At 33.2% G+C, this 144,179-nt stretch overlaps 3 protein-coding genes across 4 annotated transcripts; 2 read left to right on the top strand and 1 right to left on the bottom strand.

Moving 5' to 3' along the window:
• The first annotated feature begins 16,129 nt into the window (after positions 1 to 16,129).
• On the top strand, positions 16,130 to 19,253 carry LOC126885225 (uncharacterized). Its single transcript, XM_050651687.1, has 2 exons — positions 16,130 to 17,952; positions 18,012 to 19,253. Exons 1-2 carry the CDS (start codon positions 16,302 to 16,304, stop codon positions 18,125 to 18,127), a joined length of 1,767 nt encoding a protein of 588 aa, XP_050507644.1. The 5' UTR covers positions 16,130 to 16,301; the 3' UTR covers positions 18,128 to 19,253.
• A 6,876-nt stretch (positions 19,254 to 26,129) lies between these two features.
• LOC126885534 (zinc finger BED domain-containing protein 5-like) lies at positions 26,130 to 26,942 on the bottom strand. The gene has a single exon (XM_050652116.1). It carries the CDS (start codon positions 26,940 to 26,942, stop codon positions 26,130 to 26,132), a length of 813 nt encoding a protein of 270 aa, XP_050508073.1.
• A 23,523-nt stretch (positions 26,943 to 50,465) lies between these two features.
• Positions 50,466 to 116,315, top strand: LOC114334629 (glucose dehydrogenase [FAD, quinone]-like). 2 transcript variants are annotated; one of them, XM_028284713.1, is made up of 7 exons: positions 50,466 to 50,641; positions 67,833 to 68,103; positions 71,241 to 71,262; positions 71,312 to 71,519; positions 103,765 to 104,208; positions 104,264 to 104,622; positions 115,917 to 116,315. In XM_028284713.1, the coding sequence occupies exons 1-7, from the start codon at positions 50,518 to 50,520 to the stop codon at positions 116,262 to 116,264; spliced, it is 1,776 nt and encodes a 591-aa protein (XP_028140514.1). In that variant the 5' UTR covers positions 50,466 to 50,517; the 3' UTR covers positions 116,265 to 116,315. The 2 variants fall into 2 exon arrangements, with proteins under 2 accessions (XP_028140514.1, XP_028140513.1); XM_028284712.1 differs by lacking the exon at positions 71,241 to 71,262 and having other exon boundaries at positions 71,275 to 71,519.
• The last annotated feature ends 27,864 nt before the right edge of the window (positions 116,316 to 144,179 follow it).

Raw genomic sequence — 144,179 nt, 5'->3', positions numbered from 1 at the left:
CCCATTGTTAAGACCCACCCGGAGCGATAAGCAACCGAGGTAGACAGAGTTGGTCTTTTGACAATTAACACTGTCTAGACGGTAATCCCATAATAAAGCAAAGAAATTGTACCAGAAAACATATTTAAATTTTACCTCAAACCAGACCTTTTATACTATTATCGGTTATTCCAGGATGTTTATAGTGGTAACTAATTGAACTCGACCATTTACTGTTAAACATACCATACCTTTATAGTTCACAATATCTCATTTAGAAGAATGTAATTGAACAGTGAAACATATTTTGTAATTCCAAACAACTTTTTTTAATAACAATTTTCGATATTGTGAAATCTAAAGGTACTTTACTCTTGAGTGAAATTCATATTTTTTTACATACCTCGTATGTCAAAATGTAAAATCGTATGGAAAACCTCGTATGTAAAATTAATAAAATTTAATATTTGATGGTCGCATCTGAGATCATATACGATGCAGAGTATTTTATAAAGAATAACTTTTTTCGTAAAACTGGTAATAAAAAAGTTATTAATAGGTTCGAAGTTACGCAGACATAATGTTTAAGAGCTAAAAATATTTTTTTGTTGAAAATGTATTATTGTTCAAGCTTATTATTAAATTTATTTTAGGTAAGTTTTAGAGAAAACATTTTTGATCACTTTTTATAAACAATTCTTTAGTTGGTAATTTTCGGTTTTTGTATTACATTTTTGTTATCTTTCTTAATTTCTGTCAAAAAGGAATAGTTTATTTCATTTCTAGAATAAAATTATTGAGTAAATTTTAAAAAATACATCAAATGCTTTAAAAAATCACCTATAAAATTGTAGAAAATCTTTTCAATCTTGAGTAATACCGTTTTAAAGTGCTGGTAATTCTGTAAACTACGTTTTTACTTAAAATTTACTTAAAACTTTTCAAAAATTGCATTTTCTGCGTCATATCATTTGAATTAAATTTTTGGCATTTTTTTGAATGAAACATTGTTTAGTAAGATGTTTGAAAGGCAAGTTGTGCAAATTTGAGAGCTTTATAAGAAAAATTTTATAAGTTACACATTTTTAAATAATGTTTAAACAAAATTCAGCCCACACCGTACTTATGCCCATACATTTTATTTCTTTTTATTATAACCATAAGATAGCTTAACCTTTAGCACCCCTTAACAATTTTCTGTGATCCACTTGTTTAAAAAACAAAATAATGTGTTGAGTAACACAAGAATATAAATAAACATGTTTTATTAACTTATTAGCCACTAATATTTTATAAAAGTTGAAAAATAAAATGAAAAATATGTTATAAGCAAATTAGCAAGTACCAAACCATAATAAATTAAGTCAAGTAAAATATCTAAAAAAATTAAGATATAGTGAGTATAGAGTCTATATTAATAATTTAAATCAGTTATTTCAATACAAAATGTAAATTTGACCTGTTTATATCAAAAATACAAAAAAAAATTAAAACATAAAGTGCCAGATGATGACACCCCAATTCGACTTTAGAGCTATAAGTTCAGAATGACACTAAATAACCACTTTAAACATTAACACATATATACTATATAATATTATAGAAAGCTACTATGACGCACAGCTCGCTTACCAAACTTGAAATACCAAATATTTGATAAAAATATGTTATGGGGTGCTGGTAGATCCCCACGTGGCAGGTGCCGGGTTAATTGTTCTTCTTTCCAATTAAGCTATCCTTTCTTGTTCCTTCTCTTAATTTCCTTTTTTTTTTGTCCAATTTGTAAAATTTTATTTGATCCATTAATTAGAGAAATACACTGAAATAACTCAGCCGTGCACTTCGCTAGTTTACAGTGCTCCAATGTTTGTGAGAAGGGTGACTTTAGCGTTATAAATAAAAAATTATAGAAGCTACAGATTTAATTTTATAAAAATTTTAATCTTATATTTAATCTTATATTTATTTATAAGGTTTTTTTCAATAGTCTGAATTTTTCAATAGTCAAGTCAGTTTTTTTCTAAAATTTATATTTTCGGGGTTATTTAAAGAAACATCTAATTTCGCAGTTCATTTGTTTAATAAAAAATTAAGTGCCCACTTCTAGAGTAGACCTTTTTAATATGTTGTTTATTAAACATTTCTTAGGGCCATCGGTACATAATTCGCAAATATTTTAAGGCTATCCCTACTTTTTCTGTCTTTACACGACAAATTACGTGTAGTAAAATTGTCACTGGTATGGATATGTAAACTTTACTTGACAATTTCATCATTAACTGTAAAGATGGCTTTTGAATGTTCTTGGATAACTTTTACTAGTATAATTAATTGCCTTAATTGTTAATTCAGTTAATTAATATGAATATTTCATATTTCCGACCAATAGAAAGCTACAGAAATACAAATTAAATTGATCATTTTTGATAATATCCCATCATCAAGTATATTACATCAGATGCCCTTCGTTGCTGTGAAAAAATACATTCAGTGACATTAATGACAATCACTGTTTTAAAACTTATAAAAGTGATGACTTTCAATCGTCAAATATTTATAACAACTGTGTGTTTAATTGTACTAATTTGTACTTACATAAATAAATTACAATAAAATTTTGGTTTTAAACAGTTTTATTCATGAAATAATCGCAGCAAATTGCAGGTCGATCTCTGAAATTATTATCGAATTGTTTCCCTCGTGCGACTTGACATAATTTCACTCCCCTTCGGGTCGTGAAATTAATACTGTCAAAGTGTCACTCGGGAAAAATTCGATAATTTCAGAGCTCTTGTGCAATTACTACTGATAATTTTTTCACTACTTATGTATTCAGTAATAATTTATCTACTGTACAACAAAAGCTAATAATCAATCGAGAAAAGAGGAAAAGTGATAAAGTGATTTTTTAATAATATATTGTTACTATGAAACGCTTACAATTTTGAACATCTGTAACAACACAATACTTGGATCACTGAATATATCCTGGTGTATTCTCTGCTTTGGATCTTCCATAAATAATAAACAAAAAAATAACTTTTTATTAAGTTCACGTCTTAAATCAATTATTTATCAAACACATTATCAATATTATTTAATCAACAACTGAAAATATTCCCGATGCTAGGTCAAATATTTAAAATTGTCACTGTCTGACTGACAATATGCTGGCAATATTCTATTTACTACTGACAAAGATTTGGAAAATATTACCACGGACATTGTGTTCATTTTTTCACATCCTGAAAAAAAGAACAATAAATATTTTTGAAAAATTTAAACGCAAAATGAAAGACTAAATTATTACCGAAGGCCGAAAGTCTCTTACAATAAATAAAAAGTTTATTTTGAATGAGATATTTTGAAATTAAAAGTCACACTAAATTTTCTTTTAGTTTTTTAGCCCTGTAACTTATTAAAATAAACATTATAGAATTTCTCAGGGACTTTCAGCCCTCGCTAATAACGTAATCTCTTATTCTGAGTTTAAAATTTTTAAAAATACTTATTAGTTTTCTCAGAATTCGAAAAAAAAATGAATTCCATTTGAGTAGCATTTCAGCAGAAACTACGTACCCATCCCCTTAATGAAATTAAAAAACATCTATATTGTTTGATTTTTTCCGAAGGGAAAATCTATATGCATTATTGTATTAAATATTTTGTATTTGTATTAAATGAGGCGCTCAGAGCAACAGTGGCCCAGTCCACAAATTGAGCATGTGTAGATTACTACATCAATAAAAGCAGAAAAATTGGATATATGGTTCAACAGTGGTCTACACAATCTAGCTCTATATTTGGCAAGATGGCACTACATAATGTATTGTTGCCTTGACAAATACTAAAAATACGAATGAAACAGTGGCTTAACCCTCAATTGTGTGGCTCAGACCCAACAAACAAGTGTTCATCGTATCAGAATCAGAATAATACGCATAATTCATAAGAATGGCTATTTTTAATTTTATAAAGTAATATTTAATAATAATAACTTTAACCCCGTCCTTGACTGAGTGGTAAGAGCGCCTACCTTTGGATCGAAAAATCCGAATGGTTGTGAGTTCGAATCTCACTAGGGTCAGAAATGTTTCATTTATTATAAATTAATAAATGAAAATAGTTTCTGTCCTTGTGGGATCGGTACTCACCGGAGTGACCGCAGACGTTCGGATACAGTTAGCGTCTCTTTGCAAAGACAATGACGTCAACTTTGCAAAGTAACAAGACACTTACTCAACACACACACACACACACTACTCATTACACTAGGTAAATAACTGTTAAAAATTACCGTACCTACCATGCCAATGGCTATTAGTTGTCGAGGCATTAACCTTTTTTAAATAAAAAAAAACAATAATTTAATTTGTCATATTAATTTCCTATTTGGTAGCAAATTTTGTGGCTTATTACAAACTAAAATAGTAAATTAGTAATACAAAGTATTAATTTGTATTTTAGTTTTATTCATGAAATAATCGCAGCAAATTGCAGCTCGATCTCTGAAATTATTATCGAATTGTTTCCCTCTTGCCACTTGACGTAATACTGTCAAAGTGTCACTCGGGAAAAATTCGATAATTTCAGAGCTCTTGTGCAATTACTACTGATAATTTTTTCACTACCTATGTATTCAGTAATAATTTATCTACTGTACAACAAAAGCTAATAATCAATCGAGAAAAGAGGAAAAGTGATAAAGTGATTTTTTAATAATATATTGTTACTATGAAACGCTTACAATTTTGAACATCTGTAACAACACAATACTTGGATCACTGAATATATCCTGGTGTATTCTCTGCTTTGGATCTTCCATAAATAATAAACAAATAAATTTTTATTAAGTTCACGTCTTAAATCAATTATTTATTAAACACATTATCAATATTATTTAATCAACAATTGAAAATATTCCCAATGCCAGGTCAAATCTTTAAAATTGTCACTGTCTGACTGACAATATGCTGGCAATATTCTATTTACTACTGACAAAGATTTGGAAAATATTACCACGGACATTGTGTTCATTTTTTTTTTCAAATCCTGAAAAAAAAAACAATAAATATTTTTGAAAAATTTAAACGCAAAATGAAAGACTAAATTATTACCGAGGGCCGAAAGTCTCTTACAATAAATAAAAAGTTTATTTTGAATGAGATATTTTGAAATTAAAAGTCACACTAAATTTTCTTTTAGTTTTTAGCCCTGTAACTTATTAAAATAAACATTATAGAAGTTCTCAGGGACTTTCGGCCCTCGCTAATAACGTAATCTCTTATTCTGAGTTTAAAATTTTCAAAAATAATTATTAGTTTTCTCAGAATTCGAAAAAAAAAATGAATTCCATTTGAGTAGCATTTCAGCAGAAACTACGTGCCCATTCCCTTAATGAAATTAAAAAACATCTATATTGTTTGATTTTTTCCGAAGGGAAAATCTATATGCATTATTGTATTAAATATTTTGTATTTGTATTAAATGAGGCGCTCAGAGCAACAGTGGCACAGTCCACAAATTGAGCATTTTTAGATTAATACATCAATAAAAGCAGAAAAATTGGATATATGGTTCAACAGTGGTCTACACAATCTAGCTCTATATTTGGCAATATGGCACTACATAATGTATTGTTGCCTTGACAAATACTAAAAATACGAATGAAACAGTGGCCTAACCCTCAATTGTGTGGCTCAGACCCATCAAACAAGTGTTCATCGTATCAGAATCAGAATAATACGCATAATTCATAAGAATGACTATTTTTAATTTTATAAAGTAATATTTAATAATAATAACTTTAACTCCGTCCTTGACTGAGTGGTAAGAGCGCCTACCTTTGGATCGAAAAATCCGAATGGTTGTGAGTTCGAATCTCACCAGGGTCAGAAATGTTTCATTTATTATAAATTAATAAATGAAAATAGTTTCTGTCCTTGTGGGATCGGTACTCACCGGAGGAACCGCAGACGTTCGGATACAGTTAGCGTCTCTTTGCAAAGACAATGACGTCAACTTTGCAAAGTAACAAGACACTTACTCAACACACACACACACTACACATTACACTAGGTACCTAACTGTTAAAAATTACCGTACCTACCATGCCAATGGCCATTAGTTGTCGAGGCATTAACCTTTTTTAAATAAAAAAAAACAATAATTTAATTTGTCATATTAATTTCCTATTTGGTAGCAAATTTTGTGGCTTATTACAAACTAAAATAGTAAATTAGTAATACAAAGTATTAATTTGTATTAATTGTATCAATTAAAATAAATAATTCTTTTGCGATTCAATTTTTAAATCTTTTTTCTGTCGGTATCTTACTGTGTACAGGTAATGCTAAGAATTACCATAATCTGTTCTCGGGAGTCTTAGTACACAAGATTAATGACGAGGAACGACCCAAAAATACAAAAAATGTGCATTGCCAGGTAATAATAAAAATGTTTACAAGCTAATAGTACTTTGAGGAATATGCAAAAACGTTGCCAAACTTCAGGGCTTCTTATAATCGGTAGCTCAATGTGGGCTTCCTAACGCTGCTGAACTTCTACAGAGTATATACTTCTTTTCGCAGCGCAAACTGGTGGTAGATACCATGAACTACGAGTGTATGTTTTGATAATAATTCCAGGCATAAGCAGCCCGGGCTTCGTATTGTTAATCATGATTTCAGAGCTACCTATGGTACATTTCTAAAATTTGTCCGAATATATATGAAGCCCAAGCGTATTCACATGTTCTGAGCTTGGTTAAAATATCGAGAGAAGGTGTAAAGTACGTTTTTTGGGGAAATAACATTAAAGAATTACGAAGCCCGAATCCGGGCTTCGTAAGGAGGTGTCGGGCTTCGTATGACCGGTGCGATATAGCGTTTTTGGCTTCCTAAAGTCGGAATCCATATATATATATATATATATATATATATATATATATATATATATATATATATATATATATATATATTATATAAACAAATGAAATAGAGAATGCGGAAAAATCCCCTTACGAACAATTCACACATCCACTACTTCGGGCTGGGAAAAATTTTTTGAATAGAATCGAAGATCTAAACACCAGCTCTTAGAAATGTGTTTCGCCCTCTTCAACCTCTATGGACTCATCGGTGAAGATGAGAGGTTGTATATCTTTTTATATATATGTATATATATATATATATATATATATATATATATATATATATATATATATATATATATATATATATATATATATATATATATATATATATATATATATATATATATTTATGCACAGATATCAAAGTGAGGTCCTGACATTACGCGCACTTAGTGAGGACCGGTAGAAAACGTAGACATAACCGTTTCAACTCTTCATAGTGACCTTGACAAGTAAATAGCAATTAAAAAATGACCAGTATACACAAAAAAAATACGTATATGTGTCCCGTATTGTTCAAGTATATTGCCACCCAAGTGAAATGTAATATCATTAGGACAATCTATATAGAATAATATGTTTTAAGTTAATTTTAAATAACCTTATAAGATATGTATTAGTGAAGTGACATTGAACTCAGGTGAACCCATAAGACGTGTTGTTTTGAGTTAAGAATAAAATATAAAATAGACGACAAAACACGAGAGAAGGAATTATATTATTGTACGTAGAATTGCGAAATGGTTTGGCTGATATAATGTTATTGTTTATAATACACTTCAAAGACTTGTAAATAAAGTATGTTGTAGCAGATGAAGCAGTAATTATTTAAATAAGGACTATAAGGGTTAATTGTATACCAACCCTTCAACATTCCTTACATGGCGCTCCTGTAAATTAATTGGGAGAATCTTCTGAAAATGGGCGACAAAAATTGGAAACACCGACGGCGGAAAATGGACCAGACCAGGACCCAGGAACCGAACCCAGTGAAAAAAAGACAAAAGTGTTAAAATGTAAGTAGTCTATCTTTATTGAAAATGCTTCCCTCGTTTTTTATATATACATATTATTATTGAACATTGAATATTTATCTTTGCTGATTTTTGAATAATTTATGAGGTATCGATTTTTTTTAAGAATATCTATGAATTCTGAAACATGAAATGATTTTTGAGAATATTTTTATCAAAGTTTATTATATATGCTATTACTGAATTTTTATTGAATTTTGAATTGTTATTAAATTTATTTGAAAAATCTCTATCCGATTTCGATTTTTAGTACGGTTATTTTTAAATATTGTATGGAATATCGAATTTTTTCCAAAAAAAATTCTATCGAATTTTGAGATATGAACTGATTTTGAATATTTTTATCTAACTTTTGCATATGCTATTGTGAATTTTTATTCAATTTTTGTCGAATATGTATACTATTATTGAATTTTTATTAGCCAGTTGTTTTTATTATTGATATTTATTGATTCTATAGATACATTTTAATCGATTTTGTGTTAAATTTTGTATGATATGAACCTGAATTAATATTTTTTTGAGTGATAAATGATATTTTTTTAATGAATAATGATTAGTGATGACATACGTTGATATAAGAGCTTAAGATAAACATTGCTATAAGCAAGAGATATGTTTTTAACGAACCGACCTGATGAGTCGAGATAAGGAATTTGAAGAAGAACTATATAGATAAGAAGAAGAACTAACAATATTATAAGCTAAATATTATGAGGCAACTAGAGACAATAAGAAACCCACTGCTCTTGTCAAATTAGGAAGGTATTAAGTGATTTATAGAAGCTTGAAAGCTTATTAGAGACCCACTCTGTGTTTTGAAGGGTACCTATTTTATTCATGATTATTCGTGAATAAACAACGGCCTCAAAGCAAGGGATTGAGGTTGTGATTTTTTAGAAGAATTTGAACCGCATAAAATACCTATTTCGTGTTTTGAGTTAACTATACCACCTTAATGGTGCGTACAGATCAGGGCGAAAATTCGGGTTAATATTGGCGGAGAACTAAGACATCCGAGTGAAACCTCTTTTGTTAAGGTAAAACGAAGGTATCGGAGCTAGTATAAGAAGTGATTATTATGATGTTATATGAAATGATATATGAGATAAATGATATATGATTGTTATATGAAATATGTATATGAAGATGAATTATGTACACTGTAGAAGTGTTATTATGTGGATAAAATGAAGAAATATAGTTGTAGTACCAGACAAGAAGAAGAAGAGAAAAAAAGATAATTTTTTTATTAAAATATGTGGGAAAAATGAAAGAAGACACATAAAAATTGCAAGAAAAGAAGCAAAATTAAGAATAATATCAAATAAGTAGCTAATCATTGAATTATGTCTAAGACTTAAAGCTGTAAATTTTTTTTTTGCTCTAAAGTAATGTAAATTATAAATAACTTATTTTTAAATGTAGATAATGAATTCAGGTTAAATTTTCGCAGAAAATGGAAGTGTTTGAATTAAGGATAGACAGTATCTTACAATAAGTGCTAGTAGATAGTAAGCAAATGGACACAGAAAGTGAAATTTTTAGACATTCAGAAACATAGATTAAATCTTTATTATAGGTACAAGAGAGTTATTGAACGTTTTATAGAGACATATTAGAAGTTTTTAGAGAGATTACATTTTTATTATAGGTACATTATTCTAAAGTTAGTAAGGTGTATATAAATAAATCAAAATAAGACTGAAATAATAAGATGAAATAGCAAAGTAACGTTAAATTATTTTTTTATACCATAATATATACACTATTTAATAGAGTTTTAGGTAATATTAGCTTAGGTTAGGAATATTAGTTAGATACGAGATTTTTATAATTATTTAGGTAGATTAGATTATTCCCCTGCTCATATGAAATGCTTATAGACACTAAAAGACTATGTTAACAATCCGGATAGGGTTAGTCACTGTTTTTATGTGGACACTGTTTTTTTTGTGAATGGAGAAAAGACTAAAAAGCAAGACGGAACAGAAAGTGAATTAGTGATAATAATAAACAATTTTTTAGTATTAGGAAAAACCGGTTTAAAATAGGAAAAATAATATACATGTTTAGGGTATTAGGATAGTTAGGAAATTTAATTTTTGAAAATAGGTATTGAATAATAGGGTTGAAGTATTAGGTAACCATAAACATTTTGTAAAAGGGAAAGAGGAATATATCTCATTTTAAAACAGGGAGATGTAATATCATTAGGACAATCTATATAGAATAATATGTTTTAAGTTAATTTTAAATAACCTTATAAGATATGTATTAGTGAAGTGACATTGAACTCAGGTGAACCCATAAGACGTGTTGTTTTGAGTTAAGAATAAAATATAAAATAGACGACAAAACACGAGAGAAGGAATTATATTATTGTACGTAGAATTGCGAAATGGTTTGGCTGATATAATGTTATTGTTTATAATACACTTCAAAGACTTGTAAATAAAGTATGTTGTAGCAGATGAAGCAGTAATTATTTAAATAAGGACTATAAGGGTTAATTGTATACCAACCCTTCAACATTCCTTACAAGGCCATTATACGTAGCTATTAAAGTGAGACTGTATATGCTTTTTCGTTATGCGCACAAAGTGAGGACAACTTTACGTGTATATTTTCTTACAGCTCATCAAGTGAGGACCATACAGTGTTATCGATAAATATGAGATTAGTCGTTTCTACCGCCTTTTTCTGTATAACACAGTAAGAATTATTATTGTTTCGATGTTTCAGTCACTTGTAGTTATAAGAAGGATGTGGACTCTTTGTTCTTGCTCGTACTGTTCGTTAATTTTATAACATTTTAGTACCTAAGCATTAAATCACGGTAGCCTTATCGGAGACTAGCGTTAATAAAGAAATAGTTTTATATTTTTCAATAATTTAAATTAAAGATGGATAGAAAAGCAAGAATTTTGAAAATGGCGTTAGTTGAGAACAATAATAATTAAAATGGAGGATACAGTGATAGTTCAGTTACGTGAAATTTATATTGAACTTAACATATAAATATAAAAGCCCGACTTTTGATCTAAGAGGAACACATTTTTACGGTACATACATATCTGTCATTTGTCAACCCCTCCCTTCCATTTCCCGCACCCCTTATTTTTAAATAGGGAATAGGGGCGTGTGCTAGCTCCTTTGAAAGGATATTCAATTATCTATCCAGTATTATTAACATTGACATAATTATCTATACAGAGTGTATTTGAGTATAGGTACTGTTGCCCCTGTCGATTTTCATTTTGAAACGACAATTTTCCAAACTTAATTTTAGTATACAAGATGATTTACTTAATTTAATTAAACTTAATTTACCTTTTTTACTGACTTAATTTTATAGTTATTCCAATAGATGGCAAATACAGTGAATATGTGCATATGTTTTATTTCGAATAATCATTTTAAAATAGTTTTAGTTTTCTATTTTCTCTGAAAATTGTTGCAAGCTTCTTGTTCTTATACTTAAAATCATATCACTACAAATTTATACGAGACTACATAATATATTAAGAGTATAGAAAGTATTATAATATAATATGACTTACATGCTTTTTTCCATTTATTGAAGATATTTTCACCTTATCCTGAAACAATGCAATGTGACCAACTGTCCTCAACTAAAAAAATATATCTCACTATTTTGATATTAAATGTATAGTTTGTACTATAAACCGTATTGAAATAGATTGCAACATGTGTGTGTGTGTGTGTGTGTGTGTGTGTGTGTGTGTGTGTGTGTGTGTGTGTGTGTGTGTGTGTGTGTGTGTGTGTGTGTGTGTGTGTGTGTGTGTGTGTGTGTGTGTGTGTGTGTGTGTGTGTGTGTGTGTGTGTGTGTGTGTGTGTGTGTGTGTGTGTGTGTGTGTGTGTGTGTGTGTGTGTGTGTGTGTGTGTGTGTGTGTGTGTGTGTGTGTGTGTGTGTGTGTGTGTGTGTGTGTGTGTGTGTGTGTGTGTGTGTGTGTGTGTGTGTGTGTGTGTGTGTGTGTGTGTGTGTGTGTGTGTGTGTGTGTGTGTGTGTGTGTGTGTGTGTGTGTGTGTGTGTGTGTGTGTGTGTGTGTGTGTGTGTGTGTGTGTGTGTGTGTGTGTGTGTGTGTGTGTGTGTGTGTGTGTGTGTGTGTGTGTGTGTGTGTGTGTGTGTGTGTGTGTGTGTGTGTGTGTGTGTGTGTGTGTGTGTGTGTGTGTGTGTGTGTGTGTGTGTGTGTGTGTGTGTGTGTGTGTGTGTGTGTGTGTGTGTGTGTGTGTGTGTGTGTGTGTGTGTGTGTGTGTGTGTGTGTGTGTGTGTGTGTGTGTGTGTGTGTGTGTGTCAGGATATTTATGGCAACTTGTGTGTGAATAAGCCTGCACTCTGGTAACTTCTAAAATTGTGGCAACTTACACACGTTGCCAGAATTTTTTTGGTATTTATTTCACTAACATCACATCATTTCGTCATGATTTTGAAGCAATAAACTGAAAATCTGGTTTACATTTCAGTAGATACTCGTTTTTTGAAGAAATGTCCATAAATTTGTTTTTAATTTAATTTCTCTAGAATGTGTGTTAGTTTCCATTATTTAGTTTGAGGCATGTTACTAACACAAGCCAAATTATGGCAACGGGGGCGTGGTAAGATAGTGGCTCCCTCTACCCAACAATGCGATGTTGCTGGACCGTTATTTTAGTTCTAGTTAGACTTTAGAGTTGAGTTGCCGCAATTTGGATTGTGTGTAGGTGAAATATTAACATGTACAAAACGAGATTACAAAAGCTGAAAAATGCTGTTAACAAAATAAATGCTGCTAATGAAATTACATCTAAGACAAAACAACAATTACTCGAAACCAAATCATGTGATAAGTTGCAAAATAACCTTATATTTCTTCCAAAATATGAATCTACAAAATGTCTAAATAGAGAGGAACGTGAAGAGTGTTGGATTCCAAACACGTGCTATTGAATGATAGGACTTTAAATGGTAAGTATATGTAATATTTTTGTACTTTAGTTTGACTATTCAATTCAAAATATCTATCCACCTATTTCACCAGTCAGATTTAAAAATTACTAAATGCAATTTACGTTTCACCACGCCATATATACAGTGCGTCTATAAAGGCATTCATTCATTATTAGTTAAATAAACGATAAAATTAGAAATACCCGAAACAGGTTGATTTTAATTTACTATTTGTTTAAATTATAATCTAGTGTACAGGGTGAACCACATTCGTGTGATTACATCATCACCATTTTGAAGCTTGCTTCTTATTGCACGACATAAGAAATTTTTCATTTTCTTAGATCAAACTACAAGTAGTACAAGCTAATTTTTTTAATTATACGTGGACGTTTTATTAAATCGTTTAGTTGTTTATTATTTTTAGTAAGATGGTACAAGATAGTAAGATAGTACAATAAATTTAAACTACAAGTTGCCATTTAATGAAAGCGGCAAATAGCTTTCCAATCGAATTACACACAGTATTTTTTCTACGACTACACGATATTAAAGAAATATGCATTTTCCATTTTCTTAGAACAAACTGCAAGTTGCCATTTATTGAAAGCGACATATAGCTTTCCAATCGAATTATACTGCATATTTTTTCTACGACCAAAAGATATTAAAGAAATATGCATTTTCTAGTTTCTTAGAACAAACTGCAAGTTGCCATTTATTGAAAGCGACATATAGCTTTCCAATCGAATTATACAGAACATTTTTTGTACGACCATACGATACTGAAGGAATATAAATTTTTCATTTTCTTAGAACAAACTACAAGTTGCCATTTATGGAAAGCGGCAAATAGCTTTCCAATCGAATAATACACACTATTTTTTCTACGACTACACGATATTAAAGAAATAGGCATTTTCTAGTTTCTTCGACAAGACTACAAGTTGTAATTTATTGAAAGCGGCAAATAACTTTCCAATCGAATTACCCACAATATTTTTTCTACGACCACACGATACCAAAGAAATATGACTTTTCATTTCAGCAGAACAAACTGCAAGTTGCCATTTATTAAAAGCGATAAATAGCTTTTCAATCAAATTACACACAATATTCTTTCTACGACTACACGATATTAAAGTTGCAATTTATTGAAAGCGGCAAATAATTTTCCAATCGAATTACACAAATGATTTTTTCTACGACCACACGATATCTATTCTATTATGCAGAAGAAGCAAGCTTCTGTCGGCGGTCCTACGACCGCTCACCTTTTGTTTTAAATGGAAGCCCTTTTTTTCAATTTCCGGATTTGCCTTGCTGAGCTGATTTCAAAAATGTATAACACGTTGCTTAAAATTGGTACAGGGTGGGCAGAAATACAAAAAAGTTTATGAAAATTGTTTATGGAAAGTAATACGTTACTGAATGTAATAAACAAATTAAATGGAATTATGTACTTTTGCAATTACTGTGATCCACTACCAAAATCAAACAAACGAATATTTACAATAAATGTTCAAATTGTTCTTCATTGATCGTTAGACAATGACTGAACCGGGCATTACTTTCGTATCTAACATTATGTAGTATTGCGGGTATTATATGTCTTTCTTGTCTAATTCGTCTTGTAGTTGTCGGATATTTCCAGATTTCTTTGTGAAAAGATATCAGATATTAAATAACCCCCATAAAAAGAAGTCTAATGGGCATATATCAGGTGATCTATCGGGACATTCCACTAGTCCCATTATTTCTATCCACCTTTGTGAAGAAGTTCTGTTTAAAATTCGCGCATAGTTACTGCGAAATGTGGCGGTTCGCCATCCTTTTGAAACCAGATTCAGCGGTTTAAAACAGTGGGTATTTGAATATAATAGGAAAAAGCTGGATCAGATCAGGAATTAATAAATTTTATAGGGAATCCAGATATAATGGTCCTGTTGAATTTTCGTCAAAAAATATGGAACAATAATTGTATTTCTCACAATACCAGCCCATGCGTTGGTTTTTTGTGGTCTTTGCGTATGGTACTCTTGCATTCAGTGTGGATTTTCATCAGACTAATAACGAGTGTTTTGCTGGTTAACACTACCTTTCAAATAAAACGTTGCCTCGTCCTAAAATAAAACGTTATCAATGAAATTGTTATTTTGGTTCATCATATTATAGTCGCAGAATTCAGTTCTTTGGTCAAAGTTGTCTTCAGCAAATTCATGGATAACACGTACTTTATAAGGGTGGTATCTTATTCTTTTTGATACTGAAGACTTTCCAATACCAAAATCCCTTGATAATCTCCGCATTGTATATTCATCAACTGTTGGTCTATCTTGCAATTTGCATCCCTCACATGTCCTAATTCTCTGTATTTACTGCTCACCGTAGATTGTGAAATAGATTCACGATCTAGGTGCACAAAGAGCAATCCGGAAATGAAAAAAGAGTTTCCATTTAAAAAAATGGTGATGACGTCATCACACGAAGATGGTTCACCCTGTATGTTAGATTATAATTTGAAAAAAAAAAGTAAATTGAATTCAAAAATTAACCTGTTTCGGGAACATCTAATATTATTGTTTATTTAGGTAATAATGAATTTATGCGTTACTTTATGGACGCGCTGTGTAAATAATATCTAAGAGTGACATTATTAGGTATTTCCTATCACGTAAATTGTATATAGGAATTCCTGTACCTATGTATTACCTAAATTTATGCAATGGTTGGTGGAATCGAACATGAGTGAAACTGTCGCGTATTGTATGAGTAGCGTGTTAATTTGTATCCACATTTTATCCCAATTTTTTCAGATTCCTCTGAAAGTGAACCTAAAACTAGCGGCAGCGAGTATATTCCATCGTCTCATTGTTCAGACAGTCCGCCATCTAAGAAGATACACGTTATTCAAAATATCGTAATTAGCGAAGGAAATTTGAATATATTAACTGAAAATAATCAAAGCGATAAAAGTTTTGTTATAAACAAGTATCTTACAAGCCTCAACTACAGTGAAAGCCAAAAACCTATTGATATAATATCTAATTGTAATGATGAAGATTTAGCTGTTAGTGAAGGGTTAATTTTAAACCACAATGGAAATAAAATCGTTAACGTAACTGAATTATCTGAAAATATTTCTAATTGCAATAATAAAGATCTACCAGCAAGTGATGGGTTAAAAAGACACTATGAGACATCTGAGAAATTCAGTAACAATATCAAAAATCGTGACAGTGGAGGTACAACAAACAGTTCTCAGCTTACTGATAAGTCCATAACGTACAGGAAAAAAAATTGTCGGAATGAAATTGAAATAAATGCAGCAATTAGAAAAAGTGGTAAAAGAGTAAGAAATAAAATTCATGCTTGTTACTACTGTAGTAAGCAAGTTATACTTATGGCAAGACACTTTGAAACCGTTCATTCCGAAGAATCAGAAGTAAAAAAATGTTTACTTCATCCCAAGGGTTCTCAAAAGAGAAAGCAAGCTTTCTTAGAATTGATTAGGGTGGGAGACTTCTATCACAATTGCAACGTTCTTTCTACAAAAAAAGGTCAGCTGATAGTAATTAGACGGCCAACAGCAGATGAAGCACAATTTGTTAGTGATATCAATTATGGTCCTTGTCCCAACTGTCTAGGATTTTTATTGAAAAAACATATCTGGCATCATGTGAAATATACATGCAAGGAAAAAGTTAATATTGATGACCAGAAAGAATCCCGTCATGTTATTGCCGAAAGCAATGCTCTCGTAGCTGATATATTCGGAATTGGTTTTACTAAAGATTTCACAAATTCAATAATAGCAAAGTTTAAAAACGATGAAATTGGTAACACCTGCAACAATGATATTTTGATATTGAAATATGGAGCCATGCAGTACGAGAAGTATGGTGATACTCAAAACGAGTTAATAAGACAAACCATGAGGCAGCTAGCTCGTTTAGTTATATCCCTTAAGAGATTAACTAACAGTAGGTCGCAAACGCTTGGCGATTTTCTGGTTCCTGAGAAATTCGATGTGGTTGTTCAAGCAACTAAAGACATTAGTATGACCACGGTAGCTAGTAGTAACTGTAGACCAGAATTTCATACTCCGAGTTTAGCTTTAAAATTGGGTTATGCTCTTAAGAAATGTGTGGCTATTCAGAGAGGCAGTGCTTTAAGAGCAGGAAATATGACAAAAAACAAGTCATTGTTATCATTCCTTCAGCTGATGAAAATGGAATGGAGCATACGAATATCTTCCAATGCTATATCCACACTTTACCGAAGAAAATTGAATTCCACTCAACTTTTGCCAATTACGACCGATTTAGTGAAACTTAGTAATTATATCGATACAAACATGTTAAAGGCTAAACAAGAATTAATGCAAGACTACACTAATAATTATAAGTGGACACGGCTTGCAACATTAACTTTATCTAGAATAATATTGTTTAATAAACGCAGATCGGGTGAAGCAGCAAAAATGAAGCTAACTGATTATATTTCCCGACCAACTTGGGCAGAGCAAAATACGGACGAAATAAAAAATTCTCTCACAATAATCGAAAAAAAACTGGCAGAGTCATTGACAGTAGTGGAAATTGAAGGGAAACGTGGCAAAAAGGTCCCAGTAATCCTAACTCCAAATACGAAACAATGTATTGATATTTTGATTCAACATAGAGTTACATGTGGTATTTCAAGTCAAAATGTATACATTTTCGCCAGATCTAATCCATCTAGTTCAAATCTTAGGGGGCATGATTGCTTGAAAAAAATATGTGAAGAAATTGATTTGCAGAATCCTTCAGCAATAACGGGAACAAAGTTGCGTAAATATGTAGCAACTGTATGTCAACTATTTGACATGTCAGAAAATCAATATGACTGGTTAGCTCGTCACTTAGGTCATGACATCAAAGTACATCGTGATTTTTACAGAATGCACGAAAGTGCGATTGAACTCACCAAAGTAAGTCGATTGCTTATAGCTGTTGATAAAGGTGAAGTGAACAAGTTTGCTGGAAAATCTATTGACGAAATAGAAATTAAAGGTAATGTTTTGAATATTTAACTAGTATTAATTTGTTTGCTTCTATGATTCATTTTCTAGATCTGCCTACTTTAGAAGAAGATGAGGAAGAAGAACCAGAAGCTGAACCGGAAGGTGAAGCAGGAATTGATGATGATGAAAATGTTCAGACCATTCACAAAACAAAATGTAAGTGATTATTTGAACAATCTTAAGTCAAAACTAAAAAAAAACAGTCAACAATATATGTAATATTTCAGTTGTAATCTGAGGTAACTGGGGCGTTGTAAAAACATGCCAAATTAAAATGAGAATACTATTTTTTGCTAGCAATATAATTTATTAATTTATTGTTTATTGATTTTTTTAGTAACCAAAGCAAAAAAGTCCAAAAAGATTTCCAGAGGTCCAGTTCCATGGACGAATCAAGAAAAGGAAGCCGTCTGCAATTATTTTAAACTTAATATTAAGAAGGGAATTGTACCAAACAAAAAAGAATGTGAGAAATGCATTGAGCTACATCCCATATTAGTTGAAAGATGTTGGTCAAAGATTAAATTTTGTGTTAAAAATGAAATTACTAAACTTATGCGCATTAAAAATAGCAAAAAGTAACTAATAATGCTGGATTTTTAGATGTCCTAGCAGTTTTATTTCAAGGTTTTACATTAATTTCTTGGTCCTAATAAGACTAGATTTATTTGAATTATTCACCAAGCATTTTTTATGTTTCAAGTGTTATTGAATGCATAATCGTTATTTTAATTTACATTTAATTTTACAATTTTTTAATTTAGATATTTCAGTTTATTTAAAGTATTGTTCAGAATTAACAACAATAATATTTTAATCCTAGTTTTGTAACTCATCAAATAAACAAAAAAATTAATGTAGATCCTACCTAACTGTGACACTTTGTAAAACACTTAATTCCTAGAATAACTGTATCTTACTCATTTCTAGTATAAACTACATTGATACCGATACGTGCTTAATATAAAATTTTTCTAAATATATCTAGATTTTTTCTTAAACATGGCAACACTGCTTTCCAAACACATTTAATTTTTTAATACTTATGGCAACCTATGTTACACACGATCACATATCTAGATACTTCTGGCAACTTTTTTACACACTATCGGTTGAAGCATATTTGTGGTTCCGTTGCCACAAGTGATATATATGCATAGCTTCGACAAAACGGAGTGTAAATCAATGGTTTCTATACACAAAGATTTCTCTTCGTCACGGTACTATGTTTCTGACATCTTCTCAATTTAACCACAATTGGGGCTTATGCACACGTTGCCATAAATATTGCACGGCGTGTATGTGTGTGTGTGTGTGTGTGTGTGTGTGTGTGTGTGTGTGTGTGTGTGTGTGTGTGTGTGTGTGTGTGTGTGTGTGTGTGTGTGTGTGTGTGTGTGTGTGTGTGTGTGTGTGTGTGTGTGTGTGTGTGTGTGTGTGTGTGTGTGTGTGTGTGTGTGTGTGTGTGTGTGTGTGTGTGTGTGTGTGTGTGTGTGTGTGTGTGTGTGTGTGTGTGTGTGTGTGTGTGTGTGTGTGTGTGTGTGTGTGTGTGTGTGTGTGTGTGTGTGTGTGTGTGTGTGTGTGTGTGTGTGTGTGTGTGTGTGTGTGTGTGTGTGTGTGTGTGTGTGTGTGTGTGTGTGTGTGTGTGTGTGTGTGTGTGTGTGTGTGTGTGTGTGTGTGTGTGTGTGTGTGTGTGTGTGTGTGTGTGTGTGTGTGTGTGTGTGTGTGTGTGTGTGTGTGTGTGTGTGTGTGTGTGTGTGTGTGTGTGTGTGTGTGTGTGTGTGTGTGTGTGTGTGTGTGTGTGTGTGTGTGTGTGTGTGTGTGTGTGTGTGTGTGTGTGTGTGTGTGTGTGTGTGTGTGTGTGTGTGTGTGTGTGTGTGTGTGTGTGTGTGTGTGTGTGTGTGTGTGTGTGTGTGTGTGTGTGTGTGTGTGTGTGTGTGTGTGTGTGTGTGTGTGTGTGTGTGTGTGTGTGTGTGTGTGTGTGTGTGTGTGTGTGTGTGTGTGTGTGTGTGTGTGTGTGTGTGTGTGTGTGTGTGTGTGTGTGTGTGTGTGTGTGTGTGTGTGTGTGTGTGTGTGTGTGTGTGTGTGTGTGTGTGTGTGTGTGTGTGTGTGTGTGTGTGTGTGTGTGTGTGTGTGTGTGTGTGTGTGTGTGTGTGTGTGTGTGTGTGTGTGTGTGTGTGTGTGTGTGTGTGTGTGTGTGTGTGTGTGTGTGTGTGTGTGTGTGTGTGTGTGTGTGTGTGTGTGTGTGTGTGTGTGTGTGTGTGTGTGTGTGTGTGTGTGTGTGTGTGTGTGTGTGTGTGTGTGTGTGTGTGTGTGTGTGTGTGTGTGTGTGTGTGTGTGTGTGTGTGTGTGTGTGTGTGTGTGTGTGTGTGTGTGTGTGTGTGTGTGTGTGTGTGTGTGTGTGTGTGTGTGTGTGTGTGTGTGTGTGTGTGTGTGTGTGTGTGTGTGTGTGTGTGTGTGTGTGTGTGTGTGTGTGTGTGTGTGTGTGTGTGTGTGTGTGTGTGTGTGTGTGTGTGTGTGTGTGTGTGTGTGTGTGTGTGTGTGTGTGTGTGTGTGTGTGTGTGTGTGTGTGTGTGTGTGTGTGTGTGTGTGTGTGTGTGTGTGTGTGTGTGTGTGTGTGTGTGTGTGTGTGTGTGTGTGTGTGTGTGTGTGTGTGTGTGTGTGTGTGTGTGTGTGTGTGTGTGTGTGTGTGTGTGTGTGTGTGTGTGTGTGTGTGTGTGTGTGTGTGTGTGTGTGTGTGTGTGTGTGTGTGTGTGTGTGTGTGTGTGTGTGTGTGTGTGTGTGTGTGTGTGTGTGTGTGTGTGTGTGTGTGTGTGTGTGTGTGTGTGTGTGTGTGTGTGTGTGTGTGTGTGTGTGTGTGTGTGTGTGTGTGTGTGTGTGTGTGTGTGTGTGTGTGTGTGTGTGTGTGTGTGTGTGTGTGTGTGTGTGTGTGTGTGTGTGTGTGTGTGTGTGTGTGTGTGTGTGTGTGTGTGTGTGTGTGTGTGTGTGTGTGTGTGTGTGTGTGTGTGTGTGTGTGTGTGTGTGTGTGTGTGTGTGTGTGTGTGTGTGTGTGTGTGTGTGTGTGTGTGTGTGTGTGTGTGTGTGTGTGTGTGTGTGTGTGTGTGTGTGTGTGTGTGTGTGTGTGTGTGTGTGTGTGTGTGTGTGTGTGTGTGTGTGTGTGTGTGTGTGTGTGTGATTGGGATATTGACTGCGAAACCTAAGGCTTCATTCGCCTAATCATATTTATCTTTGATTCTTATAACAATAAATAAAATTTATTAACATTTTATATAAATATTATTAATGTTTTTAAACAATATCAGTATGATAAAAAAATTTCTACATTCTACAATTGGCACACTTGCAAATCACATAATATTATTAATGTTCGTGCACAGTTTTCTAATACTATCCAGTTCCATATCCAGTTCCGAATCCAGTGGTTATATTTCTCCCGTATTTTTTAGTTTCGCTTCCAGTGATTGTATTTTTTTTTCTTGTTTTTTTTTAATATTTATTTATTATTTTATTACTATATTTTTTTATTGTGCTAATAATAGATTGCAACATTGTCTATAGACATGAATGCAGTAACAATCAATAAAAAAAATCGGAGATCCACACCCCGGATTTGAAATCGAAACCAGGGCTTTACGAATCCGAGGTCTACCCACTAGGTCACTAGGCTATCGCTCTTAGACAATATTTTTTCCTGAAACAATATTTTTTTCATATAGCATGAGTATCCAGACTATATAACAAAAAACAAAACAACAACATGCGCATAAATTTTGCAGCATTTTAGATGTATAGCTGGTAGGTTAGGTAGTATATAAAATTGCGTCATATAAGTATGGAGGATCTCTTCATAGCAGCAGCAGCTTGTGTAATATTGTGGAGGCGACACCGGCGCGTTAAATTAATATTTTGGGTGTGTCCTTTATTAGCAGCTCGAGCAAAATATAGGTAGTGGTACAGCTCTTTTAGCTGATCTGGAAAGAGATAACATAGACCCATCGACAGGAGACATTAAATGTGATGGCAGTTTTAAACTTCTTAAGAATAGAAAGTTCTGATTTTGAATTTCTTATAAATGAAATCGGCCATAAAATAGGCAGGAAAGACATTTCGAGATGCAATTCCAGTAAGAGAAAGATTAGCAGTTATATTATTAGCAAAGTATATTTTTTAAACTTTTTACTCATTGTTTCAGAGAGGAAGACATTTCTGTAAAATTTTATTCCTCAATATTATCTTCTGCACCTGTTCATTATTGAGTGTCACTGTCTGTTTGAATTGGTGTAGCTGGAGAAGTAGCGGATGTAGGTGTAGTGGACGGAATAGAAAGGCTCAGATGTATTGTATGATTAAGTGCCTGTTTGAGTAGCTGATGAAGCAGTCTGCATCTGTGTAGCGAATGAAGTGAATGTTACAGGTTTTATGTCTGAACACTCTGCTCTGTAGAGATTATTATTTATGTCAAATTTGGAGTTGATTTGCACCGATTTGCTGTTAAGGTTCCGCGTACTGCTTTTCTTTTGTTGGCTTGAGTTATAGGCGTATGTGCATTAGTTTTAGCTACAGTTTCTGTATCTATTTTCACTTCTACGGCTATTTCAGTCAATTCATCGTGTTTTTGATTTGTTTTTTAAATCAATAAATGTAGCTCATCCCATAGCAATCCCATAATACTCGTTACTTTCGTAATAGCTCAATTAAATGAGTAGTCAGTTCTTTCGACAATTTCATCGCGTAAATAATCCTACGTGAACAGAGCAAAGAAAAATCTAGCAAAATCACTCAAGAATGAACAAGACGATATGACTCCAACGGTTGCTGTTCGCACACTATGCCAGAGAAATTTTTCAATAACATGTTTTTAGGTGTAGATCAGTCGCGTTGCGGTTTTACAACAATGTTTTATAACTTTCTTTGATGTTTACCGACATTTGTTGGATAACATAAAACATGCTATATAACCAGAAAAATGTTATTTAACACTGTGGTTTAAAACTTTTTTATTTAAAATTTTGTAACAAGTTACAAAACTTTGTTATTTAACATGTTTTGTTACATAGTCTGGACCCGGTTTAACGGTAACTTCTTATAGGTAATACACTAGTTACTGAATATTTTTAATTTGCTTTACTTTACACCAATCTAGTATTCAAAACACAAACTACAATAATATCATATTTAAAATATATTTTAGACAATACAATGTAGTTTACTGTAAACTTATGCAATATTAATTTTGGCAATGTCAAGAAGTAATTTACATTGAAGTCCACGAATCTTTACCCGTGCGTCATCATTTCAAGCATACGAAATAAGTCAATGATTAGTCGGAAATTGAAATTTACTAAACGCAACAGTAAGTGACTTGCTGTTGCGTTTAGTAAATTTCAATTTCCGACTTATCATCGACTTATTTCGTATGCTTTAAATGATGACGCACGGGTAAAGATTCCCGGACTCAACTGTAGGTAAGTAGGTACCTAATAAATGTCAAAATCATAGCTACGGTTGTAGAAAATCATAGCTACGGTATGCACGATTGTAGAAAATAGTATATTATACAACAAGTGAGAGAAAAGACATATTTCTCACGAGCGCAAAGTTTATTGTCACGAGCTGACGCACGAGGCGAGGGCCGCAAACCAAGCGAGGGAGAAATATGTCATTTTCTCATGTGTTGTACACTGTACTATTTCTATGGATGCGGTTTTGTCAAGAGTTCAAAATTAAATAATTTAGGTGCTTTTACGCATATTATATACATAAATGGAAATAAAATACATAAATACAATACAATAATACCCCCCCTCACTGAGAGGGGTGGGTGGTAAATTTAAAATTTTAAATACAAATCCCGTGATATTTCGCAAAATAAGCATCAGATCGATAAACTGCAAAATACACTTATTCAATATTTTTGAAAAATCTATCGAATGGTACCAAATACGACCCCCCACGGAGGTGGGATGGGGGGTTACTTTAAAATCTTAAATAGGAACACCTATTTTTTATTGCAGATTTGGATTCTTTGCGTAAAAATAAGCAACTTTTATTCGAAAAATTTTTTCTAATTATGGATAGGTGGCGCTATAATCGGAGAAAACCGGTGTTGGAAATGGAAAATTAAATTAAGAAATGGAAAGTTCCCACTAAATGGAAAATTTTACTTAACTTTTTTGGTTTTAGAACCTAATAATCACAACCCAATAGGTCCCCAAAGCGCTCGAGTGACTGCACATTTAGCATACTTTGCTCCCCTACTATATGTATTATGTATAAATAATATGGGAAGTAATTTTTAACCCAAACAACCATAATTCAACTTTTATTTACTAATAAAGAACTGGACGAAAGTGTCACATCAGCTTTTATGAAACAATAAAATTTATAAAACAAATATTATTAGTTTGGGATGATATAAGATTTACATAAAAAGGTAAGTGATCTGCTTGAAATCGATATTCCCAAAATCATCTAAAAATTGTTTATACTTGAGTACAGTGGAACCTCGATAACTCGGATTAATCGGGACCGCGGCCGATCCGGGTTATCGAAAATCCGAGATAGCCGGAGAATATGGTAAAAATTAATAAAATACGGTATACTTACAGATAAACTCCGTTAGAATTGAAATAACATGAAATATATTTATAAATATGCACAGTACCTACTCATTAAAATTACTAAAAAAAAAACACCAAACACAAACGTAAGCAAACGGAAGCGAACAATACAAGACACACAATACAGTCACAACGATGTAATGTTATTAAAGAACAGTGAAAACTAAAGACCATTGTTTATAAAAGAATTTTTTAAATAGTCTTTCCTAAACAATGCTAAGACAGTTTGAAATAAAAAGGAATAGGTATTTTTACTACAGACAGGTGGCTGTTGTTTCTGCGGCGTGTGCTATGAGTCATTTTTGATATCGTATAGTTCAAATTACACACATACACATTATCTCTCAAATATTATATTACATACATTTTTATTGTTGAAAGGTTTGTCTGATAATTAACTATTTTGATGGGAAATAAACCACAGTTAAATTGAAAAATACAAAATATTGAAAATCAAAATGTTTATCTGATGAAAATCGGTCCGGGTTAGCCGGACTTCCGGGTTATTGGGGGCCGACTTATCGGGGTTCCACTGTACTTTGAGACTCTTGTTATGAAATGTGTATACCGAAATACGATTAGGAATCTCCATTATGTAATTTTTAAATAATACATAATTCTTAGGAAATGAAAGGTATTATACAAACGTGTTAAAAAATACTACCTACTGAAAGTTTTTGATGGCAATAAATGATGAATTGGTTTATCGAATTTATTTTTAAGTAAAATATGTCATTTGGATATTTTAAGATCATCACTTTTGGGCAGTGGTGCTCAGACTTATACTACGTGGGATCTACCGCATAAACTACAAGCGTCCAGCGATCGACTGCTAGTAAAAAAAAATTATGGAAATAAAACTTTATTGCACATTTCTATGTGATAAAAAGTTGTAACTATAGAGAGTTGGAATTAAAGTCATATTTTTCATCTTAATTTTATTTGGATGTTGATGCATGGCACTGCATATCATCCACAAATTTTTCATATGATGGTACGTAATTACCGAGGGCCATACGCAAGCATGATGAGAGATGTTCGTCAGTTAGACGATTACGATACTTTGATTTCACTACCCTGATTTTGAAAAATGCAGACTCACACAAGTACGTTGATCCAAAGAATGCTGTGAGCTGCAGAGCTACGTGCCTCAAAGATGAATATTTCTCAGACGATATGAAAGACCAAAATTTCGTATCAGTCGCTCTGGATTTAAGGTGTATATCCGAAATTATTTTTAGTACCTCATTTTGGACGGAAACGATTTCCATATTGAAAGTAACGGATATTTCAGTTGCAATTTTTTCCACATCTTCGCAAGAAAATGGATTAGACATAAATGTTCCAATATCTGTCAGTTTTTTAAAATCAGCGAAGCGTCTTTCAAACTCACTATGAAGTGAGTACTCACTTGCAGCTCCGTCTCGTAATAGACATAATTAAAATGAGCGGTTACCCTTTTTCAGCAATGGAAAGTTGTTTAAATCCTTTCTGTTAATTTGTTTAATCAATAATTTCAATTTGTTGACAAAAAAATGCACTGCGCTCATCATATCGATACTTTTGTTTTATTTTTACCTTGTAGTTCCAAATTAAGGACGTTCAAATGATTTGTTAAATCTGATAAGAAAGCTACGTCACTGAGCCATTTTTCGTTCTGAAGTAGATGAGTGTCGTCCCCTAGTTCCTCTAGAAAAGAAATTATTTCGGGAAGTAACTCCTGGAACCTATCTAAAAATTTTCCACGGCTCAACCACCTCACATCTGTATGCAGAAGTAAATCAGTGTGTTCCGCAGAGTCGCTAGCTTCCAATTGCGCTTTAAAAAGACGTCGTTGCAAGCTTCGCGCTCTTATTGAATTCACAATTTTTGTTGTAATCTTCATAATGTCGTCCATATTTAAAATTTTGGAACACAAAACTTGCTGGTGAATAATGCAATGAAGTGAAAAAAACGATGGAAAGTCCTCGTTAGCTCGACATAATGCAACAAATCCATTGTTAACGCCTGTCATGGATGGTGCACCATCTGTTATAATAATACACACTAGTTTGTAAATCGGTAACTCGTATTGCTCCACAAAATTTATAAAAACGTTGTATATATCTTCTCCGCGAGTTTTCTCTTTCAGAGGCAGCATTGTTAACAAATCTTCTTTACATGACATATCAGAAAATACCACTCGAATGAAAATACACAACTGGGCGGTATCAGTCATATCGGTTGACTCGTCAAATTGCAAAGAAAAGTATACACACTTCAAAATATCACTTTTCACTTGGATTTCCAAATTTTTGCACATGATTTCGATACGTCTGGTGACCGTTGGGCGTGACAACTGGACTTCTTTGATAGCAGACATAATATCTGTTTTATTTTTGAAGTCTTCAAATTTCTTTGAATTGGTTCAAATCTTACTTAGATAACAGGAAACAACTGGTTAGAGCAAATTATACTGACTCTAGTCTCAAAAACATTGTATGTGGAGTACCACAAGGTTCAGTATTGGGTCCTCTACTTTTCCTTATCTTTAGAAATGACATCACTAATTTAAAAATCGATGGAAAAATTTTTATTTTTGCTGATGATACCAGTATCACTTGGAGCAACTCAACTATTGCAACTCTGCATGCAACTATAACTTCTGATCTTCTTACGATAAAAACCTGGTCTGACTCTAATTTACTCTCCTTTAACGTGGATAAAACGGTAGCATTATCATATAAAGGTGCTCTTCAACCCCTGCTTGTGAATAGCAGCCAGATCTCTACCGTTGATTCTGTAAAATTTCTTGGTATTCTTTTAGACAGCAACCTCAAATGGTCCCTTCATATCGATTTGTTAAGTAAGAAACTCTCCTCAGCCTGCTATGCCATAAGATCTCTTTCGAAGGAAATCAATTTAGCATCTTCTAAAATAACATATTTTTTTTTATTCGAGTCTCATCTTCGATATGGTCTTCCTTTTTGGGGGTCTAGTACAGCTGCCCAATTTGATGTTATTTTCAAATTACAAGAAAGAGCAATAAGATATCTGTTTGGCCTCAGAAGAACAACCCATTGCAGAAGTTACTTTAAAGATCACGAAATTTTAACCCTTCCATCTTTGTATATTTTAGAAACTGTTTGCTTAATTCGTAAACACATGCATGTCTTTCCAGCAAGGCCTCATCATGACTACTCCACCAGAAATTCAACTTTTGATGTCTATTTACCGATCCCGTCTTCTGAGTTAGTAAAGAAATCTATACTATATTCCGCAAAAAAACTATACAACCATCTCCCTTTACAACTCAAATCTGCAACATCCTTTCTCAAGTTCCGTAAAATGACAAAAGCTCATTTATCTAAAAGACCATATTATTCAGTAGAAGAGTTTCTTAATGACTAACTAAGAAATCACAGTAATGTACAAGTAACTAAAGTGTATTTATCTATATTTGGGTGTCACATACAGCAGCTTAAACTTATTAGTTCCTTGGTTTGTGTTTTATTATATTATGTTGTATGTTCAATTTTGCAATATATTGGTTTTTGTTTTTTTACTTCACTTTTTTAACTTGTTTATATTTTTTTTATTAACGATTTATCAAATTTTATAAAATTGTATTTGTTATTGTTATGTATATCTTTTTTGTGACTCTATGTTAAGCTTTGTCCATAAAATTGTATAATTTTCAGTGACAATAAAGCATATTTCTATTCTATTCTATTCTATTCAAATAAACACTCGCTGCTTCAATGAATGCTTCTTTCACTACCTCTCCATCTTCAAACGGTTTTTTATGTTGTGCCAGTCGCCAGTATATAAGAAATTTTGAATGATGGAATCGTTGCAGCTACTGATTGTTTAACAGGCCTAGTGAACATTGATTGTTCCGTCTTCAAACTACTTTTCAAGTCTTGCACTTTCCGTTTTCTAAACAAACTGTTTTGCGGAAAATCATTTTCATAGTTTTTGTGCAAAGTTTTATAATGCCGTTCTAAATTTCCGCATTTGAGAAGAGCAACGGAAGACCGACAAACAGGACAAACACCTTTCACCATGGTAAACAGGAATTCTTCTTCCCAGGCATTATTAAAATGGGTCAAAACAGCAATAACGGCATAAAGTCATAACGGCATAACTTTCACTTTAGAAACAGAGTCTAACAATTCTATTAATTTTCTAGACTTAACATTGACTAGAATAGAGAACAAATTAAGTTTTTCAGTCTTTAGAAAACCAACTCAGACTGACCATACTATCCCTAGATCTTCGAATCATCCTTTTCAACAGAAGATGTCTTCTTTTTATTGCTATATCCATCGTTTACTTAGCTTACCATTATCAGATACAAATTTTACTTCTGAATTGGATATTATTAAACAACTTGCACATATGCACATAGTAACGGTTACTCCCCTACTTTGGTTGATAACATTCTCAACAAATTAAGGAATAAAAGAAACAGATCTCTAGCTTATATTGCAACCCCGGACAACTCCAACTCAGCAGTTATGCTGAGCTTATGCTTATCAATATAGCAAAAATCTGAAATAACATTCCTAACTTAAAACTTTCATTTAAATGCAAAGATAACATCAAGTCAATTTTTTCTCATACTAAAGACAGAATTAAAAAAACTTCAAAAAGTGGCATTTATAAATTGTCATGTGGTGAATGCCCTGTGACCTACGTGGGTAGAACGATGCGACCTTTGGATACTCGTATCAAAGAGCATCTGTCAAAGATCGATAAATCTAGCTTTGGTCATCATTTACATGCATCGAAACATAGCTTTAGTCCACAAAGAGATAGTAGGATCTTACACAGCATACCTAATAATAACTATACCAAAATGAATCTACTAGAAGATCTAGAAATAAGTAGAGAAATGAAAAGAAACCCTCAAAACTGTGTTAACACCCAGATTCAATTAAATTGTAAATTTGATTCTATTTTTAAGAAATTTCTTTAGTAATTTTAGTTTAGTATACAGTATACCCAACAATTTATGAAAGTTTTTGAACATTACTTTTAGGTATTCTTGTGTTTTCGTTCATTGTTTACATATTTGTAAACAAGTAAATATTTGTTATTTGTCTGAATTAATCAATAAGATTTTTAATTTTTAAATAACAGCTTTCTGGTTCAGCTAACTGGATTTCTCCTAGGTATGATTTCATCTAACTTCTTCTACACTTGGTCAAACTATAACAGTTTTGTTTTTGGAAGAATTTTGATAACTTTTAATATACATGTTAAAATTTCACTTCAATAGTAATAATAGTAATTTTTTGAAAATTTAACTTTAAAATTTAGTATCTTAACTTTAAATTCATTTAACCTATACATGGCTTTTTAGTCATTTTCAATTTTTAATTAATATTTATGAACATAGAGGTCGCATAAAGTTGTAGTTCCTTCTTTATCATTTTAATAAATGACAGTCTTCCTCAGTTGATCTGCTGTTCACGTGGGCTCAAAATGGTTTGACTCAGCCATGCCTTATTAATTAATAAAAGAATTTAGATGTGATTTTATTCACTTTAAAGGGTTATTATACCCTATATATGTGGCTTTTGCCCAGTATCCATGATTTTTATTGTGTCGTTTAGCAATTGCTCTTCTATGGAGGTTTTATAAGAGGACGTAAGTTTTTCACTCATTTTTTATATAAAAAAATCTTATCTTAAATATGTCCTTTTAGGAAGCTCTGATGATGGCACGTTATGTGTTGAAAGTACTTAGCTGATAATAAAATATTTTTTAAACACTATCAAAAGTTTTTTGAAAACATACACCTGTTTGCCGTTTTGACCTATTCAGAAGTGTGTTACAAGTCCAGTCTTTTCCAATTTCCAATTATTAAAATGATATGTCTTACTCTTTTTCGCCGCACTCATATCGAGTTTTAAATATTAACGTATAATAAAATCTTTGACTGGTTTTTAAAAATACTTTGGTAATGAATGACTAATGATTGACTAACAGCCATACACATAAGTACAATGTCGATACAGCACACTACCAGTTTAAGTTATCTGTGAATGCTGATATGACGAATAGACGAATCGGCATTATCGCAACTTTTGGGTGAGTAGATCGCATATTTTATTTCGATCTTACACGTGTGGTGAGTCAGCGCATTCCCCGTCTTTTCCATTTGTATTAAATAGAAAAATACATACAATAAATATAAATTTAATTTTTTTCGTGAATCGCGATCGACTTCAAAAACGTTGGCGATCGACCAGTCGATCGCGATCGACTCTTTGAGCACCGCTGCTTTTGGGAATATCCCAATCGACAACGCAATATACACCGACGCCATCTACAACGAGCGACGAATCAGAGATGCCAGATTGGGGTACTTTCGCCCATTTTTAGGGTAATTTGAAAGCGCCTGGGAAAAATTTTATAGGTTGAATTAGTTGGGGCTATTTTCGGGAGGAAAATTGAGCAAACTAAATTGAAATATAAATATATGTAACATTATAATCTATTGAGTATTTGCTTTTGATTAAAAAAACCGAAAACAGGTTAAACCGTAAGTAAAGAAACCGGTATAACCGAAAACCGGTTTTTTGTTCAACAACCGCCATCCCTACCTTGGTTGTTGCAAATAGAGTGCGTTGGAATAAGTGTTACCCCCTTAATAACTTATTTATTTTTAGCACATAAGAAAAACGCTCGAACAGGTCGATTTTTAAAATAATCATAGTATATTATAGCGTCAATGTTTCAAACTTTACGCGATCCCTCTTCAGGTGACAGGCATAACTTTGATTTTTTTAAATAGGAAAATAGGTACATCATGTAACTCTTCGTTTAAAAGCTTTTGAAGTACTGATTACAAAAATGTATATTATTTTAAGCCTTTCTGAGAGCATAGGCGCAAAATTTCGCTCGAATTATTTTTAAATGCGTTCATTTTTTTCGAATCCTGAGAAAACATTAATTATTTTTGAAAAATTTAAGCGCAGAAAGAAATATTACTGTATTATCCATGGTCGAAAGTCCCCGAGAACTTTTATAATATTTATTTTAATAAGTCACAGGGGTGAAAAAAAAGTTAGTCTGATTTTTAATTTTAAATATATCATTCAAAAGAAACTTTTTGTTTATTATAAGGGACTTTCTGCCCTCGGTAATAATGTATTCTTTTATTCTGCGTTTAAATGTTTTAAAAATACCTATTAGTTATCTCAGCATTCGAAAAAAATAGATTCGTTTAAAAATATCTCGATCGAAATTTTGCGCCTACGCTCTCAAAAAGAATTAAAGTATTATACATTTTTGTACTGTTTGAATTTATGCGACGATCCACTGATTTAAAGATTGGTTGAACAGATGTTGCCAGTTGTATGGTCCTCACTATGTGTATCGTAAGTTATTCAACAGGGCATAGAATATACATGGTTAGAAAATATACGCCAAAGTCAGCGCCTCTATGCGGAAAAACTCTGAACTAAAAATTGATGTGGACCATACAAAATGAGGTCCCACTTTTTTTTGTAAAAAAACAGTGTTTGCTATCAGTACATGTCTACGAAAAAGTCTTACATTGATTGACTAAGTGAGGTCCGTATACTGGACCTCACTTTGTATAGGGCCTCACTTCAACCGCAGTTTCTTTTGATATGTGGCTCACTTCATACGCTGGGAGTAAATATATATATATATTTATATATATATATATATATATATATATATATATATATATATATATATATAGTGGCTAAAACACCCCCGTGGGGGTAGCGCCGCCTTCATAGGCTCTCTAGATCCATGTTTTCGAGGTGGATCAGTCCTCCATTCTTCTTTTCTTAGACTGCATTACATATCCGGTTCCAGCTCCTTCTGTCTCTTGCTCTTTCTTCTGCATTTCTAATTCCCATGTCCTCTAGATCTCGCTTCACCTCTTCCAGCCATTTGGACCTCGGTCTTCCTCTTCGTCTCCTACCGGCCGGAGACCACTTTGTTACTATGTTTATTATCGCCTCTTCTCCTGCTCTCCATACATGCCCAAGCCATCTCAATCTTTGTCTCTTTATTCTCCTGACTATATCTTGCCCCTTCAATTCCTCATTTATTTCATTATTTCTTCGACTCCTGTATTCACCTTCTGCCGTTTTTATTGGTCCTAATATTGCCCGAATTATTTTTCTCTCAGTTCTTCTCAAATTTTCTTCGTCTGTCTTGGTCATTGTCATCACTTCTGCTCCATACATTAATGTCGGTCTAATCAATGTTTCATAGAGCCTTAATTTAGTTGTTTTTGTTAATATCTTGCTTTTTATCATTTTTTTGTTGGCTTGGAATGCTCTATTTATTGCCAATGATTTCTCTTTTATTTCGTTTTCTCTTGTTCCATCATTTGACATCATGACTCCTAGATACTTATATTTACTTATTTCTTCAAATTTGTATCTTCCCACTTTGACCTCACTATTGGTAGGTTTTTTTCCTAATCTTAACATTTTTGTTTTGTTTTCGTTAATACTCAAACCCACTGTTTTTCCTTCTTGAATGAGTTCCTCTACCATTTGCGTTAATATATCTCTTCTCTTTGCCATTATCACGACGTCATCGGTATATGCTACAATTTGACCTCCTCTATTTCTGAGTGTTCCTTTGTTCATTTTTCTGGTAATATATTCTATTGCCATGTTGAATAATGTTATGGACAAACTATAACCCTGCCTCACTCCTTTGTTTGTTTCGAACTCTTCTGTTTCCCCTATTTGCGTTTTCACACACACTCTGGTATGACTCATCGGCATTTTTATATAAGTTTTTTTAATTTAAGAGGTACCTGTAGCGTTTTTAGTATTTCCAATAGTTGCTTTCTTTTGATGGAATCAAAAGCTTGTCTAAAATCTACGAAAAGTATTTCTAAGTTTATGTTAGATTCGTTCGCCTTCTCCATTATTTGTTTTAATATGTATATCGCATATATTGTGGATTTTCCTTTCCTGAATCCACATTGATATTGCCCTATCTTATTGTCTGTTGCTTCCTGTAATCTTCTTTGTATTATGGTTGACAACATCTTATATACTGTACTCAGTATATGTTATTCCCCTGTAATTTTGACATTCTTGTTGGTTTCCCTTTTTATGTATCGTTATTATTTGCCCTGTTTGCCATTCTTTTGGCATTTTCTCTTCTTTCCAGATGTTTACTATCAGTTTGTGTATTTCCCTATGCAACGGTTCTCCTCCTAATTTTATGAGTTCGCTGTTTATGTTATCTTTCCCGGGTGCTCTTCCGTTTTTGTTATTTTTAATTATTTCTATTACTTCTTCGAGTGTTGGCTCATTCGTTCCATTATTTTCCCACTCTTCCTCCATTTCTGTAATCTCTTCTGTTTGTTATATAAGAATTATTTATAAAATTTATAAAATATATTCAGAAATGTAAAAGTCAACAAGGCCTGTTGAGCATAATAAATAAATGTCATAACTCAGAAGTATATATCTATTTTTATTAGTTTGTTGTGTTTTGGTCATTCATTACATACATAATTATTTGCAATTCATTTAGATAGTCCCGCATTACTGAAACTAATATATTCGTACCTGCTAGGTTCTGAAAGAAAAATTCAAATAATATGAATAATTATCCAAACCTTCAATATATTAACCTTTAAGTTATCTTGTCCACTATATGAATATTCGAAATAGGTAACTGTTTTACGAAGCTTAAAATATATTCTTCGAACCAAAGTTAATTAAACTTTTTATTGCTCATTATATACATTGAATTTAGTAGAAGAAGTAGACACGTTCACATATTTGGGATCAATCGTGGAAAGGAGCGGGAGTGTAAAAAGGATATAAAAACGAGAATAATAAAGTTTAATAATAAAGGCTCAACATGCATTCAACGATTTAAATATGATTTGAAAACTACAAAAAATGGAATATTGAAAACAACAAAAATTAAAATCTTTGATAGTTGCACCGTTGATTGACAGATATCTCTCTCTCCTGTCGTTTCCCCATTACTGAGGATCGTGATTTCTTCCAATATTCCTAACAATGTTTTTCCATTGGTCTCTATCTTCAGCTGCTCTAAGAGCTTCGCAGAATGAGTTTCCAGCTGAATGCTTTATTTGGTCAGACCATCTAGTTGGTGATCGTCCTTTGATCTTCTCCCCGGAACGTTTCCAGAAACAATTAATCTCTCCAAACTGTCGTCACCTCTGCGAACCACGTGACCAAAGAATTGCAGAATTCTTTGCAGACATATTGTGGACAGCCTTTTTTTAATATTGAGTTGGTTTAGAATGAAAACGTTTGTCCTATGAGCTGTCCAAGGTATGCGCAGTATTCTTCTCCAGCACCACATCTCAAAGGCATCAATTTTTTGGCGCTCGCATGCGCGAAGAATATAGAAATCTGCTCCGTATTGAAATATTGAGAATACAAGAGCATTCACCAGTCTCATGTTAATATTTTGAGAGATAGATCTGTCTTTCCAAACTTTAGTTAGGCGACTCATCGCATTTTTGCCATACCAATACGTCTCCGAAATTCTGTTTCACAGTTACCATCGTTAGTTTTACTAGACCCGAGATAGACAAAGGTGTTTACTATCTGGTATTCCTGTAATATGTTAGTCAGTTGAATAGTGTCAAATCTGTCGACCACCATTATTTTTGTCTTAGCTTTATTGATTTTCAGCCCAACTTTATTGCTTTCGTACTCAACTCCTCGCAGAAGATCAAACATTCCTTGCTCATCTGCTGCTATAAGTGTAGTGTCATCGGCAAATCTTAAATTGGAGATTTTCCTACCAGCTACTGTTACTCCACCGGCCCAACCTTCTAAAACCATCCTCATGACATGTTCACCATAAATGTTAAATAAGTCAGGTGACAACACGCATCCTTGTCTAATTGACAAATATAGAGCTGTATTATCTCTGTATATTTATTAATCAACGGTTGCATCAAAAGTATACTCCCCTATGGAGCAGAAATATGGAAACAGAGCGAACCTACAACTAAAAAAACTGCAAGCTGTTTAGTCCTGTCGCCAGTGGGGGTACAACGGCCTCCTTAATTCAGATGGACTTTTCCAAGTTTTTTTATGTATTTTGACCCGTAGAACACGAATTTTTTGGATAACAGTCCATCCGGATGTTGATAAGAAGTGTTTTCACAAGTTTTTTTGTAGGATGCATAGTTTTCGACATAAACGTGGTTGAACTTTCAAAAAATCGAAAAATTGCAATTTTTGAACCCGAATAACTTTTGATTGAAAAATAAAATAGCAATTCTGCTTACAGCATTTGAAAGTTTAAGTCAAATTCTATCGGTTTTGATTACTTCCATTGCTAAAAATTAATTTTTTTATTGTTAAACAAAGCTATAAACACATACTGATTGAATGATGTTTTCAATGCATTTCCCATTTGAAATCGAACAAGTAGGCGCGCATACTACAATTTCTACGTAGATTACGTACATTAAAATGCATGCATTGGGCACGGGAAACACTATGTGTTTATGGCTTTGTTTAACAAATAAAAACTTAAATTTTAGCAATGCAAATAATCAAAACCGATAGAATTTGACTTGAACTTTCAAATGCAGTAAGCAGAATTGCTATTTTATTTTTTAATCTAAATTTATTCGGGTTCAAAAATTGCACTTTTTCGATTTTTTGAAAGTTTAACAGCGTTTATCTCTAAAACTATGCATCCTACGAAAAAACTTGTAGGATCATTTTTTGCTGAGAATCGCCCAAAAAATTTAAAAAAATGTTTTGTTTCGCGAGAAATCGCTGTTATGTAATTCCTCAAGTTCTTTGTTTATAACATACTTATCGACATCCGGATCAACTGTTACCCAAAAAATTCGTGTTCTATGGGTCAAAATGCATAAAAAAAACTTGGGTAAGTCCATCTGAATTAAGGAGGCCGTTGTACCCCCCTGGCGACAGGACTAGTTGTAAAAACAAATCACATAAAAAATCTTGAAAATACACTGGCTCAACAGAATAACTAATAAAAAACTATGGGAAGAACAACATAGCAACAGAGCAAGACAAGCTCTTGTATACTAACCAGACGGGAAAAGAAAGGAAGGAAAATCATATCACAGCTATAAAAGTACAACGAGATAAAACCAATAAAAAAATTGGACTAAGACGGGGTGAAGTCAAAAACACAGCAAAAAATAGAAGAGAATGGAAGGAACTAGTAATAATAATACTAACAATAAAATAATACTAAAATACTAATTCTAAATAATACTAAAATACTAATAATACACAGTTTGTCCACAGAATAAACACAAAAGAAGATGCGCTTGCCCGGCCAGTCACCAATACTTTTGGCCAAAAAACACACAAGCGCCAAGCGCCCAATACTCTGCCGTCGGCGTCGCAAGCAAAAACGCAGTATCTACACTGGAAATTAACACTTTAAATTTACAGTGTAAATACTGCGTTTTTGCTTACGACGGCAGTATACCTAATACATTATAAATACAATATACTGCCGTCGTAAGCAAAAACGCAGTATCTACACTGTAAATTTACAGTGTTATTTTCCAGTGTAGATATACTCCACAAGAAGGCATGGAACTAGAGACAGATACATGGAATTTATACCTTAAAGTATTCTGTCTTTTCAGTATAATGAATCCATGTTGTATGTATATTTAATTCATAATATATTTCATTAATATCAATATCCTAGATTAACTCCAAATTGTCTGAGATAGTTTCCCAATACCAGGGCAAATTAAAATTAATGCCATTATCTAAAGAAAAATACATAAATATATGTCTCATAACCAATCGTAGTAACTAACATCTGGTAATGCGAAATCTGGTTACATTTATATGATACTGATATTAATAAAATAATAATAACAAAAAAAAAGAAGTAAAAAAGTGTTTACCACAAATTAAAATATATATTTAAAAAAACACACAGTAAAATAATTAAAAAACAAAATAAAAAAACCAACCCAATGTACCAATGTATCTATAACAATAATATTGTAGTATGTACTTATGTTATGAAAACAGAAATTTATGACTACGAATCTGCAATCAATCACAAACAAGTCTGGCTAATTGGCTCTGTCGAAGCTATTTTTCAGAAAAAAAAAAGATACTGATCAGTGGCGGTTGGTCAGGGTCGGCAGTGCCGACCCACACATTTATGGACACATTATAGATTTTTTTAAATATATAAGTTAATCAGAGTTGATGATATTCGTTTCTGTGAAATAAAAAAAAATATCTGTGAGATAATACAGACTAAATTTTATTCATTGTTTTTAAAAGAATTCGAACGATCTGATAGGTACGTTAAGTGATCTTTGTGCGCTGTGCGTAAGAGACTTTTCAAATTAAGGATCCTAGCCAGCCATACACCCGACTGCGATTGTGTGAATTCATGGCCCACTTCGGCTAGCCGTACCCAGTTGACCATTTGCTTGTAATAAGACGCTATGGAATATTAGCCGATAGGCAACCAATTATACATTCCCCGTATTTATTTGAATGACAAGTACGGCAGAAAAACAATCTGCCGGGCACACCGGTGATCTGCAAACGGCAACAAAACACGTACTTGGACGTTGAGATTTAATTTGGACGTTGAGAGGTGACTCATATTTGTTTGCAGAAATTGCTTGAAAATAACTCATATAATAATATTTGAGTTATCCTCCCACTCAAAAAGGTCCGGAACATTGTTTAACCCATTAACCGCCAAGCAAAGAAATACTGCAATAATATGTAATATATTTGATTAACTAGAGTAAAATAAACTTAAACATTCGTAAAAATTTTTTTTTACACTTTGATAATGGCAGGTGTCACAACAACAAAATGGTTCGTTTTCGAACCTTTGGCGGAAATGAGATATAAAAATTGAAATACACAATTTTATTTGTTGTGAAAAGTCTCAAAACATTTAGAGTGTAAATGGACCTGGAAGTTTTCATAAACAAAAATAATATGGTTAGAGCATTGCCTACACCTTCTTCAGCTTCTTTGTCAAAAATGAAGTCGAACGGCCCTCTATCCTTTTTAGAAATTATTTTAGATATTTGAAGTTTACACTTTCCAATCCTGTATCTTGCACTGTGCCAGTTGCATAAATTCGACGAATCGACATATTGTCTACTGTCTACAACACTACACATCCACCCTTATGGAGCCCCCCCCTCCCCCACCCTAGATTATAACAAAACTGAATACCAGAATACCCGTCTTTCTAAAGGTACGTTTCCACTATGTTCGTAATATTGGACCACCGAGGCACTGCCGCACGGTCTTTGGCGCACTGTTGCACGGTCCGGGAGCGCCAACCATCCACTATGTTCACGAACCTCTTGCACTCCGCGCTCCCTGCAACTGCTCCAATCGATACGGTAGCATTCCTCTACATATAAACCGACACCAATTGGAACGCCGAGACGGAGCGCGCACTGTTGCACAGTCCGGGAGTGCCTACCATTCACTATGTTTACAAACCTCTTGCGCTCCGCGCTCCCTGCAACTGCTCCCATCTACATGCATGCGCTCCTCTACATATAAACCGCCACCTATTGGACCGTTGAGGCGGAGCGCACACTGTTGCATCGTCCGAGAGCGCCAACCATCCACTATGTTCACGAACTTCTTGCGCTCCGCGCTCCCTGCAACTGCTCCAATCGATACGGTATGCGCTCCCTTACATATAAACCGCCCCAGATTGGAGCGCCGAGGCAGAGTGCGCAAAATTGCACAGCCCGGGAGCGCCAAACGTGTCCACTATGTGGAGCAGTTGCAGGAGCTCGGAGTGAAAGCATAGTGGATACGTGTTTTTACACATAATAAAGAAATATCCCAACAAATTACTGCCTGTGCATCACCTTGAACTTATTCCTGATCAGACAGGATTATATGTCGACTTCCGCCAATGGTTCGTTATCGAACCATTATTTTCAAACACGAGATTTGATGACTCAGAAATTATTTTTTTTGTATTTTTATAACAACTGGTGTACAAATAGGTTAAAAAAATAATGTTTTAATTTATTTGACCACAAAAGTGTTATGCCGATAAAATTACTACAGTAAAAATAAAGTTGCGTCGAAGGATTGAAAATGTCAGACATTTAGAAAATATTTTTGTGATGAAAGCATGAGTTTGGAAATTAAACAAAATTAAATTTAGTTACACTTATATCTTCTGGTTGCTTAAAAAATACAAAGATTTAAAAAAAATTAACGAATTGCCAAAAAAAAATTCTACAAAAAAATGGTGCGTTTTCGCACCTTTGGCGCTAAATGGGTTAAATAATCAAAATGTCAAAAAATAAAGGAAAAATTCGATTTTTTTCTTAATTTTTTGATTATAATTTTAAAAGTATTCATTTTCGAGAAAAGTTGCACTGACATAAAAGTTGCGTAATTATATTTTCTACAATAAAGGATTAGCTAAAAATTTTAAAAATTGTCACCCTTGTTGCAAAATAGCAATAAATGCGAAAAAATCATAAAAAACAAGTATTCGCATTTTACGTTTTTCAACCGTTTATGCTACACTTAAGACCTTCATAATTTTACCTAGAAAAACTATATCATATAATAAAAAAATACTGTGAATTTCATTAAGATCGGTTCAATAGATTTTGCAAGATAAATTTTGCAATCCAGCTTTCGCAAAAAAATTAATTTTTTGAAAATGTTGCAGAACTGAAAATAAAGCAGACAGCAAGTTGAATTTATTTTTACGTATAGAAGAATACTGTATCTTTCTTCTATATGTAAAAAAATTCAACTTGTTATCTGCTTTATTGTCAGTACCTACTGCAACATTTTGAAAAAATTAATTTTTTTTGCAAAAGCTAGATTGCAAAATTTATTTTGCAAAATGTTTTGAATCGATCTTAATGAAATTTACAGTGTTGTTTTATTATATCATAAAGGTTTTCTGGTTAAAATATGAAGGTCGTAAGTGTTAACATAAATGGTTGAAAAACGCGAATACTTATTTTTTATGTCTTTTTCGCAATTATTGCTGTATTGCAACAAGGATGACACTTGTTAAAATTTTTAACCAATCCTATATTGTAGGAAATTTAGTTATCCAACTTTTATGTCAGTGTAACTTTTCTCAGAAGTAAATACTTTGAAAGTTAAAATCAAAAAACGAAGAAAAAAATCGAAGTTTTTCTTAATTTTTTGACATTTTGAATATTTAAACAATGTTCCGGACCTTTTTGAGCGGAAGGATAACTCAATTATTATTTACAAGGAATTTTCAAAATATCTATTAGACAAGTTCATTAAAAATTATCCATCATTCTTTATTCAAATAAAATAAGAAAATGGATTAACAGTTTTATATGCTGATCTAAATATTTTCGGAAGGTGGGATAAGTTACAAAATATGTTTAATTTTATATACTGCAATTCATTAGGTGCAACAAACTGTTCCCGAATTTAATAAATTATTGTGCTCAAATGTGGGCAAATTCTGCCTCAAATGAACGGGATTTCTCTTGTCTCAAAAAAGTCGAAACACCATGAAACAAGAGAGAATGTTAAACTTGTCTCAAATGTCAATAGAAAAAAACTTTTAAAACCTCTCCAAAACAATAATAAATTTTACAATGACGTTATAACCCATTTTGCTACTTCGAAACAACATAGACTAGAGTTAATTTATAAACAGGTTTACAAAAAAAAAACAAAAAAATAAAAAAAAATAAAAAAAAAAAACCAAAAATCTTCTATGAAATTGAAGCCTTTTAATTAGATGGCATACCTATCTGAGGAGACAAAACCTTGCCGACCCTGTCCCTAAATCCACGAGCCGTCACTGATACTGATACTGTTTCTACTTTAAAAGAATGAAATGTCCAAAGTGTGACTTATAAAATCTATTATGTCACCTATTCCCTGCCTTCTCTGATAGATTCCCAGTAATTACATCAGCTCACTTAGTCCAATTTCTTCAGTAAGTTTAACATATCTAGAATATTCTAAGATCCTTCGAAAGTTTAGATGCAGAACTATATGTTACATTCTCCAAGATATTACAGACTGCTTCTTATTAAGCTCAAAAATGTAACGGAATCAAAAAACGGCCCTTATTGAGCAAGATAGTAACCTGAAACGTATGTAATTTATTTGCAGCTGTAAAGCTTGCTAATGCTATAAAGGATATGGAGATAATAAAGGACATTATGGGAATAAGTAAGAACATTGTACTATTCCGATAGAACTGACAACGACCCACCATATAGAACTAGGAATCCTGGGAAAGATCATATCAAAACTAGGTTAAGGGTACAAACAGAACAAGTGGGTCGCGGTGGAGTTGGAGGTCGCGATGGATGCTATTAGTTTAGTCGCGGTCGATGTCGACAGCACATAGCAAGGAGTTTATCTGCGCTGCTCAGTCGAACTAAGACTACTGTCAAGTGAAGTAGTTTTATGAAATTTAAATGTCAAAAACATTAAACTTTTGCGATATTTTCATTTGTATTAATTACCTGTCGTTCGAAGTTAAGCTGCTATTTTTTTCCACTACTTTTCAAGAATATGCCGGTTACTATTTTGTCTGTGGGTCTTGTCCTACAATATGAAAGTGAGCTTCACAATTGCTATCAGATCCTCCTTCATATTTAGCACTTAAAGTTCAAATATTAACTGAATACGCAAGAGATTATCGGGAGCAACTCGAGTAAGGTTGCGCACGAAATTACAGGGGACCAGGGAATGACAACTTGGCCTCAAACTCACCAATAACAGGGAAGCATCGCAGTGTGCATCCATGTAAAAACAAACTCAGTTGATTTTTCAAAGCATCGAGGTGAACCTCCTGCATGGCATCGTGAGAAACCTCCACCACGACTCACCAGGCACGTAGCCAAGGGAGGGGTCCATGGGGTCCGGACCCCTCTCAAAACTGCCTCGGCTTTGGTACCTACCAAGGCAGCAAGTTTATCCCCAAGTTATTATTAAGTACTATTTTTGAAAAAGTGAACGAAATTATTATTATCTTTTTATTAGGATTACTTCTGTTTCTGTTCAATGTACGGATAAACTTATACCCAATTTAAAAATCAGATTTGCCAAAAACGAAAGAATTCTATTAGCATTTCAAATTCTTTTACCTGGATTTCCTACAGAAAAAGCAAAATTGCTAGAAAATTTGTCTGCCCATTACTCCCACGACACTTCTCTAAATGCAATAAAAGCAAAATATATATGTTTTGGTGTAACTGTAATAAAATATCAGCTTTGGAACCAAATAATGAAGTTCTCCGTAATTGTAATAAAGATTTTTCCCAAACAATTACAAATTCCTTACAATTTTGGCAACTATCCCTGTCACAACGGCCAGTGTAAAACGTTCGTTCTCAAAAATGAAGCGAGTAAAAACTTTAAGCAGAAACAAGATGGGAAACGAAAGACTCAGTTTGTTGGCTCTTTGGTCCGTTTATTGGAACGTTGGGTACACAGCTGAATATAAGACCAGGTATAGGTACTCTTTTCTACTGAATTCTATATTTCGTTAGTAGTCACTAACATCATCAGGGACGCTAAAATGATATTAAAGACACAATGGTTAAATTAGGCAGTAAAAACAACTTACTAGGGTGATATTATTGTCGTCATATAGATGGTACATCTCAGCAAAGTAGTAAAAACTAATTTGAAAAAATTTCAAAATGTAGTTTTACATGGTTAAAATATTTTATTGAATTTAAAAATATTTTTTAATTAAATCGGTAAATAACAACAAATTGCAATTTTTAAAATATTAAAATAGTATTCTCAAATTTTGCATATGGAACTAAAATTTATTCTGAATAATTTTTTTAATATCTTACCGTCCAATCTAACAAAAAATTTTATCCACAAGGAAATAATTTTCCTGTAACTGGCTATATTTATATAATCAATCACAACAAAAATTGTAAAAAAATCCTTTATATAAGGTATAAAATTTATTAAAACCCCTTAAAAGACTAGGTACATTAACCATAGAACGTTTTAGATATATAAAACATCATCATCAGTGTTAGAACTGGCTGATCACATGCTGAGCCACCAAAAGAAAATACCAGGGTATAGACCCTTTTGAATGGTACCTATACAATTTGTTACATGAACATTGTTACTTGAAATTCTAAACGGGATAAAATTTATAAAAAGGCCCTTAGGCACTGTATTACTCGCCCATCACGTGGGTTGCTGAACAGATGTTGGGGGAGTCATAAAGTGCCTAAGGGCCTTATCATATGATCAACCAGTTTTAACATTGATGATGATATTTTATATATAGAAAACGTTCTGTGATTGATGTTGCCCTTTAGGGGATTTTAATAAATTGTATGCCTAGTATAAAGGATTTTTCAATATTTTTTTATTTGAGTTGTGTTTGGACCCCCCTCAAGCACATTTTCTGGCTACGTGCCTCCGACTCACCTGATCTGTTCTCTTCCATTCACTACAATGTGTTTCTTTTACATGAATGTCGACATCGACCACGACCGCGACCTCCACCTCCACTGTGACCCCCTTATTCTGTTCTTACCCTAAGAATATAATTGCTCCCGAAAAGCTGAAACATGCACTCTCAAAAAAATTGGAAGAAGTATTAAGATAATTGGTAAGCTTTCCAAATGTAAGTCTTTGGATGAATTCTACGCGTGTGCTACACAGAACACTCAACCAACCTGTCAATCCTGGAAAAGCTTCTTATAAATTACAGGATATTAAAAAAAGTAAATTCAACACACCTAAATTCGACCACATAGCCAGAAGAACAGGGACCATGGAACTATTAGTAGTAGAAAGATAGAAGGCCAAACACCATGAGGAAGATCTCCAACAGGATGGGTAGTCGAAATGAAGATTCTGGTGGAAAAATCCCTACATGAAGCCGTCCATATTGCACAGAATCGCAGCCAATAGAGACAGCTGAAGCTGACTAGTGAAGCTTCTTCTTCTTGTGCCACTCCTATCGGAGATTGGAAATCATCAAGGCTACCCTGACTTTGTTTACAGCTGACCTAAAAAGTTCATTAGTGGTGCAGCCAAACCACTCTCTCAAATTCCGCATCCACGACATTCTTCTACGGCCTGGATTCCGTTTTCCTTCTATTTTTCCTTGCATTATATTTTGAAGTAATGCGTATTTATGACCTCTCATCAGGTGACCCAAATACTCGAGTTTTCTTCGTTTTGTCGTTAATAAAATTTCTGGGTCTCTTCCTATCCTTCGTATTACTTCAAGATTTGTGATTCTTTCAACCCAACTTATCTTCAGCATTCGACGGTAGCACCACATCTCGAAACTTTCAATATTTTTTATGTTGTTCTGTTTGAGAGTCCAGGCCTCTACACCGTATAATAGCGTGTTAAATACGTAGCCACTTAGCATTCTTAATCGTAGAGGGATGCTTATATCTCTGTTGCAGAAGAATTTTCTCATCTTTATGAAGGTGGCCCTGGCAATTTCGATACGTATTTTTATTTCATTGTTTTGGTCTCCAGTTTCGTTTATTAAAGTTCCCAAGTATTTATAACTTGATACTTTTTCAATTTGAATGCCGTTTATACTAATATGTGCTGGTTGTGTCATGATTTTACTGAAGATCATATACTTGGTTTTTTTGATATTAATGTTTATGCCATAATTGTTGCAAGCAATATTTATGTTTGTAAGTAATCGTTGTAATTCTTCTACTGTTCTTGCAACTAGTACAGTGTCGTCTGCGTATCGAATATTATTTACAACCTCTCCATTGATTACGATTCCTTCATTTGCTTGCAAAAGGGCTTCCTGAGAGATGCTTTCACTATATACCTTAAATAGCAGTGGTGACAAAATGCATCCCTGTCTTACTCCTCTACGTATTTCTATTGCTTTTGATATCTCGTTTTCTATTTTGATGTTAGCATTCTGATTCCAATATAAGTTGAGAATTATTCGCAGATCTTTATTATCTATGTCTTTTCTTTCAAGAATATCTCTTAGCCTATCGTGGCGTACTCTGTCAAACGCTTTTTCAAAATCGATAAAACATGCATATACTTCTTGATTAACGTCTAAGCATCTTTGTGTAAGAACATTTAAACCGAAGAGAGCTTCTCGAGTACCTAGTCCTTTTCTGAACCCCATCTGTGTATTACTAATATCTGACTCCAACTTTTGATAAACTCGGTTGTGGATGATTTTTAGAAATATCTTTAGTAGATGGCTCATTAAAGATATTGTTCGATGTTCTGAACATTCTTTTGCATTGGATTTATTTGGCAGTGTAACGAATGTAGACAGCAGCCACTCTTGAGGTATAATACCAGTATTGTATACTGTAGTAAATAAGTGCAATATTATACCTATTGATTCATCATTCAAGAGCTTTAGTAATTCAGTAGGAACCTCATCGGGTCCATTTGCCTTTCCAGTTTTGGAATTTCTAAGTGCCATTTCTACTTCACATTTTAGGATTTCAGGTCCCGTTTCACCATTTACCTTGTCAATGTTATTTCTGTTATCCTCAAACAATTCTCTTACGTATTCACTCCATCTATTAATTTTTTCTGTTAAGTCTACAATAATATTTCCGTCTTTGTCCTTAAGCAAACTTGTTTGGGTCTACTTTGGGTTCCTGTAAGTTCTTTTACTTTTTATGTATATTGAATGTGTCATACTTTCTTTCATAGTCTTCCATTTCTACACATTGTTCTTTAATCCATGATTCTTTGGCCTTCTTTATTATTTGCTTTATGTTCTTATCAACCTCTCTGTATTTTTCTGAATTATTTTTCAATTTTTGTCTTTCATCCATTAGTTCTAGTATGTCTGGTGTCATCCACACCTTATGTTTCTTTGGAGATTTGGTTAGGTGTTTCTTTCCCGTAGTTCTTATTATAGTGTTTATATACTTCAGTTTTTCATCTATGTTGTCTGTTCTGCGGATTTGGATTTCTGCTACACTGAGGTCGGTGTTGATTTCTTCGCGCACTGTTTGTCGTCGGTGTTCACTTTTAAGCTGACTTAAGTCTAACGTTGGGATGATGGTTTTTCTCATTTTCTTTGGTCTAGCTTCTAACACAGATACTACTGGATTATGATCCGAACCGATATCAGTTGGGTAAGTTTTAGTAGATTTCACGGCATTACGGTATCTTTTTGTCACCATTATGTAATCTATTTGGTTTCTGATTACTTTTTCTTGTGTGTGTTGAGGTGACGTCCACGTATACAGTCTCCTTGGGGGCAATTTAAAGAATGTATTAGTTATTATTAAATCTTCGCTTTGACAAAACTGAACTAAACGATCACCCCTTTCATTTCTATTACCTAAGCCGTATTCACCGACATTTTCTCCAACTTTACCCTGACCTACCTTGGCGTTCAGATCGCCCATTACTATGTTAATGTGTTGTCTCTTTGTTGTTCTCATCACCTCTTCTAAGTTATTATAGAATTGTTCTATTTCCTCTTCGTCTTTGTCTGCTGTAGGAGCGTACACTTGTATGATGTTTATTATTTTCTTCTTATCTAGTGAAGCTAACAATATTTAATCTGAATTAAAATATAAAACCAAGAAAGAAACCAAGAAACCAAGTTCGCCGCAAAAATAAACCAAGAGACGTATTATATTTCAGTTCGTTTAGAGAGCGCCATAAACACCCTTACTAGTTTCACTCTCATTGGAGATCATCAGAGAGTGTATATGTTACCGGCCAAATCCGATTTCAAGACAAACTAGTTTGGCCTAGGCAAAACTAGTTTATCCTGATATAAATACACACACTTCAGGCCAAACTAGTTTATCCTGATATAAAGACGCACACTTCAGGCCAAACTAGTTTATCCTGAAGGGTATGTTTTTATATCACTATAAACTCTTTTAGCCTAGTCTAAACCAATTTAATCTAGTCGAAAGTAATTGATTACAGATTAGTTAAACGTAAGTTTAGAAGACACTATTAAGAGTTGTAAGACTTTTAAGTATTTAGGGTAAATGATAAACCGAGATGGCACTTGTATGAAAGATATAGAAATGAAAATAGTAGGGGGAAAACAAGCCATGAAAGAACTCCATGGAGTAATATGGAGGGACACTCTAACTAACGAAATTTTTCAGGGCATAGTGCTGAATATTACCCTACAAGAGCGGAAGAATAGCCCGTGACAAAAATAATACGAAATAAAATCAGAAGAGTTGAATTGGAGTTTATGAGAAGGTGTCTACAAATTGCAAGGTAAGATAGAATAAGAACAGAGGAAATATGAAACAGAATAGAAGTAGAATGCTCAATTACAAAAAAGTTGTGGTAGTAAAAGTTTGGGCCCTGAAATGGTACGGGCATGTATAAAGAATGCCGGAGCACTGGTGGCCGAAAATATTACTGGACTGGGACCCGCGGGGACGAAGCCGGAGAGGAAGACCTGCTGTGAGATAGAAAACTCACATAGGAAATGCTGTGATAGATAGAGACCTCAGAGACCAGAGATGGCGACTGGAGAATAGAGCGCTATGGAAGACGAAAACGTCAAACTCATAATGGGGAAAAACCAAGACGAAGAAAGTAATTCAGTAATTCAGCATTGGAAAAATAATTTTTTTTATTAAAATTATAACTATTCGTAACAAACAAACAATATGAGTTATATTCGCGGTCGGACGGACAGACAGCCTAGGTAAAATTTCTCACCTAAGTACCATCCTTGGATTATAAGCTTTCATTTGACACCTCATTTGTCATTCTTCCTGGTATAATGACGGAGGAGTTGAGTTTACGGACAGACACACAGACGGGCGGACGAACGGACAGACGGACGTGGATAATTCAATGTTTTCACATTTTTTCAAAATTAGTCCTGTCGCCAGTGGGGGTACAACGGCCTCCTTAATTCAGATGGACTAACCCAAGTTTTTTATGTATTTTGACCCGTAGAACACGAATTTTTTGGGTAACAGTCGATCCGGATGTCGATAAGATTGTTATAAACAAAGAACTTGAAAAATCACATAACCGCGATTTTTCGCAAAACAAAACATTGTTTTGTACTTTTTGGGTCATTCTAAGCAAAAAATGTTTTACAAGTTTTTTCGTATAATGCATAGTTTTCGACATAAACGCGATTTAACTTTCAAAAAATCGAAAAATTGCAATTTTTGAACCTGAATAACTTTTGATTGAAAAATAAAATAGCAATTCTGCTTACCGCATTTGAAAGTTCAAGTCAAATTCTATCCGTTTTGATTAGATTCATTGCTAAAAATTAATTTTTTTATTGTCAAACAAAACTATAAACACATAGTGATTGAGTGATATTTTCAATGCATTTCCCATTTGAAATCGAAGGAGTAGCGCGCATACAGACAATTTCTACGTATATTACATACCTTAAAAATCATGCATTGTGCACGGGAAACACTGTGTGTTTATGGCTTTGTTTAACAAATAAAAACTTAATTTTTAGGAATGCAAACAATCAAAACCGATAGAATTTGACTTGAACTTTCAAATGCAGTAAGCAGAATTGCTATTTTATTCTTTAATTAAAAGTTATTCGGGTTCAAAAATTGCACTTTTTCGATTTTTTGAAAGTTCAACCGCGTTTATCTCAAAAACTATGCATCCTACGAAAAAACTTGTAAGACCATTTTTTGCTGAGAATCGCCCAAAAAATACAAAAATGTTTTGTTTTGCGATAAATCGCTGTTATGTAATTCCTCAAGTTCTTTGTTTATAACAAACTTATCTACATCCGGATCAACTGTTACCCAAAAAATTCGTAATCTACGGGTCAAAATACATAAAAAAACTTGGGTAAGTCCATCTGAATTAAGGAGGCCTTTGTACCCCCCCCCCCCCTCCCTGGCGACAGGACTAAATTGGTGAAAACAATATTAATTCGTAATCGATTTTATTCGTAAGTGTATCCTTTCTTTTAATTTTTGGAGAAAACCTCATCCTTTTATGAATTTATTATTTTTTTATATTATTTAATTATACAAGAATATATTGATTTATGAGGAACCTGAGAGAGTGGTTTGGATGCAGCTCAAAACAACTATTTAGAGCTACTGTCTTAAAAATTAAAATAGCTATAATGATTGCCAACCTCCGTAGCGGAGATGGCACCTGAAGAAGAAGAAGATATTGATTTATAGCATGTATCAATATCTTCATTCGATATATCATATGATACAATATATCGATGTAAAATTTTTTTTGCCATCCCTTTTGGGAGGTGATTTGGAAATTCCCCGCATGTAAAAGTCCCTACATGTTCGCTAAATTACTTTAGACTCTGCTAAATTGGTTTAGACTAGGCCATAGTAGTTTATCCAGAAGTGTGAGTCTTTATTATATCAGGATAAACTAGTTTGGCCTAGGCCAAAATACTTTGGTCTGAAGTGTGTGTATTTATATCAGGATAAATCAGTTTGGCCTCTGACAAACTAGTTTGGCATACGCGAGATAAGACAAACTAGTTTGGCCTAGGCTATACTAGTTTATCCTAACGCACTAAGGACGTGTTACCGGCCAAACCCGATTTCAGGACAAACTAGTTTGGCCTATACCAAACTAGTTTGTCCTGAAATCGGGTTTGGCCGGTAACACATGGATATTTCTAAACGACATGAAACAAATCAAGCCTCCTAGTATTTCATTCCGACAAAATAACTCGATATGGATGCCGTAGTGACATCTGCCTAAAACATAAATATTCAGAGCTGTATATCACTTTACAATTTTTCTACTGAGAGAAACATTTTTAAAACAAACGTACTATATTAAAATATATTTAAATATATATCATTAAAATATCATAAATTAAAATTTATTTAAAATTTTATCTTATTGAATAACCAACTGAACACCTTGCTATAAAATAAAGTGTTTGATGATAAACCTCAAGAAGTTATTAAAAAATATGTGTATTGTACCAAAATGACGAAGCTTATATTATTCGTGAGTGTTATTTTAGCAGCTGCAGTTTCGAGCGACGGAGGCATTATTCAAGATATTCTGGGCTCTGTTAACTCAAAGTATGACTTCATTGTTATAGGAGCAGGTGTGTAATAAACGTATAGAGTGTAACACAATTGATGCTTTTCTTCTTGCGTCCTCTTCTTTGGCCATCATAAAGATTTTTAGATTTTTGACTTTACATAACTCTGGTCTTTGTCTACAGATATGTATATCATTATTATCCGATATTTCATCTATATAACGTCCGATGTCAGACTCCATTAAGTATGTTCATTTGTTTTTTATGTGTATTCAGTCGGGACCAGTTATTCTTTTGATGTCATTAGTCCATCTGGTTTGAGGCCTTTTTCTGGTTCTCTTATGTTCTGTTGGATGCCATTCGATAATTTGCTTCGTCTATCTCGGTGGTTTAGTTTTTAGCCGTCTATTGCAAGTTCTTGGTTTTTCCATTTTTTAGTTCGAAAAGTATCGTCTATGGTCAAAGCAAATAGCTTCAGTAAAATATAATCTCCTTGATTAATTACTCTCTGTATTCTTATCTTTTCGATTTTTTCTACTATTAATTGTTACTTGCGATGTTGCGTTATCGTTTTTTATCGTATATACAGTGTGGGCCAAAGAAAACAGTCCACCTCGATATTTGACAGTTGTAATTAGATTTTAAGGAAAATCCGAAACAGGTCGATTTTTTATCTAAAGCGGACACATTTTTACGTTACATAGATCTGTCATTTGTCAACCCCCTCCCTTCCACTTCTCCCACCCCTTATTTTTATATAGGGAATAGGGGTCGTGTGCTAGCTCATTTGAAAGGTTATTCAATTCTTTATTCAGTAATATAAATATTAACGTAATTGTTTATACAGGGTGTCCAAGAATAAAAATTTTTAATTAAATTAATTGGCACAAAAAGAAGAATGTATGTAATTTATTCAATTCAAAATACATTCTACTTCTGTGACAAAACAGAAAAAAAGTTTTTTTGATAAATAAACATTGCTTTTCGCTTGATTTCAGTGTTCAAGCTGCCACCTATCTGTCTCTTGGTAGGTTGAATATTGAATTTAAGCAACAAACAATGTTTATTTATGAAATAAACATATATTGAGGGTGAAATTTTATTATTCTGCGCGCATGCGCACACCGATAGTATGGTATTAGTCGTTATACGGGCTCTGATTGGGTGTTGAAATGATCTGTCAATAATTGTTCAATATGGAGGTTATCGGTAAACAAAAATATTGTATATATTAGTTTTTATTGTTGTGAGGACAGAAATAAAATCAAATTTATAATTATAGTGACTTTTTAAATAGTTTTGAAAAGCCGCAGGTACGTAATTCTAAATGTTTCAGTTGTATTCCAATAAAAAATTATCTTCATACCTATCTATTTGGAAAATCTAAAAAAAATAATGTAGTTACCTATTAGTAGGCAATGCTTTATAATCTGATTACGAACAAACTTTCTACAAATCTTCATCTGATATATCGTTTTCTTACTCTATATGTTGTTGTATTTTAATTCGACAAAAATTAAACTAATAATTTGATTAAATTCATATAAATAAACAAAATGTCAAAAAGTTTATGGTGTAAACGTTTAGTTTGTGTATATTCCCACATGACGTATACGCGAATGTGGTGCAGTGGGAAACCGCTTCGACTTTCGTACGGCGCGATAGACGTGAAATGGGTTCAAGCCCCAAGCAAGTTGTTATTTTTTTTATTTTTTTTTTTTTATAGATTTTATGATTGTAAATATATTATTATATAATTTTTTTCAGAAAATACGTATTTAATTAAAATTGTTGGCAACAATTATTGTTCAGAAATCATTTGTGGCATTTTTCAATGTGTTTGTGTGTGTTTTATTCTTTTATATTTGAAGATATTCTTTTTTAGGCGCGATTCGATTGAGGGTAAAATTGTACATAAATCTGCGTGCCTGCGCACACAGACAGTATGTAGTTCCTTGCTAATCTTTCAAGATAGGTGTTTATGTATCTGTATCCGTGCAAATAAGTCATTAATGCCCGGTTGCACCAACAGATCTTAAGCTTAAGTTGAGAATATCATAAGAATTAATATAATATAATTATAATATATTACAATGAGAATACCATAATATAATAATAGATATAATGGATAATAAGGTAAGAATCCAAAAGTATGGTGCAACGTAAGTGATATTAAAGGAGGCCCTATCTATAAGTAGAGCTTAGCTAAGCTGGAGCTTAAGATCTGTTGGTGCAACCAGGCATAAAAGAATATATTAGTGTTTTTAGTAAATGTATTATTTATTATAATTCTTGTGTTCTGGATTTGTGTTTCTCTGTAGTAAAGTAATGAAATATTTACACTGTTTGTCGCCGTGTTGTGTAATTATATTCGAAACTTACATGTCAATTAGAAGGACCTCGCTGGTGTAGTTGCTAGGGCGTTAGCTCCGAGATTAGAATGACGCGGGTTCGAATCCTGGGCGATTCATATTTTTTTTATTTTTGGTTGTTTTAATAAAAATTTTTTGAAAGTGGTAGATAAGAAAGTTAGTTTAATTTTTAAATAAAATACAAATAACCTGTTAAGTATATTTACTTCGTTGAAATTACCTATATAATAGAAAAATATCTTCTTACGTGCATACAAAGTACACACATTCTTTTTTTCTGTTTTTTGTTAGCAGTAGAATTTATTTTGAGTTAAATAAATTACATAGGTTCTTCTTTGTGTGTCAATTAATTTAATTCAAAATAATTTTTCTTGGACACCCTGTATAAATAATTATGTCGATGTAAATATTACTGAATAGAGAATTAAATAACCTTTCAAATAAGCTAGCACACGACCCATATTCCCTATTATAAAAATAAAGGGTGGGGGAAGTGGAAGGGATCGGGTTGACAAATAACAGATGTTAAAAATGTGTCCCCCTTAGATCAAAAATCGACCTGTTTCGGCATTTCCTTAAAATCCAATAACTACTGCCAAATATCGAGATGGACTGTTTTATGCCTACTTTCCATATTTCCATGGAGTCCATATTTCTATGGAGTCAAATGCTTTCTGATAGTCTACCATTGCTATCCTTCTTCTTCTTCTTCTTCATGTGCCATATCAGAATTATTATCCGACGATAGCGATCACTATTATTGCGAAGTCTTCTCGATCTTCTGCAATATGAATTAAGTGTCCTGCATTTGATATCTGAGTTCATTCAGAATATTTTTTAACCAAGAATCTTGTTTTCGTCCTACATATCTAAGGCCCTCTATTTTGTCTTTAAGGATCAGTTGCAATATTTTACATCAATTTCCACGCACTATATGTCCCAGATAAGACATTTTCCGGTTTTTAACAGTCTATAGGAGTTCTCTATCTTTGTTGACCCTCCTTAGTACTTCTTCATTAGTTTTTCTTGCTGTCTAAGGTATCTGCAGCATCCGTCTATGAATCCACATTTTTAATGCTTCAATCCTGTTCATGCATTCGATGTTCAGCAAGCGACCAAGTAACACGTATTTTTGGTACTCAATTATCGTGCTAGTTAAATAGTAATTACAGAAACAAATTTAAAAGTAATTAAAGTAAAAACTACTAGTGAAAAGTGATTTGTATACGGAATGTTTTGATTGTGAGTAGACAAAATTTATTATTTGGGTCTATTTGGGTTTGAATGTTTCAATAAATCACGACAATTATCTTTATATTATCCAATTCCATGAACGGATATCGCAGCGAAAATTATAAAACATCACCGTTAAGATGTTAGATTTTAAATAAATTTAAAAGATGTCATCCTCAAGTCAACCGCAACAAATTGCATCATATTCAAAAGCAGTTAGCCAACCACGCAATATATTAACCCCAGACAGAGAACAAGCTATTTTATTTAACACTCTAGAGAATTGTACAATTAATGACTATCTTGAAGGATTGAGTCAGCATATACAATCAAGAAATATAATTTTCGCATCCCATATATCAAACGGTAGAATATGCATATATCTATCATCTAAAAACTTAGTAGATAAATTCATAGCAGAAACAAAGAAGATAAAGTAAATGGAAATATACTAGAAGCAAGAAGATTAATAACTTCATCAGTCCGCTTAATTCTGTCCGGTGTATGTCCAAGTATACCTTCTAACATAATTAAAGACGAATTAATAAAACTAGGTCTAAATCTTCTCTCAGATATATCATACCTACGAATAGGAGCAACCAATCCTGCTTTCAGTCATATTCTAAGCTTCCGACGACAAATTTTCATTTCACCTTTGCCAGACAACCATGTATTACCTGAATCTTTTATCATCGAGTTAGAACAAACATCATACCGCATATTTATAACCCAAAACGAAACATGTTTCAAATGCAAATTAACTGGACACCAGGCAGCTAATTGTCCAAATATTTCCCCTCATAACCATCCTTACAATGATAATGCAGTGTAAATACTCCGACAATTTCAAATACCACTCCCTCCACACTTATTAAGCCTTCTCAAACCACATCACAAACGGTAGTCATCCCACATTTATCAATAAACCCATTCCTACACATATGTGACCACTTCTTCAGTTAACACTACAATCGCAACACCTACATCGTCTGAGTCATCCTCTAATACCCAAACACAAAAATCAACCTCACCTGAAACAAGCCAACACTTACCTGCAAATAAAAATACACACACGAATACTCACGAACCTCAGATAACTTCGAACAAAGCAACAGGAAAAAAATCTTAGAAGATACAATCTCACCACCCACCGAAGACAACTTCGAAAAACCTAAGCTTCAATTAAAGAAAAAAACCAAAACTGATGACAAGAACTTAACAGATGAGACATCAAATCTTCAAACATTACTAGAACCAGTTAGAGAATATGTAGAAAGCAAAATGCAATTACTAAGCTTCAATCAAGTAGTGGATCTATTCGAAAATATAAAAGGAGCAAAAGACATAATCAGCGTAACAAAATTATATTCAGAAGACTCTCATGCACTTATGAAGTTTCTATCGGACTTACATCCATATTATACCGACAAAAGAATGAAAACCAAAGGCACCAAATTAATAGGAAAACTTGGCAAACACATAGGCTTACGCGATGTAATAAAAACTCTGACAACATTGTCGGGAGAAGATTCCGACTCATCTGTAAATTCCTCTAAAGACTAGCCCATTTAGCATCCTTCAGCCAAGACTCCATTCTTATTAACGAGGTTTCTTCCGATGACCTGAAGTCAGAAAATAAAAGATAAAGTGTTAAGTGCGTAGAAAATTAGTGAAGTGCATCGCAAACATACACACCTATTTACGCGAACTGTGCCGCCTATGTGTGAAAACTGTGAAACATCACTCTTCGTGAAGCATATATTAAACTAGTGCAAAACATATGAAACAACAAGAAAATGAACGCTATCCCAAAGAATATAAAGGAAGCCTTAGGAATCAACACGAACGTAAAAAACACAATAAGTTTTATCAAAGACTCTGGACTGTATCAATTATTGTAATCTTTACTAACTTTACCTTTGTTATATTTTTTAGATCGCTAATAACCCTGGTGGTTACAGCGTAAATAAATAAAAAAAATCCTGTTCATGATCGATATTTTAAGCTTCCACACTTCTTCACCATACGAGAGTGCAAACTTAACCATAGCACATAATCATTCTTTGTCGTAGTTCTAAACTGAGATGATTATTGCAAAAAAATGATTTCAGTTTCATAAAAGTAATTTTAGTCGTTGCTGTTCTACGTTTATATAAAAATATATTCCTATATTTTTTAGTATTTGCGTTAATTATTTTACATGATTTACTTTATCGAATATCTTTTCGAAGTCCACGAAACATGCAAATACGGCATTTTTGTAATAGGATGTTTAGCGCAAAAAGTGCCTCCCTAGTTCCCACAGCATTTCTAAAACCAAATTGGGTATGTTTTAGATCTTCTTCGCATTTGCATTTGCTAGTACTATCCTTAGTGTTATATTATATTCATTTAATTTTTCTATTAATTTTCTTATTACTAACTTATGATCTATGATGCTATAATCCTTTCTAAAACCCACCTGCTCTCGAGATTGATAACTAGGTATCCAATTTTTTTGTTATTCCCAATATAATTATCTTTATAAACAATAATACTCATAACAAGCTTATTGATGATTTTATGTATATTTATTTCCATCTCTAAACATAAATACTATGAGAGCATTTAGCCAAGCTATGGGCCTTTCACTCTTCATCTAGAGGTCTCAAATTTCGCATAATGCTCATCACAGTTCTTTTTTCATCCTCTGTTAAGTCTGGTATATCTTCAGATTCGGATTTGGTGTTTTTCTTCTTTACTTGGTGGTACTTTCACTTTTGATTCATATATTTGGTGTTAATTATCTATCATTAGGGCTAGTTTTTGGATTTCTGCAATTTCTTAATTGTCATCATTAATTAGATGTTTTATTCGATTTGATTTTATTTGATTCTTATAAACTTTCATTTGATTCTTCTGCAGCTGATAGTAAAGTGTTAAATTTGTTGTTTCACGCTCTTACTCGGTGCAGAGTACAAAATAATAGCAATTTAGATGGGTAAACTATTGTAGTTATTAAGGTACCAACGGTATTATAAGGATAATAACGCTTGCGGTCAATGGTGTATATACCCAGGGCCGTGGCCCAGTGCCGATAACAAAGGGTGTGCAAAATACAATATTTGAAAAATATCCGATGGCGTGTGTCACTCTAGTTTAAAGAGTAAACATGCCACTTTGCAAACTTAGTTTTAAAAGTGAAAGCGTCTTCTACAGAAACAACAACCTTTTTTGTATTATACAAGATCTTTACACTTTTTTTCTGGTTCCACAAAGTGTTGTTAAGTTCTGAAAAACCATGTTTTTCAACTAACTCTAAAACCGTTAAGCGATATTAGATGGTCAAGTCGAATAGATGCATTGAAACCTTTAAGATTTCAATTTTGTGAAATATATGATGCCGTATTCGAAATAACAGAAGTCAACAAAGATACAGAAACTAAAGTCAAAACACGAGGATTAGCAAAAAATATTAAAATTTACAAATTTATATGGTAAAGTTCTTGGGAATGATATTTTATTTCATATAAATTCAGTCTCGAAGATGTTGCAAGATGTAACTATAAATTTGTAAAATTGTGTAAAAAGGTTGTCAGAAACAATAAAAAAAATAAAAGTTACAGGCAATCTGGCTATGACCAAACGAAAATTACTGCTAATGAAATTGAAGAAAATCTTGATCCGAATTTCCAGCTGATAATTTAATTCGAGCAAGGAGAAAAAAGCGTCAATTTGATTACGAAAAATCTATGGATGAGCTTTTAACAGAAGGAGATAAATTTAAAATAAATTTTTTCATCTATATTTTAGACATTGCCACTAATTATTTGATTGGTCGATTTTTGCTTCTAGAAATTCATAAATAAATACATTTTTAATGATATTTTTAAATTGACGGAAATAAAAATGATAAAACACTAAAAAAATGTAGTATGAATCTTTATTCAATACTTTCAATAGAAAAAGAAAAAGAATGGAATATACAGGGAAATGATCTTCTAAAAGAATAGGGCTTTTCATTCACAGTCATTTGTTTCGAGCTTCTGTCATGTGGCACATAATATTAATATATCTACGTCATACGTTATTGGTATATCAATGATACAAACCATTGATGCAAACCAAAGACGTATGACGTAGATATATTAATATTATGTGACACATAACAGAAGCTCGAAACAAATGACAATCCATGAAAAGCCCTATTGCGTGATATATTCCAAATGATAATATTATACTCCATGAATCCTTTAGAAGTTTTGATGTAGTTGTGTCGCTAAGAATTTTATTAACACTCCCTGTCTCGGTAGCTAGTGGGGAAAGAAGTTTTTTAAAATAAAAAATTATTAAAAACTATTACGAAGCTCCATACGACAAACAAACCTAAAAAAATTAGCACTCATTTCAATAGAGTCCTCACTAGCTGCTACTTTAGACTACAATCTGATTGACGAATTTGCCAAAATTAAAGTCAGAAGGGTAAAACTGTAATTTTTTTTTAAATGTGATTTAATGTTAATACGTATTTCATTTAATTTAAATGATGTTTTGTTTTTAAAATAAAAGTGTGTTCATTTTGTGCAGTTGCATTTATTAAAAATAAAAGTTAAGTTTTAATTATATTTAAGGGGCGGCATTTTGAAGACTTGCATCATATTAAAAAGATGTACCGCACGGCTCTGTATATACCGAGGGCTTTTGACCCGAGGCGTTATTATCTATAACACCCGTGGTGCCTTCAACACCTAATGTCCGACTAAATTATTCTTTATATGCAAAAAATTTGAATGAATTTTGATTAAATTTGTTTTCAAATAAGTACATTTACCAGCAATAGTCGTAACGTAATTATGGTAACCATAGTTTAACTTGGGTTGTTATTTGTCAACTTGACAGTATTTAACTAGTTATTTAAATTTAATGCCCTAATAACTGACTTCGAAACCATGTCATTATTTGTCAAATAATGTACCAGTTGGACATTAATGCATTAATGAAATAGATTCCGAGCATCGCCCGCTTGATTAAGCCTGGGTTTTACAGTTTACTTTAATCGTTATCGACACTCACTTCATCTTTTCTCGTTAGAGGTAGCTAAAGACATGTGTTGGTATATATGTTACCGGCCAAACCCGATTTCAGGACAAACTAGTTTGTCCTAAACGTGTTAGGAAAAACTAGTTTTGGCCTAGGCTAAAATAGTTTGTCTTAAACGCGATAGGATAAACTAGTTTGGCCTAGGACCACTAAATAAGAAAATAAAACAAGAGAAAAAAGAAAAGTGGCAGACCCTTATAAAAGCACTAGATGAAGATATATGGAGCGATGCGTATAAGATCACAATGAAGGCGCTGAAGATACTCGCCCCATATAGACTGGATGAAGATCAGCGGATGAAATCAGCTGTCCCAACCAAAGAAATTCAAAACTTCACCAAGGTATTTCCAACGATGGTCGAGGAGTTCACAGAAGAAGAAATAAAAACCGCTGGTCAGGAAATGAAGACAGGGAAAGCTCCCGGCCCTGACGGGCCGCCACCAGAGGCGATAAAGATTATAGCGACAGAGAAACCATGTTTGATCAGAAGAATAGGTAATGATCTACGGCACAGGCAAGAGTTTCCCAGGGACTTAAAGGAAGCGAACTTGGTTCTACTCCTGAAGCCTGGGAAACACCAGATTCACCAAGTTCTTATCGGCCAATATGCCTCCTGGACTGCCTTGGTAAGTTCTATGAAAGACTTATCAAGAAGACATGTTGGAAGAGGAGAGAGTTCTGTCTAATCAACAATACGGGTTTAGAAAAGGTAGATCGACTGTCGATGCCGCAACCTGGATAAGGGACGCGGCTAAGGCAAGTAAGAAAATATGGATGGTTCTTGTTTTGTTGGACATAAAAAATGCTTTAAACTCGGCAAATTGGGGCATCATAATAGACCGAATCGTCGAATTTGGGGCTCTAAAATACATGTCCAACATAATAAAGGACTACTTATCCGAAAGATCCGTATGCATATCGAAGAAGAAAAAGAAAGAAATGACCGCGGGAGTACCTCAGGGGTCAGTCCTGGGACGCTTACTTTGGAATAAATTATACAACGGGGTACTAGAAATTCACAAGAACAGAGGAGTTAGAGCGATTGCATACGCGGACGATCTAGCCTTACTAGTCGAAGATGATATGAACTGGGGTATAAAAGATAAAGTAAATAGAGCAATCAGGACGACTGCGGCGTGCATTGAGAAAAATGATTTAAAATTAGCAGGAGAGAAGACAGAAATAATTATCTTGAGGGGAGCAAGAAAAAAAAGCCATAGTATTCGAATATCAAGGCTCCCAAAAAAGACCCCAAAGGACAGTCAGGTACCTAGGACTTACCTTTGACAATAGACTTATCTTCGGGCAAAACATAAAAGAAGCATGTCGGAAGGCGGAGGGGAGGACCTCACAGAAAAACACCTCCTTTATAAATTTTGAAAATCTCAGGAGGTGCAACCAAAGAAAGTATTCCACCTGTTGTCAATATGATGGTATGGAAACGAATTTATTGTCGTTTTCTGTGCTACTTCGATTGATAACTTACTTTGTTTTTTGGTAGATGGCCCTAGTTCATCCGTGACATTTCTTTCTTTGCAATTAGGGAAGGCCCAAAGTATGATACCTGGGGAAATCGGAGAGAAGAGGATATGGGACTACTGATGAGGGGGAAAAGACCTCCAAAACCGGTATAGACTCTTCCTGCACTCTCCGATTTAACCAGAGTATTATGCAGCTGCTGCATTTTCGTGTTGCAAAGAAATTGAAAATGTTTATAAATTATTATTATTATTTATTTTTCCATATAGTGTTTTGGTGACACTTAGAATTGCGGATTATCATTGCCTTCTCGCTCTTGGATCTGCTAGTGGAATAGTTTTTGTTGCTGCTACATTTGACAAACCTTGTCCAGATCCAGCTCAACCTCTCGTCACTGCAACCCTTAACGGTATTTCAGTGCCTTAGCTTATATCTACTACCTCTAAAAAAGTTTGATGGCAAATGTCGAATTCTGATCTGAAAACAATTAAAAACATTTTAGAGGCATGAATACCCCAAAAAGTTAGATACATTATCTCTAAAATACCGCTAATATAAGGTTTGCAGCTACGAGAGATTAGGTTGGATCGGACAAGATTTTGTCAATTGCAGCTGGAACAAAAACTGTTGCACAAAAATATAGTATGGTATAGTTAGACCCAAACCCAGACATCCAAAGTGAAAGTTATCCTCCAACACCAAATTGTTCTATATGGTCCACATAATGTTCATAAAAGTCACACCATTTTGAGCGTCGAGTTTGGGGGGGAGAGGGGGGAGAAATCTGCAAATTCCTAGTTTTTTTAATTTTTCGTCAATATTTCTAAAACTAAGCGGTTTAGCATTAACAACCCTCTACACAAAATTGTTCTACATTCAATTTGAAATAAAAAAGGCCCGATGCATAACCCTTCTAAAATGAACGGTTCCAAAGTTACGGAGGTAGTATAGTATAATTGGTCCAAAAAAGGCCTAACCCAGACATCCAAAGTAAAAGTTTTCCTTTAACTCCAAATTGTTCTATATGGTCCACATATTGTTCAGTAAAAAGTTACACCATTTTGAGCGTCCGGTTTGGGGGGGAGATGGGGGAGAAGTCGGTAAATTAGTAGTTTTTTTAAGTTTATTAAAACTATGCTCCAGCGTAAGGAATGTTCTATAGAAAACTGTTCTATATGACATTTAAAACAAAAAAGGTTGATACATAATTGTTATAAAATCAACGGTTCCAGAGTTACGGAGGGTGAAAACTGGAGGTTTTTGATACTTTTTATATTTACCGTTTTCTTCCCCCTCTCTGCCCCAAACCCGACGCTCAAAATAGTGTGACTTTTTTCTGAACATTATGTGGATCATATAGAACAATTTGGTGTTGGAGGATAACTTTCACTTTGGATGTCTGGGTTTTTGGTATAGTTATATCATAAATATTGCCCAAAAAATATAAAAAGTATCGAAAAGCTCGACTTTTCACCATCCATAACTCTGGAACCGTTGATTTTATAAGAATTATGTATAGAACATTTTTTGTTTTAAATTTCATGTAGAACATTCTGGTATATAAGATTGTTTACACTAAAGCACAGTTTTAGAAATATTAACGAAAAACTTAAAAAAACAAACTACTAATTTACCGGCTTCTCTCCCATCTCCCTCCAAAACCGGACGCTCAAAATGGTGTAACTTTTTACTGAACAATATGTGGACCATAATATAGAACATTTTGGTGTTGGAGGAAAACTTTTACTTTGGATGTTTGGGTTAGGCCTTTTTTTGGACCAGTTATACTATACTACCTCCGTAACTTTGGAACCATTCATTATAGAAAGATTATGCATAGGGCCTTTTTTATTTCAAATTAATGTAGAACAATTTTGTATAGAGGGTTGTTCATGCTAAACCGCACAGTTTTAGAAATATTGGCGAAAAACTTAAAAAACTACGAATTTACCGATTTCTCCCCCCTCTCCCCCCCAAACCCGACGCTCAAAATGGTGTGACTTTTTTCTGGACATTGTGTGGACCATATAGAACAATTTGGTGTTGAAGGATAACTTTCACTTTGGATGTCTGGGTTATGCGATCTTTTGGATCAACAATACTATACTAATAGACGCAAATGCAAAAAAGCAATTATTATACTCCGTAAGTCTAAGTGTCACCAAAACACTCCATGGAACCAAGTAGGTGGAGGCCAATAAACTAAATAAGAAGAAGAAGAACACTTTATGGAAAAATAAGTAAAAAATTTTATAATTGAGCTATAAATTATTGCTTTTTACCCCAGTCAATGGGAGTAAGAATAGAATATTACCTCCGAATTCTATCCTACTGCATGGATTTTAATGAAATTTTGAGTCTAGCCTCTACTTATCTCCTAATTCAAAGTCTACCCTATGACGATGTGTGTTTTTATCTTGGTGGTAGTTCTCACCCCTTTTTAGGGGTTGAAAATTTTTGGTTGAAATTACCACGGAATTCGCTAAAAAACCTAATTCTAAGCAAAAACTGTTCTATAATTTTTTTTTGAAAACAATACTTTTTGAGATATTCGTGGTTAAAAATTGGCCATTTTCATTGAAACATAATACCTTTTCGAACGGTTTTTTGCGAATATCTTAAAAACTATGCATCTAACTACAAAATATATATTTTTGTAGGTTACAAAAAAAACAAAGAGATACTTGCCTTCATAAATCTTCTAGTTATAATACAAAAAGAGATATGGTAGGTGAAAATAGTTTGTTTTCTGGTACATTCTCAAATTGGTGTATTCAACTTGAAATAACAGAGAAACGGTCGATTTTAGGTGTATAAGGCTACTAATACCTTTTGTAGTACTTGAAAAGACCTTTAAAATGAGCTATGCTAAAGGTTCATTACATTAAACCTAAGCGAGATATGCTGCAAACAAAATTGATAACTAATGTATTTTAAGAAAAAATGAGAAGTAATTTTAACCCTCATCCACCAAAATGTAAATGCATCGTTTTCCTTCTACAATACCTTTTATTATAGTGTTATTTCTATGTTCAAAAAGTTGGACGGGTTTAAAATGAATGGTTTTTGAAAAAATAGATCTTCTTTTTCTCCATGTAGCATGAAAATGATAGGAGATACAGTAATAAAAAATAGAAAGGAAATTTTTATTTGAAAAAGCTCTACATTTTTCTGTGGATTTTTTTCGTATCTCTTATCTTTTTCGAGTTACATGGAGGAAAAGGAAGATTTTTAAGAAAATTTAAAAATGCGCTGTAAATTTGATCTTATTTTTTTTAAACCATTCATCTGAATCCAGTCCAACTTTTTAAACATAGAAATAACACTATAATAAAAAGTATTCTAGAAGGAAAACGATGTATTTCAATTCTGGTGGATGAGGGGTTAAATAAACTTCGTATTTTTTCTTAAAATGCATTACTCATCAATTTTTTTTGCAGCATATCTCGCTTATTTTGAATGTAATCGACATTTAGTATTGCTATTTTTAAAGGTCTTTTCAAGCACTACAAAAGTTATTAGTATCATTCTGTGCTCTGTGCGTAAAGAGAGTTAAGTCCTAAAACACCGTTTTTAGATAAACGCGTTTAAAGTTTGCAACGTCGCGTGGCGCACAGAGTGTTAATTTAATAACTCATTAGTGTACATTGTGTTAAGTTTCAAAATTATGAGACTTAATACACTGAGTCTTCCTGTTTCTTAAATAATCATGCGTCTAAGTTCAGGACTTAACACGCTTTGCACAGATTGTTTTTCATTTGTGAAAAATGAATATCTCAGTTTAGAAATGGAATTGGACTTGACAAATTATACACACATGTAGATATCAAATTCTAATATACAGATAGTGCATTGGCTAATTTCGACCATTTTTGGACTTAACTCGCTTTACGCACAGAGCACAGCATTATACACCTAAAATCGACAGTTTCTCTGTTATTTCAAGTTGAATACACCGATTTGAGCATGCAGCAAAAAAACAAACTCTTCTTACCTACCATACCCCTCTTTGTATTTTAACTAGAAGATTTATGAAGAAACGAATCTCTTTGTTTTGTTATAACCTACAGAAATATTTTATATAGTTTTTTTTTGTTAGATGCATAGTTTTTATGATATTCGCAAAAATCCTTCCGAAAAGGTGTCATTTTTCAATGAAAATGGCCAATTTTCAACCACGAATAACTCAAAATATTGAAAAATATTTTGGATTTTTAAAAAATTTTATAATTTTTATTAAATATACCAACTACACTAGGGAGTTTTACTTCATGTTAATTTTATTCAAAATATTGAGTTTTCAAAAAATAATTATAGAACAGTTTTTGCTTAAAATTAGGTTCTCTAGCCACTTCCGTGGCTATTTTAACCAAAACATTTTCACCTCCGAGAAGGGGTGGGAACCAGCCCCAAGATAAAAGAGCACATCGGCATAGGTAGACTTTGTTTCTCGAGCTATTCCCTACTTACTGTGAAAATATCAAGTAAATCGATGTAGTAGGATGGAATTCGGAGCCAAATACCCTCATTGACTGCCCTATTTATAAAAAGCACATATATTTTTTATGATATGAGTGTTTGTATTACTAATTCTCCATTAATTTTAACGACGATTCGTTATCATTTTAATAAAAATGGTTATTTTACAACAACAGAATATTTTATTCAGTCTATTTATTTATTTTGGCTTTGTAGGTATACTATAATGTTTATACTAGGCCGTACTATTAGTGGGTCCTGCAGTCTCCGTATTATTATCAGGATAAACTAGTTTGGCCTAAGCCAAACTAATTTATCCTAACACGTTCAGAAAAAACCAGTTTGGCCTAGGCCAAACTAGTTTGTCCTGAAATCAGGTTTGGTCGGTAACATATATATCATATTTCAATACATTTACCAACCAGTCGCAGTAGGTGCGTTTTGATTCAGTTTAGTCTTCTTGCCAGCCTCTCTGATGATGGGTAGACCTATAAACACGTGTCAGAGGAAAGTAACAGACTCGAATTTAATCGAAACGTAACCGTCCATGTTTGTTGTTCAATTTTTGTTTAGTTCTAAGTTTAACTTTTAATCAATTTTTTAGAAATAAAAGGCGCATATCCAGCACAGTTATTTACTAAATCTCGCCTAGGTCAAACTAGTTTATCCTAACGCGTTCAGGACAAACCAGTTTGGCCTAGGCCAAACTAGTTTGTCCTGAAACCCGGTTTGGTCGGTAACATGTATATCATATTTCAATATATTTACCAACCAGTCGCAGTAGGTGCGTATTGATTCAGTTTAGTCTTCTTGCGAGCCTCTCTGATGATGAGTAGACCTATAAACACGGGTCAGAGGAGAGTAAGAGACTCGAATTTAATCGAAACGTAACCGTCTATGTTTATGTTTTTCAATTTTTGTTTAGTTCTAAGTTTAACTCTTAATCAATTTTTTAGAAATAAAAGGCGCATATCCAGCACAGTTATTTACTAAATCTCGCCCAAGTACTTTCGCTCTTACAGAATCTTCAGGGGCATTTCGTCAAAAAAAGGAAGCTATCTGGTATATTCCAGAATATTGTAGACATTTATCTAAAATGTATACAAACAACAAATTGATGAAGACTCGCATGCTTGTAAATGGGGAATTTCGCGTCGCTCCTCATTATTTTTCGATGTCTCTAGATTAAATAAGAAAAAATTATATTTTTTATCTCTTAATAATTATTCCAGCATGTTTAAAAAATGTTTACCCGAATCATTACGACAGGACTAGAAAAAAAATAGATTTCTACCAACCCCGAGAACAAGCTGGATTCCGCTCAAAATTCGGAACAAACGATCACCTATAAACAGTAAAAACCTTAATAGAAAAGTCGATAGAATATAACAGACCACTGGTACTTATCTTCGTAGACTTTCACAAAGCCTTCGACACTGTGGAATTAGACAGCATTATAACTGCTCTGAACAATAGTAGAATAGATTACCGGTTTACAAAGTTAGTGCAAACATTATACCAAAACGCCACAATGCGTGTAAAACTACATGATACTACCAGAGAAATTCATATCAAGCGAGGTGTGAGACAGGGCGACACTCTCTCACCTAAATTATTTATAGCGGTCCTCGAATACGCCTTTAAAATGCTAAAGTGAGAAAATAGGGGAATAAAAATAGATGGAGAAATGCTCAATCATCTGCGTTTTGCCGACGATATAGTACTTATTACCGAAGATCTGGGTGAAGCACAACCAATGCTACCAGAATTAGAAAACGTATCTTCAACAATAGCTCTAAAATGAACATCAGCAAGACCAAATTTATGACAAATTTAGTTCCCAGCGAACACCTAACCATCCAAAATCAAGTGGTAGAATTGACAGAAAAGTACATATTATATCTCGGTCATGAAATCAGAATAGGCAAGGACAATCAGACTTGCGAATTTCAACAACGAATAACATTTGCTTAGGTGGCGTATGGTTCACTAAAAGACACCTTTAAGAGCAACATCCCGATAGCTGGAAGACATTTGACCAATGCGTTCTTCCTATAATGACATACGAAGCCGGGAGCAGAAACTCTCACGCTCACAAAAACAACAGCACTAAAAATGCAAGTGGCACAAAGGCGTATGGAAAGATCGATTCTCGGCGTGATAAAAAAAGACAAAACAAGGAACCAAGACTTAAGGAAAAGAACAGGTATCACTGATGTCGTTGAACGTATAGCCAAGCTGAAATGGAATTGGGCAGGTCACATAGCGCGACTGAAAGACTCAAGATGGACCAGAAAACTAATTGACTGGCGCCCATGAGAAGACAAACGCAGCAGAGGACGACCACCAACACGCTGGATTGACGACATTAACCGAATATCCAAGAAATGGCAACAAGAAGCACAGAACCGTGAAGAGTGGCGAAGAATGGGAGAGACCTATGTCCAGCAGTGCACAGAAGAGGTTGCATGATGATGATGATGATGATGATGATGATGATGAATTATTTAAGCACTCAGATCGGTATAATGGGTATTTTTTGACAATAAATAACATATTGCATGATTTATAACATAAAATTACCAATGATAAATTATTGTCCTTGTTTTTAGGATCTGCGGGTAGTGTGGTAGCAAACCGACTGTCAGCTAACCCGAACTGGACAGTTCTAGCTCTTGAAGCTGGTATCAATGAAAACTTTTTAAACGACATTCCCATCACCGCTTGGTTTCAGTCAAAATACCCCTACGACTGGGGGTTTAAAACTGAAAAACAGCCAAACGCATGTCTGAGTACCATTGATGGAACGTGCCTGATAGCTAATGGAAAGGCCGTTGGTGGAACGTCTGTTACCAATTTTATGGTCTATAACAGGGGAAATAAGTAAGTTTCTTGGAACTTATACTTAACTTAGGAACTATACAGTGATGAGTGCGCTAATAACCGGCAAAATATCAAAAAAGATGGAAATCGTATTGTTGTTGTGAGATAAAATGAAAAGAAACTAGTCGAACTGGGAAATTTAGCGATATTAACTTTATTTAACTATATATTTATATAACTATTAATTTACATTATATTGATTGTTTCCCAGCTTTACACGTATCAGAGGAGTATGTCAACTAAAACTGTCACTGTGACAGTGGTAGTTGCCAAACTCGACCGATACGTTTAAAGGTGGGAAACAATCAATATAATACACACACCGGCAAAATTAGCCGAACACCTTAAAAATGGGACATGTTTGATGTCTCGAATTTCCTAAACCACTGGTCCGATTTGAGTGATTCTTTTAGTATGTTATAGCCTTATTATTTAAGAATATCGTAGTAATAATATTGTTGCTAGACAGGTAAATATCATTTTATACCGGGTGTTACAATCATACTGTGTTTTTTTCTTAAAGTTTGGAACACCCTGTGGAATATTCTAGCATATGTAAAATATTAAAATTAATACTCGATTGTAGACTGAGGCTTTCTTAACATTTTTCTTTTTGATTCATTTACTTATGTGAGATAATAAAAAAGTTATGTGCGTTAACAACTATCCATGTTTTTCATCAATAAATCCTCTTAGTAGGGGAGGAAAATATACTTAATTTGCAGTTACTCGAGCGTTATGACGACCTATTGGATTGTGAAGGGTATGTGCTAAAATCAAAAAAGGTTAAGTTAAGTTTTCCATAAAGTGGGGGACTTTTCATTTTTTAATTTAATTTTCCATTTGAAACCATAATTCGAAAAAATGTGTCGAATAAAAGTTGCTTAATTTTACGTAAAGAATCCAAATCTGCAATAAAAATTGAGGGCTCGTATTTAAGATTTTAAATTAAATCCCCACCCCACCACCGTGGGAACTCGTGACACCCCACGGAGTGGGGTGGGGGTAAATTAAAAATTTTAAATACGAACGTACAGATCGTAAAACTGCAAAATACACCTATTCAATAATTTCAAAAATCTACCGAATGGCACCACGTAAGACCCCCCACGGAGGTAGGGTTAAAATCTTTAATAGGAGCCCCCAATTTTATTGCAAATTTGGATCCTTGACGTAAAAATAAGCAACTTTTATTCGCAACATTTTTTCCAATTATGGATAGATGTCGCTATAATCGGAAAAAACGATTGGTGGAAATGGAAAATTAAAATAAAAAATGGAGAATCCCACACTTTATGGAAAACTTAACTTAACTTTTTTTTGGTTTTAGGACCTACTCTTACACAATCCAATAGGTCCCCATAACGCTCGAGTAACTGCAAATTTAGCATACTTTCCTCCCCTACTATGAGGATTTATTGATAAAAACATGGCTAGATGTTAAAGCACATAACTTGTTTATTTTCCAACATAAGCAAATGAATCAAAAAATAAAATGTTAAGAAAGCCTAAGTCTATAATCGAGTGTTCATTTTAATATTTTACATATGCTAGAATATTCCACAGGGTGTTCCGAACTTTAAGAAAAAAACACAGTATGATTGTAACACCCGGTATAAAATGACATTTACCTGTCTAACAACAATATTATTACAATGATATTCTTAACTAATAAGGCTATAACAAACTAAAAGAATCTATCAAATCGGACAACAGGTTTAGGAAATTCGAGACATCAAACATGTCCCATTTTTAAGGTGTTCGGCTAATTTTGCCGGTGTGTGTATAAATTAATATGTTAATATCGCTAAATTTCCCAGCTCGACTAGTTTTATTTCTTTTTATCTCAAAACTTAATACGTTTTCCATCTTTTATGCTATTTTGCCGGTTATTAGCGTGCTCATCACTGTATATTATGATTTGGTCATTTTAAAAACGACATATTATCCAGTGAAGTACTTTTGAGAAAAACCATTTTAAATGCAATATATTGTTTGAGATTGTGTCTTGGCACTTACTTATACAGTATGTTTAATTGGGGAATGAAAAAAAAACTAAGTTTTTAATCTAATAGCACATAAAACAACCCCCAAAAATGTTATTCTACATCCTACCAGACTGAAAACAATGGGAAAAACAATGGAAATACTTGATTTGTGACTCCAGGTCACTGATGTCTAGATGTAGGTACTCCATTAGTTGCCTCGCCGATTTTTATAACCGAGCTAAAAGGTGTTTTATCGATTTTGTCCATTTTTCTGGACCTATAACTTTAGAAGCACTCTATATTTTTTTGATATTTGGAACACATATGTCTCATTTATAACCCAAACCACCCAACTAGTAATCACAAGAAAAAACCAGGTAAGGACTAAAAGATATATAAATTCATTGTGCTTTTGAAGCAACACCCTGTATATTGAAATTTTCAAAATCAGTTTGCCTATTTAAAAAGATCATAAAAACTAAGTTTAATGGTTCACTTCAATTTTCGGGCCAGACAATGTAATGACTTTAATTTTGAAATTAGGTATATTGAAATTTTTAAGAACTCTGAGATTAAAAAGCAGGTATTATTCACTCTTAATAAAAAATTATTAAAGTTAATGAACAAATACTAATTTTAAAAATAATGCATTCTTATTTCCTAAATTGGAACGACCCATTTAGTAATCACAAGGAAAATCCAGGTCCCGATTAACAAAAAGAAAGAAGTAGTTATGACCTTGAAACAACACCCTGTATATTGAAATATTTGAAAATCCATTTGCACATTTCAAAAGAGTAGAAAAATCTGAATTTATAAGTTTGATTTATTTTTTGGGCAGTTTAATGTATTTAATTTTGATATTAAATATATTGAAATTTTTAAGAACTCTGAAATTAAATAGCCGGTTTTTAAAGCAATTTTAATAATAAATTATTAAAGTTAATGAATGAAACTGATGTCAAACAATGACATTACAAGGATTCGCTAAAATTGTCATATTTCGCCGCTACTCACGCTGGCATCGTTTCATGTACCCCCACCATGGTCGCGCAAGGAGCGAGAAACTCAGCTTTGATAATAATATTTAATATTATCTATATAATGTTAAGATATATTTATTATATTTATAATAAAATAATAATATAGTTTTTTATTTCATAAAATATTTATATTTTTCTAGAGAAGATTATAACGAATGGGCTGCTTTAGGAAACAATGGCTGGAGTTACGACGACGTTCTGCCTTTTTTCAAAAAATCTGAAAATTGTGAAAAATGTACCGATATTGATGCAGGTTATCACAGTAATGACGGACCCTTGAACATAGAACCTCCTGGCTGGGAATCCCCCTTAGTGGACTTGTTTATAAAAGCTGGAGAAGAACTTGGCTATTCTCAAAACGATCCGGATGGCAAAGAACAATTGGGTAAGTGTGAACTATAAGCAATAAACATAAGAAAAATTTAATGGTTACCTGAGACTATTGATCGCTGATTTATGTATTATGTCATTGTGTTCATTTAAAAAAAAATTGTGAAAGATTCTTAAAACATCAAGAGCGGCAACCAAAGATCATAAAATATAATAGACGACTTTCGCTGCAACAACACAAAACTAATATAGAGACAACTTCTAACTTATACATTTAATATAGTTACCTAAGTGATAAATATACACTATTAGTGCTGTCACTGAGGGTGGATATGGTGGAACCTCCATCGATTTGCTGGAAAATTTTTGAGTGGTTAGAGGATATCTCAAGGAACAAAGGTGACACAGTGTGTGCCACCCCTTCTCAAAGATGAAAATTATTTTATTAAAATTCTAAAAAATTAATTCTAATTCTTATTAAAATTAAATTCTAAGCAAAATTTCTTATATAAAGTTATTTAGATAAATCAAAACTTTTTGAGTTAATATAGATCAACAATTTTAATTTTCGTGAGAAAAACGCATGTTTGTATCCGATTTTTCATAAATAACTCAAAAACTATAAGCTTTTACAAAAAAGTTGTTATTACCAAAATCGAAGCTAATAAAAAATGAAATAGATCCCTTACTAAAAAAACCTTTTAATGTTAACTGAAAGTGAGTTATAGGTAATTGAATGTATATTTTTTTCAGTGAGTTCCCAAATCTAAGTATTCAAGCATAAATAACGGGAAAATGATGCATTTTATAACATAAACTTATTTAATATTTGTCAAAGTTCTAACAATAAAACCCTGAAAACGTTTGTTTTCTATACTTCCACAAAATTTATTACAACTATGTGACTACATCTGTTTCGGCAGAATGGGTTTCTTAAGTGATTTAGATTACTATGGGTTTGCCTTTTTAAATCACTTGAGAAAGGCACTCTGCCGAAACAGCTGTATTCACATAGTTGTAATAAATTTTGCAGAAGTATAGAAAACAAACGTTTTCAGTGTTTAATTGTTAGATAAAATGAACTTTAATCAAGTAACGGTCGAATCCATCAATTATTTGTCAAAGTACTTAGAAATATCTATAAAATAAATCCTCGAACAATTGATAGCATTAAAATTTATGCTCCAAAATTTTTTCAAAATTTATCTTGTAAAATTATTTCCAAAAACTGTTATTGCTTTTTTTAATAACTCCGTTAATTCTTAGGATGGTTCACCTACAAACCATTTTTGGAAGTTAATTCCAAAAGCAATTAAACGACGTTGAATTTAATTGTTGAAACCCCTTACTTTTTAAAAAATAAAAAGTTAAATGGCCCCGGTTACATGGTTCTCGCAGCAAAATTTAAGCTTTAAACGTTTCTATCTCGGTTACTTTTTACCCTACACAAATAATAAAAAGGTAGTATATTTTATACAGAAAAAACTAAAATTTGGTTATATATCATTTTTTACGTATATTGAGTATTCTTGGAGTTATTATTAATAGAAAATGAAAATTACGACCACTTTAAAAATTCTGATTTTCTTAAATTATACCTTTTAAAAAAAAAATTTATTCTAAACCGGTCAAAATTGTTGAAATCATTACTTATGCTAATATAAAGAAATTACTGTAAGGATTACTATAAATTATAATTTTTGTGGAAATGGCGTATGTTTAATTTTTCACTTTGTCCTAAAACAGTCGAAAATTCTATTATTTTCATAATAACTTGCTTAAATTTAATGCTATTAACTTCTACTGACGCTTAATTGATAGGTAATCCGAAGTGCTTTGACAAGTGCATAACAGGTATATTTTATAAAATGCATCGTTTTCCCGTTATTTAAGCTTGAATACTTAGATTTGAGTAATCGTCAAAAAAAATTTACATTCAATTACCCATAACTCACATTGACTTAACATTATTTTAGTTCTTTAAGTGAATAGTGTATTGAGTTTTTTATTATCTTCAATTTTGGTAATAATAACTTTTTTGTAAATGCTCATAGATTTTGAGTTTGATCCTCAATAACTCAAAAAGCATTGATTTATATTAATAACATTTTATATTAAATTTTGCTTAGAATTTTTCCTTATATCGATTATATCTTATTTTGATAAAATAATTTTTACCCCTGAGAAGGAGTGGCTTCCACCCCCAAGGTAAAAGCGCAAGTTTGCATCATATCACCATTATTTATCAATTTTCATGAAAATCGATGGAGGTTCAACGAAATCGGAGGCGAAAACCTTGAGTGACTCCACTATATGTTCATCTGAAAAGGATCCCCACTTTTAATAGTTTACAAATGTGGCTGGCATATTAGAAAGAAATTCCGAAACACGTTAACTTTAAACTTGAGGAAGACACTTTTTAGTGCTAATGTCATAAACGTCAGATTCACCCCCCCCCCTTCTTAAGTATCTCGTAATGTTTTCAAATCGCGTTAGATATTAAGTTACCTTATTACCGAGTGCCGAAAGCCCCTTAGAACAGACAAAAAGTTTCTTTTGAAAGAAATATTTGAAATTACTATTACAGAAATATTGAAATAGTGAAATCACACTAAATTTTCTCTTTTTTTTTCACCCCTGTAACTTATTAAAATAAACATTATAGTAGTTTTCAGGACCTTTCGGCCCTCGGTAATAATGTAATTTTTCATTCTGCGTTTAAAGTTTTCTTGGGATTCGAAAAAAAAATGAATGCATTTAAATAGCATTGGACCAAGATTTGCCTATCCCCTTAAGTCATACCTCATTGAGAGGGTCTGGTAAATCTGTATTTAAATATATTATTTTGTCCTTAATACCAACCTCCATTGTTAATAAAATTAATCGTTGTTTAAATTATGCCCTTGTATTGTATCATGACAGAAACACTCAGAAAGACAAAAAATGTAACAAAAAATTTACCAATAAAGCAAAAATTCTAACAAGATAAATTTTAAGTTTTAAATAAATTTTCTACACTAAAATCACAATAAAGATGCACTAGAACTAAACAAACCAAGACACGTTGATTGTTACGGGGAGCACTTCTGAATCATGATTTACAATGTGTAAACTTTGTAAATTATGATTTGGGATTTACAATGTATATGCATACATTGTAAATTATGATTTGGGAGTGATCCTTGTAACATTTAACGTGTTTTGGTTTGTTTATTTCTATTAGTGCATTTTAATTTTGGTTTTAGTATAACTGTTATTTTAAGCATGTTCAAAGTGACTAGGGTTTACAATACCGAACTAAAATCTGAATACCGATATTTGATATTTGAAATTTGAAATTTCGGGATACCGGTATTAAAACCAGTATTCTAATGTCTAATCTAATTTCTAAACAATACTTAGGTTTGTTAACTGCTCAGACTTTGAAAATACTCTTTCGGCAGGTACTGATGTGGCAGGTATTGACAAATGATATTTTATAGCCAAATCCACAAGGAAAAAGTTTTCCTGTAGTTGGCTGTATACCATGTAATACAAAAAACAATAAAATCCTTTATAAAAGGTATATATTTAAAATCCCAAAAAGGGCTACATCACAGAACTAGTTTTCGATTGGTTGACTAATCATCATCACTGCTTACCACCAAGATATAGTATTACAAAAATACGTGGGTAAAAAGCCTTTATAAGTAATCCGCCAAGGAAACATCGGGTAAAAAATGTGAACTTAAGTATGTATGTTATGGAAGTAATGGAATATTTTAAACATCCATACTTAAGTTCACATTTTTAACCGATGAGTCCTTGACGGATTACTTATAAAGGGTTTTTACCCACGTATTTTTGTAATACTATATCTTGGTGGTTAGCATGTAAATTTTCACGTAAGCACTGATGATGATTGGTCAACCAAACGAAAACTAGTTCTGTGATGTAGCCCTTTTTAGGGATTTTAAATATATACTTTTTATAAAGGATTTTATATATATATATATATATATATATATATATATATATATATATATATATATATATATATATATATATATATATATATATATGCCTGCATGCAGGGCTTCGGCAAAAGCTTTGCCAATGCTAGATTTTACATACCAAATAAATGGTGTAAGATCACATCGTTAAATCCTCCGTATATCAATGGGTACCAATAGAATAGACTAGTTTCGCGATGCCTCGCTCGTCAGTATTCGGCTAAGTACGAATTGATACACCGACGGTTCAATGATGTGTCTTAATATTTCGCACCTCAGGTGCCGAGCTACAAAAGTGCCATCTACTCTGATGACCAAGAAGTAGAAACACGACTCGAAAAGAGAAGTTTTCCACAATCTTTTGAGCTGTATTAAAAGTTGCCTGCATGCAGGGCTTCGGCAAAAGCTTTGCCAATGCTAGATTTTACATACCAAATAAATGGTGTAAGATCACATCGTTAAATCCTCCGTATATCAATGGGTACCAATAGAATAGACTAGTTTCGCGATGCCTCGCTCGTCAGTATTCGGCTAGGTACGAATTGATACACCGACGGTTCAATGATGTGTCTTAATATTTCGCACCTCAGGTGCCGAGCTACAAAAGTGCCATCTACTCTGATGACCAAGAAGTAGAAACACGACTCGAAAAGAGAAGTTTTCCACAATCTTTTGAGCTGTATTAAAAGTTGCCTGCATGCAGGGCTTCGGCAAAAGCTTTGCCAATGCTAGATTTTACATACCAAATAAATGGTGTAAGATCACATCGTTAAATCCTCCGTATATCAATGGGTACCAATAGAATAGACTAGTTTCGCGATGCCTCGCTCGTCAGTATTCGGATAGGTACGAATTGATACACCGACGGTTCAATGATGTGTCTTAATATTTCGCACCTCAGGTGCCGAGCTACAAAAGTGCCATCTACTCTGATGACCAAGAAGTAGAAACACGACTCGAAAAGAGAAGTTTTCCACAATCTTTTGAGCTGTATTAAAAGTTGCCTGCATGCAGGGCTTCGGCAAAAGCTTTGCCAATGCTAGATTTTACATACCAAATAAATGGTGTAAGATCACATCGTTAAATCCTCCGTATATCAATGGGTACCAATAGAATAGACTAGTTTCGCGATGCCTCGCTCGTCAGTATTCGGCTAGGTACGAATTGATACACCGACGGTTCAATGATGTGTCTTAATATTTCGCACCTCAGGTGCCGAGCTACAAAAGTGCCATCTACTCTGATGACCAAGAAGTAGAAACACGACTCGAAAAGAGAAGTTTTCCACAATCTTTTGAGCTGTATTAAAAGTTGCCTGCATGCAGGGCTTCGGCAAAAGCTTTGCCAATGCTAGATTTTACATACCAAATAAATGGTGTAAGATCACATCGTTAAATCCTCCGTATATCAATGGGTACCAATAGAATAGACTAGTTTCGCGATGCCTCGCTCGTCAGTATTCGGCTAGGTACGAATTGATACACCGACGGTTCAATGATGTATCTTAATATTTCGCACCTCAGGTGCCGAGCTACAAAAGTGCCATCTACTCTGATGACCAAGAAGTAGAAACACGACTCGAAAATAGAAGTTTCCCACAATCTTTTGAGCTGTATTAAAAGTTGCCTGCATGCAGGGCTTCGGCAAAAGCTTTGCCAATGTTAGAGCACTTTTGTAGCTCGGCACCTGAGGTGCGAAATATTAAGACACATCATTGAACCGTCGGTGTATCAATTCGTACCTAGCCGAATACTGACGAGCGAGGCATCGCGAAACTAGTCTATTCTATTGGTACCCATTGATATACGGAGGATTTAACGATGTGATCTTACACCATTTATTTGGTATGTAAAATCTAGCATTGGCAAAGCTTTTGCCGAAGCCCTGCATGCAGGCAACTTTTAATACAGCTCAAAAGATTGTGGAAAACTTCTCTTTTCGAGTCGTGTTTCTACTTCTTGGTCATCAGAGTAGATGGCACTTTTGTAGCTCGGCACCTGAGGTGCGAAATATTAAGACACATCATTGAACCGTCGGTGTATCAATTCGTACCTAGCCGAATACTGACGAGCGAGGCATCGCGAAACTAGTCTATTCTATTGGTACCCATTGATATACGGAGGATTTAACGATGTGATCTTACACCATTTATTTGGTATGTAAAATCTAGCATTGGCAAAGCTTTTGCCGAAGCCCTGCATGCAGGCAACTTTTAATACAGCTCAAAAGATTGTGGAAAACTTCTCTTTTCGAGTCGTGTTTCTACTTCTTGGTCATCAGAGTAGATGGCACTTTTGTAGCTCGGCACCTGAGGTGCGAAATATTAAGACACATCATTGAACCGTCGGTGTATCAATTCGTACCTAGCCGAATACTGACGAGCGAGGCATCGCGAAACTAGTCTATTCTATTGGTACCCATTGATATACGGAGGATTTAACGATGTGATCTTACACCATTTATTTGGTATGTAAAATATATATATATATATATATATATATATATATATATATATATATATATATATATATATATATATATATATATATATATATATATATATATATATATATATAAATATATATATATATTGTTGTGATCTGCTTCTTATTAATTTTATATTGATTATTATTTATTTAATTAATCATTTAATTGTCGCAAATCATATATCAAATTGAATAAAAAAACTCAGGGTGCCTTTCAATATATAAAAAAAGAAAAAAACCAAATTATCTTACGTTATATTTATCTTCTCTCGTGGGTTCAGTATCTCTGAGTTGATCCTAATCGGGATAAAATAGGGAAAATAAATAAAGCAAACTATTAAAATAAAAATACAGAATTGTCTTTTATTTATCAAATTAATACTCTGAAAACTATCGAATCTAAAAAACCTGTGGACACAGATGTCCGAATGAAATTTATACCACTTAAAATTATTATCTTTACAAAAAAACAATTTATCGGTTTGTTCCCGATGACTTTGGTAAAACAAACTAAACCAAACAAATTTATGTCTTCGCAAGGTTACCTATATTTACTATTTATATTTTGAAATATTGGAACTTTAATTCATATGCTTTTTACTCAAAAATTTATTTTCCGAACATAAAAATCTCTTTCACATAAATTGACTGACCTTTTGCTTCCCTCACTCGGATGTCTTCTCGTGACCCCAAACAGCTCTTCCTCGTTGATTATGTTAAAGGCTACTCATCAAAGCCTCTCTCCGTTGTCCAGCTTCAAAACTGTCAGCATACCAGCACTAATTCTCCAACAAACCATGTTTCTTTGACACGTTCTCGTTTCAAACAAAACTCCAAAAAATTCTCTGCTCTCCTTCTCACAATACTACAGAATCAAAGAGGTATTTCGTCTCGATTTGATCTGTCGCTCGTTCCACTTTTCAACACTATTCTCCACTATCAACCAGCCACTGATATATGCTAACTATCTTCTCCACTTAACACGTCGAAAACCGCTTCTTCTCGCTGCCAACAACATAATGAATAATTTTTCAACCTCTCTCCATCATCCAATCCATCTTTTCTACTTCCACATTCCAAGAATCAAAACATTGACTTTTCCATTTGACAAACAACAGTCACCCTCAAATTCGTTCCGACAATCCTAATTACTTTCGGAGAAACTCTCCCACATATACTCGTATTGAAATGAAGATATTAAAATTCCAACTTTCTTTTCAATTATCAATTTCGAGAAATATTGATAATTACCTATACAGTAAACAATTTTTTTCCATTTTAAATCTAAATACATAGTTCTTTTCACTTTAATTATTCACAAAAAAATCTTTAATGGTTTCGCGGAAAGCTCGTTAAAAGAGAAATCTATTTACATCCTAACTAAATTCTACTAAATTTTAAAACAGCTCAATATACAGGGTGTATCAAATTTATGTGCCCACGTTATTAAAAAAAATTTAATTTAATTTTTATTTTGCTTTTGATTGATAAAATGCAAACACAATAACATCCCCGCCTTGTTTTGAGATAAAATCAGTATCATTAAGTGCAACAAAAAAAAATTTGATTTTCTCTCGACAACAACACTTTTCTCTTGTTATCATATTATCCTAACCTAATTCTCTTATCCTACCTTAAATTGTATGCATTTGTCTTTATTCGTGGTATTTGTACACATCATGGATATTTTAAACTCCTCGTATCTTTTCTGAGTCCACATGCCTCAGGACATAACTGTTTATTCCATTTTCATTGTGCACGATGTATGGACCCTCGAAAATAGGCATTAGTTTTGCGCAAACGTCCCCAGTGAGATTTGATACTCGTAATGCCCTTACCAGCACCTTTTCTCCCTTCTGAAAAGTCACTGGGCGTCGTCTCCTATTATGATTTTGTCGTTGGAGATATTTTTTATTACTGCGCTGCAGCCTCCTTTGCACAATTTCCAAGACTTGTTGGTATTCCCTCTGCTCAGGTTCTTCCCAGGGCCGTAATGGCAAAACACCCTTCATGATATATTCCGGAGTCTCTTTTGTCACCGTACTTGGAATCGTGTTTAAGTAGTTTTCTATTTCTGCCACTTTCCTGTCCCATCGTCTATGTTGTCCATTTGCAGCAATGCAAAGGAATTTCGTAATCTCCTGTATAAAACGCTCTGAAGGGTTACTTTGAGGATGTCGGATACTGACGAAATTTGTCCCGATTCCCCTGTCTTGAAGCTTTCCCTTGAAACGCTCACTCCGGAAATACGTCGCATTGTCTAAAAGAATTCTTCTTGGTGTTCCTACGGTGGCTATAAAATTGTCAATCTTTCTCATTATTTCTTCCCCCTTTGTTGTACGGCAACTGTATAACTTTACGTATTTTGAAAAAATATCAACCATCACCAAAATATGCTTGTTCCTTTGCGTGGTCATTATCAGGTCACTTAACATATCTATTGCCACAATATCCAATTTTTGACGGGATACAATATTTTTAGCAATATTTTCATTTCTGAAATTTCTGCTTTTATATTTTTGACATATTTCGCATTTTTGGGTCACTTCTTTGGCAATCCGGTAATCCTTTCGACAGATATAGTTTTCTCGAAAAACCAGCCATACCTTCCTGCTACCGATATGCCCATTGTCATTGTGTAATTTTTGTATGATCCTCTCTGCCAATGTCTGTGTTACCAAATATAGTTCCTTTCCATCGATTCTTTTGAAGAATATGTCATTTTCTCTCTCCGCTCTTCTTTTTTCTTTTTCCTCCAGTTCTTCTTGATTTATTCTTATTTCGTTTAACGAAAATAAACCTTCCTCTTGCGTCAAGATATTTAGTCCCACCTGAAAAACAATTCCTTCCTTTTTTCCAGTGTCTTCATCACGTGTGAGAGCGTCGGCTATAATGTTGTCTTTTCCTTTTATGTATAGAAACTCAAAATCATACTCCTGCAGCAACAAAATTCCTCGATGTATACGATTGTTAACCAGTCGGTTTTTCATGATATGCACTAAAGCTGCGTGATCTGTTTCAATTGTAAATTTTGCTCCCAATAGATAAAACCTTAACTTATTTACACAAAAAAGTACGCTAGCAAACTCTAATTCAGTCACACTGTATTTTCTTTCGTGTGTTTTTGTCACCCGGGAAATAAAACAAATTGGCACTTCTTGATTGTTCTGTATCTGCGACAAAACTCCCGCGAATTATCAATTTCGAGAAATATTGATAATTACCTATACAGTAAACAATTTTTTTCCATTTTAAATCTAAATACATAGTTCTTTTCACTTTAATTATTCACAAAAGTCTTTAATGGTTCCGCGGAAAGCTCGTTAAAAGAGAAATCTATTTACATCCTAACTAAATTCTACTAAATTTTAAAACAGCTCAATATACAGGGTGTATCAAATTTATGTGCCCGCGTTATTAAAAAAAATTTAATTTAATTTTTATTTTGCTTTTGATTGATAAAATGCAAACACAATAACATCCCCGCCTTGTTTTGAGATAAAATCAGTATCATTAAGTGCAACAAAAAAAAATTTGATTTTCTCTCGACAACAACACTTTTCTCTTGTTATCATATTATCCTAACCTAATTCTCTTATCCTACCTTAAATTGTATGCATTTGTCTTTATTCGTGGTATTTGTACACATCATGGATATTTTAAACTCCTCGTATCTTTTCTGAGTCCACATGCCTCAGGACATAACTGTTTATTCCATTTTCATTGTGCACGATGTATGGACCCTCGAAAATAGGCATTAGTTTTGCGCAAACGTCCCCAGTGAGATTATTTTTTTGGATGGACGCATCAGTTCGTAATATGAAAGGTAAATTGTACATGGGATGATATATTTTAGTTCCTTTCGAGAATTCTTCTTTTAATATTTGGAAAGCTTTCTCTTGTTCTTCTTTCCAATTCCATTTAACGCCTTTTTTCAGTAATTTTATCAATGGAATCTCCTTCTGGCTTAAATCAGGAATTAGTTTTTTGAAATAGTTGATCGTACCAAGAAAACCTCTCAATGTTTTTAAATTCGTTGGCCTTGGGTATTCATCTATGAGTTTTATCCGGTCCTCGGCTAAACTAACTGTTTTTGTTTCCAATTTAAAACCCAAATATGTCACTTCTTTTTGAAAAAATTGACATTTTTCAATATTCAATTTTAATCCGGCCTTGTCCAGCTCTTCTAATATAATTTTTATGTGTTTTAAATGACTCGATTTATCTGGTGAAAAGATTAGTAAGTCGTCAATGTAGTGTACTATAAAATCTCCATACTGGTTTAATATTGTATGCAGAGCTCTTACCAGTGCTGCACAAGCACTTTGTAACCCAAAAGGCACTACTTTAAATCGGTACACAATACCATCGATCGAAAAAGCGGTGTAGTTTCTACATTTTTCTGCTAAAGGTATCAACCAAAAACTATGTTTTAAGTCAAATTTAGAAAAAATATGTGATCCTGTAATTCTCCCAAAAATAGCCTCGATGTTGAGAGGTGATTCATATTGCGATACCGTGTGTTGATTTATATTCCGGTCATCCAAACATAGCCTCAATTCTCCACTACTTTTTTTAACAATCACGATGGGGTTTGAGGTCCATTCTGTAACTACTGTCAGAGCCTGTTGCATTCGATCTCTGACTGTACCATTAAATTTTCCGTGGGCTAAGATGACTAGGTCATCCGCATAGCCCAGGACGTGATGCCTATCGTTGTCGAGTCTAGCTATCAGGCCATCCATGACCAGATTCCACAATAGAGGAGATAAGACTCCCCCCTGTGGGCAGCCTCTGGCTACCTGAGCTGACACTGTATCCCCTAGCAACGTAGCATATATCACACGGCTTCTCAGCATGCAGTCTATCCATCTACAGCTTGTTTCGTCTATTCCTTTTAGACGGATCGCCCTTGTGATCGCTTCGTAAGAGGTGTTGTCAAATGCTCCCTCAATATCGAGAAATGCACCCAACATCACCTCTTGGTTTTCTAGAACGTACTCCACTCTCTGTACAAGATGGTGCAGTGCCGTTTCTGTGGAGACTCCCGCTCGATATGCATATTGTCCCCGATGTATCGGACTTTCAACCAATACACCATCCCTGATATGCCTATCGAGCAGTTTTTCTAAGGTCTTCAGTACGAATGACATCAGACTTAATGGCCGCAGAGACTTGGCCCTTTCCTGTCCGATTTTGCCAGGTTTGGGTATAAAAGCCACCCTTATCAGCCTCCATGCTTTTGGTATGTACCCCAGCCCTAAACTAGCCTGCAGTATCTTACACAATTTTTTGAAAAGAAGGTCGTTTCCCTTCTGTAGAAGTATTGGATAAATCCCGATGGGGTTGATATACGGAGAGTCACATCTCTCTATGATTTGATTTTCTAACATTTCATTGATTTCTCCTTTCACCTCCTGTCGGTACTTATATGGGATAGGGTAAGTTTTCGATCGAAAATTTCCTAAGTCTTTCACCTCAAATGAATGTTCATATTTTTTGGCTACTCTGTTTTCTTCATTTATTAAATTTTCATACTCCCTCAATATTTCGCGCAGTTCCTTCTCCTTTCCTTCTCCACATATCAATTGTATTTCTTTCTCCTCCGATTCTTTACACATGTTTATTGTGTATTCTGCCTCCTCCATTTTGCATACTTCTTCTTCAAATACCACAGTTTCCATGGTATCTTTTTCGTTCTCTTTTTCTAATCTGATCTCTTTTTCTTCTGGGCTCATCTCTTTTTTCGAGGAATCCCAATCTTCATTTTCTTGTGACAATCTTTCTTCTTCTTTTTCTTCTGTTGGGCTCATCTCTTCTTTTGAGGAATCCCAAGCTTCATTTTCATTTGTCAATCTTTTTTCTTCTTTTTCTTCTTCTGGGCTCATCTCTTTTTTCGAGGAATCCCGAGCTTCATTTTTTTTACTTATCTTCTCCTTTTTTCTTTTCTTCTTTTTCTGTCCTTGCTTAATTGCCAAATTCATTTCCACCGTTTGTTTTTTGTCTGCATTATCCTTTTTCCGTTTCTCATGTTCCTTGTCCATTTCCAGAATGTTAGGTTCTTCTTCTTTTCCATCTGTGATTTTCATCGTGTTATTTTTGAAATCTATCACCACATGTTTTTCTGACAATTCATCCACTCCTACGATCATATCATGCATCATGTTTGGCATTATAACACATTGTAGTGCATAAAATTTCTTCCCCAATCGAACCCTTATTCGTATTCCTTCATTTATTGTTGCCAAAGTCCGTTTATTTGCGCCCACTAAATTTACCCTGGGAATTTTGTAAATCAAACTCGTCAAATCAACCTCTTCTATTACTTTCCTGTTAATCACAGTAATTTCTGAACCAGTATCAATCATAATTTTAATCGGTTTCTCATTTATAAAACCATCTACCAATTTTAAATTAGATCCACTTCCTTCATCATTATTTCCTGCTAATTTAATAAATTCCTTCGGGTGACAAAAAATTCCTGTTTGCTCTTTTGTTTTTAGTGAGCGCTTTCGTGAAAAGACGCTTGCTGTTCTTCTTCGCTTCTTCTTCCGTCGCTTTGTCTCTCATCCTCATATTCATATATTTGCGTGTTGTTTACCGCCCTTCTGTTTTCTCTTTGTCTGTCGGACCCGTATCGGTTTCCACGATTTTCCTGTTGATTCCTTCTATTATCATTTCTGTCCTCTTGATTTGTGCGGGTGTTATTTCTATTCTGGTTTTCTCGATATCTGTCTTCGTTCCATTGCCGATTTCTTTGTTCATAGTTTCCTCTTCCGTTGTCTCTATTTTCGTTTTCTCTTCTTGTATAATCTCTCCTAAAGTTCTGTCTTCTATCTCTATAGTCTCGATTTTCGCGTTGTCTATAATTATCTTGCGATCTTCTTATTTCTCTTTCTCTCATTTTTACTTCTCGTATTTGTAAGAATTGGCACAAACTGTCGATATCTTTGTAGTTTTGTAAAGTTATGTGATCTTCTAAGGTATCTTCAAAATGTCTGGCTATCAGTTCTACTAGCTGTTCGGAAGAATAATTGTACTGTAGATGTTTTGCATTATTATATAATTGTAGTGCATATGTTTTCTCTGAAATACCCATTCTTTCATGGTACCTCCCATTTTGCAATTCCTTGTTTATTTCGAGTTGTTGTATTTTTCCCCAGAAATAACTCAGGAACTTTTGTTCGAATTTATGCCAATTGTCCAATTCTTCTTCTTTGCTATCGAACCATAAACTTGCCTCATCTTTAAGATGGTTCCTTATCGTTTCTTTGGCTGTCTCGAAGTTACCGATGTGTCGTATTTTCTTTTTCAAATTGTTTATGAAAATTACTGGGTGTAATTTTTTTACATCCCCGCCAAATCTTATTTTCACATCCTCTGTACTATGGATAATCGTTTCCCTTCTTTCTCCGGAATGTTGTTGATTTCTGATATCATCAATTAGTTTTTCATTATTTCTGAATCTTTCTTCTGTTTCTTTCTTATCTTCTTGCAAAGCATTTTCAAATTTGGTTTCCAAATTCTCTAGTTCCTGTTTTTGGCAATTGTTTATCTCCTTCATTTTGATTTTGATTTCTTTAATCTCTATCTCTTGTTCTCCCATCTCGTTCTTGATCATTGTCAAACATCCTTTTACTTCCTTTTCATACTTTTCTATGCGTTCCTCCATTTTCTTGTTGTTCTCTTCTATTGCTTGTTTCATTTTTTGTTGTGTTTCATCCATTTTTTGATCCAATTTTTGTTGTGTTTCATCCATTTTTTGTTGTGTTTCATCCATTTTTTGATCCACTTTATCCATTGCTTGTTTTGTTTCCTCCTGATTTTTATCCATTGCTAGTTTTGTTTCCTCCTGATTTGTATCCAGTTTTTGTTGTGTTTCATCCATTTTCTGTTCCATTCTTTGTGACTGGAGTTGCATGCATCATTTGTAATAATTTATCTATTCCTGATAATTCCTGATTTTCTGATGCCATGATTGTTGTTTCGAAAATGTCTTCTTGTTCTATAAGTTCTTCTTGTTCCAAATGTTCTTCTTGTTTTTTGTTTTCTTTGCTTTTGCTTCTGGTTGTTATCGACATGTAGTTAAAATTTATCCCCGCCTAATATGAAATTCGAAAATACCTTGTATGTTGTCGAGACGAAAATTTTTCTCTCCCCAAATATAATCAATTTATCCCACAAATTTTTAAATATCTCAAATCTCAAATCAATCAAAAATAAAATAAATATGTAAAAATTGTACCTAGATAAAAATTTATGTCACACAAATATTTCAAAAATTTTAAATATATCAACTTTTTCCGACGGGCAAATAAATTTTCCTTCACCTGTTTTTCCGTTTCCTATTCCCTTCAAATTCACAACCAGAGATACTTTAAGGCCCTAACGTTGGCTCGCCATGTTGTTGTGATCTGCTTCTTATTAATTTTATATTGATTATTATTTATTTAATTAATCATTTAATTGTCGCAAATCATATATCAAATTGAATAAAAAAACTCAGGGTGCCTTTCAATATATAAAAAAAGAAAAAAAAACAAATTATCTTACGTTATATTTATCTTCTCTCGTGGGTTCAGTATCTCTGAGTTGATCCTAATCGGGATAAAATAGGGAAAAGAAATAAAGCAAACTATTAAAATAAAAATACAGAATTGTCTTTTATTTATCAAATTAATACTCTGAAAACTATCGAATCTAAAAAACCTGTGGACACAGATGTCCGAATGAAATTTATACCACTTAAAATTATTATCTATACAAAAAAACAATTTATCGGTTTGTTCCCGATGACTTTGGTAAAACAAACTAAACCAATCAAATTTATGTCTTCGCAAGGTTACCTATATTTACTATTTATATTTTGAAATATTGGAACTTTAATTCATATGCTTTTTACTCAAAAATTTATTTTCCGAACATAAAAATATCTTTCACATAAATTGACTGACCTTTTGCTTCCCTCACTCGGATGTCTTCTCGTGACCCCAAACAGCTCTCCCTCGTTGATTATGTTAAAGGCTACTCATCAAAGCCTCTCTCCGTTGTCCAGCTTCAAAACTGTCAGCATACCAGCACTAATTCTCCAACAAACCATGTTTCTTTGACACGTTCTCGTTTCAAACAAAACTCCAAAAAATTCTCTGCTCTCCTTCTCACAATACTACAGAATCAAAGAGGTATTTCGTCTCGATTTGATCTGTCGCTCGTTCCACTTTTCAACACTATTCTCCACTATCAACCAGCCACTGATATATGCTAACTATCTACTCCACTTAACACGTCGAAAACCGCTTCTTCTCGCTGCCAACAACATAATGAATAATTTTTCAACCTCTCTCCATCATCCAATCCATCTTTTCCCCTTCCACATTCCAAGAATCAAAACATTGACTTTTCCATTTGACAAACAATAGTCACCCTCAAATTCGTTCCGACAATCCTAATTACTTTCGGAGAAACTCTCCCACATATACTCGCATTGAAATGAAGATATTAAAATTCCAACTTTCTTTTCAATTATCAATTTCGAGAAATATTGATAATTACCTATACAGTAAACAATTTTTTTCCATTTTAAATCTAAATACATAGTTCTTTTCACTTTAATTATTCACAAAAGTCTTTAATGGTTCCGCGGAAAGCTCGTTAAAAGAGAAATCTATTTACATCCTAACTAAATTCTACTAAATTTTAAAACAGCTCAATATACAGGGTATATCAAATTTATGTGCCCGCGTTATTAAAAAAAAATTAATTTAATTTTTATTTTGCTTTTGATTGATAAAATGCAAACACAATAATATATAAATTCGGGTTCAAAACGTCCTCCGACGTTGTCCGATGCCTTGTTGCCAATATCTTCTATCATTGCAGTTTTCATCTTCTAATCCTCGTACACTCATTGATCGTCTTACTCCTTGTATCCATGTCGTTCTTGGCCTTCCTCTTTTTCTGTTTTCTGTGGGTATCCATTTCATAATTTTCTTTGGCAGTCTTTCCTCCCCCATTCTCTGAACATGTCCGTACCACGTTAATTGTTTCTTCTCAATGCATTCTACAACCGTTTCTTGTAAATTCATTCTTCGCTTTACTTCCTCATTTCTAACCCGGTCCAATCTCGATGTTCTACTTGCTCTTCTTAGGGCGTCCATCTCAGTAGCTTCTAATTTTCGTTTTAGGTGTTCCTTTTTTCTCCATGTTTCGGATCCGTATACCAATGTGCTCTTAATCATGGTGTTGTATATTCGCATTTTTCTTTGTTTCCCTATCTCGGTACTCCATAAAACTCCGTTCAATGATTTAATTATCGTTCTTGCTTTATTTATTCTGCTCTTAATTTCTGCATCGTCAGTACCTTCCTTGTTGAAATTAATGCCCAAATACTTATATTTATCACAGCTAGTTATTTTCTGATTATTGTCCAATATCATATCAGTTGAATCCTCACCTAGGCATAAATATTGTGTTTTTTCTACATTCATCTGCAATCCCCATTTTTCGTATTCTTCCTTCAATTTGCGAGTCATATATTCCAAATCTTCTTTATCGTTTGCACATATTATCTGATCGTCTGCAAACTGAAGGGTGTACAGGCAGGTGTTGTCGTCGATGTGGATGCCCATTCCACTGCATTTTCTTTTCCATATTGCAAGGGCTTTGGCGGTATAAATCTTAAACAGACTCGGTGATATGCAACATCCTTGTCGTAGACCTTTGTTGACTGTAAACAAATCTGTTATTTTGTTTCCTAATTTTACTGCAGATTTCATGTCACTGTATAAATTTTGGACAGCTTTTATGAGAGTAAAGTTAATGTTGGAGTTTTGCAGTACTTCCCATAGTTTCGGTTATCGGTAAAGGATTTTATTGTTTTTTTTTTTATATAGCCTGGTTATAGCCTGGTTTTATTCTGGTAAACATATTAGAAAAGTACTGGAATAAGATTTCCTAATTTAAGTAAAAATGATATTTTACAAATATGTAAGGGATTTTTTTAAATTTTATGGCGAAGGCGTGTTCTGAAGATTATTTGAATAAAAAAATATTTTACGAATCCGGCAATTTTGAAAAATTTCCATATCACTGAAGGGTTCTGGATAGTTAACCTATTAAAAGAGCATATCAGTTCAATTTTAGCTAAGGCAGTTTTCATTTGCAACGAGCTCAAACGCACCGTTACATAAATTTTTTTATAAGTCCGACCCTGTACGTTATTTTTGCTTCCAATTTGCAGTCATGTTGAAGACATGTTAGGTTATTAGCCCTGCAAAAATAAATTAAATCGCCCAAAAAACAAAAAGTTTTTTTCAACTAAAAATGTATAGGTACTCCTTTATTTCGGCCCACAATATATATTGCAATACATGCAATATTCTATCCATCTTGGCCTCAAAAAATAACCAACTGTATGAATGGAATGTGATTTTTCTTTTTAAAATACAAATAAAAATAATTTTATTGCTACGGGTTATATGACCAACAATACAATCCCAAAATGAAAGAGAACGTTTGTCTATAAAAATATGCACAGTATTTTATGCTCTCATTTACTTATACTCCCTGTTGTGAGACGCTCCCGTATGAACAATATTTTAGTTTTTTGGGGTCATTTTAAACAAAACATGTCTGTCATCGTTTTTCTCAAAAGTTGACAGTTTTCGAGTTCTAAGCGATTTAAAATCTAAAAAATGCGAAAATACGCATTTTCAAAACTTAAGATATACTATAATGTAAATTAATAAATATGTTTGAGGTTACTAAGTGCCTAAATTGAGGTTTAAACATTCAGTTTCAAGATTCCGACTAGTAAAAGGAGCTTATTTCAATACCGATACCTGTTTTTTCAATGTTAATTAAGCTGCCCGCCGTCGAACTATATGGTGCGTTTTCTGTCGCACTTACATACTATAGTTACTTAGTACGTACTACGTACCTACTTATGCGAAAAATTCCCAACAAATACTTCCTGACTTATTACAATTTTATAATTTATTGTTAATTTAGTTTTTTAAATTAATTCGTTTATTCAATTAATTATTGCCATTATGCTAATTAAATACGCCAATCATATAATGCGACAGATACGGACCGTATACACACACCCAAACTTATATGGAATCACCTGATATTTCTTACTATTCCGTGCGAATTTAAAAAAAAACGGAGACACGAAATCAAACAATATTTATTTTAAAGCAATTTAATAACAAATACATAACAATTAAATAAAACCATAAAGTATTTAACAAACAAATTGAAAGTAGTTGTTTTAAAGTCAATAGCATACAAAATTTCAATGTAAAACGAATAATGTTTAACTTGTTTTTATTTTTTTTTTGTATTTTGTGGTAGTCAGTGTTATCACCTCTAGTCCTTATGCAAGCTTCAGTTTGCGTGAGCACGCTCCTAATCAAATTATCAACATTTTGTTGTGGTAGGTTGCTCCATCCTTTAAAGCAGCTTGTACTAGCCGTGCGGTGTTCTGTAAATTATCCCGGCGAGCTCTAATTTTTATTTTAAGCATATCCCACAAATACTCTATAGGATTAAGCTCGGGTGAGCAAGCAGGCCACTACAAACAAGGGATACCTTCTGCTTCAATGATGTCTGTAGTATGGTATGTAGAGATCCATTATCATGCAATAAAATAAAATTTTCTCCTGTTTCACCTCTCCAGAGCCTGACTACAGGTTATCAACGTACCTGTGAGCAATTAAAGTTGATTGGATGAAAATTAAAAGAGTTCTTTTACGGATCACAATTCCTCTCCAGAACATTACACTTCCCCTTGTATATTTGTGAACAGATCTGACAGTTTTCGTTCTTGCTTGTCTTCCTCGACCTCTAAGTACACGATTTTGTGGGTCATCTGATTTTCCATCTGATTACATTAAATCCTGACTGTTTTTGAAAATAGCACATTTTGTCAATTCCCAATGTTCCAGTTTTGGTGGTGAAGACACCAATTTAGGCGATCAGTCTTGTACTGCTTGTATAACTCGGGAACCCATACCTGTCTCCTGCTTTATACTTCTTGGTACGAATTCTTCTTCTTATCGTTTCAACTGAAACAGTTACGCCTGTAGCTTCCAAAAGCTGCTTTTGGAGCTGCAGGTGAGAAATGGTTGGGTGTCTTCCAGCTGATTGGACAATTAAACGATCGTGGAGAGCCGTTTTTACCTTCGGCTACTTGCCCTTGCTTTATTTTTGAGCTTTTCTAGTTCCTGTTACTTGGCATATGTTTTGGACAGAACGCCCTGTATTACATTACTTTCTCCACAAGACCAACAATCTTTCCTCGTTGTAAGTTCTATAACCCCACATGAGGCATATTTTCGTTTTTTGACGCAAATGTTAGTTTATTTATTTTCGTTCAACTTGCAACTCAAGCGAATAATCTATACCGTACCGGGCTGTACAATCCGATTGTCTTATATATTTGTTTATTTTCAATAAAAACCTTTGAATCTTTGCAACAATAAGAAGTTTTTTCAAAAGAAATAAATATTAAAACAAAATCAATGGGAAAGTCCCCGTAGCTGGCTGTATACCATAGTTAAAAAACCATACAGAAGTAAAAACTTCTTTTGTATATTGGTATAAAAAGTTTTATTAAAAAACATAAAAGTCCTCCAAAAGGATTTGCAAAACGTTTTCAATCTGAATTAGATCATCCTCAGTGCCTAGAACGAAGTATTTCCACGTTAAAATGAATGCAAAAGGTTAAAATTGTGACTAGGTTAAAGAAAAATGTGGCAATACTTACGTTCTGCTTCGTAAAAGAAACTAGCAACTTTTTGAAAAAGGTTACATCGATATTAATGGTTTACATAATAATTAAGTGATATTTGTAGCGACTCCAAGTCGATGTTACAAGATGAAATGTGCTAGGAGTGCTCAAAGGGCAACATGGTTCCCTGCTCGTTAAGAACTTGTGGTTCTTGCCAGTTCAATGAACACAGACCAACAAAAGTGAAGGAGATGACAATCTAATTATCAGACCGAAGTGACATGACAAGATAGGTAGTCAATTTTTGGTTATGAATTTCAAATTATTATTGTTGTTTAAAAAATTTTTGGATTATATATTAGTAACTGTATAAAATTGAAATTTAAATTATAATAATTAGATTTTATTGTAAAAGTATATAAGGCAACTCTCTACTCTCTGTTACAGAAAGAACTGTTGTTAGTGTTAGGTAGATAAAATGCTAGTCAGTGACGTCATCGGTGATTAAATTTGAGAAAGAAGGCAAACAGTTTTATTTAGTTTGAAAGAAAAGGAAAATTAGTTCTATGTACACCACCTATATGATAGGTACCAAGATAAAGTGTATATTAATGTTGTAAAAATAGCTAGGTGATGTTGGTTGCATATGTATATGTTTGTAATGTTTATTGACAAATTGAAAATATTATAATTTAATTGGTTGGCTGAATTAGAGAACTAAAAACTAGAAAAGATAATGGAGCAAACAGACTGATATGAAAGTAATGTATATTATTGTGAAGCTTCCCACATAGGCGAGAAGATTGTTTAGCAAAATCAAGTTGAGAACGAGTGATGGTGGTTGCCTTACTCAACTTGATTTTGCTAAACAATCTTCTCGCCTGTGTGGGAAGCTTCACAATAATATACATTACTTTCATATCAGTCTGTTTGCTCCATTATCTTTTCTAGTTTTTAGTTCTCTAATTCAGACAACCAATTAAATTATAATATTTTCAATTTGTCAATAAACATTACAAACATATACATAGGCAACCAACATCACCTAGCTATTTTTACAACATTAATATACACCTTATCTTGGTACCTATCATATAGGTGGTGTACATAGAACTAATTTTCCTTTTCTTTCAAACTAAATAAAACTGTTTGCCTTCTTTCTCAAATTTAATCACCGATGACGTCACTGACTAGCATTTTATCTACCTAACACTAACAACAGTTCTTTCTGTAACATAGAGTAGAGAGTTGCCTTATATACTTTTACAATAAAATCTAATTATTATAATTTAAATTTAAATTTTATACAGTTACTAATATATAATCCAAAAATTTTTTAAACAACCATAATAATTTTAAATTCATAACCAAAAATTGACTACCTATCTTGTCATGTCACTTCGGTCTGATAATTAGATTGTCATCTCCTTCACTTTTGTTGGTCTGTGTTCATTGAACTGGCAAGAACCACAAGTTCTTAACGAGCAGGGAACCATGTTGCCCTTTGAGCACTCCTAGCACATTTCATCTTGTAACATCGACTTGGAGTCGCTACAAATATCACTTAATTATTATGTAAACCATTAATATCGATGTAACCTTTTTCAAAAAGTTGCTAGTTTCTTTTACGAAGCAGAACGTAAGTATTGCCACATTTTTCTTTAACCTAGTCACAATTTTAACCTTTTGCATTCATTTTAACGTGGAAATACTTCGTTCTAGGCACTGAGGATGATCTGATTCAGATTGAAAACGTTTTGCAAATCCTTTTGGAGGACTTTTATGTTTTTTAATAAAACTTTTTATACCAATATACAAAAGAAGTTTTTACTTCTGTATGGTTTTTTAAATAAATATTACTTTGAAATACATGGTGATTCCATAATATAAGTTTGGGTGTGTGTATTACAGTGTGAAGCTCGGCAACTATTGTTATTTAATGAGGAACAGATTTTGAAATAAATGTATATAAAAATAGATAATTAGAAAGGGTTATAATAAAAGATAAATAAAGCCTTTTTCATGATCATCATTATCATTGCCGTTATTATAGACTTTCTATAGAGTTCAACATGATTGATTTTTGGTATCTACAAATTTAATCAGTGATTGGCAGTTGAAGTTATTGTACTAAATGCTCTGTATATACTATCAGTACAATACATCCAGATATAACAACAAAATGGGAAAAAATATATGATCTTGGCGTATTACAAACACAGCTGGTGAGCTGTTCACAAGTGGATCCCGAAGAATTGCAAGAGTTAAAATGACAAAATAACAAGATTGTGTCCTACTATAAGCCAAAGAACAATTTTGTTAATTCTGTAGTCCGGTTAAGCTAGGCCACAAATTAAAATTTAAAAAAATATCTCTACAGATCAATATAGTCACCAGTAATAATATATCTACGGAATGGGACGTTTCGATGCCGCCGGTTCATCGCCGGCCGTTTCGATGCCGCCGGTTCATCGCCAGTCCATTTCATCGCCGTCATATCTCGCATTTCCTAGAATTCCTAATTAATACTAAAAATAACTAATAATTATAACTGTCGAAAATTCGGAAATATATCAGATAGCGATTAATTGACTGGCGATGAATCGGCCGGCATCGGCATCGAACTGGCGGCATCGAAATGGCGGCGATGAAACGTCCTAGACCCATATATCTATATTCATAATTTTTTAAATTATATTTTTCAGGCAATTATATCTTAATTATAAAACAGTTAAGCTTATTATGAATTGTTAAGTCTTTATTAGCAATATACATAGTAAGCGAGGTTACTTATTCGTTAAATAATAATTTAAGTGATTATTACTAAATGCAGATAATTAATAAAAATTATATTTCAAAATATACAAAAAATATACATTACTAAAATAAAAATTTTCGAATTTTAATCAATTTCCGGAACTAAATATTTACCTATTTAATTTTCTTCTATAGCTACTACTTCCCTTTTTTCTTATTTTTCATTCTCATTGTTGTTTGACGGTATGTTTATATTCCTTTTGCTGTTAATTTTTATGAAGATTACTTTAAGTAAAAAACAAAACAAACATGCCGTTATAAACAAACATTACTTATAAAATCATACCTTTCCGACAGACATTTCGATGTCAAAATGGAAAAAGATAACAGAAGCTACCAACTCATAAGGGCAGGAGTACCCCCAAGGCAGTGTTTTGGGACCATTTTTGTACTTATTATACACTGCTGATATACCAACTACCAACGAAACAACTATCGCCACGTTTGCCGATGATACAGCAATAATTGCGCTTGACCATGATCCAGTATTGGCCTCTAACAAGCTACAAACACATTTAGATCGATTACAAAACTGGCTCCAAAAATGGAAAATCAAAGTAAACCATGAAAAATCGGCTCACATAACATTTACGAACAGACATGTAAATTGTCCACATGTTACAATAAACCACCAAGTTATCCCAGTGAAGACCGAAGTAAAATATTTAGGTATTCACCTTGATCAGAAACTAACATGGAAAGCGTACATTAAAACTAAAAGCAACAACTCCAAATAAAAACCAGACAAATGAATTGGCTTCTTGGTAGAAGATCACAATTATCCATAGAAAACAAACGGGCACTATACAGAATAATACTAAAACCTATATGGACCTACGGGATTGAACTATGGGGATGTACGAAACCATCAAACACCAAAATTCTGCAGACATACCAATCAAAAACTTTAAGAATCATTGCAAATGCACCCTGGTATATTTCAAATCAAACATTACATGAGGACTTAAAAATACCATTCATAAAGGACGTAATAGGACTGCATGCGACCAAACATAGAAAAAGAAGTATCAGTCACAACAACGAGCTGATTTCCACGCTTTCCAATCGTCCATTACCAGTTCGGAGACTCAAGAGACATTGGCCAGAAGACTTGTGTGAGTGACATTTGTGTTAGTGAATACAGTGGTGATTAAGGTGAACCGGCACTGGCCGGCAACACCTACAAAATATTACATAATTTATCAGTTTTACTTAATACTCCTTTGTACAGACTAGATTGTAAATTTGCAAGTTTTCAAATAAAAAAAAAGGGAAAAAACAATAGTTTCTAAAATATTTGCTGAAAATCTAAAGGTTTTGCACCTGGATTCATTTTTAAGCATACATTTTCAAACTCATAATGCCCTATTTCGTTCCTGAAGAGAGAACTATATTTTTTTACCAACCCTGTGTCTTTGCATCTTTACATACTTGGAGCCCGTTCACATGACAGGCGCTTAACGCGCTTTTTCTGCGTCATGAAAACGGATTATTTCTCTTACTCCGTGGCGTTATAACCCTTTGTGGATATTAGCCAGCTGAACAACATGCCACCACTCTTCTATGTCTTCAGCAATCTCTATCTATTTTACCATGCCCATAGCTTTCAGATCTCCTGCTATATTATCTCGCTACCGTAGTCGAGGGTGTCCACGTGATCTTTCATTTGGGACTTCTTCCCATACCAGCCTTACTGTTCTTTGGTCAGAATGTCTTCTGAGGTTTTCTTACCCTTTCGAGACTTCTGGACGTTATTTATTTTATGATGTTGGCGTCTGGGTATAGTTCTTCGAGCTCTTTTTTAGTTCTTATCCTATTTTGTTCTGCTGCTTCATCAAAGGATTTTTCTTTCCCAAACTGTTCTGCTAGGATTTTTCTTTCCCAAACCCATAGTCTCCCTTCGTTTGCCTTCTCTAACGTGTCATCGTTTGCTAAGTCATCTGTAAGTGAAAGTGATCATGTCAGTGGTGAAAAATAAAGTGATGTTCTGACCGATCCTGTCTCTGATTTGGTTATGGCGGCTCATACACATATATCTCGTTTTTTTTTTCATTGATTAGGAGTCACATTTTCTCTACTTCCTTCTCGAACCTGACAAAAGTCCCCTTCATCATTCATCTGGTGTTTCCTATTAGATCGATATCGTCTGCACATCCTAACAGTAAATTTGGTCCTTTTCGGTTTTTCGATTCTTGCTCTTCTGATTATGTGTTCCAGAGCTAAGTTGAAGAGATGGGCTAAAAATGCGTCTCAATGTTTTAGTCCATTCATGTTCATTCCGTTCTGTTCTGTTTCTTGCTTTGTTCTTCCAGTGGGTAATCTCAAGTGTTTTCAGATCTTGTTCCACTTGTTCCATGTATCTAAGTTTGGGTCTTCCCTTTGACCTTCTCCCTACTGGTGTTTGCTTCATTATATGTTTTGGTGTTTCGGTCTCCAACATTCGTTCAACATGGCCCATCCAGCGCAGACGTCCGATCTTTATGGATGTTATGACGTCGGGTTCGTTGTATGCTGCGTATAGTACAAAATTATATCTTCTGCGCCATACGTCATTTTCTTTCACTCCTTTATATATGTGTGTAAGGATTTTTCGTTCAAACGTTCCTAATAAGTTCTCATCGCTTTTCGACAGTGTCCATGTCTCTGATCCATATATAAGGACCGGTTTTATCAGGGTTTTGTATATTTTGCATTTGGTTTTTCTAGGGATGTTGTTAGATCTTAGATGTTTAATGAGTCCATTATATGTTTTATTAGCAATATGTATTCTTCTCTTAACTTCTTCGCTGACATTGTTATCTGCGGTAACTAGTGAACCTAGATATGTAAAAAATTTTACGCTTTCGATGTTATAGTCTCCTATTGTCAGATTCTGTAGGTTTCTTTGGCCTGTCGATTGGCTGGCCTTCATGTATTTGGTTTTTATTTCATTAATATTTAGGCCACTGTTTTGTGCCATTCTTTCTATAGCATTTAATGCTTCTATTATTTCTCTTTTGCTTCTAGCTATGATATCAACATCATCTGCAAATGCCGATATTTGTACACTTTTTGTTATTATGTATTGTTCTTCTGGTGTTGACTTTTGACTCTCTAATTATTTTCTCTAATGTGATGTTGAATAGAATACAGAATAGGGCATCTCCCTGTCGTAGGCCCGTTCTAACATGGAATGTATCTGTTAGTGCGTTTTGAATTCAAACCCTGCTTTGTACTTTAAGTGTTTCTTTTACTATATCAATGAGATGAGTTGGAATATTAAACTCTTTCAGGGCGTTGATCAGAAATTCTCGATGGATACTATCATAGGCACTCTCAAAATCAATGAAGAGATGATGTGATCCTGTATTAAATTCACTAGACTTTTCCAAGATTTGTCTCAAAACGAAGATCTGATCTATTGTGGACTTCTGCCTACAGAAACCACATTGATATCCCCCAACTATTTGTTCCGCATATGGTCTCAATCGCTCATACACAATATTTGACAGTATTTTATATGCCACAGTCAGTAGCGTTATTGCCGGTAGTTTTTACATTGAAGCTGATCTCCCTTTTTATGTAGTGAAATGATTACTCCGGTATTTCAGTCTTGTGGCAGTTGTTTATTGTTCCATATGTTCACTATAAGTTCGTGTATCGCATTCAATAGGGAGTCTCGCCTTCTTTTATTAATTCTGCGCTAATGGTGTCCAATCCAGGTGACTCGTTGTTTTTCAGTCTGGTATCCGTTGTTTCTCCGGTATCCGTTTGATCCAGTATAATTTCATCGTATAGTGGATCTTCGTTTTGTTCAAACTTTTCTTTGAAGAATTTAGTCCATCTTTGCAGTATTTCACTCTGTTGAGTTACTATATCTCCCTCTTTGTCTCTGCCCATCATTGTTCTTGGTTTAAATTCTTTTCTGCTTTTGTTAAGTTTTTGGTAGAATTTTCTGGTTTCTGTTGGTTTATTTAATTCTTCAATTTCTTGGATTTCTTTTTCTATTTCTTTTTCTATGTGTTCTCTTTTCTTTCTGCGGTGTATTTTCTTCTCTTCCCTCCTTAGCATTTTATATTCCTCCTCTGCCTGTCTTGTTCTATGTCGTTGTTGTAGTCGTTGATATGCATTATTTTTTCTCTCTGTTATGTTACGACACTCTTCATCGCACCACTTCCCTTCAGTTGATTTGACCTTTTTTTGTAGACCCAAAGTCTCTTTGGCAGCGTCTTGTATGATGTTTTTATACGCTTCCCATTCTCTGTTTATATCCTCGTGCTTTTGTCTGTTTTCTAGCCTTCCTTTTATATATTTTTTATATTTGGCCCTTTTGCTGTTGTCTGTTAAGTTTTTTATTTAATATTTTTCAATTTTGGATCCCTTTTCTTTTTTAATGTTTGAGATTCTGGCTCTTATTCTACTTTCCACTAGGTAGGGATCTGAGTCTGCATTTGCCCCTCGTCTGCTGCATACGTTTATTACGTTTGAGTGAGGTCTAGGGTCAATAATAACATGATCGATCATGTTTACTGTAACCCCATCAAGAGATCTCCACGTTCCCCTTATGAATATTTTTTCGTTGGAAGCATGTGCTGGCAATGACCATGTTAAGGGAAGTTGGTAGATTTATTAGTCTGATGCCATTGTCATTGGATACTTCATTGTTTTAGTCCATTGCTTATTCCAAATAATGTCTCTGACTATTGTTGTCCAACGCTGATCTTACATCATAACCGTTCGATACACATTCATATATATATCTAACTCGTTTTTTGGGAAAGCCAACTTCCTGCATCTTTGTCCACTGTCTAGCCAAGCGTACTCTACCAAATGTTTGTTTAAAATCTATGAACATCTAATGAAGCTCACGATAAAACTCCCAGCATTTTTCCATTATCTGTTTTATTGTGAATATCTGGTCAATAGTAATGTCTGCGTCCATATTTTATCTACATCTATATTATGGATTGTAGGTAGTCCAGTTAGTTCCAGTTATCTACACTAACATTCTTGTACTGCAAAAATTTCAACTAAAGGTGTAAAAATCTTCCCTTCAAATGATCTGAGCTTAACCTTAGTTGAAAAAGATCTACAGTTTTTAAAATATCATCTAAACCCTAGAACAGTACAGTTCGTTCATCTAACGTAGACTGCACAGGGGGGTCTCGAAAATCCTAATTGTCTTTTTTAGTAATAATTGTTATTTATTTATTTTTTCTGCGGTGTGTTTTACAAAACAATAAACAAAAATATCTTATTTTCAAAATATGTTTATTTCATAAGAAACATTTCTCATTAGATCTGATACATGTGAAAAAACATAATCTAGTGCTTTTATTACACTTTTTAAAAATATGGAAATATGTCCAAAAAAATTAAACAAAATTCCAGTGAAATAAAACTTGTCTCTTAAAAACCCTTTAAACTAAAATGAAACATAAATAGTGTTACAAGATAACTATTTCTTAAGCTTAGCCAGGCACTTCAACTTTGGTTCTGAAACACATAATATACTTAATTGAGCTCGATGTTCTAAACAGTACGATGTTCTAAACAATTGTTCCCAGTATACTGGCGATATTTCTTTGCGAGATATTGGGTTCTGTTTGTTCTTCTTCATTATCGTTCAGGAACATAATCATCGTCTTTATCTGATGAGTCTCCAAAATCATATTCGATGGTCTCAGGTTCATCTTCATTCGCCTACAGGTTTTCAGCATCTCACTCTAATTCTTTTGTTGTTAGTAATATAACTAATATTTTCTCTTAGAATCTGCCATACTAGCAAATAACAAAAAATCACCTCAAATTTTTAACACCCTTTAACTGCACACTGGGGTCCGAAGTACCCACAGCTCCACTAAAAGATAAAATATTCATTATGCTGCTGCTCAGATGTACCCACAGCTCCACAATATTGATTATGCTGCAGCTTGTGCTGCTCAAATATCCTTAGTCAATATATTTGAATCGTATGGGCTAACAATGCACGTTGATTCTCCTACAAGGATTACTAAAACTTCATCTACCATAATCGATTATATTGTCTCAGATTTCTCACCCTTGATGTCCGCTCTACAATTATTAATGCTGGACTATCTGATCACGAAGCAGTTTATACAAAGTTTAATATCTTCAGCAAACCCTCCTTAAAAACCCAACATTTAATCAGGATTTTTTCCACCCGGAACTTTCGTAAATTCCAAAATGTATGCTTAACTTCTGAGTGGCAATTTCCTTTGGACGTTAACTATAATTTCCGTAATTTTTTGGATAAGCTTGTATGTATCTTCAATAAAGCATTTCCTCTAATTAAAATTAAGCCTAAACTAAAATATCAGACAAAAATATGAGGTCACTACTTTATATAATGTTCTTGAACTCCTAAGTGGAGCATAGAGCTTCAGTGAAAACGCGCCATCGGGTTCTATTTTGCGCTAGGGCCTTCACCTCATTCCAAGACTTTCCTTGGTCACTACTTTACATCAAGAAATTTACAACCAACCTCTCTGTCACTGATTATATCACCAATTACAGGGCAACCTATCTTAAACTTCTAAAATCAGCTAAAAAAGTGTACTATCAAAACCGCCTGGGAAGCTCTAAAAGTATTGCAAAAGAAACTTGGTCCATAATAAACGATCTTCGAAATAAAACCCACACTTCTCAAAAAATCTCTCTTCCAGACTCTGAAAATCTAAATGAATACTTTGTTAATGTGACTAAAAATATTACATCACCTATTTTGCCACAACAAGATCACATTTCCTATCTCCCTATTTCAAGAAAGGTCTCGAATTCATTCTTTATAAAACCAGTTGATATACCTGAACTGATTCAAACAATCAGTAGTATCAAAAGCAAATCTTCCTGTAGTACTGATGGTCTATCGATAAAATTTTTTTCAAATCTCCCAGAAAATGTGTTGGAAGTCCTCATCTCACTTATTAATGATTCTTTTGAGTAAGGCAAATTTCCAGAGTGCCTAAAGACAGCCATCATTATTCCTCTTCATAAGGGTGGTGAAAAATCTAATACTTGCCATTATAGACCTATTGCACTGCTACCGGTACTCTCCAAAATTATTGAGAGACTCATAAAAGCTCGACTTATGTCCTTTCTAGTTGAAAACAACATTTTATCACAAAATCATGTGTACCACACAATCAAATGTACCACTGATGCAATGTTTTCTGTACTACATGACGTTTACCAAGCACTCAACAATAATCTTCACACTGCCACCGTTTTTGTGTCAATCACGACATATTGATAAAAAAACTAATTTTCTACAGAATTCGAGGTATTTCTTTGAATTGGTTCCAATCTTACTTGGATGATAGGAAACAATTATTGGTTAGAGCAAATGACACAGACTCTAGTCTCAAAAACATTGTATGTGGGGTACCTCAAGGTTCAGTACTGGGTCCTCTACTTTTCCTTATCTTTATTAATGACATAACTAGTTTAAAAATCGATGGAAAAATATTTCTTTTTGCTGATGATACCAGCATCACTTGGAGCAACTCTAATATTGCAACTCTTCATGCCACTATAACTTCTGATCTACTTAAAATAAAAACCTGGTCCGACTTTAATTTGCTCTCGTTTAACTTAGATAAAACAGTGGCATTATCTTATAAAGGAGCTCTTTAACCCTTACCACTTAATAACAGCCAGATCAGTACCGTTGATTCTGTAATATTTCTCGGAATTTTTTTAGACAGCAACCTTAAATGGTCCCTTCATATCGATTTGTTAAGGAAGAAATTATCTTCAGCTTGGTATTCTATAAGATCTGTTTCAAAGGAACTCAATTTAGCATCTTCCAAAATGACATATTTTTCTTTGTTTGAGTCATATCTTCGATATGGTCTTCTTTTTATGGGGTTCTGGTACAGCTGCCCAATCCGATGTTATTTTCAAATTACACAAAAGCAATACGATATATGTTTGGCCTCAGAAGAATAACACATTGCAGAAGCTACTTCAAAAATCACAGAATTTTAACTCTTCCTTGTTTATATATTTTAGAAACTGTTTGCTTAATTCGTAAACATCTACATGTCTTTCCAGCAAGACCGAATCATAACTATTTCACGAGAATTTCTACCTTTGACGTCTATTTACCGACTCCAACCTCTGAGTTAGTAAAGAAATCCGTATTATATTCCGCAAAAAAACTGTACAACCATCTCCCTCTACAACTTAAAGCTGCAACATCTTTCTCAAAATTCCGTAAAATGACAAAAGCCTACCTATCTGAAAGACCATATTATTTAGTAGAAGAATTTCTTAATCAATAACTAAGAAGTTACTGTAAGTACCCTTTGTACGAGTAGTATATTTTTTTTATCTATGTTTGGGTGGCATATGCAGCAGCCTAACTTTTTACCCGAGACTATGCAATTTGCAATTTATTTAAAATTTTAAATTTTGCATTTAATTGTTTCTGTTTACTTTATTATTATTTTTTTGTCTTATATTGACGATTTATGTAATTTTAGTAAATAATTTAACATGTTTTCATGACAATAAAGCATATTTCTAATTCTAATGGACCGTGATAGTCGTGACGTCAAATCAATGTTGGCTACTCTGGAATCATTTGCCAAACAAAACAAATATTAACACGTGGTGTTTGTCATGTGTTTGTTTTCGTTTTTATAATTCGAATATATTGCTTATAGGATGTTTAATTTTTACAAAATGGTAATGTGTTGGGTAACTGTGATTGCAATCAATGCTCATAGTACATTTTCCACCATATTTCCAAATAGGACTGGTTAAGAACTTGAAGAAACGCAGTAAGTACTATTGTAGTGTATAAATCCTTGATTTTGTGTAGTGACATTTATAAAATTAAAAGCAATATGATTGATATGACTAACAAGGATTGTGTCTTTAGAAAAAATGTGCAGATGCTAGTTAAAACAAAATAAAATTAAAAATGATTACACAAATCACCTGTATAATCCATTTACAGACGGCAAACATAAATTGATTTTTGATTTGTTTGGAAAAATATTTGACGTTTTGACGTCACACTATCCCGGTCCATTCTAAAAAGCGTCACAGCAAACTATCCAACACACTTTACGCGGTCTCTCAACGTAGTCGGCTGTTAACTGAATTTACGTGCAAGGGATCGCCAAAAGACGCAGACATGTGCAAGTTACATTGAACGATTCATGTGCCTGGGTTTTTCAGACCCCAGTGTGCTGTTCCAGGGTTAATTACTCTTTTGTATCATATATATAAACAATAATTGCGACTTTTATTTTATTGCAGGTTTTTCTAAAATTAGAGGCACTGAAAGACGAGGACGAAGATGTAGCACTGCAACAGCTTTTATTAAGCCCATATTAAATAGATCTAATTTTAATCTTCAGTCTGGTGCCAGAGTCACCAAAATCTTAATCGATCCCACCACCAAGAAAGCTCACGGAGTAGAATATATAAAATATGGAATCAAACATACAGTCCATGCTAGGAAAGAAATAATTTTAAGTGCAGGTACTATAATGAGCCCTCAACTTCTTATGACATCAGGAGTTGGTCCACAAGATCATCTGACTCAAAAAGGTATAACCTGCCTCAAGGACTCAAAAGTTGGATACAATTTACAAGATCATATTGGCGTAGTTTTTCAAGCTCTATTTGTTAATGAAAGCGTTACCTTCACTGACGCAGACTTTTTCAAACCTCAGAATTGGTACGAATACCTAGTAAATGGTAATATACAATGATTTTTATGTAGGTACTTTGTCTATAAATATTATTGTTTTAGGAAAGGGAGTTCTAACATTACCTGGAGGCTCTGAAGCTGTAGCTTTCGTAAAGTCGAAATACGCTGATCAAAATCTAGATTATCCAGATCTACAATTAGTTCTTGGAGCCATATCTTTTAACCAACTTACTTTTGCAATAATGGGAAATAGTGCCGGTGTCCCAACAAAATTGTATAATCAAGTGTTTGCGCCCCATGTAGGAACACCATCATTCGGAATCAATCCATTCGTTCTGAGGCCTAAAAGTAGAGGAAGAGTTTCTTTAAGAACCAGTAATTCACTAGATAATCCTATAATAGCCCCTAATTACTTTAGCCAAACTGAAGATGTAGACGTTCTTGTCGAAGGACTTAAAATGGTAAGTATTATTAAAATAAAAAACGAGTGTGTGAGAATTTAATTTTAACCATTTTTTTTTCTTTTTTTTTGGTAATGCTACTACAATGTAAGACATATGCAAATAAGATATAACCAAATCTCCCTGTAAATCAACTGAAGACATTCCATAAAATCCACGAGGAAAATAAAATTCCTGTAGCTGGCTGTATACCATAAATCACAAAAAATACAAGATCCTTTGTAAAAGGTATATTTAAAATACCCCAATAAGGGTTACATCACAAAACAAAACGTTTTCGAATTAATAAGTAATCCATCATCAGTGTTAAGCCCTAAAATAGTAAGTATAACCTAATTAATAATAGAAAATGTGATAAAAGTTGACTAAGGTTAAGAATTGACACAGGCCATACTTACAATAGCATGCATGCGTGAGCCACCAAAAAGTTATGGGTGAAAATCCTTTGAAAGTTGTAAGATGTTAAATGATACTACATATTATTGATAATGATGATCGATGTTGCAAATATTCCTAGATATAACCCAGGGCAACACAGGACTCATGTTGCAAATATTCCTGGATATAACCCACGTGGATATGATTTGCAAGGAATGAACCTTTCATATTGAAAATTGAGTGTCAACTGAACTGACAGGTAAAAGAGCTTCAGAAATTTGTCAGTGACAGATTAGATTGTCAATGCAACGTTATGAACTATTTTGTTACTTCAGCCAATGAAATTTAAAGTTTATGTCGATGTTAAAATAAAACATTATCAAATATCCATATATTGGTGTTAAAATTATATAAAATTATATAGTTAAAGTTGTGTAATATTTGACGATTAAACATATGAATATGTCAATAATTGATAAATAGGTACTACGAGTTATGCAGTCAGCAACACATTAATCTCGTAATGGTGATATATTTAGAATTTTTTTTGAAAAGCCTATTACGCACTGCGTCTAGGATATCAGAATTTGTTTAATGTACAAAATGTACAATTCTAAGATAATGATTAAGGTGTGAGTGTTCTGGTGACTGATAATTTGATCTAAGTTGTTGAGTACAGATGAACTTGAAAAATTAGAAATTGATGGTATATTTCGTTTGGCTGAAGAAATTTTGTAGTTATGTGCGAAAGAGAATGAGCCTAAACACACTTGATAAGACTGATAACCCAAGAGACTCAACCACAGACCGACCCAAAACGAATGGATGAATAATGAAGAAGGGTGTAGGATCAGGGTGGGAGGATGTGGAGATAAATATTGTAATAAATAAAACGAATAATGTAGAAGTCTGTCTAAATAACTGTAGAAGTGAAAAATAAGAATATGGAATGATAAAATGTAAATAAAATGTATTGAGAGTTTGAAGTAGGATGTTGGGTATAGAAAATTTGTATAGAAATAAAATAGGTTGGATGATAGTGAAAGTCTGATGATAAACATAAGATGAGAGTATATAGATGATATGTGTTATGAAAAAAGTTGTCGGTGTAGGGGTTGAAAATCTCGATTAAAAGAAACATGGCGATTAACACAATTAGGACTTTTCTGCTTCTCTTTAACTATTTCTAAGTCCTCATACAGGTCCAATCTTAGGAAGTTTTTTTGAGAGATGTTATGTAACAATGAGGCGTCCTCTGGGATGTTGAGAGTATGTTTATTTTGTATGAGATGTTGTGAGAAAGTTGAAGTGTTCTCTCTTTTAGTATGTTCTAAGGAACGAGAAGCTAGTGATCTACAAGTTCTACCTATATATGTAGCATCACAATTGGAGCATTGTAATCTATAGACTCCACTACGATTCATATAGTTAATAGGGTCTTTAGAGATTTTCAACCCCTACACCGACAACTTTTTTCATAACACACATCATCTATATACTCTCATCTTATGTTTATCATCAGACTTTCACTATCATCCAACCTATTTTATTTCTATACAAATTTTCTATACCCAACATCCTACTTCAAACTCTCAATACATTTTATTTACATTTTATCATTCCATATTCTTATTTTTCACTTCTACAGTAATTTAGACAGACTTCTACATTATTCGTTTTATTTATTACATTGTTTATCTCCAGATCCTCCCACCCTGATCCTACACCCTTCTTCATTATTCATCCATTCGTTTTGGGTCGGTCTGTGGTTGAGTCTCTTGGGTTATCAGTCTTATCAAGTGTGTTTAGTCTCATTATCTTTCGCACATAACTACAAAATTTATTCAGCCAAACGAAATATACCATCACTTTCTAATTTTTCAAGTTCATCTGTACTCAACAACTTAGATCAAATTATCAGTCACCAAAACACTCACACCTTAATCATTATCTTAGAATTGTACATTTTGTACATATTAAACAAATTCTGATATCCTAGACGCAGTGCGTAATAGGCCTTTCAAAAAAAATTCTAAGTATATCACCATTACGAGATTAATGTGTTGCTGACTGCATAACTCGTAGTACCTATTTATCAATTAATGACATATTCATATGTTTAATCGTCAAATATTACACAACTTTATCTATATAATTTTATATAATTTTAACACCAATATATGGATATTTGATAATGTTTTATTTTAACATCGACATAAACTTTAAATTTCATTGGCTGAAGTAACAAAATAGTTCATAACGTTGCATTGACAATCTAATCTGTCACTGACATATTTCTGAAGTTCTTTTACCTGTCAGTTCAGTTGACACTCAATTTTCAATATGTAAGGTTCATTCCTTGCAAATCATATCCACGTGGGTTAGAGTCCTGTGTTGCCCTGTAACCTGGGTTATATCCAGGAATATTAGCAACATCGATCATCATTATCAATAATATCTATGTAGTATCATTTAACATCTTACAACTTTCAAAGGGTTTTCACCCATAACTTTTTGGTGGCTCACGCATGCATGCTATTGTAAGTATGGCCTGTGTCAATTCTTAACCTTCGTCAACTTTTATCACATTTTCTATTATTAATTAGGTTATACTTACTATTTTAGGGCTTAACACTGATGATGGATTACTTATTAATCCGAAAACGTTTTGTTTTGTGATGTAACCCTTATTGGGGTATTTTAAATATACCTTTTACAAAGGATCTTGTATTTTTTGACATTCCATAAAGTAGCACCTATGTTACTACCGAATCAAGGCTACAACGGAATGATTTGTGATGTTAGCAAGGTTCTGAAACTGTTTTCTTGTGGCATGTTTAATTTAGTATTTTGTTTATATGGGATTGAGCCCTAATTGTTGGTGTAAAGATCGTCCTCAGAAAATTAAAAAAAATAGGTTTGAAAATTCTGGGAAATTTTCATAACCGGATCTTTTAGGTTATATATGTATTATGTACTTTCCATATACAAATGAAATTTTGGTGTCGATCTTATGGTCCTAGCAATCTGTGGTTGAAAAAACGTTGTTTGAAATTATTATGTTACTGCCACCAGGGATATGTTAGTTTGTGTAATCTGTATCGTAGTTGTGATTGTTGAAAAAAAATTTAAATTAAATTAAATTCCATTATCATTTTTTTTTAATATGGCAAGAATCTAGTAATCTGTTATAAAAATAATAAGGTCAGGTGGGGTAAGTGTGTAGCAAAATATTAAAAGTTAGTATGTCGTCGCCTTAGTACTATAACTTGATAACTCTAAAATGGACGTTCTTAACATAACTAGTTCACAAGATGTATTTTATTTGTCTCCATATTTTGTAAAAACTTGATAACTCGCTCCAAACGGGTTAAGTATTTATTTATGATTGACGAAAGTTGATAAAACTCAAATGTCCCTAATATTCAGTGCTAAAACTTGACAAGATAAGTTATCATGTTATTGTTTAATCGAAATAATTGTGAATACGACATACACTGAATGCTAAAACTAGCTAACTATAGTTATCTAGTTGTAGCACGTATTTTTCTGAAACCATTGAGCTTACCACGTAATTTCTATCTGTTTACTCGGTTCATATTAATGCAAAAATTCGAGAATTGTTAGCAGAGCTGGCAACCCAAATGGCAGAGGGCTAATTTTCACCAAAATAATGCTTCAAATATTAGTTTTGTTAAAAAGTTCACAGGGCCGGCGTAGCTACGCGGTAGTGTGCTTGGCTCGCGTGCCGGTGGTCCGGAGTTCAAATCCTATCGCCGGCAAAAACAACTAGACATTTTTAAAATGTCTATAGGCCCCAGGTCGACTCAGCCTGAATAAAATGAGTACCTTGGGTAAAACCAGGGGTAATAATAGGCGTTGAAGCCTAGCACTGGCCCTGCTACCTTCCTTGTATATCGTAGGCCCTAGATATAGCAGACTACCCTGCTATACTCCCAAAGCCAAAGCGGTATAAAGCGGGAGACTATTATTATTATTATTATAAAAAGTTCACTTAGATGCAACTTGGCACGACATGCGACATTATCAAATAATGTTAATGATAACATAAGTTGATAACTTTAATTTTTCATGTTATTTTCCATATTGGAAAACAAATTTTGCACCGTATTCCTAAATAGATCATTAGCCAAAAAGGTAAGGAACAGTATTTTAGAGCTGCAGAATGAATTCCGTATTTACCAACATCATGGTAGCAGCACAAATATCTTTAAAATCTTTAAACCCGTTTATCTCAGAACTACTAATTTCGAGTTATTAACTTATAGTATTAAGGCGACGAAATTTACATACCGCATTTTGAGACCAAGTCAGATTTGAAGCTAATATTTTAATATATAATTTGAATATGTACTTATCACCTACAACTGCTTCATTTTATAACTTTCCACGGCAATGACGTCACCATATTTTAATTTTTTTTAAACTATTTCCGTAGTACACACTTCCCCCTTCAAATGGTGGAAGTGTGTCTTCGATTTATTTTTTAGCCATGAATCAATAAAAATGGAATCTGGGTGTGTATGTACTTTAAAAGTGCAAAAAAGTTTTAAGAGTAAAAAAAAGTTTTAAAATTTAACAGAGAATGCCGATGGTACTTGATTTTAAATAGCACGTCTCGCCTGAAACACGCACTTAACGTTAGGTCCAGACAGAAGGACACTTTTCTATTTTCTATGTTGATTTTTTAACCAGGAGGAGTAAACTAAAAAGGCAGATTCACACCCAAGAAAGTTACTAGAAAAGTCACCAAATTCATCTTATTTTTTTCGTTGATCATATCAGCTTTCGATGATAATCCATACATATTATATTATACTAACACATCGCTAAAGAGTTCTAAAAAGAACTATTTTTATATAAAAGTAGACTAAAAATCTAAAAATTAAAGGAATAATGCAGAAAACACAAAAAATCGCCGATAGACTTAATTAACCTATAGAATGACAGAAGTGCCAAAATTTCATAAATGTCATTAGTGTCAAAATTTGATAACAGTGGAGTAAACTTGCCTACATTTGGACCAATTAGAAACAAGCATTACGGCACGGTAAATTTGAATCACTCCTCTTGGTTAAAAAACAAACTATAGTTAAATGAAAGCAAAGCTAATCTTAGTTTCAGTTGACCTTGTAAGCATTTGTATTCTTCTTTAACAAATCATGGGTGGCGATACTAGTATATAACCATATTAAAATATATTTTGACTTAACACACTTACCCCGAATGCACAGTTTCCCCACCTGACCTTATGTTTAATCAAATTAAAAATTTAATCTTTGGTTGAGTTGTGTTGTGCGTTGCATATGTATTGGGTATGAATAGTGTGACCAACTAGCCCGAAAAATCCGGGACATGGCCCGAATTCCGAAGTCGTGTCCCGGCGTCCCGGATAAGGCTTCTGGGCCATCCAAATTTTCAATCATCATCCAACCAATTTCACGTCCACTGCTGGACATAGGTCTCCCTCAATTGTTTCCACACTTCACGGTTTTGTGCTGATTTTTGCCAGTTTTTACTAATCCGCCTGATATCATCTGCCCATCGTGTAGGCGGCCTTCCTCTACTTCGTTTATCTTCTCTTGGTCTCCACTCCATCAGCTTTCGTGCCCATCTTGAATCTTTCAGCCTGGCGACGTGTCCTGCCCAGTTCCATTTGAGCCTGGTGATACGTTCTACAACATCTGCGATACCGGTTGTTTGTCTGAGATCTTCATTTCTTATTTTATCCCGTAGAGTTACGCCCAGCATGGATCTTTCCATGCGCCTTTGAGCAACCCGCATTTTCGACGCTGTTGCCTTGGTTAGAGTCAGTGTCTCTGCTCCATATGTCATAGTCATTACCGGTAGCACACATTGGTCAAACACTTGTCTTTTTAAACCGATCGGTATACTGCTCCTAAATATGTCTCTCAGAGCTCCGTAGGCTGCCCAAGCAAGAGTTAATCTTCTTTTTATTTCGCATGTTTGGTTATCTCTGCCAATTCTAATTTCATGACCCAAGTAAATGTACTTTTCCACTAGTTCTACTTCTTGTTCGCAATTTTCAATGTTTTGGTAAAATTGTCTTTTGAAATTTCGAATACGTTATTCTTCTCAGAATTCACATCAAATTGAATTGGTGGGAAGAAAAAAAGTGGACAATTTCTAGAGTGTAATACTAATACCACATTACCACATTAGCATAGTATAGTTGATCCAAAAGTTGGCATAACCCAGACATCCAAAGTGAAAGTTATCCTTCAACACAAAATTGTTCTATATGATCCACACAATGTCCAGAACAAAGTCACACCATTTTGAGCGTCAGGTGTGGGGGGGAGAGGGGCGAGAAATTGATAAATTCCTAGTTTTTTACGTTTTTCGTCAATATTTGTAAAACTATGCGGTTTAGCATGAAAAACCATCTATACAAAATTGTTCTACAATAGATTTGAAATAAAAAAGGCCCCATGCATAATCTTTCTAAAATGAATGGTTCCAAAGTTACGGAGGTAGTATAGTATAACTGGTCCAAAAAAAGGCCTAACCCAAACATCCAAAGTAAAAGTTTTCCTCCAACACCAAATTGTTCTGTATGGTCTACATATTGTTCAGTAGAAAGTTACACCATTTTCAGCGTCCGGTTTGAGAGGGAGATGGGGAGAAGTCGGTAAATTATTAGTTTTTTTTAAGTTTTTCGTCAATATTTCTAAAACTATGCTTTAGCGTAAACAATGTTATATACAAAATGTTCTACATGAAATTTAAAACAAAAAATGTTTTATACATAATTGTTATAAAATCAACGGTTCCAGAGTTACGGAGGGTGAAAAGTCGAGGAGCTCGATACTTTTTATATTTTTTGGGCAATGTATGGTATAACTATACCAAAAACCCAGACATCCAAAGTGAAAGTTATCCTCCAACACCAAATTGTTCTATATGGTCCACATAATGTTCAGAAAAAATTCACACCATTTTAAGCGTCGGGTTTGGGGGGGAAGAGGGTAGAGAAATCGGTAAATATAAAAAGTATCGAAAATCTCCACTTTTCATTCTCTGTAACTCTGGAACCGTTGATTTTATAACAATTATGTATAGAATCTTTTTTGTTTTAAATCTTATGTAGAACATTTTTCTATAGAACATTCTTTTCGCTAATACATAGTTTTAGAAATATTGACGAAAAACCTAAAAAAACTACTAATTTACCGACTTCTTCCCCATCTCCCCCCAAACCGGACTCTCAAAATGGTGTAACTTTTTACTGAACAATATGTGGATCATATAGAACAATTTGGTGTTGAATAAAAACTTTTACTTTGGATGTCCGGGTTAGGCCTTTTTTGGACCAATTATACTATACTACCTCTGTAACTTTGGAACCGTTCATTTTATAAGGGTTATGCATAGGACCTTTTTTATTTCAAATTTAATATAGAACAATTTTGTATAGAAGGTTGTTCATGCTAAACCGCATAGTTTTAGAAATATTGACGAAAAACCTAAAAAACTACGAATTTACAGATTTCTCCCCCCTCTCCCCCCCCAAACCCGATGCTCAAAATGGTGTGACTTTTTTCTGAACATTATGTAGACCATATAGAACAATTTGGTGTTGGAGGATAACTTTCACTTTGGATGTCTGGGTTTGGGTCTAACTATACCATACTACATCCAGAACGCATGAATTATATATCGTGGTATTATAGTTCTACGAAAACTAAAACGTTGGACTTTTTTTCGTTTCTGTATTTTAGGTATTGTCTTCTAAAAAAAATGGCCTGATTTTCATTGAGATGTCCCGGATTTCAGGTATTTTTTTCAGCCTTGTCCCGGATTCGACTGAATTGGAGTTGGTCACACTAGGTATGAAACTTTCGATGGTGCGTTCTTCATTCGGCTCTTGTTGGTATTTTCTTCTTCTTGACTTATTCTTTCATATTGGTAACCAAAGCCTGCTGCATTGTGTTGATGTATCTGCTACATATTTTTCTTTCTAGAGTAGGATGAGGGCTGCTTCTTTGACTTTTCTCCTTTTCGTGTCCGTTCCTTCATGATTTTTGATGCATCTTTTCAATATACTGTGTCCTCGTTGTCTCAGGCATGTTTGCATATCTGGGATTTCTCTGTTCTTAATGTATGTTTCATGCTCGTTAACCCTCTATGGCAGTGGTGCTCAGACTTGTACTGAGTGGGATCTACCACATAAACTGCAAGCGTCCAGCGATCGACTGCTAGTAAAAAAAAACAATTTTGAAAATAAAAAACTTTATTGCACATTTCTATTTGATAGTTGTAACTACAGAGAGTTGTAATTAAAGTCATGTTTTTCATCTTATTATTTGAATGTTAATGCATGGCACTGCATATCATCCAGTAGTTTTTCATATAATCAGAGATATTAGTCAGTTAGTTGATTACGATACTTTGATGTCACTACCTCAATTTGGGAAAATGCAGACTCACACAAGTACGTTGATCCAAAGAATGCTGTGAGCTACAAAGCTATTTGCTTCAAAGACGAATATTTGTCAGACGATATGAAAGACCAATTTCGTATCGGTCGTTCTGGATTTAAGGGGATAGGCATCTTGTAGGAAAACTAATAAGTATTTTTGAAAAATTTAAACGCAGAATGAAAGGTTACATTATTACCGAGGGCAGAAGTCTCCTAGAATAAACAAAACGTTTCTTTTAATTGACATATTTGAAAATAAAAATCACACTAAATTTTCTCTTTTTTTCAACCCTGTAACTTTTTAAAATGAGGATTATAGGAGTTTTCAGCGACTTTCGGGCGTCGGTAATAATGTAATATTTCATTCTGTGTATACATTTTTCAAAAACACTTATTAGTTTTCATTCGGTAATAATGTAATATTTCATTCTGTGTATACATTTTTCAAAAACACTTATTAGTTTTCTTAGGATTTGAAAAAAATGAATGCATTTAAATTGTATTAGACCAAGATTTTGCGCCTACGCCATTAAGGAGTATATCCGAAATTATTTTTAGTACCTCATTTTGGACGGACATAATCTCCATATTGAAAGTAATGGATATTTAAATGGCAATTTTTTACATCACTTCGCAAGAAAATGAATTAGCCATGAATGTTACAATATCTGTCAGTTTTTTTTTTTTAAATCAGCGAAGCGTCTTTCAAACTCGCTATGAACTGCTTGCATCTCCGTCCGTCTGCTGATAAACATAATTCAAATGAGCGGATATCATTTTTTCAACGGTGAAAAGTTCTTTAAATCCATTCTGTTCATTTGATTAATCAATAATTTCAAATTGTTGACAAAAGAATGTACTGTGCTCATCATATCTATAATTGTTTTATTTTTATCCTGTAGTTCCAACTTAAGGAGGTTCAAATGATTTGCGATACGAAAGACAGATCACCGAGCCATTTTTCGTTTTGAAGTAAATGAGCGTCTTCCCCCCGTTCTTCTAGAAAAGAAATTATTTCGGGAAGCAACTCCTGGAACCTATCTAAAAATGTTCCACGGCTCAACTATTTCGCATCTGTATGCCGATGTACGTCAGTGTGTTCCGCAGGGTCGCTAGCTTTCCATTGCGCTTTAAGAAGACGTCGTTACAAGTTTCGCACTCTGATTGAATTCACAGTTTTTATTGTGATCTTCATGACGTCGTCCATATTTAAAATTTTGGAACACAAAACTTGCTGGTGAATGATGCAATGAAATTTAAAAAATTATGGAAATTCATCGTTAGTTCGTAATAATTCAACACATCCATTGTTAACGCCAGTCATGAATGGTGCACCATATGTTGTAATACACACTAGTTTGTAAATCGCTAGCTCGTATTGTTTTACAAAATTAAAAAAAAAAACTTTGTATATATATCTTCTCCGCGAGGTTTTTCTTTCAGAGGCAGCATTGTTAACAATTTTTCTTTAGCCAAATTTCTTTGATACCAGACATATCTTTTCAATTTGTATTTTTTCCGTGAATCGCGATCGACTTCAAAAACTTTGGCGATCGACTGGTCGATCGCGATCGACCCTTTGAGCACCGCTGCTCTATGGGCTCAATCCCATATAAACATAATATATACTAAATTTATGCTATTGGTTTAATAACAGATATTCATGGGCGGATATCAAATTATGATTTAAATGGGTGTCACACTGCAATCAAGCAAGCTAGGGGAAACCACCTGATTATCTTCCCAAGAGTACACTTCAAATAAAAGCGTAACACAAAAACTAGAAATGCCATGCTATCTGGGTAGCATATTTACAGTGATGAGCGCGCTAATAACCGGCAAAATAGCTCAAAAGATGGAAACATAATACATTGCTAAACAAAAAGAGATGAAACTAGTGGAGATGGAAATTATCGTTATAAGCGTATAAATTAACATTATACATTACATAGTTTCCCACCTTTAGACGTATCAGAGGAGTAGGACAACTGTCACTCTGACAGTAGAATATTATAAAATACAACTCTCGCAGACGTCTAAAGGTCGGAAACTATGTAATGTAATGTTAATTTATACGTTTATAACGATCATTTCCACCTCCACTAGTTTCATCTCATTTTGTTTCGCAATGTATTATGTTTTCCATCTTTTGCGCTATTTTGCCGGTTATTAGCGTGCTCATCACTGTATAATAATAATAATAGTCTACCGTTTTATACGGCTAACGCGGCTTTGGAATTATAGCAGGGTAGTCTGCAATCTCTACGACCTACGGTATATAATTAAGGTAACAAGGCCAGTGCTACACTTCAACCGCCTCAAAGTCAGATATCCTACCGCCTGAGCTATCCGGCCCTATTATTATTACAAATATTTCTAGCAAAAACTTAAACTATCCTAAAATTATGTGCTTTTACTTTTATAAGTTGGTTAATGTTGACACATATTTTAGGCAATACAAATAGCAGAGTCAGATCCGTTCAAGAGGTATAATACAAGACCGAACAAATCACCGTTTCCCACTTGTGAAGCTTTGGAATTCGGAAGTGATGAATATTGGAAATGTGCAATTCGCCAAGTTGCCATGTCTGGTCAGAACCACGTAGGTACTTGCAAAATGGGACCCAGTACCGATGGAGATGCTGTTGTTGATCCGTCACTTAAAGTACATGGTATTGATGGTCTACGTGTAGCTGATGCGTCTATCATGCCAAATGTTGTTGCAGGAAATATATTTGCAGCAGTTGTTATGATTGGGGAAAAAGCTGCTGATATGATTGCAAAAGACTGGTCAGTCTAACTGAAAATAATTTATAGAAATAACAAAAAATATATATTTTAAATGTGTTAATTGGAGTTTTTTTGTGATGTAACTTTTTAATTTGAATTATTTACAGCATGTTTTTCCTGTATAAAGGCATCTCCAATCCGCAATGAGACATAATATCCACTAGTAGAAAATAATAATGCAGAACAATAAAAAATATTCTTGAAAACTTACAGAAACACACGTGGAGATTAAAGCAAAAATATTTGAACAACTAACAAACCAAATCTTAATATCAAGCGAATCATTTAAAAGTGAAACGAATACTTTAATCAGCCTAATAGGTCTGGATCCTGCGTACCAAGAAAGTTGATTAATTGCAAGTAGAAAATTTGTTATTAGCTTAAGGGTGTGTAGTCGGACAAACTTTGATATATGGAAACACTGGAACAGAAGAAGTTTTAATTGTGGAACAGGTTAAAAATTTGGAACGTCAGACTACGACAACGTCAGATGTATTTTGTCGGACAGAACTTCCAATTGATTTGTAACCCTTTCATTAAACTCTCATGCAAAAATCAGACTGCTATTTCTAACCAACATGATTCCTGTTATTTGACATGTTCTTCGTGTTCCACTCATTAAAATGCCCGGTTGGTGATAAACAGCAGTCTGATTTTTGCATGAGAGTTTAATGAAAGGGCAACAAACCAATTGGAAGTTCTGTCCGACAAAATACATCTGACGTTTTCATAGTCTGACGTTCCAATTTTTTAACCTGTTCCACTATTAACTCTTCCCCTGTTCCAGTGTTTCCGTTCATCAAATTTTGTCCGACTAGACTCCGTTAAGCTATTAACAAATTTTCAGCTTGCTATTAATCAACTTTTTTTCTTATGCGGGATCCAGACCTATAATAAAAATTCCGAATCTGAAAGAATTACTGAAAATTACTTTCAACAATTTTTCATTAAATTTTAAAGAATTGTCCAAATAAGTAAAATAAATGTCGTTAATAAGCGTCTCTTTATAAAGACAATGAAGTCCAATTTACTAATTAACAAGACATTTGTTCAACACACATACTACACATTACATACACTATAATCTGATTGCGAAATCAACTTTACCATGCCAATGGCTTTGATTGATGAGGCATTTAAGCTAAATAAAAATAATTTTATATTTTTTAGTACACATATTTTTTACTTTTATTTGCATATCTTCAATGAATATAATTTCCATAAGATTAACTTTTTTTAATACGTATTTTTAAGTAAATTGCGGTTCCAAAAAATTTTAAATTTTGAACAATAGCGCGAATTATCTAGGAGCTTTGCCACCCGTGTTATAGAATGTAGAGAATTATTTGTAGGTATGTAATAATAATTGTTCGAATTTTGGAATTAGATTTTAGTATTTAGGTAAACTCGTTGTGGTTAAGTTTAAACAAATAATATTAGATACGTGGTTAGTTCAGGAATTATACAGTGTGTCAATTTGAAAAGGTGCCACCCTGTTTAATTTGGTCCCTATAGACAATCTAAAAATGTGCAAAAACACGTCAAATTTATTTGTGAGGGGAACATTTTGTAGACCAGTTTTCAACTAAATTACATAAACGTCTAGCGGGGCGGACATAACTCCCAAAATTTTTAGTGGAAAAGGGGGTTGAGTGATACCTCATTTTAAAAGGTCGTTCAATTAACTTTTTAAAAATACCCATACATTATATTTCTTTTCAGTCATAATCAGCATCACCTTTGGCTTTTAAATTTTTTCGTGAGTCTATGGCGCATTTACTCTTATTTTTTATTAGTTCCGATTCTATGCTACTTAGTGTTGCCAAAATGGGTCTTGGTCTTGCAGTCTTGGTCTTGTTCTTGCAGTTTCGTAAGACCAAGACCAAGACCAAGACCAAGACCGCCTAATTTTAACAAGACCAAGACCAAGACTGAGCCTGCAAGATTTGAGCAAGAACAAGACTAACCCTGCGAGACTCTTGCGTATTGCAGTTAGGACCGAGTGTCATTTAAGTAGTATAATATTTTGGGTATATGCTTAGGTGTATAGAGACTCTATGAGATGCAAAAAAATATGTAAAACAAAAGAAAATTTGCCACATTTGATACGTACTCAGGGGTCATAAGTACAATGTAAAAATAAATCATTTTGAACATTCTTTCCCAGCAGACAACTTCTGCGCTCTGAAATTAATTGTCCAGATTTTGATAATAGCCGCCACAACATTTTAAAAATATGTGTCATCTCAGCTTAGCTGATAAGAAATATAATTTATTACAAATTTTATCGGCCTAAGTTATTAGACTAAACATTGTTTGTGCTGAGTGTGCGATATCAGTTAAACAAACCGAAATTTTCTGAAAATGCGCGGCTATTTTCGACTAACTATTAAACAACAGTCTATTTCTATTGTATTTTAACATAATGAACAATAAGTTTCTTTCATTGATATACAATTCTTTTGGTGTTTATGACACCGACTCATGTCGCGTTGTTAATCGCGAAACAGATTATGTTACCTTTTCAGTTTTCGGTATGCTTTGACACTTTCGCATTTTACACTTAAAGATGAAGTCTCTATTTTCATGCTTTTTTAAATTACTTTAATCATTGTAGTATTAATGTTATTCAAAAGTAACCAGACAAATTAACAGATAATTCCGGCTGCCCTATAAACAAAATACCGAAATATTTAAAGTAACGACGTAACGGTATATAGGGTATTGGACTAGGGAAAGTAACAATATCCTACTTAGGGTATTGGATACTTTGGATAGTAACGAGTATAAAGAATTGTATTATAGTCCAGGTCGCATCTGTTTTGAGATGGACGTTGAGAGGTGACTCATATTTTTTTGCAGAAATTGCTTGAAATTAACTCATATAATAATGATTAAGTTATCCTCCCACTCAAAAAGGTCCGGAACATTGTTTAATTAATCAAAATGTCAAAAATGAAGGAAACATTCGATACTTTTCTTCGCTTTTTGATTATAACTTTAAAAGTATTCAATTCCGAGAAACGTTGCACTGACATAAAAGATTCGCAATTAAAGTGCCTGCAATATAGGAATGGTTAAAAGTTTTAAAAATTGTTACCCTTGTTGCAAAAGAGCAATAATTGCGAAAAAAAAACATAAAAAACACGTATTCGTATTTGACGTTTTTCAACCATTTCTGCTACACGTAGGACCTTCATATTTTACCCAGAAAAACTATATAATATAATAAAAGAACACAGTAAATTTCATTAAGATCGATTTAACAGATTTTGCAATCCAGCTTTGCCAAAAAAAAAATTCCCTTTTTCAAAATGTTGCAGGACTGAAAATAAAGCAGATAGTAAATTCAAATTCTTTTTTAAATATAGAAGAATATTGTACCTTTCATTTTCAATTTGTGAAATTAAAATCGGTTAACTAACACGGCGTCAGGAATTTTTTTTAAATAAACATTAGTTTTTGGTGCTGCGCGCAGGGCAGCGGTGTTCGATTCACACAAGTTGATTTGCACCAAAATTTCTTCCAATCTTTATCTTATATATTATTTTTTCTTACTCTATATTTTGTGGCATTTTAATATTTTAATTCCACAAAAATCAAACTAATTTGACTATTGTTTGTGATATATTGTTTAAACAATTGGATGTTTAAAAATAATTAACTTTTATTCTCTAAGTTAAAATATATGAACAAAGACAGTTTTTCTTAAAAAAAGTGTTACTTCAAAGGACAGAGTATGTTTTTTTTATTTTGCAAAAAACAAATTTATTTATTTACATCGAAATGCACTAAAAATTAAAATTTATCAATCATCGTCAAAGGTCATTGGAATGCCCAATCAGAGCAAACGTATCCGCTGTCCTGCGCGTAGCACCAAAAATTATTGTTTATTTAAAAAAAATCCTGACGCCGTGGTAGTTAACCGATTTTAATTCTGAAAATTGCAAATGAAAGGTACAGTATTCTTCTATATGTAGAAAAAATTTCAACTTGCTGTTTGCTTTATTTTCAGTGCTGCAACATTTTGAAGAAATTAATTTTTTTGCGAAGCTGGATTGCAAAATTTATTTTGCAAAATCTATTAAATCGATCTTAATTAAATTTACAGTATTGTTTAATTATATCATTTAGTTATTCTTGATGAAATATGAAGGTTTTAAGTTTAGCATAAATGGTTGAAAAACGTAAAATGCGAATATTTGCTTTATTATGTTTTTTCGCAGTTATTAATATTTTGCAACAAGACTGAAAATTTTTAAAATTTCTAGCTAACCCTATGTTGTAGGAAATTTAATTATGCAACTTTTATATCAGTACAACTTTTCTCGGAAATGAATACTTTTAAAGTTATAATCAAAAACGGAGAAAAAAATCGAATTTTTCCTTTATTTTTTGACATTTTGATTATTTAAACAATGTTCCGGACCTTTTTGAGTGGTAGGATAACTCAAACATTAGTATACGAGTTATTTTCGAGCAATTTCTGCAAAAAAAATATGAGTCACCTCTCAACATCCAAATGTACTAATATTTTTACAGATGCGCCCTGGTCTATTGTTTTTTGTATTAATTCTTGGTCAAAAAAATTAATATAAAGATAAAGTAACAGTAACGTCAGAGCAATTGCGTACTGTTCTCTAATTTAATTTGCATTGTATTTTATTTTTTATTTAAATAGGTAAATGGCAAATTGTATAACTCTCTTATTCCATTTCATATAAAGTGGGGGTTGATCAATCCCTTTCTAGACAGATAATGGTCTTTAAAATAGAGTCAACTTTATGTCATTAATTTGGTTTTTTGTATTTTAACATGTAAGCTTATTTTAAATGCAAACGTTTATTAAGAAACAAAGTGACTGCCGTGGGCACATTTACAGATGCTAGCGTGTGTAGACACCAGGGTGTTAAAATCAGTTAGGGTTCGGAAAACCAGTACATTTACAGATGCTAGCGCGTGTTGACACCACGGTGTTGAAATCAGTTAGGGTTTGGAAAATCAGTACGCTTACAGATGCTAGCGTGTGTTGACACTAGGGTGTTGAATTCAGTTAGGGTTTGGAAAAACAGTACATTTATAAATACTAACAGATTTGGACACCAGAGTGTTGAAAGCAGCTACAGTCGGAAAAATAAAAGAATACCCATGAACGAACATATAAAACACGCTGCATTTTCTTGTCACCGTGTCACAAAGAAAATTGTCCAGTGCAAGTACATGTAACAATAATTATTACATGTACTTGCGCTGGCCAATTTTTTGTGTAACACGGTGACAGGAAAATACTGCGTGTTTTATATGTTCATTCATGGGTATTCTTTCATTTTTCCGGCTGTAGCTTTTTTAGTGGTTATACATGCATAGATGCTAACGGCTATTGACGTTCATTTTATATATTTTAATATTTAAGTGATTTAGGTATTAATCGATAATTAAACGTTGTTGGGATATAAACAGTAATATATTAACACAAAAGAACATCATAAAAAATAATGTTGTTCTTAAGCTATTTTCTTGTGGCATTTTTATAATTAACTATTTAGATGGGAAATAAGCCACAATTAAATTTAAAAAAATAATTTTATTAACGTTTCGCCGCCCAAATCGGGTGTCGTTTTCAAAATACAAAATACTACTAAATTAAAAAAAATGTTGTTGCTTAGTAAAAAATTCTTCTAATAATTTATTTAATCTGACTCATTTATATCGGCAATTCAGACATTTATTATACATTTTAAAGTATTTTTTAATAAGCAACAACATTTTTGTTTATTTTAGTAGTATTTTGTATTTTGACGACACCCGATTTGGGCGTCGAAACGTTATTAAAATTATTTTTTTCAATATAATTGTGGCTTATTTCCCATCTAAATAGTTAATTATAAAAAATTATACATATTAGATTAATGAGCAGATCCATGCCCTTAAGGGTTAGGTTCTCTGTGATGTTTCTCATCAGGTTTCTGCTTCTTTTTTTCCTTGTGTTGCCTCGGTTTTAGAAAAATAGTACGTTTGCAGATGCTATCGTGTGTTCATACTAGGGTGTTAAAATCAATTAGGGTTTGGAAAAACAGTACATTTACAAATACTAACAGATTTGGACACTAGAGTGTTGAAAGCAGCTAGCATTTTTAGTGGTTATACATGCGTAGATGCTAACGGCTATTGACATTGATTTTATATACTACTTCTGTGGAAAAATATTTATGTGATTTAGCTATTAATAAATAATAAAACGTTGTTGGGATACAAACAATAATATATTAACACAAAAGAACAACATAAAAAAATAATGTTGTTCTGAAGCTATTTCCTTGTGACATTTTTATAATTAACTCTTTAGATGGGAAATAAGCCACAATTAAATTGAAAAAAATAATTTTATTGACGTTTCGACGCCCAAATCGGGTGTCGTTGTTAAAATACAAAATACTACTACATTAAGCAAAAATATTGTTGTTTAGTAAAAAATACTTTAAAATGTATATATGTCTGAATTGCCAATATAAATGCGTTAGATTAAATAAATTAATAGAAGAATTTTTTACTAAGCAACAACATTTTTGTTTAATTTAGTAGTATTTTGTATTTTGACAACGACACCAGACTTGGGCATCCAAACGTTAATAAAATTATTGTTTTCAATTTAATTGTGGCTTATTTCCCATCTAAATAGTTAATTATAAAAATGCCACAAGGAAATAGCTTCAGAACAACATTATTTTTTATGTTGTTCTTTTGTGTTAATATATTATTATTTATATCCCAACAACGTTTAATTATTTATTAATACCTAAATCACTTAAATATTTTTCCACAGCGGTAGGTATATAAAATCAATTTCAATAGCCGTTAGCATCTATGCATGTATAACCACTGAAAAAGCTGCTTTTCAACATTCTGGTGTCCAAATCTGTTAGTATTTGTAAATGTACTGTTTTTCCAAACCCTAACTGAATTCAACACCCTAGTGTCAACACACGCTAGCATCTGTAAACGTACTGTTTTTCCAAACCATAACGGATTTCAACACCGTGGTGTCAACACGCGCTAGCATCTGTAAATATACCGTTTTTCCAAACCCTAACTGATTTCAACACCCTGGTGTCTACACACGCTAGTATCTGTAAATATGCCTCCCGTGGACCATGGTACACAATGGATAGCTCAGTTAGTTAGAGCATAGGCACGCATCGCTTAGATCGTGGGTTCACACCTTACCCAATGTTAATTTAGATATTTATTAATTTTATCGGTCATTACTATGGCTATGTTAATTCAAGATTAAAATGTATCTACTCTGTTACAGTGTACAGATTCTAAAGGTGCCGGTGGGGGATGGCGTCTATGCGTAGTGTTATAGTCGGTGTAAAGAGAGGACGTATTCGAAATATTGAAACATGATTTCGAATACTCTCTCTTACACCGACTATAATACTACGAATAGACGCCGTCCCCCACCGGCACTTTTAGAATATGTGAAATGTACGTTGTTCTAAGACAGCGGTTCTCAATCTTTTAGAGTCATGTACCATCTAAAGTTTCTTTTATTATATTTCTATATTTTTAGATTGTATAATCAAGACTTATTATGTACTACTATTTTAAGTTTTTGTGTGTTTTGTGTACCACCGCAAATAATGAAATGTACCACCAGTGGTACATGTACCACAGATTGAGAACCGCTGTTCTAAGATATAAAGTAACGCTTAATAAATAAATAGCAATAGGCTAATGGGCAATTGCGAGACTTGCAAGACTATTGCTGCAAGACCAAGACCAAGACCGAGAGTGCAAGACTAAGACCAAGACCAAGACCAGGTGTATTGGCGCAAGACCAAGACCAAGACTGTCCAAGTATCGTCTTGGTCTTGCATTTGGGCAACACTAATGCTACTGTCTCCCATAGTCTCACTTCCATCTTCTCCAGGTCTTCTCTGATTGCATCTTTCCAAGTTTTTTACATTATTCTATACGTTACATATTTTGTAACATTTATAAATGGGAGAAAAAAAGTAAAAAAAAAGTGTTTAGCGCAAATTAAAATATATATTAAAAAACACAGTAAAATAATAAAAAAAAACAAAATAAAAAAAACCACACAATGTACCTATGTATCTAAAAATAATATTGTAGTATGTACTTATGTTATGTCTGGCTAATTGGCTCTGCCAAAGCCATTTTTCAAAAAAAAACATTATTCTATACCTATTATATTTCAGTACTTTTGGAAATATCTTGGACTTAATATGTACTCCAAAAAAAATTTCGTTGGCAGTTCAATACTCAAAAAAACCATTTTGGAGTTCTGAACTCGATACTTAATATCTTAACGGTTTTACTTGCTTTTTCCAAAAGTACTGAAAATAAATATAATGTATGTGATATTTTTAAAAAATTTTGTTGAACGATATTTGGTAGACCAGCTTTCAACTAAATTGCATCAACCCGCTAGCGGCGGAGGACACATCCCCCAAAATTTTTAACGGAAAGGGGGGTTAAGTGATAACTAATTTTAAAGGTCGTTAATTACCACAAACAATATATTTCTTTTCAGTACTTTTGGAAAAATAAGGTAAAACCGTAAAGATAATAAGTATTGGGTTCAGAACTCCATATTTTTTTTGGAGAATTAAACTCCAAATTAAATTTTTTCGAGTGTTGTAGTATATTGAATATTATTTGGAATATTTTTGGAAAAATCAAGTAAAATCGTAAAGATATATTGAGTATCGAGTTCTCAATATCCAAAAATATTCCAAAATTTTTTGTATTGCGTCCAAGATTTTTATCAAAAGTACTGAAAAGAAATATAATGTATGTTGTATTTTTGAAAAGGTAATTCAACGACCCTTAAATAAGGTTTCATTCAATTCCCCTTTCCATTAAAGATTTTGAGGGTTGTGCCCGCTCCCGCTAGAGGGTGGACGTAATTTAGGTAGTTGCAAACTGGTCTATAAAATGTCCCCTCGCAGATAAATTTGACGTGTTTTTCCACATTTTTATATTTTGCTATAGTAACCAAATTATAGAGGGTGACCTTTTCAAATCAACGCACTGTAATAAAATAAATTCCTATTAATGAGAGAACCATAATGTGTGACCTATGTCCAATCATGTCAGCAGGAAGATTTCAAAATCCGTTAAAATATTAATTAAACTCTGAATAGATTGAAAGTACCCGTAGGTAATAAACTCATAACTAAATATTTTTTTATCCGATTTACTAATGAAAACTTTATACAGTATATAATATTATTATCCATGTTGGATAAATAATTTCTAAAAATATTTTGAAAAATATTCAGATTTTCAAGAAGTGCAAAAACTTATAAACCGAAAATCAAACAAAAACAAAATCTAACTATATTTAGATCGATTAATGAGTGATCTATTTTTGTTTTGCTAAAGTTTGTAAGTTGTTTTGTTTTCCAATATTTTTGCTTCCCACCCTTGTCTGACTGATCCGGTATCTTTCATCAACTTAGCTGTCTCTGTTCTATAAACTATAATGTGCACTGTATGTTCAGTTCCTTCCTAATTTCCGTGTTCCTTTTTCTATCCATTTTAACTCTTGTTAAAACTTTCATCTCTATAGAGCTAGGCCTAGGCTGTATGTTTCTCTTTTGTCGTTCTCTTAGTACCCATGATTCAATGCCAAAAGTCAGAACAGTTGTATAAACTGCTTCGAAAACTTTCATTTTTGTGTTCCGTGATATTTCTCTTTTGCATATAAATTTTTGTTCATTGTGTGATACAATTGCAGTGCTTTAGCCCGATCAATGAACACAAAACTTTACGAAAACCTCCAAAAAAATAAAGGAAGGATGAAAATTTGGGAATAAATTGTCTATTATATTATATAAGAAAAATATTACAATTCTACATCCCCTCCATTTTACAAAAATTGGGAAATACGGGGTGAAAAATATTTTCTCGGGGATGAAAAAACATATGTTCAATATAAGTCCAAAATTGGATAAAATGACTAATTCTAAGCAACTTTTGTTCTATAGAGTTTTTTCACTAAGTCAATACATTTCGAGGTATTTGCGAGAGAATATATGTTCATTTTTAACAGAAATAAAACATGTTTTTGGACGGTTTTTTCGCAGGTAACACAAAAAGTAAGTACTTTAGCGAAAAAAATATTCTTAGCAAAAATATAGCATATAAAAACATGAAAACAATGGTGTATGCATGAAGACGCTAGACTCAGTAGAAGCAGAGTTGTAGCTAATGAAAAGTAGGTTCTTATTTGTCAAATTTCAAATCGAATATTTCAACGTGAAATAACCAAAAAACGGAGCACTTTTTGGGAAAACTCATAACAACTTTTTTAAAAGTGTTTAAAAATGGTTTATTTCTGATTTTTAAAAAAACTTTTAACATTAACAGTAAGTGAGCTACGCTCAAAATATTGTTGGTCCCTTTTATTTTTTGGTAAAAAGAATCGCGAAAATCACCCCTTAATTAGCTTCCCAAATAAAATTAATCGTTACCGCTTTACAAGTTACTTTACTTATGTATTATTTACATGATCTATAAGTTTCATTGGTTCAAAGTGCTCAGTTTTGAAAAAAATTGGTTTTAGAATATAACATTTCTTTTAGTTTGAAAAAAAAAATTTCTTTTTTTTTTTCAAATTAACTTGAAAATTATTAGTAATGCCAATAATCTCAAAGAGTAATAAAATGTACGCTTTGTTTTTCTGAATATACATATTTTGGATTTTTGTTTTGTTCTTCGACAAAAATTGGTTAGGTTATGGCCGTTCAAAATTCACATAAATTCATGATTAGTTATTCGTTCAAGCTATTTTCACTACAGTCTTTTCAAAACTAAGCACTTTGAAACGATGAAACTTACAGATTATATAGAGAAGACATTATCAAAGTAACTTGTGAAACGATAACGATTAAATTTATTTGGAGTGCTAATTAGGGGGTGATTTTTGTGATTCTTTTTACCAAAAAAATAAAAAGAACCAACAATATTTTGAGCGTAACTCACTTACTTTTAATGTTAGAACTTTTTTTGAAAACAAAAATAAACCTTTTTACCACTTTAAAAAAGTTCTGATGAATTTTCCCCGAAAAGTGCTTCGTTTTTGGTTATTTCACATTGAAATATTCGATTTGGAATTTGACGAAGAAGAACCTACTTTTCATTAGCTACAACTCTGCTCCTACTGGATCTACAGACTTCATGCATACATCGTTTTTTTCAATATTTTATAAAAAATCCACAAGGAAAAGGTTTTCCTGTAGTTGGCTGTATACTATACAGGGTGGTTCATCTTATTCGCCTCGGTGTCTGTACGGAAAACCACTTGATATTTTAAAAAAATTTCTTCACAGTAATATACAGGGCCATTAATACTACAATCTAAAAATAATGTGAATTATACAGGGTGCTCCAAAAAAGAGTGGTATATCAAAGTTATATTTTTTCTTATGGAATGCCCTATATCTGATGGCATTAATGAATTGACCTTAAAAAAAAAGCTACACTTTTATAAGGGTTCCCTATACCTAAATACAGGGTGTTTTGATTTATTTCGATTTTTATGAAAATGTAAGGTTTTAGAAAAAAATAAATATCTACGAATCTAAGAATCAGTAACAAATTCCTTCTTGGATCTTAATAATAGACTATTTAGCATACTTAAACAGATGCTTGCTGCAACAAAATTTCTTACAGGGTGGTCAAAATATGAGATTGTTCTATTAACAAATTCAAGCTGTAATAACTTACTTAATTTAAATGGAACACCCTGTATCTTACTAGTCTATCGCGTAGAAAATATACTTATCTTTCAATTTGTATTAGGGTTTCCTACACCTATTTTTTTACAGGGTGGTCAAAATATTAGATTGTTCTATTAACAAATTCAAGCTGCAATAACTTACTTATTTTAAATAGAACACCCTGTATCTTACTAGCCTATCACGTAGAAAATTTATTTAGCTTTCAATTCTTATTGGGGTTTCCTATACCTATCTTCCTTCATTTGTTAAATATTTAAAGATTTCCTAATTTGCAAGCTTTAAAAATTAGAATTAAGTAAATATGTCGTGGTTACATATTATGTACAACACATCACCAACACCGGCAATATACTTAGACATGATAGTGTCAATAATAAAATTTTCATTGTTATCATGTAATCACACAGAGTGTTGTATTATTTTAGTTGATTTTGGCCTACATGTGACATTGAATAATATGTTTATATCAAACTGCATACCCTATATTAGATGCCGTATTCTGGAAGATACTTAAATTATATTTCATTCCGTATAAGTATTTTCCATATCTTAAACCAATGGTTATTAAATAAATTTAAGAACACCACTTTTTGTTTGAATCTTTGAATCGCAATTACAGACAATTAAATGCAATGGCTACTATGACGAAAACAAGCCTATTGTAAAAAAATATGTAAAAATGGGTATTTACAGAATTACATGGGAATTAACATTTACAGAATAACATGTGTATTGAGAATGTTTACATGGAATTGAAGAGATTTTAATTATCTTCCATTATAAAGAATAGAATATCGAGTATGTCATTTAAAATAAGAACACTCTGTGTGATTAAATGATAAAAATATGAATTTTATTAACGAAAGTATCTTGACTAAGATATTTAAGTATATTGCCGGTGTTGGTGATGTGTTGTACATAACCACGACATAGGTACTTAATTCTAATTTTTAAAGCTTACAAATTAAGAAATCTTTAAATATTTCAAAAATGAAGGGAGATAGGCATAGGTAACCCTAATAAGAATTGAAAGCAAAGTAAATTTTATACGCGATAGATTAGTAAGATACAGGGTGTTCCATTTAAAATAAGTAAGTTATTACAGCTTGAATTTGTTAATAGAACAATCTAATATTTTGACCACCCTGTAAAAGATAGGTATAGGTAACCCTAATATAAATTGAAAGCTAAGTAAATTTTCTACGCGATAGACTAGTAAGATACAGGGTGTTCTATTTAACATAAGTAATTTATTACAGCTTGAATTTGTTAATAGAACAATCTCATATTTTGACCACCCTGTAAGAAATTTTGTTGCAGCAAGCATCTGTTTAAGTATGCTAAATAGTCTATTATTAAGATCCAAGAAGGAATTTGTTACTGGTTCTTAGATTCGTAGATATTTATTTTTTTCTAAAACCTTACATTTTCATAAAAATAGAAATAAATCAAAACACCCTGTATTTAGGTATAGGGAACTCTTATAAAAGTATAGCTTATTTTTTAAGGTCAATTCAGTAATGTCATCAGATATAGTGCATTCCATAAGAAAAAATATAACTTTGATATACCACTCTTTTTTGGAGCACCCTGTATAATTCACATTATTTTTAGGTTGTAGTATTAAAGGCCCTGTATATTTCTGTGAAGAAATTTTTTTTAAATATCAAGTGGTTTTCCGTACAGAGACCGAGGCGAATAAGGTGAACCACCCTGTATAATACAGAAAACAGTAAAATCCTGTATAAAAGGTATATTTAAAATCCCTCAAAAGGGCCACATCAAAATCACAACATAACTAGTTTTCGACTGGTTTACCAGTCATCTTCAGTGTTTACGTGCAATGTACATGCTAACCACCAAGATATTGTTTGACAAAAATATGTGGGTCAAAGCCCAGTAAAAGTTGTCCGTCAAGAAAACATTGGTTTAAAATGTTACATCAAACTAGGATGTTTAAAATATTTGGCTAATCTGCCCCAGGTAACATCTGAGCTTTGGATATGGCTTGTTCACATGTTAAAAGTATGACGGTCACTTGCCGTAAACATCCTAGTTTGATGTAACATTTTAAACCAATGTTTCTTTTACGGACAACTTTTACTGGGCTTTGACCCACATATTTTTGTCAAACAATATCTTGGTGGTTAGCATGTACATTGCACGTAAACACTGATGATGACTGGTAAACCAGTCGAAAACTAGTTATGTTGTGATTTTGATTTGGCCCTTTTGAGGGATTATATTTTTTTGAAAAAAAAAGAGGAGAAATCCAATTGGAAGCATAATAATGTAAGTTAGCGGTGTTTTTAGTCATTGGCCTTATATATTCTTCTTTATTTATGCACTATTAATAGACTGTAGAAGTTTGACTGGCTCAGAATGATTAGTTTTTAAAAACTGGAGTTAAAAGCGATTAACGAATTTTTGTAATTTGTTAAAAGTGTCACTTTCTTCAGAATAGAAAGATTAGCATCAGAGATACGAAAAAATGTTTAAATATGAAATTGTAGGTTATTTAATTCCCAAGAACTTTAGTTGAAAAAAATGTTTCTACTGCAAGAACTGAGTGAATCGTAAATTAATATATCGAAAAACTTTGATTTTTTCGATATAAACCTGACACTTTCGATAGCAAATAAATCGAAAACTATCAATTTTGTCAAAAAAAAATGTACCTATAGAACATTTTTTGCTTAGAATGAATGTTTTTATCGACTTTTGCGGTCAAATTATAATAAAAAAATTTCACCCACGAGATGGGGTGGCAAACACCCCCATGGTAAAAGCGCCTTTCAGCATGATATACATTTTGAACCTCGGACTATCCACTACTAATTCTCAAATTTTCAAGCAAATGGATCCATTCTGTAAAAATTGCGAGGTGAAAAGCTTCGGTTCCTGGACTAAAATACTTCAGATTATTCATCCTTCAATCTTCGCTTGTCCACTGCTGGACATAGATCTCCCTCATAATTTTTCATCTGTTTCGATCTTGCGCCCCTTGCATCCAATTCCAATGACAAGGTTGTAGATCATCAGTTTAACGTGTTGGTGGAGGAACTCTGCTTCGGTAGGCATCATCTGTTAATCTCCATTCCAGTATCCGCTTTGTCCATCTGTTATCTGTAATTCGCGACACGTGACCTACGCAGTTCCATTTCAGTATTACTATTCTCTCTACTGCATCAGCCACTCCTGACCTCTGTCGTAGCTGGTGGTTTGGGAACTTGTCTTGTAGTGAAACGCCCAACATAGCACGCTCCATCTTCATTTGAGACATACGGATATTTTGCACTGTTCTCCTTGTCATGGTCAACGTTTCCCCTGCGTAAGTCAACACTGGCAAAATGAACTGATTAAAGGTTTTGCTTTTGATAAGACATATTGGTATGTCAGGCGATTTGAAAATATGGTTTATCTTGTCGAAGGCTTCGCAATTCAGTCTTATACGACGGAGATACGTCAACGGTTTGTTTATCTTTTCCTATGCGAATCTCATCACCTAGGATTTATAAGCAATTGCCTGGTCTATGGATCTTGTTCCTACGCATATCTCTTCGCTGACTACAAGATGTGTCATCATTTATTTTCAATCCCTCTTCTAGCCCGGAAAGGTAGAGCTGATTTAAAAGTTATTTGGCCTCATCTATCTAATCAGCTATTAGCACAATATCATCTGCAAACCTCAGGTGGCTAAACTTTCCTCCGTTTATGTTTATGCCTCAGTTTTGCCCTTTTACATATAAGTATATTCTAAAAACGTAGTGAGCAGTTAGAGGCTATTGATTATGTATTTTAGAAAGGAACTACAACGTCAACGGGGTTTTATTGTTTCATATAGTCAATGGACCTCTCAGTATGGAAAAACCGCGGAATGTGACCATTTAAAGGGGTGCGTTTTTGAGAAAAGGGTGAATTAGTCCCTAGGCACAGGGCGAATTAGGGTAAGTTCTATGCACATTTGATGCAAACATGTCTACAGGAAGATTGTTTCAGGTTAAATTTACTATATAAATGTCACATTTTAAAGTCAAAAATATTTTTTTTTTCAAAAATATATTCAAAAGGAAAGCAAGAAAAAACACGAAAGATAGCAATTTTTTTTAATCCCAAAACTTTTTTCAATGGGGATATGAGTATAGGCATTGCTTCATAGAAAAAAAACTTTCATCATTTTCGTTTAAATTAACGTTTGGTATAGTCACTATGATTTATAGTTTCCATATTATGATTTTTCAAAGTTCGCCACTCACAGCGATTTTGGAACATTTTCCTTGTTACTTCGCAAACATTGTTCTGTAACTTTTTTCTACGCAGCTTTAGGTATATGCAATGTTACATTTGATAGGAAGAAAAATCAATTATCTTTAAAATGGTCTATAGTAGAAGGCTGTGTGACTATTTTTAAGCAAGATATGGTTATTCAAAATTGTGTACTGATTTCTGATATATTTTACGATTATTTTTAAATTTCTCATTATGTATAACTGTTTTTATTGTATATTTAGGTATATATATTGTGAAATAAAAAAGAAAACTAATTTTATATACGTTAAAACTGTGTATTGTAAAAAACTCTAGGACTCTTTTGAAACAAGATATGCTTTTTCAAAATGTCACATACACATGCAATAGGTCCCACTAAGCTGGAGCCATATGGAAAACTTTTTTATTATTAACTTTATGAAAAAAAGTTATTCTTTATAAAATGCTCTGCATAGTCTAAAACCTAAGATGCAATCATCAGATATAAAATTTTGTCAATAGTGTACGAGGTATGTTAAAAAATGTGAATTTCGCTCAAGAGTAAAGTAGCTTTATATTTCAAAATATCGAAAAGTGTAATTAAGAAAAGTTATTTAGAATTGAAAATTATGTTATAATATGCCATTATATTCTTCTAATTGAAAAAAAAAATTGAAAATTGAAACATTTCAAAATTTTACTCAAATTACGGAAACCCTTGGATATCCTACGGATATCTTGTTTAAAAATAGGCCTAGATTTTTTTGCAATGCACCATTTTAAAGTAGAGAAAATATGATTTTTTATTCCACAATGTATATACCTGAATATGCAAGAAAAAAGTCATAATGAAAAATTCTAAAAATAATCATAAAAAATATCAAAAATCATAAAATATAGAAACTTGAAAAAGCATAACTTGGTTAAAAATACTCATACAACCTTATACAATAGATAGACCATTTTAAAGGTAATTTACTTATCTTTCTACTAAGTTTACCATTGCATATACCTAGAAATGCGTAGAAAAAAGTTACAGAACAATGTTTGCGAAATAATGGGGAAAATGGCCCAAAAATGCTGTAAGCGGCGAAATTTAGTAAATCCTATTTCGGAAACTATAAATCCTAGAGAACTCTACCGTCATTTTAACGAGGCAGGATGGTAGTTATTTTTCGCTGAAGCAGCGGCTATACCTATATCCCTGTGGAAAAAATTTATGGGGCAAAAAACAAAATTGCTTTCTATCGTGTTTTTTTCTTGTTATTCTTTTGAGTATATCTTTGTAAAAAAATAATTTCTACTTTAAAATGTGATATTTCGATAATAAATTGTACTAAACGTGTTTGTACTAAAAGTGCATAGAACTCACCTTAATTCACCCTGTGCCTAGGGACTAATTCACCCCTTTCTCAAAAACGCACCGATTTAAATGGTAGCACTCCGCTTTTTCAAATTTAGAGGTCCATTGACCATATGAGATAATAAAATCCCATTAACGTTGTAGTTCCTTTTAGCTCTCTTATTTTGAACATAATCAATAGCCTATTATGGTGATATTGTGTTTCCCTGATGTACTTCACGTTGTATAGGGATTTTTTTAGTTTGACAATCACCGACTCTAACACTAGCTGTTGCGTTTTGGTATACATAATATGTGTTTAATTATATTTATATACCGATAGTCGCATTCTGTCAAGCCGTCCAACATTTTTTGTTGATTTATTGTGTCAAAGGCCTTTTCATAGTCCACAAATATTTAATATTTAGATCATTATCAGGATCAAATCTGTACTAACGGCGTGATGCTAGTTCATCTTTAAATATGAATATTATGGTGTTTGGTGTTTTTTTACGAGAAATAATAATAATTGTTTCATTTATATAATCACTGGAACAAACATTTTTTTATTACATTATGTAAGTTGTTTAATCGTAATTCCATGGTAATGTCTTGGTGGTTGGGTATATCGCTGTTCTTGTACTTTAACTTGACGAGTTTAATTTAATCGGAACAATTGGTGAGCATTTGTGCGTAAACCAGACGTCCTCAAAAGATCTAATGTATGATCGGAAATAAACTTTAATTACTTCAAGAATGAGGTACAAATATGATAAAATAATTCTACAAAAATCTGTGCGTACATGCTTTCGTCAAAATAATAAATTTATTGTCAAAGTCATAGTGTCACATAATTAATAATAATTTAGTGTCCGAGTCATAGCCAACTAGATAGAATATTGTATGTTTTTCTCTTCTAATTTTTGTACACACCAACAATCTTAACAACGCAACGTAGGCATTTTAATATCTTATCCCATATTAATAATAGGTCTGGATCCAGCGTATGAAAAAAAATTTGATTAATAGCAAGCTGAAAATTTGTTAATAGCTTAAGGATGTCTTGTCGGCTAAACTTTGATATATGAGAACACTGGAACAGGGGCAGTTTTAATGGTGGAACAGGTTAGAAATTTGGAACGGTCAGACCACGAAAACGGCACATTTATTTTGTCCGACAGAATAGACTTAAACTCTCCGAACAGAGATTAAACTCTCATGAAAAAATCAGACTGCTATTTATCACCTGTCCTAATTCCTGGCATTTGACATATTCTACATGTTCCACTCGTTAAAACGCCCATTTGGTGATAAATAGCAGTCTGATTTTTGCATGAGAGTTTAATCTCTGTTCGGAGAGTTTAAGTCTGTTCTGTCGGACAAAATACATGTGCCGTTTTCGTGGTTTGACCGTTCCAAATTTCAAACTTGTTCCACAATTAAAACTTCCCCTGTTCCAGTGTTCCCATGTATCAAAGTTTGTCCGACTAGACACCCTTAAGCTACTAACAAATTTTCAGCTTGCTATTAATCAACTTTTTTTTCATACGCAGGATCCAGACCTATAAATTAAGGATCAATCTAGATTAATATGTATCTACTTATTTTCGAAAAAAAAAAGAATCTGTGTGTACTTTGTACGCACGTAAGAAGTTATACTTCTATTATTATGATTTCAACGAAATTAATATACTTATTAGGTTATTTGTATTTTATTTAAATATTAAACTAACTTTCTTTACCTATACCACTTTTAAAAAATTTTTATTAAAACTATACCAAAAATATAAAAAAAAGAATATGAATCGTCCGGGATTTGAACCCGGGACCTCTTTATCTTCGGTCACACACTCTACCACTGAGCTATATCCCTTTTGGTTTGACAGGTTACAAGATTTCTCATACATACTGACAAATTTAATAGACCAAGTGGTATACAAAAATACTTTAAATATGCTTACTATTATTATAAAATATCTTATTCCCGAGGAAGACAAATCCAAAGACACAAAAATTATAATAAATAGTACATTTACTAAGAACCCTAATATATCCTTTTATATGATATAATATGACTTATTTGCGCTGACAGAGCTGCTACATACTGTTGTGGAATTGTTTTTTTAAGGAAATTCAAAAAAATTAATTTTATATCAACGACCATAAAATCATAGTTTCTCATCACCCTGTATATGACCAAGATTGTATAGAATTTAATTTGCTCTTAAACAAGTGTTTTGGAAAAGTTAAAACGATTAGTGATAATTATTCGACGAAATCGACGGTACATTAAAAAACAAGTGGGTGATTAAAAATTTGACAGAGCGTTGACGGGACGATAACGTTTCTAAGATCCTTCCGGGAAGGTATTTTAATGTGGTAAACAAACTGTATTAGTTTTTTGTTGTAAAAGTAGAAAGTAGTAAAGAACTAATTATGATATTCTTTGAAATTTGACAAATTGGAAAAGTTGTTGGAAGAATATTTGGTTTCTTAAGAAATAAATGGTTTGAGAGAGGTTGTTGTTTATTGGATGGAAAATATCAGGAGAAGAGATAATGAATGTGAGAGTATGGATTTGAGAGAAAAATAAAGACACTGTGTAATAGACATCGGAAGAGAGCAGTCCAATTTTTATAAAGTGTAGAATCAGTGTAGAGTGGTGTGATCGGCCTTTGCGAGCAGAATCAAGTTGAAACCAAATCGTCGACCGGTTGAAGAGTTAATTTTCCTGGTCCGAGGGAGATTCCTTTGTTTTGGTCTAGAACGATTAGCTGATTATTATCCGTTTTTGCACAAGATATTCGAGCAAGTCCTGTGTGTTTTTCTTGGAAGCAGTTTGGACGAGAGGAACTTTTTCGCAACATCCAGAGAGTACGTGTTGGGAGAATCAAGGACGGCGCAATCCAAAAAACGAGGGAGTGAAGAATAAAAGGTTAGTCAAATCATTTGTCGGAGTTGAGAAAATTTATTTATATCAAAACCATATTTGTTTATTTGTTTATTGAACAATTTTTTTAACGCAGTTAGTCATTTCAAATTTGAGAAATCAATTCAAAGGAAGAAAAGTAAAATTCATTCAATTTAGTATGAGTAAATAAGAAATTAATCAAATAAATATTTTATCAAAAAAAGGAGATATCAGAGTTAGAGTTTAATTTATTAAGTTAGAGATTGTTGCAACAAAGTTAAATTTTAGTATTTTTTGAATCTTATGTACACGGCTATTTGATAAAAACAATAGATTACATTTATATGATTTTGATCATACGTTTTCAATTTCCCTGTTTCTACCCTGGAAGAAGTAAGCAACCAGAAATACTAGAAGCCACAGATCACAGGTATTGTATCAAATACAAGATTAGCTCTGAGAATAAAATTGATTGGAAAATTTAATTGGAATTGAGTTGTGTTTTTACATAGGCAAGAAATAAAATAATTGAATAATCAATTAAATTAAGAATTTGCTAATTAATCTAAATAAATAGAAAAAGTAGAGCATAACAATACATATTTTGAAAGATTGGCAACGAAATACATACTGTCTGTGTGCGCATGCGCCCGGCATTATAAAATTTCACTCTCGATCGTAAAGAAGTATAACTTCAATTATTTTTGATTACCTAAATATTTTCACGGTCAACCTGATAAAATTTCACTTAGTTCTTGCTGCAATTAATGTTCGGCTTAAAGAATCACGAATACCTCACAAATTAAAGCAATTAGGTACCTATAAGAAATACTTAAGAAATAAAAAGCACCATAAAATATCATTTCTTTACAAGACTAAAATACAGGCTGTTCCATATAAGAAAACTCAGATAATACTCATTCCGAGTTTCGACCAACCCTGTATATTAAAATGAATCATTTGGCTATATTAATAACACTGGTCAACATGGAAAAATGAACAGACACTCTGATGGGTGTTCTTAACTAGTTTTGGGTCGCTGAACTCGAATATGACCTCCGTTTTTTTCCATCACCCTCCATTTTTCCGCTCCCCCCTATTCTTGCCAAAATAGTGGTGAAATAGGTAAATTTCGTTTAATTTGCTCATTTCGCCGCGATAAATGCCAACTTATAGATTAAAATTACAGTAAAATAATGATTAAGATTATGCCCAACGATAAACATAATTGGGGATCCGAGGGGGCGAAAAAAGGGGAAGAAAGGGGTATTTTTCTGAAAAAACGTAAAAAATCAGCATTTTACAGTATGTTTTTTGGAAAAAAAGCGACATTACAGGCCTTTTGCCATTTTTTACACCTTCCCACTACCCCTTTGCACCTTCCTATCTCTCTTTTTCACCCCCCCCCTTCTCTCTTTTACACTACTTGAATTCGCAAGCAAGCACCTGTCAGTTGCAGTGAGCGTGTTGTTCGAGACAGACTGTCTCGAAGTTTTTAAAAGTGAGGTGTTTGCGTTTAGCACACGTGTTTTTTTTTCTGTGCTTCAAGTACATTTCTTTGTAAAGTTTTTGGAGTTACAATGCCGCGTTTTTGTAAGAATGATGTGAATTCTTTCTGTTATATTTGTGGAGAAGTAACTTTTAAGAATCAAAGGAGACCTTTAAATAAGATGGTTCGAAAAGCTTATGAGCATTATTTCGGTTGCAAAGTCGGGGATCAAGACAAGCCATGGGCCCCAAAATTATGTTGCAATAGTTGTTACACTAATTTAAGTTCGTGGTTACGTGGGAAATCACGTCCGATGTCCTTCGCTGTACCAATGGTCTGGCGTGAGCCCACTTCTCATGCCGAGGACTGTTATTTTTGTATGACGATCATTTCGCCGCGATAAATGCCAACTTATAGATTAAAATTACAGTAAAATAATGATTAAGATTATGCCCAACGATAAACATAATTGGGGATCCGAGGGGGCGAAAAAAGGGGAAGAAAGGGGTATTTTTCTGAAAAAACGTAAAAAATCAGCATTTTACAGTATGTTTTTTGGAAAAAAAGCGACATTACAGGCCTTTTGCCATTTTATACACCTTCCCACTACCCCTTTGCACCTTCCTATCTTTCTTTTTCACCCCCCCTTCTCTCTTTTACACTACTTGAATTCGCAAGCAAGCACCTGTCAGTTGCAGTGAGCGTGTTGTTCGAGACAGACTGTCTCGAAGTTTTTAAAAGTGAGGTGTTTGCGTTCAGCACACGTGTTTTTTTTTCTGTGCTTCAAGTACATTTCTTTGTAAAGTTTTTGGAGTTACAATGCCGCGTTTTTGTAAGAATGATGTGAATTCTTTCTGTTATATTTGTGGAGAAGTAACTTTTAAGAATCAAAGGAGACCTTTAAATAAGATGGTTCGAAAAGCTTATGAGCATTATTTCGGTTGCAAAGTCGGGGATCAAGACAAGCCATGGGCCCCAAAATTATGTTGCAATAGTTGTTACACTAATTTAAGTTCGTGGTTACGTGGGCAATCACGTCCGATGTCCTTCGCTGTACCAATGGTCTGGCGTGAGCCCACTTCTCATGCCGAGGACTGTTATTTTTGTATGACGAAAATATCTGGATTTTCGCGAAAATCGAAACGTACCATCACTTATCCGAATATCCCTTCGGCAATTAGACCCGTGGAACAAAGTAATATGCTGCCTGTTCCCATACCACCCGTAAACTACACCCTAGATGATGAAGAATCAGCAACTGAACAGAATGCGTCACCACTGGAAGAGGAGACCTCACATGGTAGCCAAGATGGAGACTACACGCCTAACGGTTCGAACGAACCACAACTTTTTACTCAGGAGGAATTGAACGACTTAGTTCGCGATTTAGACCTGCCTAAAATAAAAGCTCAGCTTCTTGGTTCACGACTTCAGCAGAAAAATCTCCTGCAGAAAGATGTTAATATTACGTTTTTCAGAAAAAGAAATTCCGCCTTCATTTCTTTTTTCTCGCGAGATGATGATGATGAAGATTTAATTAGCTGTAACAACATTGCAGGACTAATGACTGAGCTAAAAATACCATACGTATCTGAAAACTGGAGACTTTTCATTGATTCCTCAAAAACTAGTTTAAAAGCGGTTTTACTTAATAATGGAAATGATCTACCATCGGTCCCTGTTGCCTATGCAACCAGTATGAAGGAAACATATGACAATCTAAGAAAAACTTTGGAAAAAATTAGTTACGATCATCATCAATTGAATGTTTGTGCTGACCTCAAAGTAGTGGCAATATTAACTGGATTGCAAGCTGGATACACTAAATTTTGTTGCTTTCTTTGTGAATGGGACAGCCGTGCTAAAGATTAACATTATGTGCGAAAAGACTGGCCCTTGCGCGTGAATGATATTCCCGGTTGTAAAAACATCGCTTTTGGTGCCTTAGTAGACAAAAAAAAAATCATTATACCTCCACTTCACATTAAGCTGGGCCTTTTTAAACAATTCGTTAAGCTCTAAATAGGGATGGTAAAGGATTCTTATACCTGAAGCAAAAATTTCCGCATATAAGTGATGCCAAAATCAAAGAAGGCGTATTTGTGGGACCCCAGATTAAACAGTTATTTGATGACGATGCTTTCTCCAACAGTTTGTCAAGAAAAGAGAAAAGAGCCTGGGAATCTTTTGTTTTTGTTTGTCGCAATTTTCTTGGAAACAAAAGGTCAGATGACTATCAACAACGAATTGATGAGCTACTTAAATCTTACAAGGCTTTAGGTTGCAATATGTCATTGAAAGTCCATTTTCTCCACTCCCACCTGAGTTTTTTCCCGGAAAACTGTGGAGCCGTTTCGGACGAGCATGGTGAAAGATTTCATCAGCAGATTGCCCAAATGGAGAAGAGATACGCTGGAAAATGGAACCCTAGTATGTTGGCGGACTACTGTTGGACTCAAATTCGAGAAACAACGGAGGACGCCTACAAAAGGAGAAAAATTTCCAAGTAGATGCAGGTATGTTTTTTTTTTCAGACTTTTTGATTGCTTAGCCTTATGATTAATTTCAATACTTTTTCTCCCCCTCCACCTTGTCTAATCATATTTTTGTCATAATTCTCAGATACAATCAAAATCACATCAGAGTTTGTTTCCATATTTATGTTTTTTTTCTTGTTGAAGAACGAGGGGGCTTTAAGGGGGAAGGGTGAAAAGAGAGATATGATGATGCAAGGCGGTTCAAGGGGGGTATTGGGAAGGTGTAAAAAATTAGTTACGATCATCATCAATTGAATGTTTGTGCTGACCTCAAAGTAGTGGCAATATTAACTGGATTGCAAGCTGGATACACTAAATTTTGTTGCTTTCTTTGTGAATGGGACAGCCGTGCTAAAGATTAACATTATGTGCGAAAAGACTGGCCCTTGCGCGTGAATGATATTCCCGGTTGTAAAAACATCGCTTTTGGTGCCTTAGTAGACAAAAAAAAAATCATTATACCTCCACTTCACATTAAGCTGGGCCTTTTTAAACAATTCGTTAAGCTCTAAATAGGGATGGTAAAGGATTCTTATACCTGAAGCAAAAATTTCCGCATATAAGTGATGCCAAAATCAAAGAAGGCGTATTTGTGGGACCCCAGATTAAACAGTTATTTGATGACGATGCTTTCTCCAACAGTTTGTCAAGAAAAGAGAAAAGAGCCTGGGAATCTTTTGTTTTTGTTTGTCGCAATTTTCTTGGAAACAAAAGGTCAGATGACTATCAACAACGAATTGATGAGCTACTTAAATCTTACAAGGCTTTTCTTCCCCTTTTTTCGCCCCCTCGGATCCCCAATTATGTTTATCGTTGGGCATAATCTTAATCATTATTTTACTGTAATTTTAATCTATAAGTTGGCATTTATCGCGGCGAAATGAGCAAATTAAACGAAATTTACCTATTTCACCACTATTTTGGCAAGAATAGGGGGGAGCGGAAAAATGGAGGGTGATGGAAAAAAACAGAGGTCATATTCGAGTTCAGCGACCCAAAATTAGTAAAGAACACCCATCAGAGTGTCTGTTCATTTTTTTTTCAATTTTTTTTGTTGACCAGTGTAATTTTTAACAATAGTATATATAAATAATAATAAATGTATAAATAATATTAAAGATCATTTTAATAAAAATAGAGTTTTTGATGTCAAATCACTACAGTTCTACAGGGTGTGAATATTGCTACGAAATTGATAAAAAACGTAATTAGATATCTTTTAAACTACCCTGTATAATGTTACAAAACCTCATATTTTAAGAAAAAAGACATCGAGCAGCATCCAAACATGTAAAAATATATAGGGCGTCCCATTAAAAAAAGAGAAGTTATAAGCAACTTTGCAACGAAATAGCAAATAAATGAAAATATTTTCATTAAATAGTGCACTCCTCAAAACCCCTTAATTCCAATTTTCATGATTCAGTTACCTTTAGTTCTCGAGATATTTCTAATTGGTCCTTTATCTGCCTCACCCTGTGTATATGCCAAAACATTAGGTATACATAATTTAAAATAAAGATTGATATGTTTCGGGATTTATTTTCAAAATTGCCCATTCTGCAAAAAATGAATTTGTATTATATTTAGGGTTATTTTATTTTATTTATAGTGTAATAAAATAAAACTACAATGCATGTACCTAAATCAAAATTTAATTCCGTACAGGTTGGAACAAATTTTATATCAAAGTGTAGGTGAAGACAAAATATATTTAATTTAATATAGTAAGTCTTAAACGAAAGCTTTGTCCTTCAATTTTGCAGAAAAAAAATCCTAAAGCTTCATAAAAACGTGAATTACCGCAGAAGTTCAAATAGTTATTTATGAAACAGTTCGTGAAGTATGCTTTTTGCGAACGCAAAATCGCGTAATTTCGCAAAAAGTAATTCACGCACAGTTTCATACAATATTTTATCTACGATAAACAAATAAAAAAATTGTAACTCTTCGTCACTGGAATTAATTTCTATTCTACAATTTTTAGAACTTTGATATTTAAAAATTCTAATTCCTTTCAAACCACAAAACTGTCAAAATTTTTGTTGTAATTTATTGCTCATTATGTCATCACCATGACAACGCGAAAGTTTATTTCATTATAATATGAAAGTGTGTCAAAAACAGTGCGAAAATGTAACTCCCATTTAAAATACATTGTTACTTCACGCACACTTTAAACCATTCACGCATGCTATTTATAATGACAGTTTTCACAATTTCACAAACTAAAAACTTATACATAATATGGCATAGAGTAGATAAAAGTAAATTGTAGATCTTTTTAATTATTTAAACAATGATCACTTATATGAATTGTATACTTTCTTGAAAATACAATATTTATATTTAATCTTCACCTAAACTTTGATATAAAATTTGTTCCAACCTGCACGGAATAACATTTTGATTTTTGTATATTACTAGGCTATTAGTCATTTTATTTATTTAAAATCCAAAAATTGTTTATAACATTAAAGAATTCGCTAGGCTCACGTAGTTGACCGATTACAATATTTTGCGTTTCAACGTTAAAATGCATTTTGAATAATATGAACCTTTCTTCATTTGTAAAAGAATTTTCGACTATTTAAAATGCTTATTTTGGGCCCAGCATAATTTTGCAAATTTAATTTTTTGTTGGGTAAGATTGCACACGTTTTAGTCGTATTATAAATTTTTGTAGGCACAATATGAAGCTGTAAGTTATGTTAAAAGGGTTGAAAAATATTTAAAGGAAAAACTAAATTTTTCTGCACTTTTTTCATAATTATTGTTATTTTTTCAACAATAAACATTACATTTTTATTTTCTAGCTATGTAAAAAGGATTATGTAAAATTTAAAATTTAAAAATGAAAATTTTCTATTTATTTAGGAGAAAAATACCTGTCAAGTTATAGGCGAAAATAGGAGATTATAGGCGACAAAAGCAAAAATTATCGATTTTGCAGATTTTGTTAAATAAAAAATTAAGCACAAGGTTTGGAACTGCCGCATATATAGTGATCAATGATACAAGGTACACAAGGAAGTCATGCCATCAAAAAAATAGACTCCTATGGAAAATGTCCAATTCAAAACAAAAAACAGTAAAATCCTGTATAAAAGGTATATTTAAAATCCCTCAAAAGGGCCCCATCAAGATCACAACATAACTAGTTTGCGACTGGTTTACCAGTCATCATCAGTGTTTACCTAAAATGAATATAACCTGATAAAATAATGCAAAAATATTGAAATTTGGCTACGGTTAAGAAAATTATAGGTTATACCCACGTGCAATCTACATTCTTACCACCAAGATATTGTTTGACAAAAATATGTGGGTCAAAGCCCAGTAAAAGTTGTCCGTAAAGGAAACATTGGTTTAAAATATTACATTAAGCTAGGATGTTTAAAATATTTGGCCAATCTGCCCCAGGTAACATCTGAGCTGTGGATATGACTTGTTCACGTATTAAAAGTATGACGGCAAGTGACAATGAAATGTAGAGACCTCCGAAAGATGACAAGACAAAAATGACAGTCCACAGGAAGTTGAAAATTAACCTGTCATATTTAAAGACTAAGGTGTACAGCTTGTTAAAATTAGAAATGATGTATTATTTATACAAATAATGTA

This window comes from Diabrotica virgifera, chromosome 5 (assembly GCF_917563875.1).
Source record: "Diabrotica virgifera virgifera chromosome 5, PGI_DIABVI_V3a".
Lineage (NCBI taxonomy): Eukaryota > Metazoa > Arthropoda > Insecta > Coleoptera > Chrysomelidae > Diabrotica > Diabrotica virgifera.
This window is presented reverse-complemented; position numbering and strand designations above follow the sequence as displayed.

What these genes read in the sequence shown, in the direction of transcription:
- LOC114334629 (XM_028284712.1), top strand. Translation starts at nt 50,518, where the DNA reads ATGACGAAGCTTATATTATTCGTGAGTGTTATTTTAGCAGCTGCAGTT. An exon ending in GTACGAATACCTAGTAAATG is followed by an intron (nt 104,209 to 104,263) that starts GTAATATACAAT and finishes TTATTGTTTTAG; the next exon opens with GAAAGGGAGTTCTAACATTA. An exon ending in TTGTCGAAGGACTTAAAATG is followed by an intron (nt 104,623 to 115,916) that starts GTAAGTATTATT and finishes CACATATTTTAG; the next exon opens with GCAATACAAATAGCAGAGTC.
- LOC126885534 (XM_050652116.1), bottom strand. Translation starts at nt 26,942, where the DNA reads ATGTCTGCTATCAAAGAAGTCCAGTTGTCACGCCCAACGGTCACCAGA.
- LOC126885225 (XM_050651687.1), top strand. Translation starts at nt 16,302, where the DNA reads ATGGCAAGACACTTTGAAACCGTTCATTCCGAAGAATCAGAAGTAAAA. An exon ending in TGACGAAATAGAAATTAAAG is followed by an intron (nt 17,953 to 18,011) that starts GTAATGTTTTGA and finishes TTCATTTTCTAG; the next exon opens with ATCTGCCTACTTTAGAAGAA.